Source organism: Ursus arctos, chromosome X (genome assembly GCF_023065955.2).
Source record: "Ursus arctos isolate Adak ecotype North America chromosome X, UrsArc2.0, whole genome shotgun sequence".
NCBI lineage: Eukaryota > Metazoa > Chordata > Mammalia > Carnivora > Ursidae > Ursus > Ursus arctos.
Genome location: NC_079873.1, coordinates 10,091,496 through 10,218,754, shown reverse-complemented (window position 1 = coordinate 10,218,754; position 127,259 = coordinate 10,091,496). Strand labels below are relative to the sequence as shown.

The 127,259-nt window shown below is 42.0% G+C and overlaps 3 protein-coding genes and 1 long non-coding RNA gene across 20 annotated transcripts; 1 reads left to right on the top strand and 3 right to left on the bottom strand.

Annotated features, from left to right (window-relative positions):
* Nucleotides 1-18,722: 18,722 nt before the first annotated feature.
* Nucleotides 18,723-74,816, bottom strand: OFD1 (OFD1 centriole and centriolar satellite protein). 14 transcript variants are annotated; one of them, XM_048213208.2, is made up of 23 exons: nt 74,459-74,814; nt 74,185-74,283; nt 62,546-62,746; nt 59,976-60,044; nt 59,861-59,888; nt 45,242-45,349; nt 43,366-43,499; nt 42,868-43,041; nt 40,666-40,772; nt 38,996-39,115; nt 37,439-37,512; nt 36,207-36,298; nt 34,973-35,162; nt 33,852-33,982; nt 33,215-33,326; nt 30,936-31,541; nt 30,117-30,240; nt 26,495-26,595; nt 25,376-25,486; nt 22,244-22,401; nt 19,775-19,927; nt 19,164-19,231; nt 18,723-18,868 (listed from the first exon to the last, which is right to left on the bottom strand). In XM_048213208.2, exons 1-23 carry the CDS (start codon nt 74,465-74,467, stop codon nt 18,826-18,828), a joined length of 3,012 nt encoding a protein of 1,003 aa, XP_048069165.1. In that variant the 5' UTR covers nt 74,468-74,814; the 3' UTR covers nt 18,723-18,825. The 14 variants fall into 14 exon arrangements, 13 of the variants coding, with proteins under 13 accessions (XP_048069165.1, XP_048069164.1, XP_048069166.1 ...); XM_048213207.2 differs by having other exon boundaries at nt 43,366-43,502; nt 74,459-74,813; XM_048213209.2 differs by having other exon boundaries at nt 43,366-43,502; nt 74,670-74,813.
* A 100-nt stretch (nt 74,817-74,916) lies between these two features.
* TRAPPC2 (trafficking protein particle complex subunit 2) lies at nt 74,917-86,586 on the top strand. The gene is made up of 5 exons (XM_057310157.1): nt 74,917-75,034; nt 80,910-81,021; nt 83,610-83,758; nt 84,200-84,281; nt 85,514-86,586. Exons 2-5 carry the CDS (start codon nt 80,929-80,931, stop codon nt 85,610-85,612), a joined length of 423 nt encoding a protein of 140 aa, XP_057166140.1. The 5' UTR covers nt 74,917-75,034; nt 80,910-80,928; the 3' UTR covers nt 85,613-86,586.
* On the bottom strand, nt 75,205-83,616 carry LOC130543351 (uncharacterized). Its single transcript, XR_008958660.1, has 3 exons — nt 81,249-83,616; nt 79,546-79,638; nt 75,205-78,951 (listed from the first exon to the last, which is right to left on the bottom strand). It is a non-coding gene; the product is annotated as an uncharacterized LOC130543351 (long non-coding RNA).
* A 3,417-nt stretch (nt 86,587-90,003) lies between the features above and the next one.
* On the bottom strand, nt 90,004-122,802 carry RAB9A (RAB9A, member RAS oncogene family). 4 transcript variants are annotated; one of them, XR_008958659.1, is made up of 4 exons: nt 122,603-122,744; nt 113,387-113,758; nt 94,614-94,644; nt 90,004-91,101 (listed from the first exon to the last, which is right to left on the bottom strand). XR_008958659.1 is itself a non-coding variant. In XM_057310154.1 (4 exons), the coding sequence occupies exon 4, from the start codon at nt 91,070-91,072 to the stop codon at nt 90,467-90,469; it is 606 nt and encodes a 201-aa protein (XP_057166137.1). In that variant the 5' UTR covers nt 91,073-91,101; nt 94,614-94,644; nt 95,595-95,739; nt 113,387-113,562; the 3' UTR covers nt 90,004-90,466. The 4 variants fall into 4 exon arrangements, 3 of the variants coding, with proteins under 3 accessions (XP_057166137.1, XP_057166138.1, XP_026333913.1); XM_057310154.1 differs by lacking the exon at nt 122,603-122,744 and adding an exon at nt 95,595-95,739 and having other exon boundaries at nt 113,387-113,562; XM_057310155.1 differs by lacking the exon at nt 113,387-113,758 and having other exon boundaries at nt 122,603-122,802.
* Between the last annotated feature and the right edge of the window lie 4,457 nt (nt 122,803-127,259).

Below are 127,259 nucleotides of genomic sequence, written 5' to 3'. Positions count from 1 at the left end.
TCACGCCCTGAGCCGAAGGCAGAGGCTTAACCGCTGTGCCACCCAGGTGCCCCAGATGATTTTTTTTCTGAAAAAAATCCAACTAGCTGAGCTACTCTTCCGCATCTGGCAATCCAGAAAATACACACACTGAAATGGGCAGGAAAAGCTGAGCCAAGCCCTCACCATAAACCCCAAGCCCAACACGATGCCACACAAGCAGCTGGAAGCTGCCAACTCCAAGGTTCTCCCTGAAAAACAGTTTGGACCCCACGTTTAGCACCTCAACTTTTAGGACTGAGAGATGGGCCCCTAAAACACCTCTTAAAGCCAACAGGGCTTGTATCCACGAGACCAGACACAGGAGACTAACAAAGAAATGGCGCTTCGGCAGCCCTAGAGGACTATCCCCTGAGCTTTCCCCAGCAAGGGTCTGTTTGCATATGTTAAAAGCTGTTGTCTCGGAGTCCAGCTTCTACATTGAGCACACCTCTAGGGCCTGCCTGCTCTTGCCACCAGAGAACAGGGAAGCCAGGGGGTGCCTCCCCTGTCCGCGCCCCTCCAGCCTGCCCCAGAGCACCCTGTCTCCCCGGAAGGGGGTCTACACATTGTGTCTCAGCTCTAGTAGCTGCCACCCAGCATAGCCCCCGAGCACCAGGCTCTGACAGCCAGTGCTGCTTGCTTTCAGGAGCTCCAGGGGACCGCAGCAAAAAAAAAAAAAAGCAGTTTTTAATGGGCACAGGAGAAACACACCCCCAACTCCCCCACCTCCCTGGCCATGGCTAAATACCTCAGCCAAGTGCAGAGGAACTCGGCCTAGGGAAGATGGGAAAAACACCCATCACACAGCTTATACCAAAAAGAGGCATAACTTTCCCAGCTGCTGAGAGTCTGGCTTCTAATTAAACTGCATCTATGTGCCGTGATCTTACCCACTGGAACACTAAGCAGTCCTGACAACTAGTAGGAAGCACCAAGAACAAAAAAGTTGTCTTAGACAATCACAAAAATTTAAAAAGCAAGCAAGCGCTTGGGCCAGCCAAACTGAGCAAGTTCACTTCCTACACAAGACCACTCTCGCCTGGGACAGGTGGCTGTTTAAGGGGTAGAAAACAACACACAGAATGAAGCAAAATAAGAGACGGTGGAGCGTGTTCTAAACAAAAGAGTAACACTCCAGCAAAAGACCTTAATGAAATAGAAATAGGTGACTTGCCCAAGAGTTCAAATTAGCAGTTATACAGATGCTCACGGAGGTCAGAACAACACATGAACAAACTGAAAATTCCAACAAAGAGAAAATAAGTATCAAATCATACAGCTGAAGAACACAGTAAGAACTGAAAAATTCAGGAGAGGGATCAACAGCAGACTAGATCAAACAGAAGAAAGGATCAGCAAACTTGGAAAACGGGCCAGTGGAATTCATCCTGTCAGAGAGCCAGGAAGCCTGAAGAGTTCCAAAAAGTATCAATCTAAAGAAATGCACACAGAGACACAGTATAATTGCAGTGTCCAAAGTTAAAGAATCTTAAAGCAGGAAAAGAGGGGCGTCTGAGTGGCTCAGTTGGTGAAGCATCTGCCTTTGGCTCAGGTCATGATCCCGGGGTCCTGGGATCAAGTCCTGCATCAGGCTCCTTGCTCAGTGGGGAGTCTGCTTCTCCCTCTGCCTTTCCCCCTGCCTTGTGCTCTCTCTCACTCTCTCTCTCTGTCTCCCTCAAATAAATAAAATCTTAAAGAGAAAAGAGAAGAAAACCTTGTAACATACAAAGAAAACACCACAGGACTACCAACAGATTTGTCAGCAAAACCTTTGCAGGCCAGAAGGGCCAGAGAGAGTGGTATAGTCTATTAAATTGGTAAGAAAAAACTGCCAACCAGGAATACCACCCCCACAAAGTTGTCCTTCAGAACTGAAGGAGAGAGAGCATTTACCAGACAAGCAAGAGCTAAAGGAGTTCATTACCACTAGACCAGCCTGTTAGAGGGAGTTCCTAAAGCTGAAGAGATGCTAATTAGCAACAGGAAAACCTATCAAAGTATAAAGCTCACTCATAAAGGTAAACATACAGTTAAATTCAGAATACTCTAATGTTGTAACAGTGTCGGGTAAATCACAACTCTAGTGTGAAGACTAAGACAAAAGTACTAAAAATATATAATAATTTGCTAATGAGTATCGAACAATGTGGAGCTTTTGTGTATGTTCAAAGACAAGTTGTTATGAGCCTAAAACAGACTATCATAGGGGCACGTGGGTGCTCAGTCAGTTAAGCGTCTGACTCTTTATTTCGGCTCAGGTCATGATCTCAGGGTCGTGGGATTGAACCCTGCACTGGGCTCCGCGGTCAGCAGGGAGTCTGCTTGAGATTCCCTCCCTCTCCCTCTGCCCGCCCCCCTGCTTGCCCACTCTCTCAAATAAATGTATCTTTAAAAAAATAGACTGTTATACATACCTTATATGTAAGCTCCATGGTAACCACAAAGCAAAAACCTGTAGTATATACACAAAAGATGAAACCCACGGGTGCCTGGGCAGCTCAGTTGATCAGAAGTCTGCCTCCAGCTCCGGTCATGATCCCAGGGTCCTGGGATTGAGCCCCATGTCTGGTTCTCTGCTCAGTGGGGAGCCTGCTTCTCCCTCTCCCTCTGCCTGCTGCTCCCCCTGCTGCTTGTACTCTCTGTCCAATAAATAAAATCTTAAAAAAAAAAAAATGAGACCCCAAGCATACCACTACTGAAAATCATCAAAATACAAAGGAAGAGAAAGAAACAAAGGAATCGCAAAACAACCAGAAAACAACAATATGGTGATAGTAATTTTGTACCTATCAATAATTACTTTAAATATAAATGGACTCAATTCCCCCAATCAAAAGACAAAGTGGCTGAATGGATAAAAAACCAAGATCCATAAATACGCTGCTCACAAAACACTCACTTTAAGGACACGCCAGACTGAAAGTGAAGGGATAGAAAAAGAGATTCTATGCAAATAGCCAAAACAAAGTAGGGGTAGCTATATATACATCAGACAAAATAGACTTTAAGCCAAATACGAGAGACAAAAGAAGTTCATCACAGAATCAAAGGGTAAATTCATCCAAAAAGAGAGCATTTGTAAATACTGACGCACCCAACATCAGAGCACACAAATATATAAAGCAAGTATTAACAGACCTCAAGGGAGAATTAGCAATATGATCACAACAGGGGATTTTAATACCCCCTTTTCAACAATTGAGATCATCCAGACAGAAAATCAATCAATAAGGAAACACTGGACTTCAACAACACATTGGACCAGATGGACTGAATCGACATTTACAGAACATTCCATCTGTTCACCTTAAAAATAAAACAGCCAGTTATTTTACCAGTAAAATGAGTTTATTCAGGAATAGCAGAGGAACTGCACTTCGAGCCACGCAAGCTATAGCAAACCATAGGCAGAGTCTAGAGAACAAAGGAGAGGAACCTTACAGAGGTAAAAGGAGGAGGAAAGGAGGGACTGCTCTGAACAGTCTCTTGGAGGAAAGCCCGAGTTCAGGGTGGCAATCGCCGGGCAAGGAGAAAACCTTCCTTCTGCTGAGGCAGCCAAGTGAACTTCTTCCTGCCTGGGAATACGAAGTAAGCTGTGATAGAAAGTTCGTGTGTGTGACAGCTTCCCCTCCAGGGCTTTCGGACTCCATTCTAAATCAAGTTTCCCTTTATTTCCACATTTCCCCCTTTTGATCAAGATCTTTCTCCAAAAGCATAACTGATCAAGAGTTGAGTTCTCTGTATTAACTGTTTTTGTCCCTTGGTGCCATGAAGAACCTTTCCCGGTTATCATGTCCCACATCAGAGGGAAAATACAGAGCAGTTACAAACCATTTAAGACCCCATTTGAGTAACAAGAAGGTTAGGAGGGAGAACTCTCGGGCATTTCCCATCCACAAGCTGTATCTTGTCAAGGTTGTACACACGAGATCAGCTCAAGGCACTGAGCCAGTGTCACCTTGTTGGGTACATCATTTCTACAAAGGTTTGGCAGGCCACAGGTACAAAACTTAAAATAATAGAGTAGAATTGAAAGTAGCAGGACAGGGGTGCCTGGGTGGCTCGGTCGGTTAAGTGTCCAACTCTTTTTTTTGTGTGTGTGTGTAAAACTTTTATTAAAAATTAATCACAAGGAATCATGGAACAATACATCAAAAGCTAATGACGTACTGTATGGCGACTAACATATCATAATAGAAAACAAATAAAAAAATTAATCATTATTAATGGAACAAGAAAAAGAAAAATGGAAAAAGAGAAGAAAAGAGGAAAAGCTCAGCCAGAGAAGTGTCCAACTCTTGACTTCAGCTCAGCTCACGATCTCGGGGTCGTGAGATTAAGCCCAGCATTGGGGTCCATGTTCAGCACAGAGTCTGCTTGAGATTCTCTCTCTTCTCTGTCCCTCCCCCTGCTCGCACTCGCTCTCTAATAAAAATTAAAAAAAAAAAAAAAGTAGCATGACAATTCCAAATTATATCATGGCTCTGAACTAGGACCCTAGGCCTGAAGGTAGCCAACTGAACAGATCAAGGGACCATGGAGAATCAGGTAAAACTTGCTACAACCACTGTGCTTGCTCCCTGACTCTGTGTAATTGGATTTCTACCGATCCAGAGCATCTCCCCATGTGCAACAGGGAGTATCTGCGATTGCACAATTAGCTCCTTGTGCACCAAGTAGGTAATCCAGGGCTGTGTGTCCAGATCTACTTCACCCGACGAGTCAAGGGATCATTGCTGGACGGCTGCTGCTTTGGCGGTGGGGCATGTTAGGTCTCCCAACAGAGGCCCACCCGTGGCAGCTGTGTACGGCTCCTGGAAGGTCCCATTTCAGGGGGCTATGGAGGTTTAGTGGGGTGGGCTAATGGGGGAAGCTTCTGACTTCTTATGGATGTTGACAGGGACAGTTAAACGTCCCAATAAGGGCTGACCTCCAACTTGCCAGCTATCTAAACACTGCCCATGGGAAATGCCATCCACTGCAGACAAAAATGAAACCAGGTGGGGTACAGAGTTCTCCGAGACAGAAAAAGAAAGAGAGAGAGAGAGAGAGAGAGAGAGAGAGAGCATGAGCCATGGGGGGAGAGGCAGAGGGAGAGGGAGAAGCAGACTCTCCACTGAGCAGGGAGCCTGACGTGGGGCTCTATTCCAGGACTCTGGGATCATGACCTGAGCTGAAGGCAGACACTTCACTGACTGAGCCACCCACGCGCCCCCTCGATTGACTTTTTCAAGGCAGGAATCAGAGGAATTGGCACGACATTCTGTGAGGTACCATCCCATCCTGAAAGGGTCTTTTCTGAAAGCCTTGCAAAGAGGAATTAGCCCATCCGCATCTCCCTTGCAGGGGAATGGATCATATTTAGATAGGGAAAAGAATGTGGGGGGTGCAAATGTCATACGATTGGCAAAGGTGCAAGTGCTGGGCTGAACTAGTACAGTTATGGTTGGAGGAAGTTTGAGACAAGGTGTGAGAACACCTGGCTGTAAATAGCCTAATCCGATAGCTAACACCCATAGACTTGCGGGTATAATCAACAGTGGCATTTGGGACTAAGACAACTGGCGACACATAAGACCAAGGGATCTCTGACATAATGAACCTATCTGTTTCTGGATGGATTCGACAGTCAGACAGGTTTCCCGTTTTTGCAACAGATTGGGAAACATGGATCAGAACATTGTCCTCCCGAACAAGAGAGGAAGAAATTAAATAAGCAGCAACAGCAAGAAAAAGGCATACAGGCCTGGTCGGTCACCGTGGGAAAGCAGTCTCCTTTAGCTTCATCCGTTTCAACTTCCGGAATCTTTACTTTCAGGTCACCAGACAGTGTGTGTCCAGTCAGGGTCTGGCACTTGCTTAGTTGTGATACCTGGATCCAGAGCATATTCCTTGATGGCTGGCAGCACAAGCGGTGGTTAACAGTCCCTGACAGGGCCTCTCCATGGGGCTGAAGTATCCTTCTGGAGGTGTCTTTCCCAGTGACAAAATCTCTGGGCTGCAGATTATGACGATGCTTTCATCTCCCAACAGTGCGCCATGCAAGCCTGTCCTACCGAAGTGGGATTATTCCGTGCGGACTTGATTGGGCTTTTGCAAAACAGGCAACTGTGGGTCAAAGGTCACAGGGGGCTGGGTGTACTGGACACCCTGATACAGAAAGAACAGGTTCTCACTGAACTTACGCAAATATATTGTCACGGAAAAGAAGACTACTTAATACGAGTTTCAGAATTCTGGAGGGATCAGGTAAAGAAAAAAAGATAAATGCTTCAATCATTGGTACCAAATTATTTTAAGTTACAGACAGCTTAAGAGAAGGGGAAAAGGGGGCAGGGTCCTTCAAATCTGGAAAACAAAACATTAAAGCAGTTTTCCAGTAGAGTTTTAGAAATTCTTACCCAGTTCAATGTTATGATCTTAAAGTAATCGAAAACCTGTATTCTAGAGCACCTGTCAAATTCCTTTTTCATGAATCTCTTTGAAGATGAAACACTTCTGTAGAAACATTTGTCATAAAAGCATCAGAGTAAAACAATAACTGTAAATGACCAAAGACTTAAAAATGGCCACAAGATCTGATAAGAGTTCACTCACATACACATACCGAAAAGACCAGTGATGCAACTGACAAGTCAATATGGTTCATGCTGTGACATACATTTTATTAACTAGTTACTAATGCATTTGACAAATTAGTTACTATTTTTCAAAAATTCAATTAACATACGGGGTATTAGTTTCAGAGGTAGAGTTCAGTGATCCATCACAGTTGTATCGAACACCCAGTGCTCATTCCATCACGTGTCCTCCTTAATGCCCATCCTCCTGTTACCGCATCTTCCTGACCCTCTCCCCTCCGGCAGCCCTCAGTTTGTTTCCTATGGTTAAGAGTCTCTTATGGTTTGTCTCCCTTCTCTGACCATGCCTTATTTTATTTTCCCCTCCCTTCCTCTATGCTCCTGTTTTGTTTCTTAAATTCCACATATCAGTGAAATCGTGTAATTGTCTTTCTCTGATTAGCTTATTTTGCTTAGCATAATACCTTCTAGTTCCACCCATGTCCTTGTAAACGGCAAGATTTCATTTTTTGATGACTAATATTCCATTGTGTGTGTATGTGTTTGTCTATATATATATATATATACTGCATCTTCTTTATCTGTGACATACATTTTAAAATTATGATTGATAACACTGTAGCAGTACATATCAGAATTTTTTAAAGTTTCATGTAATTTTTGGAACACACCCATTAACACACACCTATACAAACACAAAATAAGGAAGGCTTAGTATTCCTAATTGGACAATGCTTCCTATGTAATTTAGCATATCAAATGAGCCTAATTAGTGTACCATCTCTGTTTTTATAAAGAGAGAATGTTTTGAGATGTTCCAGGGACCCACTAGAAATTGAGTCTGAGGCCAAAAAAAATTTCATTTAAAATTTTAATTTTGAGAAGTTTGTCAAGAGTATCAAAAGGTTTGAAAAAAAAAATATCAAAGGTTTGGACACTTGGGTAACAGGGTTACAGAAAATTATAAAACAATACTTAATTGTCTACTTACCCAGACTGACAAAAAGATTCCAAGTATAAATATAGATCACACTGCTTCAAAAGCTGTCACTCTTTTTGAAGAGACAACACTCAGCTTTTCTAAGTAATCAAAGATCTGATCAAGATAAAACAGAGGGTGAGGGATGGACTAAATGGGGCACTTGTGATGATGAGTACGGGGTGTGAATATATTAAGCGATGAATCACTGAATTCTACTCCTGAAACCAATATCACACTATATGTTAACTAACTAGAATTTAAATAAAAATTTGGGGAAAAAATGAAAAAAATAATAAAAAATAAAAAGTGACTTCCACAAAGAAAAAGATAAAACACGGAATCTTTGTTTCCCAGGCAGATTACATTTAAAGTAAAGAAACTTTGTTTACAATTTCTTACTAAGAACAGACCAATAATGTACCACTGTTATTCAACATGGTACTAGAAGTCCTAGTCTCAGTAACCAGACAACAAAAAGAAACAAAAGGCATCCAAATGGTCAAGGAAGAAGTCAAGCCTTTACTCTTCATAGATGACATCACATTCTATGTAGAAAACCCCAAAGACTCCACCAAAAAATTGCTAGAACTCATATATGAATTCAGCAAAGTCGCAGGATATAAAATCCATGTGCAGAAATCTGTTGCATTTCTGTACACCAATAATGAAGCAGCGGAAAGAGAAATCAAGGAATCAATCCCATTTACAATCGCACCAAAAACCATAAGATACCTAGGAATAAACCTAACCAAAGAGGTGAAAGATCTGTACACTGAAAACTACAGACCACTGATGAAAGAAATTGAAGGTGATACAAACAGATGAAAAGCATTCCATGCTCATGGATTGGAAGAACAAATTTTGTTAAAATGTCTATACTACCCAAAGCAATCTACACATTCAAAGCAATTCTGATCAAAATTACACCAGCGTTTTTCACAGACCTATAACAAACAATCCTAAAATTTGTATGCCACCAGAATAGACCCTGAATAGCCAACTAATGTTGAAAAAGCAAAACAAAGCAGGAGGCATCACGATCCCAGACTTCAAGCTCTATTGCAAAGCTGTGATCAAGACAGCATGGTACTGGCACAAAAGCAGACACATGGATCCATGGAACAGAACAGAGAACCCAGAAATGGACCCAGAACTACATGGTCAACTAATCTTCGACAAAGAAGGAAAGAATATCCAGGGGAAAAAAGACAGTCTCTTCAACAAATGGTGTTGGGAAAATTGGACAGCTACATGCAGAAGAATGAAACTGGACCACTTTCTTACACCATACACAAAAATAAATTCAGAAAGTCCTAAATGTGAGACAGGAAACCATCAAAATCCTAGAGGAGAAAACAGGCAGCAACCTCTTTGACCTCAGGTGTAGCACCTTCTTACTAGACACATCTCTGGAGGCAAGGGAAACAAAAGCAAAAATGAACTGTTGGGACCTCACCAAGATAAAAAGCTTCTGCAAGGTGAAGGAAACAATCAACAACACTAAAAGGCAACTGACAGAATGGGAGAAGATATTTGCAAATGACATATGTGATAAAATGTTAGTATGCAGAATATGTAAAGAACTGATACAACTCAACACCCAAAAAACAAATAATCCAAATAAAAAATGGACAGAAGACACGAACAGACATTTGTCCAAAAACGACACGCGGATGGCCAACAGACACATGAAAAGATGCCCCACGTCCCTCAGCATCAGGGAAATGCAAATCGAAACCGCAACGAGGTCCTACCTCACACCTGTCAGAATGGCTGTAATTAACAACTCAGGAAACAGATGATGGCGAGGATGCAGACCACTTTTGCACTGTTGGTGGGAATGCAAACTGGTGCAGCCACTCTAGAAAACAGTATGGAGTTTCCTCAAAAAGTTAAAAACAGAGCTACCCTATGACTCAGCAACTGCACTACAAGGTATTCATCCAAAGGATTCAAAAATGCTGATTCAAAAGGGCACATGCACCCCAATGTTTATAACAGCACTATCAACAATAGCCAAATTATGGAAAGGGCCCAGATGTCCATCGACCAATGAATGGACAAAAAAGATGTGGTATATGGGGGCACCAGGGTGGCTCAGTTGGTTAAGTGTCCGACTCTTGATTTCAGCTCAGGTCATGATCTCAGGGTCAAGAGATGGAGCCCTTGGGGCGCCTGGGTGGCACAGCGGTTAAGCGTCTGCCTTCGGCTCAGGGCGTGATCCTGGCGTTGCAGGATCGAGTCCCACATCAGGCTCTTCTGCTGTGAGCCTGCTTCTTCCTCTCCCACTCCCCCTGCTTGTGTTCCCTCTCTCGCTGGCTGTCTCTCTCTGTCAAATAAATAAATAAAATCTTTAAAAAAAAAAAAAAAAAAGAGATGGAGCCCTGTGTTGGGCTCCATGCTGGGTATGGGACCTGCTTAAGAGTCCCTCTCCCACCCCCCATCTTAAAAAATAAACTGTGGTATGTATATACAATGGAATATTACTTAGCCATCAAAAAGAATGAAATCTTGCCATTTGCAACGGCACGGATGGAACTAGAGTGTATCATGCTAAGCGAAATAAGCCAGTCAGAGAAAGACAAATACCATATGATTTCACTCATATGTGGAATTTAAGAAACAAAACAGATGAACATAGGGGAAGGGAAGGAAAAGGAAGATAAAAAACAGAGAAGGAGGCAAACTGTAGGACTCTTAACTGTAGAGAACAAACTGAGGGTTGCTAGAGGGGAGGTGGGTAGGGGGGTGGGCTAAATGGGTGATGGGCATTAAGGAGGGCACTGGTTGGGACAATCACTGGGTGTTTTATGTAAGATATGAATCACTAAATTCTATTCCTGAAACCAATACTATCCTATATGTTACCTAACTTGAATTAAAAAAATAAAAGCAGACCAATAATGTAAGAAACCTTTTCCTTTTAACAGAGACAAAAAACCACAAATTTTAATTTTGTACCAGGATACTTAATTTCTTTTAAAGATGTATGTATGTATTTATTTATTTATTTATTTGAGAGAGAGAGCTAGAGACCAAGAGAGAGAGAGACTGAGCAAGGAAAGGGGCAGAGGGAGAGAATATTCAAGCAGACTCCTGCTGAGCATGGAGCCCAACGTGGGGCTCAATCTCACCAGCCAAGAGATCAGTACCCAACCAAAACCAAGAGTCGGACGCTCAACTGACTGAGCCACTGGGACATCCCACGATCCCTTTTCCACAAACCTCCTATAACTTTTTTGTCCACTTCAGTTTGCCCTTTGTTCTTTCCCTTTCCGAAACAGCCAGCTTTCCTTTAGGATAAAATCACTTTCATTTTCCTCAACAAAATACACGTCCATTTCTCATACCTTCTTTTACCAAAAACACACATCCTATTTTCTTTGCACACTTTTCATTTATAGCTGTTTTCTTTCATGCTTATTGTTTCTAGCGGTTGTATTTTTACGTGTATTTAAAATTCTTAACTCTTAGAATCCTTAATTCCCAGCAAAAACTAAAATGTAAGCAATTGTGGACTGGCAAATTTATAAATACATTTTATCATTTCTAGAACCATGTGCTTTTATCATAGAACATTTTCTCAGCATGGCATGAAGTGTGTTTACTAGTAGACCCAAACACCTTTAGTTTCTCTGTAATAAGAAGCCAAAAGTGGATAAATGTATGTTCAGTAATGTTTTAGTATTTTGTTTAAAAAATTATCCAGATATTCAATGAAATTCCATCACTTAATTTAACTCAGCAAAACTCTCAAGTTTGGAGTTACCAAAAAAGATCTGGGGAAGCTATTTTTAACCACACATGCCATAAAAACATAATTACTGCACCTAAAAACTCTTACCCCATTTTCGTTTATCTAGTCATGCTGTTTCCACCAATTATGTTTAGATCACTCACAAAAACTTCATGAGACATTAGACAATGCCAGCCATCGTCTTAACCAAATTTTCTTGCTGACAGATTTTGCAGTAGAGATAGCATTAACTTTACTGACTAATAAACCCAGGTAGAATAAAAGTTGTATGTTTGCATTATAGTCAATATTGATAACCTAAGACATATCTGTCTTAATTAAACTAACAAACTAGCTTCTATTTACTGATTATCCCAGAACATGTGAACCCAAAAAAACCTCTGGGTTAGTTTACTTAATTTATATATGCACTTTTTTTTCTTTAAGCCAATTAAATAGAGCTATTTACAAATTAACTTTGGCAATACTATCTGTAAGTAGAAAAATGTAGACATACGTAAACAGACAAACACAGAGCTCTTAAGAGCTTCTGCTTAAAAAACAAAACAAAACAAAACAAAACAAAACAAAACAGGGGCACCTGGGTAGCTCAGTCGGTTGGGCTTCTGCCTTTGGCTCAGGTCATGATCCCAGGGTCCCGGGATCAAGCCCCACATTGGGCTCCCTGCTCAGCAGGGAGTCTGCTTCTTTCTCTCCTGCTCCCCCTGCTTGTGCTCTGTCAAATAAATAAATTTAATTAAAATAACAAAAAACCTTAGCCATGTGTCAAGTACAAAACTCAAAAGAACAGCTGGATCCAAACTATGTTTCTGGAAGACAGATTAAAGTTACCCACTCAGAAGGCCAATGTTTGTTTTGTTTTTGCACGGAAGATTTTTATTTGCATGCTGTTAAGGATCCTTTATAGAGCTGTTTTTTTAAAATCATTTTGTCTTTTAGAAGCTTCTGCATACCAAAGAATGCACTCCATTGTCTCTGAGAGGGTTGGGATCCTCTCTTTTTAAGGGTGCCCCTTAAGGTGGATTTATGTAAGTCAAAGTTTCCCCAGAATGGCCATTACGATTCCAAATTATCCAAAAGTCTGCCTATTTTCCACAAAGGCCAAGAGCCTGGTCCAAGGACTAGGGCAAACCCATCTTGCCTTTAGATTCCCTAAAGTGTCTTAACTACAAGGGACCCTGTTTTCTAACAAGTGGTTCAGAAACACTGGGCATCACGTGTTTCCCCCTTTTCAACAGGATAGGTTACTTACCAAGAAGGTGCAGCAAACAAACAGGACAAACAAAAACCAAAGAGTGCTCACCAGGTAGGGTGGTGCCTTCATAAAAACAAAAACAGATACCGAATCAAGTCAGAGAGCTCAACCAAGGGAGGGAGCTCGAATCTGAGAGGAGATCTACCCAACTGAAAGAAAAAAGACGAGTCGGGGAAGTGGAGAGCACAAAGGGCTCAAGTAGGTACCATACACAGTTCTGAGGGTTGTTAGTTCCTCAGGGGTTCATCTCCTTCAGATCCCACTTCTGATCACCAAGTAATGTGAACTTTAAAAATAAAATAGCAAGTTATTTTACTGGCAAAATGAGTTTATTCAGGAATAGCAGAGGAATGGCAAGTCAGAACATGCAAGCTAGGGCAAAGGGTGCACAACGGAAAGGAACATTACTTTATATAGAAAAAGGAGGAAGTTGGGAGGGGCTTTGAATGAAAGTCTATTGGAGAAAAACAAGAATTTAGGGCAGTGATGGTTACTTACTGGCTGAACTGTTGCAGTTTCTCATTGGGTAGGCTGTAGCTGAGCTAGAAATAGAAACTCTTCCTTCCTCCTCCTGGAGCAATAAACTGAACTTTTTCTGGCATAGGAATGAAGTAAGCTCCGATGGAAAATTCATGTGTGGGAGAACTCCCCCCTACAGGGCTTCCCAACTCCATCCTAAGTAAAATTTCCCTTTATTAATTTTCACACATCCAACAGGAGCAGAATACACATTCTTCTCAAGCATACACAGAACATTCTCCAGGACAGATCATATGTTAGGCCACAAAACAAGTCAAGAAATTTAAGAAGACTGAAGTCACGTCAACCATAATGGTGTAAAACTAGAAACCAATTATAAGAATAAAGCTGGAAAATACACATAGTAATTAAACATGTTCTGGACCAACAAATCGGTCAAAGAAAGAGAAATAAAAAAACATCTTGAGACAAATGAAAAGAGAAACACAACATACCAACACTTCTGGGATGCAGTAAATGCTTTTCTAAGAGGGAGTTTATAGCAGTAAATGCCTACATTAAGAAACAAGAAAGAGCTCAAATACAAAACCTACCTTTACATCTCAAGGAACTACAAAAAGAAAAACTAAGCCCAAAACTAGCAGAAGGAAGGAAATACAAAGATCAGAGAAGAAATAAATGAACTAGAGACTAAAAAGACAATAGAAAAGATCAATGGAACCAATAGCTGGGTTTTTTGAAAAAGATAAAACCTTTGGCTAGATTAACCAAGAAAAAAAAAGAGGACTCGAAAGTATAAATGAAAGACGAGACATTACAACTGATACCACACAAGTATTATTATGAGCAATTATACCCCAACGAACTGGACAACCTAACAGAAATGGATAAATTCCTATAAACTTACAACCTACCAAAACTGAACTATGAATAGAAAAATCTGAAGAGACGATGGTGCCTGGGTGGCTCAGTCGTTAAGCGTCTGCCGTCAGCTCAGGTCATGATCCTGGGGTCCTGGGATCAAGGCCCACATCTGGCTCCCTGCTCAGCAGGAAGTCTGTTTCTCCCTCTGCCCCTCCCCCCATTTGTGTGTGTGTGTGTGTGTGTGTGTGTGTGTGCGCGCGCGCGCATGGTCTCTCTCTAATGAATAAAATCTTAAAAAAAAAAAAAAGAAAAAGAAAATCTGAAGAGACCAATTACTAGTAAGGAGATCAAATCAGTAATCAAAACTCTCCCCACAAAAAAAGTCCAGGACCAGATGGCTTCGCTGGTGAATTCTACTAAACATTTCCGAAAGAACTAACTCCAATTCTTCTCAAACTCCTCAAAAACAAAAAAAGGGAACACTACCAAACTCATTTTACAAGGCTAGCATTAACCTGATACGAAACTAAATAAGGACTTTATAAAGAAAATAAAATTACAGGCCAACATCCCTGATGAACATAGATGCAAAAAATCCTCAACCAAATATTAGCAAATTGAATTCAACAGTACATTAGAAGGATTATACACCATGATCAAATGGAATTTATTGTTAAGGATTCAAGGATCTGGAAGTCAATCAATATTCTACAACACGTTAACAAAATGAAAGATAAAAATCATATAATCATTCCACTAGATGCAGAAAAAGCATTTCACAAATTCAACATCCTTTCATGATAAAAACTCTCAACAAACTGAGTATAGAGGGAACATGCCTCAACACCATAAAGGCCACATACAACAAGCCCACAGCTAATATACTCAACGATGGAAAGCCTCAAGTTTTTCTGTTAAGATTAGGAACAAGACAAGGATGCCCACTCTTGCCACTTTTATCCAACACAGTACTTGAAGACCATGCCAGAGCGATTAGGCAAGGAAGAGAAAAGCCATCCAAATCAAAACGTAGTAGTAAAATAGTCTCCATCTGCAGACGACATATTATATATAGAAAACCCTAAAGATTCCACCAGAATACTGTTAAAACCAAGAAATGAATTCAGTAAAGCTGCAGAACAAAAAATCAATATACAGAAATCTGTTGTGTTTCTATACACTAATAATGAAGCATCAGAAGAGAAGTTAAGAAAACAGGACCATTTACAATAGCACCCAAAAGAATACTTAGGAATAAATTTAATCAAAGAAACGAAAGATCTGAAAACCATAAGACAATGAAGAAACTGGAGATACATATAAATGGAAAGATATTCCATGTTCATGGACTGGAAGAATATTGTTAAAATGTTCATACTCCCCAAAGTGATTGACATATTTAATGCAATCCCTATCAAAATTCCCAAGGCATTCTTTCACAGAAATAGAAAGAACAATCATAAAATTTGTATGAAACCACAAAATAAAATAAATAAAACTCCAAATAGCTAATCTTAAGAACGAATTCAGCTGGAAGCATCACACTTCCAGATTTCAAACTACAGTACAAAGCTATAATAATCAAACTAGGGAGGTACTGGCATAAAAACAGACAACTAAATCAATGGAACACAATAAGAGAGCCCAGAAATAGGGGCGCCTGGGTGGCACAGCGGTTAAGCGTCTGCCTTCGGCTCAGGGCGTGATCCCGGCGTTATGGAATCGAGCCCCACATCAGGCTCCTCCACTAGGAGCCTGCTTCTTCCTCTCCCACTCCCCCTGCTTGTGTTCCCTCTCTCGCTGGCTGTCTCTATCCTGTCGAATAAATAAATAAAATATTAAAAAAAAAAAAAAAAAAGAGAGCCCAGAAATAAATGCATTCATATATGACCAATTAATTTACAACAAATGAGCAAAGAATATACAAGGATACATAGAGGAAAGGGGAAGAAGCAACAATAAATGGTATTGGGAAAATTGGATAGGCACATGCAAAAGAATGAAACTGGATCCCTATCTTACACCATATACAAAAGGCAATTCAAAGTGGATTAAAGACTTGGAACATAAGACCTGAAACGGTAAAATTCCTGGAAGAAAACACAGCAGGTAAGCTCTTTGACATCAGTCTTGGCAATGATTTTTTGGATTTGACACAAAAATGAAAGGCAACAAAAGCAAAGATAAACAAGTGAGGCTACATCAAATTAAAAATCTTCCACACAGCAAAGACCACCATCAACAATGTAAAAAAGCCAACCTGTCCAAGGGGAAGAAAGGATTTGCAAAGGGTTAATATCCAAAATATACAAAGAACTCATATGACTGAATAGCAAAAAACAATTCAATTAAAAAATGGGCAGAGGAACGGAATTTTTTTTTTTGAAGATTTTACTTATTTTTAAGTAATCTCTAACACCCAATCTGGGGCTCAAACTTACAACTCTGAGATCAAGAGTCGCATGCTCCACCGACTGAGCCAGTCAGGCGCCCCTGAACAGACATTTTTCCAAAGACAACATACAGGTGCATGAAAAGGTGCTTGATATCACTAACCATCAGGGAAGTGCAAATCAAAACCACAATGAAACATCACGTCACACCAGTTAGGTTGGTAACCATCAAAAAGACAAGAGATAACAAGTGTTGGTGAGGTTGTGCACTGTTGGTGGGAGTATAAATTGGCACAGCCACTATGGTTAATAGTATGGAGGTTCCCCTCCAAATTTAAAAAATACAAGTACCCTATGATCCAGCAATCCCACTTCTGGGCACTTATCCAAAGGAAATGAAAACAGGTTCTTAGAGAGCTATCTGGACTGCCATGTTCACTGCAATATTATTCACAATAGTCAAGGTATGTAACCTTAAGTGACCATCAAGGAGGGATGACGAGTAAAGATGATGTGCGGTATGCATTATATATACAGGGTATGTACATGTACACAATGGAATATTACTGAGCCATGAGAAAGAAGGATCTCCTTCTCCTTGCAACAATACTTTGAGGGAGTTATGCTAAGTGAAATAAGGCAGAGAAATACAAATACTGTGTGTTCTCACTTACATGGGGAATCTTAAAAAGGTGAACTCCTAGAAACAGACTGAACTGGTGGTTACCAGGAGCTGGGAAGTGGGGAAGGGAGATGTTGGTCAAAGAGCACACACTTCCAGTTACAAGATGAGTCAATTCAGAAAACCTCAGGTACAGCACAGTGATTACAGTGAATAATATTGCATCATATACTTAAAAGTTGCTATGTTCTCACCCTGAGTGGTGATTATGTGACATGATGCGGGTGTTTGCTCACGCTGTGGCGGTCATCATTTTGTAACATGTAAGTATACCACCTCACCACGTTCTATACCTTAAATTCACACAATGTGATAGGTCAATTTTATCTGAAAGCTGGAAGAAAAAAAAGACGTTATGAGGTGGTGCTGAAAGAAAGATGCCAAGTTCTTGGTGGCAATAGGATTCAATGTTTGATATGCTAAGTGTGATAATGATAATGCCTAGACGGCTTATTTCTTCAATTACTTTCAAAGGTATACTTCAGTGAAAAACTCCTTAGAAGCCTAAGCAATAACAAATATCAAAAAATCGCCTTCCCACTTCGTTACAATTCAGGGACCTAGTAAGTATCACTGGCAAAACCAATTCAACCCGGCCTGTACTTGTACAGGGAAATGATCTCTGGGACCTCACTGAAAAGACAGACCAGACAAACCCATCCATGTTAGGAGCTGGGGGACTATGGGTTAGCACTTTAAGTCTCACGTCCCAGGGAACCCCTCCAGTCCAGGGAAACTGGGTGGGTGGTCACCCGCAGGGCCGTTCTGTGTGCACTTTTTGGTGGCTCTACTGGCAGTGCCACTGAAGAACTTTTCCAAGGTGGTCCCACACACAAGATGCCGGACTGTGAGGTACAGGTGTGCAAAGATGAAGAAAGGGGAACAGCAAATGGGTTTCCTCCTCCCTTTCTGGAAGTTCTGCGGGTGCTGCATTGGAGTGTAGTTATCTTATTTGTTTGCTGTGTGGTTTCTAAAGGTCCCTCTGGAAAGGGATATCCAATGGGCGCCCCACTGCAAGTTGTGGGGTGTGTTCCGCAGGAGCAGCTCCAGAACAGCCCAGCTCAGGGGCAGCACTGGTCTCCCACCAGGGTATATACGACCTGGCTCTGCAACTTGATGGCCATGGGACCCTGATCAAGGCAGCAACTTCTCCGTGCCTCCTTTCCTCATCTGTAAAATGTTGTCACTGTACACATGCTTCATATGGATGATGTAAGAATTAAGTGAGTTAATACATATAAAGGTTTAAAATTATACCTGGTACACAGAAAGTGCTCAGGAAAGGTTACCTTCTCTTATCACCATCTAAGAAGGGGTTGTGTTCATTCTCAAGAAAAAGATGTGAAAAGTAAAGACCAGAGGTGATACTGTATTAGTTCTAACACCTGGGATGGAAAGACCTGTGTCCTTATTTTCAGGGACAGATCAGATGGAGAGTGGGGGGGAAGATGGCCTCCTATTTGACAGGAGGTAGCCCAACTCTGGAGAGGAAAGGAACGCAGCTGAAACTTCCAAAATGTAGGCCTGAAACTTGACCAAGAAGTTTTCGAATAAATATAACCTATGACAAAAATGGGGAGGAAAAAAACTCATTCTAGTGTCATGCAAAGCCTAAAAAGGAAAAATTCTAAAGAGGGGTTACTTGACTAGATGATTTTTGGTTTATATACTATGATACCAAAGAAAATTATGAAAAACAAAATCACATGGGATTACACATAAAATCTTTATTGAGAATTTCGTCTTGTTACAGAGAATTCACAGGCCTTTAGTTACATTATATAGGTAAGATGCTGGACAGCAAATATGGTTACCAAAAGTCATCCGGTTCTTCATGAGAAAAGCCTGTGAAACTAAATTAGGGAAAGATAAAAACAATTTTAATTTACTAAATTCTTGTCAAGTTTATTCAGGGATCTTTATAATGTTCACATTCTTTCTCTGTGGGGTTTCTGCCCTTGCTTACAATTTCTCTCAGAAGCAATTTCACAAATTGAAAAATGCAACAGATTTTTTTTTTTGAAGTCCCTAATTTTGATTGTTTCACTAATTTCTTACAGGGAGACTCAAATACCTGAACATTTCCCTTGGTTGACCCACCAGAAACTTAATGGTCTGTGTAGGAACGCCATATTGAGGAAACCATACCTTTCGTCTTTTTCGCTAGATGGCAGTGTGTCCACTTCTGAGGCTTCTCTGCCAACCTTCTTTGAACTCTGATACAAAGAGGGAAAAGGAATTTTGAAATTACATGTGTATCAATTTTATTCAACACTTTGCTTTCTCTAAGGGCTAATCTGAGATACATATGCAATTTAAGAGTCTAAAAAAGAGGTGACTTTTAAACATGAAATTCAGCAAGCACATCAAAATAAACTATCTGCTACTCATTCTCAACACCCACAGTGTGTGAGACTTCAGTAAAATATCGAGGTCTCAGACAGCACTAATGCATTCAGTATTCATGCACAGACCTTTCGTTATATTTCTTTCTTGTTCTTAAAATGAAAGACAGCCTAACTTTTATAAAATTTGACAAATCAAAACCTCTTCAACCATTACCGAAGCAAAGCGATGAAATTTTGTCAAGAGTGTCATGTACCAAAAAGACTCAGGGCTCTATCTGAGCTGTGGATTTTCTATGCTTCCACCTTTTTGTCTCCAATGGAGAAGGCAGATTTGGGTCCTACGGTTTTCAAACAAACCAAAGCATCCCTCGGCACCCCCCTCCCCAGAAGGCCAGTCCACAGCATCAGCACCTTATCTGCCGTCTCCTGGTCTTGATCCTGCTGAATAATTTTCATGTATTTCTCTAAAGGATTTTCACCACAAACAGAGTTGTCTTTCATTTCTTCAACACTCATTTCTAACTCTTTTTCCATTTCAATCTTCAATGATTCTTCAATCATCCTCTGTGGAACAGACAGGTGCCAACACAGGAAATACACAAATACATTACAACAACTTGTAAGTGTTTAAAAAGGCATAGTAATATAACTTTGATCCTTTAAGAGCAACCTGCATGCCAAAGAACTATTTCTTTAATAGAAGTCATTACTACCAAAGGGGGGCAAGCAGGTCATCTCAATGAAGGAAGGGATTAATTTGCCTCAAGTGTCCTGTGCTTTACACCAAATTAACCAAAAGTGCAAGGAACATCCATATAGAAGATGAATTTCGGTAAGACTCAGCAGGTGTGTGAAGTGGGGCCAAAGTAACCCATGTGCCTGGGACCAGAATCATGACCTAGAAGGCCAGAAGAGAACCAGAGGAAGAAGAAGGGCAGGGGAGCCCCTGGAAGCCACTGCTGACCAGCAGTCACTTCCCCTGGGTTACTCTAGTCCCAGCTAACTGACATTGAAAGTCTTCTTTAAACCCCAGCTGAAATGGGAAGACCTATAGCAAAGCAAAGCCCACCTCCTTTATGGCTTGTTTCCAGGACCAGATGAGAATGCGTGCAAATAAGCTTGCAAAAGCTCCCCTTTGTTGCTAAACTCCTAAGGTCTATGTTATATACAGCCTTTCTCAGTGCTCTTAAGCAAAGAAGACTGGGATGCCTACAGCAGGATTTTAATACTAAACTTTAGTATAAAATTTGTATGGAACCTGGAAAGACCCAAATAGCCAAAGCAATCTTGAAAAAGAAGAACAAAGCTGGAGGTATCACAATGCCAGATTTCAAGATATACTACAAAGCTATAGTAATCCAAACAGAAAATAGACACATAGATCAATGGAACAGAATATAGAGCCCAGAAATAAATCCATGCTTATATGGTCAGTTGATCTATGACAAAGGAGGCAAGAATATAAAACAGGGAAAAGACAGTCTCTTCAGTAAGTGGTACTGGGAAAACTGAACCACTTTCTTAAACAAAAATAAGGTCAAAATGGATTAAAGACCTAAGTGTGCAACCTGAAACCACAAAAATCCTAGAAGAGAGCACAAGCAGTAATTTCTCTGACATCGGCCTTAGCAACATTTTTCTAGATATGTCTTCTGAGGCAAGGGCAACAAAAGCAAACAACAACAACAAAAAAAACCGAACACAAACAAAAACCTGTTGGGACTACATCAAGATAAAGAGCTTTAGCACAGTGAAGGAAACCAACAACAAAACAAAAAAACAACATATTGAGTGGGAGAAGATATTTGCAAATGATACATGAAATGAGGGGCTGATATCCAAAATATATAAAGAACTTACATAACACCAAAAACCCAAACAATCCAATTGAAAATGGGCAGAAGACCTGAAAAGACATTTCTCCAAAGAAGACACACAGTTGGCCAACTGACACATGAAAAGATGCTCCACACCACTCGTCATCAGGAAAATGCAAATCAGAACCACAATGAGGTATCACCTCACACCTGTCAGAACGGCTAAAATCAAAAAGACAATCAACAACAAGTGCTGGTGAGGACGTGGAGAAAAAGGAACCTTGTGCAGTGTTGGTGGGAATGCACGCTGGTGCAGCCACTGTGGAGGACAGTATGGCGGGTCTTCAAAAAATTAAAAACAGAATTACCATATGATCCAGTAATTCCACTACTGGATATTTACCCAAAGAAAACAAAAACAGTAATTTGAAAAGATACACACACCCCTGTGTTTACTGCAGCATTATTTACAATAGCCAAGATATGGAAGCAGCCCAAGTGTCCATCCACAGATGAGTGGATAAAGAAGAGGTGGTGTATACACACAATGGACTATTACTCAGCCATAAAAGGATGAGATCTTACCATCTGTGACAACACGATGGACCTAGAGGACATTATGCTAAGTGAAATAAGTCAGAGAAAGACAAATACCATATGATTTCAATTACATGTGGAATCTAGAAAACAAAACAAACGAACAAAGAAACAACAAACCCAAAACACACAGACTCAAATACAGAGAACAAACTGGTGGCTGCCAGGGAGGAGGTGGGTAGAGGAATGGGGGAAATGGACAAAGGGGACTAAGAGGTACAAACTTCCAGTGATAAAATAAATAAGTTACAGTGATTTGAAGTACTGCACAGGGAATATAGTCAATAATACTGCAATAATGCTGTATGGTAAAAAAAAAAAAAAAAAAAAACCAAAACCAAACGAAGTCACCTGCCACTCCTATGACTTCGGGACACACTAAGGACCCATGTCCCTGAGAGCAAGGTACTTACGGGAGGTGTGCCAGGGGAAAAGGAGCAGAGAATTTGCATGTACTTGGCATTACCCGCTCTTGATCCAGTTTTTCTAGTTCTCTCCGTTCCCTTTCTAAAGCCTCTTGCCGCTCGTTCTGCCTTCTTTCTTCTCTCTGTCTGCGTTCTTTCATGTGCTCTTCCCATATTTCTCCTTCTTCCTTCTGTTCTCCCATTTGTTTCTGATCTACGCCTAATGGGACAGAAAAGAAAGGCCATGTAGTTTCCAGCACTGGATTTTTCAAATGATTGTGGAACTGCTCTGCAGGGGCCCTTGCCAAGACTCAGGAAGACTCTGCTTGGTTCTTAGAGGACTCTTGACCTGCTCCATCTTCAAGCCCCCAAACCCACTCCTAGCCCTGCACCCTGCCTTTTACTTTGCTAAGATGAAGACAAGTCACCCTTAATACGATGACTTTACCTGCCTCCCACACCCCCCAATCGCAGCTTCTTACACTCTTTGCTCACCTCTGCCCTTTCCAAGGCAAGCCCTGTGTTTGGTTAGAAGCCTGCCCCCAGCTTTAGGACTCAGACTTAACCGTTCATCCCTCTTCATTTACCCAGCTCTTCCCCTTGCTCCCATGCAGGTGTCCCAGTCTCTCCTGCCCCAGACAGGACGCCCCAGCCCCCCCCCTGCCCCTGCCCTTCTAGCCAGCTCGCTGACGCTGCCCACCTTCTCCAGGCTGATCCCTGACCCTTCCCACACCTCCTTCTCTGGGCCCGACCTCTCTCCCTGTTTCCTCACACCCTCATTTCTAACTGACTTCCTGCCATCAACACATGGAGATCCCACAGCCCTGGCTTCACACCGGAACTCATCATTCCTGTCCCCTTATTCATGCTCTTTCCATGCTATGCCCACTCGGCCACCAGGGCTTACAGGTTCTTCCTCCTCCTGCTGCACTGAGGGGCCTTCTCACCATTTACCTGGGCAGCTGCAATCACGCAGTCAATGCTCCTGTGACACCGGTCTCTCTGCCTTCAAGCAACCTACCTTCACCTTCGTGAGCACCGTCCCTTCCTGGATCTGCTCAGCACGCTCTCTGCTCTGCGGGAGTCCAAACCCATAGTGGTTTAGGCTGACAATCTGCCTTTTTCTTTCCAGACGGACTTCCTCTATCACCACACCTTTCACATTCGAAACATTCCATCTGCAGAGCAGCACGCTCGCTGGTAGCTGAGTACAGCTGCGCTGGCCTCGTGCCATGCCCTTCCTTTCACGGCCCCCCCAACCTACCGTGCTCCCTTCCTCCCCCACCACCTTACCTACTATGCAAGCCCTCAGCTCGATGCCACCGCCTCTGCGAGGTCCTCCTTATTCCTAAAGTGACAACTGGCTACTCCAGCACCGTATCCGCACAGTGCTTTGTACCTGCCTTGTCAAAACCCACAGGCATCTGTCTCCCTACTTCTGTTCCTTCCAGCCAAGGACCATGTTTTAATCGTTTGTTCCCTAAGCTTGCAACACAGGTCGCCCCACCTCACATGCTGAATTCAATCTCAATCCCACAGATGGCTGTGCTGACCTTTTTCTCCTCCAGCCCTGGCCTATAACCTCAACTTTCCCCAGCAATGCTAAGAAACGACAAATTCACAGGTTCACCATGGGACTGTGTCCTGTCCTAAGTCACTAGCAAAAGGTTAGTTTTACTAATAGGAGAGGAGCAACAGTCTTCTCTTAATCCTGGTCATGGCGTTCTAATAGGAGAGGAGGCGCTGGCCATTTCCATAACTGTGGCACAGCCTCCTGCCTGCTGGGGGAGGAGGGTTACTCCTCGATGTACCAGGCTCTCACACAGAGCAGCGGCCTCACAGTAAGAATGCTGTGTGGGAGCTAATTTAAACAGATGAAGAGAAAAGGCCTGCTTCTTCCCTGGGAGGTGTACTTTGTAGCTGCCGAGTGGCGAAACTGCCTGGGACATTAAGAACAAAAAGAAGAAGTGTTTCCGCTGGCACAAAGCTATCAAGCCTGGGGCTTTTTCATTTCCCTCTGCACCCAGATGAAGAGGTGAAACAACAAATGTAAGAGAATTTCTCCATGATCAGAACCTAACCACACTATTTGATAGTCACTTAAAAGGCCATCTACTATAATCTACATTATGTGTCAGAAACAGAACACCTGGGGCGCCTGGGTGGCACAGTGGTTAAGCGTCTGCCTTCGGCTCAGGGCGTGATCCCGGCGTCATGGGATCGAGCCCCACATCAGGCTCCTCCGCTATGAGCCTGCTTCTTCCTCTCCCACTCCCCCTGCTTGTGTTCCCTCTCTCGCTGGCTGTCTCTATCTCTGTCGAATAAATAAATAAAATCTTTAAAAAAAAAAAAGTAAAAGAAACAGAACACCTGTTTGCTTGGATGCTTTCCCTTAATCTATTGCGTTATTTTTCTTCCCTACTCACCCAGATCTCTGCCAAACAGCTGCTCATCAGATCTGCTCTTGGGCGCCACGGTCCCTAATGGTATCTATCCCACGGGAGGTCCTCGATGACGGCCTGCTGACTGTCTGACTCTTCTACCAGAAGCTCCACGAAGTGGGGGGTCTGGATTGGTACACTGCTGTATGCCCAGCCATGAGGAAAGTGCCCAGCAGAGAAAAGGCTCTTGATCAAGCCTCAATGAATGAGGGCTTTCCAGACTGATTTACTCTGGAGTCAGCAAAAATCAACCCTCCCAAAATCTCTTGCTTCTTTCAGCAATTGCTCATATTCCCAACTGTGCCTTAAACCAAGAAACTGTTTATAAGAGGCTTTGTGTAGGTTTTAGGGATGATGTTCTCCCAATGTCTGGAAAGGCCTAATAGCCAGTTTTACTTGAGGCATTTCCTTTCAACTTTGAGGCTTCAACACTTAGGTCCAAGGACAAAAGGACCTGTATGTTGGCTGAGCCCTGGAGCAAAGCTCCAATCTCCCCACTATACCTTTCTTCCACACTGGGGAGGGAAGTGGGTCATCTGGAGGAGGCAAGAGGAAAGACAAGGTGGGCCGGCAAGACAAGTCGGATGACTAGTCTTCCTGCAAGGTCACCAGCTTTCCTGAAGACTGAAATATATAAAGGTTGTGCTCGTCCTACTTTCTTAAGGCATGGAGGAAGCACATAGAAAATGAAATAATGTACAATATTACTAATTCGTTAATCTCTTTTGTTCATTAAAACAAAGAAAAACTTACTCGGGTAGTGATACGACACAGGTCTGGGGGCCGCGGCAGTGTCCACGGAAGGCATGTCGCCGGCAGGATGGAGGCCGTCTGCTTCAAACTGCCTCGCCGCGCTCCCTGCATCTATGCGAGGTACAAACGAGTGTTCCGTGAGTCCTCAGGAATGACGGCAAGAGAAGGGAGTGCAGCACAGTGTAGGGATAACTCATCGTGAAGCACTCGCGTTTTGGCCAAAGCAACCGGGCCAGCTCTTTGTCTAAAGGACTCTAGGAAGTCTGCAGTGGAGCTGCCTGACCATGGGATTCACTTCTCCCAGCGCTCTTCCGCTTTCGAGAATTAGATTGCTTTACAAAATCTCATTGGTTACCCAAAAGGAAAAATGAATCGAGTGGAAGAATTCACCTGGCTTGCTGATAATCATCTGAATTCTATTTGAAATCAATGATTTAACAAACTTAGCCACAAGGATTTTGAAAAATTTACTAAGCCTTATCCATGAAATGCTCAAAACATGGTACTTTCAGACTCGCCATGAAGCTCATGAAGCAAAATGGCGGTTATGTACAAACATAAAGACTTCCAAGCTGGCAAGCACCGCAGGGAAGTCTGCACCACAGCTCTAGTTTGTACTTAAGCAGGAGGCTCGGAGGTGGGGCCACAGCCAGGATACCAATTCTCGACTCACAAGCTTGTATTATTTTACCTCCATTCTTTAATTGAAGAATGGGCTTTCGAAACCTTAGGCAGCCAATGGAATCAGTATACTTTAAATAAAAATAACAGCGTACTCATGTTCCATAAAAGGGAAAAAGAATTTTTAAAAATCACTTATTTTAAATCTGAGGCAATCCCAAACTTGGTAAACTGAGTTAAGGATTCACTTACAGGCTCAGCTCCAACTTTGAAATTGTGAGCTATCCTGAAATGCTTAATAAATGGAACTCAGAACGCACCCCAAAAATCCTCGTGATATAAAAATGAGGCACTATATCTGTATTTGTGGTTTTATTACAAAATAAAAATGTCCTAATCTGTAACTGCTTTGTTTTCTATGACAATGAATAGGTTTCACCAAAACTAAGCTTCCTACCTTTTGAGCTTATAAAAACCAGTACTCATATTTGAACTTACATTCAAAAGATGATTCAAATTCCTCATTGTCCTTAAAAGGTAGCTTGCCCGGATTTGAAAATTCACTTTTGTCCTGAAGCTTCATTTGTCTTTGATAAAGACTAGATTGGAAGAATAACATTCAAGAACGTCAAGTTGTAGGAACATAAAACCCAAGAGCACAGGGCGATTGAAAACCCTTCAGGACTCAAGAAAATACTTTCGAAACAGCAGTTTTTCTCGGGCTCAAGGAGAATAAGAGCTACACTGCAGGGGGCACCTTCCATGCACCACGCACCCCTCGAAGCCGTTTGCTCAGTGACTCCTCATAACACCACATGCGGTGAGATAGGTGCTACCATCACTACCACATTGTTCCTAGGAGGAGTTGGCTGTTTCAAGAACCAGAAAACATTTCTGAAACAACCGAATTCTGCACGCCCTCAGCACATGCCAGCTGCAGAGGTTGCACTACCAGCCCCATGTGCATCAAAGGGCCCTAACTCAGCACACCTGTCTTATCTTTCTTCCTGGCTTTATTATAACAAAGAATGAGATAAAAAACCATTACAGGCTTTAGGATCGTAACAGGCACATGTGGCAGTTTTCAGCTCTGCACGTGTAACGGAATCAACATGCTGGAGCCCAGAACTAAGGAGTCAGCATCTCCAGCCATGGGGACCAGGCACAAACAGGGGTCCCACATGTGACTCAAATCCCACTGCTGAGCTCCTCAACACACCCACTCCCTCCTGCCCTAGCAATCGTATCCCAGGACCCACTACCAATCTAGAAGGTATTTCAGTGATCTACAAATTGGAATCTTTAAAGATCAGGAACAAGACAAGAATGTCCACTCTTGCCACTTTTATTCAACATAGTACTGGAAGCCCTAGCTACAGCAATCAGACAAGAAATAAAAGGCATCCACACTGGAAAGGAAGAAGTCCCTATCTGCAGGTGACATGATCCTATACATAAAAAACCGAAAGATTCCACCAAAAAACTATTAGAATAAATGGATTCAGGGAAGTCGTGGGATAGAAAATTCACACCCAGGGGCGCCTGGGTGGCACAGTGGTTGGGCGTCTGCCTTCAGCTCAGGGCATGATCCCTGCGTTGTGGGGTCGAGCCCCACATCAGGCTCCTTTGCTGTGAGCCTGCTTCTTCCTCTCCCACTCCCCCTGCTTGGGTTCCCTCTCTCACTGGCTGTCTCTATCTCTGTCAAATAAATAAATAAAATCTAAAAAAAAAAAAAAGAAAATTCACACCTAGAAATCGGCTGCATTTCTACACACTAATAATGAAGTACCAGAAAGAGAAATTTAAAAAACAATTTCATTTACAATTGCACCAAAAATAACACCTAGAAATAAATTTAATTAAGGAGCTGAAAGACCCATACTCTGAAAACTATAAAACACTGATGAATGAAATTGAAGAGGACACAAATGGCAAGATATTCCATGCTCACAGATTGGAAGAAGTAATAATGTTAAAATGTCCCTGCTACCCAAAGCAATCAACAGATTCAATACAATCCCTATCAAAATACCAACAGCATTTTTCACAGAACTAGAACAAATAACACTAAAGTGTGTATGGAACCACAAAAGACCCCCGAACAGCCAAAGCAATCTTGAGGAAGAACAACAAAGCTGGAAGTATCACAATTTCAGATTTCAAGATATACTACGAGGCTGTAGTAATCGAAACAGTATGGTACTGGCACAAAACCAGACACATAGATCAATGGAACAGAACAGAGAGCCCAGAAATAAACCCACACTAATATGGCCAATTAATCTACAACAAAGGAGCCAAGAATATACAGTGGGGAAAGGACAGTCTCTTCAACAAATGGTCTTGGGAAAACTGCACAGCTACATGCAAAACAATGAAACTAGACCACTTCCTTACACCATACACAAAAATAAACTCAAAAGGGTTAAAGACCTAAATGTGAGACCCGAACCCAAAGAAATCCTAGAAGAGAGCCCAGGCAGTAATTTCTCTTACATCGGCCTTGGCAACATTTTCCTAGAAAGGTCTCCTGATGCAAGAGAAACAAAACAAAATTAAACTATTGGGACTACACCAAAATAAAAAGCTTTTGCACAGCAAAAAGAAACCATCACAAAATGAAAAGGCAACCTGATGAATGGGAGAAGATATTTGTAAATGATATATCCCATAAGACATTAATATCTAAAATATGTAAAGAACTTATACAACTCAACACCTACAATACAAATAATCTGATTAAAATGGCCAGAGAACCTGAATAGACATTTTTCCAAAGAAGACCTACAGGTGGCCAACAGACACATGAAAAGAGGCTCAACATCACTCATTAGGGAAATGCAAATTAAAGCCACAATGAGTTATCACCTGATACCTGTCAGAATGGCTATAACCAAAAAGACAAGAAGCAATAAGTGTTGGCGAGGATGTGGAGAAGGAACCTTCGTGCACTGTTGGTGGGAATGCAAACTGGTGTAGCCACTGTGGACAGTATGGAGGTGCCTCAAAAAATTAAAAACAGAAATACCATATGATCCAGTAATTTCACTACTGGGTATTTATGCAAAGAAAATGAAAACACTGATTTGAAAAGACACATGCACCCTTATGTTTACAGCACATTATTTACAATAGCCAAGATATGGAAGCAACCCAAGTGTCCATCAATAGATGAATGGGAAAAGAAAACATGCAACACACACACACACACAATGCAATATCACTCAGCCATAAAAAAGGATGAGATTTTTGCCACTTGCAACAACACGGATGGACCTAGAGAGTATTATGCTAAGTGAAATAAATCAGACTGAGAAAAACAAATACCATGTAATGTCGTTTACATGTGGAGTCTAAAAAACAAATGAACAGAGGCGCCTGGATGGCTCCGTCGGTTAAGCATCCGACTCCTGATTTCAGCTCAGGCCATGATCTCACAGAACAAAGTGATGGTTGCCAGAGGGAAGGGGGCAGGGGGATGAGCAAAATGGGTGAAGGGGAAGGGGACGTACAGGTTTCCACTTATGAAACGAATAAGCCATGGGAATAAAAGGTATACCATAGGGGATATGGTCAATGGCAGTTCAATAGTGTTGTACGGTGACAGATGGAAGCTACGCTTGTGGGGAGCACAGCATAACTTATGGAGTCAAATCACGACGCTATATACCTGAAACTAATCTAACACCGTGTATCAACTATACTCAAGTACAAAAAGAGACTAGAACCTTGTTTGTTCATATTTAAATGCCAACATATTTTTATGTGACTTTCTAGTGATGTGTGAAATTAAGTTTAAGCTGAATTTGTTTTCACAGATTTTGTACATTGGTTTTATCTTCATTAATCCAGTCTACTCTTGAAGTATGAACATGTTTACTGATACCACAGTGTAGACTCTAACATCAAGTTCGGCAAACAAGCAGAAATCACTTATTTGCTGAAAGGAATATTCCTTCCCACCCCTACCCCAGGAAATTTAGATGATTCTCAAAGATCACATGTCATCTTACAATCTGATTACCAACTCTATAGTGCCACAGAAAACCCAAACGAGTCCAGGCTGAGACCCCGTGCAGCTCAGCAGACCCGGCTGAGGCCGAGAGGAAGGCGGAATTACCTGGCCTGCTCTGGAGGGCTGGGCAGTAGGTGGAGGGAAGGGCTGTGCCTAGACTCCGCAGGTGAAGGCCGGGGTGTTCTGTTGGGACAAGGACTGGGGCCAGCAGCATGGGATCGGCCCAGACCTAAGGGACAGAAGGCTTAACCATTAAAAATTGCAAGGAGAAGGGGCGCCTGGGTGGCACAGCGGTTAAGCGTCTGCCTTCGGCTCAGGGCGTGATCCCGGCGTCATGGGATCGAGCCCCACATCAGGCTCCTCCGCTATGAGCCTGCTTCTTCCTCTCCCACTCCCCCTGCTTGTGTTCCCTCTCTCGCTGGCTGTCTCTCTCTCTGTTGAATAAATAAATAAAATCTTAAAAAAAAAAAAATTGCAAGGAGAAGACAGCAACATGGTTTCTAAATAATTCTATTACTCTAACAATGAATTCTATTATCCTTGTAAACAGCTGAGTATGATGTATAAATCATCTACAAACCTAACGATTCAAGCCCCTAAATGAAACTGCAGTAGTAACAATAAAACGTATACAACTAACCAGCGGTAAAGGGAAAGCCACTGTCACTCTGCACATGTCTGCGTGCCCAGGAAATTGCTAGAATAGGATGCTACCCCACCACCACCCACAGCACCCGCGCAACGTGGAGGAGACGCCACTGTTAACCAGGAAAGGCAGGTCAAGAGAGAGGACACAAGTGCTGGGGCTCAGGCGTTCCCAGGCTCAGCTCCTGCTCCCTCCTGCCGGCCGGGGCTGCACTCTTACTCGGGTGAAAGACCCCTCCAAATCCAGAGCATCCTGCAACCCTCCTGGCGGCAGCTCACCTTCCAGATACATTTCACCATTGAGGCTCCATTTTGCTTTGGGAACGGGAGTGGAGGAGAGGCGTCTGGAGGAAGTGCCCCTGAGAGGCCTGGAGGCTGCGCTGCCCACGCACGCCTCCGAGGCACTGCTCTTGTCCTCTTCGGGGGTGCCCACCGGAGGCTGCTCGGAGACAACTCTGTCCTCGGCACAAGTGTGTCTTTGGGGGGAACTCGAAGTGGTGCTTTTGAGTGTGCCTAGCAAGTGCAGGGGTGGCGGGCTCTTGGCCGCTAAGAGGCTTTTAGCGGGGAGTTGACTAACTCTTCGATGGTAATTTCGGAAAGCTTTCTCCAAACGTTCGGCCTCTTGCTCTAGTTCTTTCACCCTTGCCTTGGTATTGGCTACGAACTCAAGGTCAGAATCGGGGGAACTACTCTCCATACGTGCATTTGGATAACCTGTGATCCTTGGTAAAACCGCCATCAGCGTTTCCCGGTCGAGAGGATTTTTCAGGAAATCCCCATTTACACACCCATCACGAGGCACCACCACCTTGTCACTCAGCAGTCCGCTGGCGGAAAGATCGATCAGAGACTGCTTCAGGTTGCGGTACACTTCATTTTCAACCGCTGCGGGTCACAAGAAGCCCATGTGAGAAATGACGGGAAAAGGTTGAGAACAGAGTTAAAACAGATTGAGATCATGATTTTTCAAAAATGAAAGCAAGTATTAAGGACAAACCTGCACATTAGTCTCTGAAGCTCCAGTCATGACAGTAATTATTAACATTTATCAAGAGGTTACATGTACCTTTCATAACGCATATTATTTCACAATCCACTATGCACAATCATGAAATCTAAAAAGCTTTGAAAACTGAAAATAGATTCCTAATTTATTTGGTGGCAAAGCCCAACCAGACCTCAACTCACTCGGTTGAAAAGCTTGACCTGAACCAATATAAACCCATTTACAATCTTTATTTATTCCACCTAGCATGAATATTCATCCATTTGATTACAAAGTAGTTAATGTGTTTCACTGCAGGATGCTGCCCAGAACCCCCAGGGCCGTGGCAAAATCCACAAGCCACAGCAGTAGGGCCTGAGTTTCCGACAAGGGAAGGAGGACATGCAGTCACAACAACACTGTGGGCTAAGAACGCTCACTGCTCCCATTTTGGGGATGGGGGACTGAGACCACTGAGGCCGGCTCACACAGTGAGCAAGATGGGGAGCCGCTGCATTTCCTAGTGCAAAGCCAGTATTTGTGGCCACTACGTCGCCTGCAACGCCTCCTTGATGACGCCAAGGACAGAAGCGCGCAATGTGCACTGTGGGGGTTCAAAAGGTTCTACCTTCTTGAACTATTTTTCATGATATGAGGTCACCAGAATTTCAGCTGTGGGCAGTTTGGCAAACAGAATTATTGAGAGAAAGTGAGGAGCAAGCAAGAGTAGAAATGAGTAAAGGGAAAACTCGTGTGGGGAGAAGGGAACAAGGGCCTGACCAGGACAGAGTGCAAATGGGACTGAAGAAGGTTCAGAACAAAGAAAGAAGCGAGAAAGCATGTTAACTGGTCACACGGAGGAACTTGCTCTGCACCTGCAAGCAGCTCGAGAAGGTGCGTTGTTATGAAGGAGGAAGGGGCAGACGTCACGCACGGCAGTGAAAACAGAGTAAGATGACAGCAACAACCATCTCCTCGGCGTTGTGTGTGTCCCAGGCGCCATACTGCCACCCGTCTCGCTTCACCCTCATTCATGCGGCCCAGCGCCATTCCTAGCCTATTACAGTGAGGACACTGAGGCCCAAGGAAGGTCAAAAGAGCATGCCCAAGGTCAAACAACGAACTTCACAACTGGGATCCAAAACAATGAGCGTTTCCAGACTCCGCTAGCAGCGGTGCTCGTTTTGCTGGCCGCCTTGCTTCTCGCACACGTGTACATGTCTGTCCAGGGACACGTAAAACCCCTGAACAGTCGATTGGTCTTAGCGGCAGGGTAACAAACAAAAAAGGAAAGCCTAGGTTCGGGATGAATTTGGGGACTTCTGTGTCACCACCACACCTCTCCTGAGCCATGGGGCATCTGTGAAAACAAGTCACTTTAGCGGATGACCTGGTTGGTAGTTCTAAAATAGAAGTTTTACTTCTCAGGTGACACATAGTTCTATAGCTCCTCCCCTACTATGAGAATTACTAAAAATTCACTAATTATCATTACATTTTCACAAACATCAGAAGCTTTACACACTTACACACACACACACACACACACACACACGTTTAAAATGTCTCTGACCTGTCTGGGTCTGTTTCAGTTGCAATTTCAAATCAGCAACCTGTACAGTTAACCTCTTTACAGAGTCATTGTAATCAAGTATCTGGGCCTTCAGCTGTGCAGAATGTTCAATCTGAAAAGATGTAGGGAAGGAAAAGAAATGAATGTAAAACAAATCACAGCTTATTTCAAAAGGAACAATTCTGTCATCCAGCTCATTCTCCTTCTCTTTTTTGCCAATTCTGAGCAGCTTTATACCTACGAAACAAGAGAACACACTAAAAAGTTTTTCAGCTCCTTCTTTACTCATCTCATACAGCAGCTACTCCAGGACATGAGACAGACATCAGAAAGAGAGCGTCAGTATTGTTAAGTCGCCGGGTGAGAATCAAGAGATACTTTTAACAGTGGGCACCATCAGGACTTGGAAAACTGTGTGTTTAGGGGAGTTTACTTTCCTCTTAATTTTATTACTATTATGAATATAATGTCACAATCATTCGAGAATTTTCTCAGATGAGAAAGAATAGTGGGGGAGTAACTGGCACATGGGGGATGTTCAAACAGATCTGATTTATGCTGGTGTGACACACACCAAGTTTACACACCCACGAAGTGCACTGCCCTAACCCTTGGATGAGCCCAGAGCAATACTCACTTCACTCTGCAGCTGTTTTTGCAGAGCCTGCTTGTGGCTTTTGAACTCCTTATGCTCAAATGCAATAGCGTTTTCTGCTTTCTTTAGTTCTTTCTGAAAAATCACCAGCTCAGGAGATGGCTGAGCTGTATCTATAAAGGTAAAAAAGCCTGGTCATTACCAACCTGAAGTTTTCTAAGTTCACTTAACAAAAGCAGCTAAAGAGGCTTTAGAGGGTTCTTCCCTTTCTTTGTACGCACACAATTAATATTAGTTTTATTAAATGGACTAAGAGCAGTCCTGAATCACCAATTTCAGAACAGAAGAATTTAGTGCATGTAATTGCAAACTTTACCACTCTTCAGAATTCTACTCCCAGTAAAAGAATTCTTTCAAATCCTCAAATTAATGTGACTGCCTGCCTCTCTCCTCTACTATGCAGAGGCACAGAAAGAACGCTCTGTCAAAGCCTGCCAGTGACTGCTCCTAGGTCCAATCCAACCTGTGCATCTGTCAGTGGCACGTACAGTCCAGGCAGAAAGCAGATGGTGTCCCCAGTTCGGGTCATCGGAAGACCTTTTAATAAAGAGAGACTTACACAGGGTAGCCATGAAGGATGGTGTAGTTCCCTGGGCTAGTACTGAGGCCATGCTGTTACCAGTCCTCAGGCCTAGAGGGTCAGGAAGGGGGGCATTCCCAGAACTGGATAAAGCGAGCAGGCGCAGGGTGCTGGTGAGGTGCCAGCCCCCAAGTACTGGGATCTCGCTTTGCTGAGGCACGGGGCCAGCCCAGGGCCACTCCGCAAGGAGGAGAGGGAGAAGGGATCACAATCACCATGACTTCACTCTTCCCTCCCTCCAAGCGCTTGAGTGTGTCCCCAACTGGCTAAACACCACCAGCCCAGAGGGGTCAGAGGGCAAAGGGAGATGGGTACCATCCAGAAGGACAGATTTATCCAGTTAAAAATGTTTTTCTTAGTGACACAATCACGCAGCAGCAAGCAAAAACAAAGTAACTTCGATTCAAGAATCTTAACTTAATAAAATCTTCCCGATTGAACCTTCCCTTATAGGACAAAGCAGTTTCAGAATACTAACCTAGTATCAGTTACAAAGCCATGCCAACCAGAAAAAAAGACCTACGGTTTAGGAGACGCAAGTTTTCATTTCTAGTCTCTTCCAGTTGTTGTTGAAGTAATTTGTTTTGTGCCTGGAGCTCCAGTTTCCCTTCTTTCAGTAGCGAATAGTCACTCATCTCTTTTACCTTTTCATTCAGCAGGTGGTTTTGCTTTGTTATTGCCAAAGACCGGGCTCTGACGGACTCTAACTCAAGCTGCAATTGAAACAGGAAAACTTGTATTTGAACAGTGACTTTACAGAACCGCTTAAGTGAAAGCTGGCAGGCTGCCCCGAGCTGGGTGTCACAACCAAACTAAGGCCCCGTGACAGAAGTCGGGTTCTCCGCAACGAGACCCTAACTGCCGCAGTACAAGCCATCCTTTGCCCTTGAGTTGGGGCATAGGCAAGTTCATCCAACTGCTACCGTGTACAACCCGGTCCTGCAAAGCTAGTGCTTCTAATCATCGCCCCATTTTCCAGATGCAACCAAGGGCCCAACAAAGGAACCACAGTTTACAGCCATATATATATATTTATATATATATATTTTTTTAAATAAAAAGGTGGGATATCCTAACATGCTGTGGGGTGCTTTCCTTTTCTTAGTATAAGGGAGCTCAAGTTTGCAGCCTGTAAAGTTCTCAAATAAGTCCTTACAGCTACAAAAATATGTTCTGTAGATAAAATTTATTTTAAGTACCTAAAGTTCCAGTTCTGTCCTTCAGATAGCAAACACACAAAGTAACAGAAGTAAAGTAACGGCGGCACGCGAAAAATGCGTCTCATTTTGTTGTAAGCTGTAAGATCCTGACGTCATGACAAGAATTTTTACCTGCTGCTGACGGGAAGGGAGAGGAGGCTGAGGTAGAAGTTAGTCTGTATAAACTGCATGCTACGCACATCAAGCCGCTCACTGAATTCCCTGCACAACCGTGGAATGCAGGCAACACCCCAGTCTACAGGTAAGGAATCTGAGTCAGAGAACTTGCCCAAAGGCACATAAGCAGAAAGGGAGACAGACAGGATTCGGGCAGTACTCTAGGCCTCAAAAGACATCCTCTTCTTATGCTTCCCTAGGAGACTAAGATTGAAATAAAGAACTGGCGAATGAACAAAGTGCAGCCACCACCTTCTTAGTCACGGAAAAAATAGTGCAAACACATCAAGAGGATAACTGAAGATAAATTACGTAGGACTAAAACTGAAGTTTCACACACTGTCTTAATGTGCATTTCAAAACAATAGGCTTAACAATTACCTCAAGCTCTTTGACACGATTAACAGAATGATTAAGTTCTTCCTTTTTTGAATTAATAGCTGTGAGCTCCTCTTGCAAATGTATAGCTTTTTCTGAAAGAAAGAGCAGAACAATTAACATCATCATGTTTTCCTAGTGAATACAAAATCATTTAATAATTTATGGCCCATAGGTCAGCCCTAATGACTACTATTTCATCATCTAAACAACAGATGTCAGGGTCAAAAAAAAAAAAAAAAAAGCAGCAGACAAGTAGGAAATACGCCCTGTTACGCAACAGGTGATGGGACGTTAGTTGCAACATTCAAATACGTGGCGAACTTCCTCCTGCTACACACACCTCAGCATTTACACCATCCGCTCAGAGCACAGGGCCCTCACGCCACCAGGGCTGAAGTTCCTTGAAGACAGAGATTTAGTTGTCTGGTATGATTTTGTAGTTACTATTTTATCGTTTTTACTTCACCTAACAGAATTCTATGTAGTTACATCCTCAAAAAAACGCTTTGCTGAACACACGATGGTACGGGTACCTACACAAGCATGGGCCCCCACAAGACAGTTGCGAAGGGGCAGCCCCACGTTGGGCGACCTGGCTGGGCAGTATCAAGCACCCAGCCCCGGTGCGCTCCCCAGAGTCCATCTGAAATTGCCACTAAAAGTTTAACCTCTTGTCATCGACATGTTCCTAGACATATATTAAAATGTAAAATATCTCAAAGACTGAAAAATGACCCAACTTTCTTAGTATCGGGATAATGTATACAAGAGTTTAAGAGGCTACAGGTCAAGTGAAAATATCATGAAGCACAAAAATACATTAGAAGTAAAAGAAATAAGAAACTAGATCACAGGGACAGAGAATTTAAAATTTTCCTTGGGGAAAAAAGGAAGTCTCTCATGGTTAAGAGTGGTATTTACAGGATGGCAATAAGTTGCTGCCACCTTCTTGACAATCACATTTATCAAAATACACTGAAATAAAATTGGATAAAATCCTGCTGATAAATCACTGACCTCTGTGAATACACAAAAGGTTAAACACTAAGGTTCACAAAAATGTAGTAAGACAGTATTTTTTTATTTTATAAAATAAAAAAAACAAAAAACATGTGATTTTTGTAGTAACAACAATGTGTAAGCTACATCTTTTTTAGAATATAGAACAGGCCCAACTAGGAAGCTAACAGCCCACATCAGCACTGAAAAATACAGCTTGCCCCCAGAGTCACCTTTATTCTTCCTTTCATCTTCAATCAACCTGTTAGTTCTGGTGATATAGTCATCCTTTAGTTCAAGTTGATACCTGCAAACCAGAAGAACCAAAAATGAGCTCCTGGTCACTTTCCCGGACGGACCGCTGTCAATACACGAGCTTATCTACAGCACCAGGGCATCGAAGGGCACCGAACGTGACAACACATAAACCTCGGGCTCTCTCAAGACAAAAGCCAGGGATCTGAATTCTGAATATAAAAGGTCCGTAAAACCCTGCTGTGATCCTGTCAATTCCCAAAACTCAATCACACAAATCAAGAGGCCTGTTGTTGTTGTGAGGTTACTGAGAACAATTCTTTCTCAGTTGGTCTCGGCTGACCCAAGGAAGTAAATTAAGGTCAACTTACAGTGTGCATGACAGACTATAAACCCAAATGATAACCAAGTCTGTGACTTGAAATTCACCTGTCCCATCTCCCCTCCCGAAGGTAAGAACTTTTGCCCTTAAAAGCTGAGCACAGTCTTGTGAGCCAACTGCCAACAGCATTAGACCTGAATTAGCGATACCCAAAGGCACATCTCACGGGGCTTCCACCGTCTCCACCAGCTATTACCAGCTGACTTTCTGGTTCAGAGGCCAGAGAAAGGAAGGAGAAGCAATCCTGTGATATCCTCCCACCTTCCACACTTGCTAAAGCCGTATGAGGACACCCAAAGCCAAACAAATGATACCAAACAGTTCACTATCTCCACAGCTATGCAAAGTTAACAAACTGAGGAATAAAGGAAGAAAAATATGTGTAACAACTAGAGTTACCTCAGTGTTCGCTAGTATGTTAGAGGAGCGGACATAACATATATAGATAAAATCCATCATTTCAAAACTGTTACAATGAAAAGGTGCTACTTTTCTTTTTTAAGAGAATTCTTTTAAAGAATAACCTCCAGAAGCCTTTGCGGGTACCATGTAATGGAATACCAATGACAAATTATGAGCAAGGCAATAAAAATGAGGCCAATGACTAAGACTCAGGCCATAGGAAAGCCCTGGGGACCACACTTGTCCATATTCTCCTCTCCTATGCTGTGTTTTGCTTTATATAGCTAATCCTTTTTCTGGATTCGGACTTGGCAGAACCTTGAAGGAATACCAGGCACACATTCAGTGATGAACCCGGTAATTGGTAAGGAGATCACTGTAGGAACTGTGGCCTATCCCCATCTTCATGCCAGTAGGAGGAGAGAACGGAAAGTGATTGTACTTCCGACTTTGCAGCTGCTCAGCTCTGCAAACTGAGCAAGTCCTAAGGTGCCCTAAAAACTGAAGCAACCAGAGGCCCTCGGTAAGTGTCAGAAGCTACAAGAAAGAATGAGCAGCGGATGCTATTCTCTGTATCTTTTAAAATTCATCTTAAATATTCATGGGAAAGGCTTGACCACCAATGAAAACCTGTATTTTTTTAAACACCAATTTTGCCATAAACTGTCCGTCTTATCTATTTCATCAGTGTTGCTGTGCTTCTAGCAACTTAATGAAACACGAGACTCCTTTAGCAATGCCAAGCAGTTACTTGAGAAGTTCATTCTTGAGCTTCTGGTGATAGCTCTCCTCAATGCTCTTTACATTCAGCTCCCGCTTCCTAAGTGCGTCAGTTATGCTTTTATTTTTTTCCTCTTGCAGCCTCTGAGTCCTGAAATTAGCAAAAATAGAGAAAGCAAAGAAGAAAACCACAACATCTGAAGTAACAAATTTAGGGGGGAAAATAACCTGTGTGTTCGTTTCTCATCTATTTTATGAACTGACTTAGTTCATCAACTAGCAGAAGGAATTATCTGGTGGCACCTGGCTAAGGGGAGTGTGAATGCACCAAGACCAAAGTGGTCTCTTACAGAAGAAGATCCACACTCAAAAAAGGGTTACAGGGAATCAATGGCCATTGTCAATTTAGGGATGAAAGACAGATGTTTTTTAGTTACGAAGCTACAAACCAAACTCCAGTGTACTTAAATACTTGTTTCTTCTAGAATATTATTTCTAACTGTGAGACTTAATGGATGAGCCCATAAGAATTATAGGTAGCAAATTCAATTTTGGCATTTAATAACCCATCGACTGAATGTTGAAGGGTGCCAAAAGAGAGAGCAAACAATAGATGGGTCTTTCAGAACCTCCAAATCCAGAGAACGGAGTGCTTTTCATGGTGAGACCTCCAATTACCCACAAAACCAATTCCAGAGCCAGGAATCAGGTTCACAGGTACTTAGACCAAACCACAGTGAAGAGTGCTATGAACACCGGTCCAAGCAAAGGATAAAGGCTTTGTGTTAGAGCTCCCTCTGCTGGCTAATCTGTAAAGCAAAGGAGCATTAAATCCATTTAAGTAGTGAACATGCTTAGTTAGACGAGAAGAGTCGGGGACTTGGAGGTAAGGAAGTGATTATACAATCATGATTATGTAATCGAGAATCTGCCCAAATTTTGCCCCTTTACTTTTCTCTCTCATTATCAATGTGCCACTTCAGTATCACCAAAAGGAGAGTAAGGCAGGCAGAGAGAAGAAATCAAATGAATAGAGCCTACGTAAATGAAAAAAAACAACATTAATGAACACAGAGACGAACTCTTAAATAAAATCGGATTCCTGAAGTATTTTTGCATGTCAAGATCCCAAATGGGAAAGCAAGCTTATTCCTTATTAACTACAGACTGGTGAGCTTGGTATTAACCCCAGGTAAGATTTGAAGGCTGATACATCTGTGAGCACTTAGAAAAAGTAACACACACACCAGAAGAAATAGTGTCACCCAGTACAACTCAAGTCAGAACCACCACATTGCTTTTCTTTTTTTTTTTTTTTTTTTGACAGCAGAGCAGGTAAAGGTGGAAGGTCTGGGTATCTGGAGTTCAGCAGCCATGTGCATGTGAAACTATCAGATCTGAATGACAGAACGTAAATGAGAAACACAGGATCTGTCAAAGCGTTTTTAGCGTCTTCAAATCATGTATCTGGTCTTACTGTAACCCGATGATGGTGTCTCATTCTGCTTTTCACCCTAATGTCTAATATTTCATAAACGAAACCCTAGTCTTTCTCTTAACTTGTGCCTTTTAAAACCAGGTGTTGTCACTTTTACAACCAAAAACTCTACTTGGCAATTAGCATCAGACTATTAAGACACCCATTTAGTTCTTTTAAACCTCATTTATTCTGAATATCCAAAACGAACACAAGTTACTCACAATTCAAAAGCTTCAATTCGTTGCTTCAGCTCTGCTTCTCTGCCTCTTAGCAAATCTATATCTTTTAGTAGAAGCTGTCTCTGAGCATAAATTTCTTTGGTTTCCATCTGTGTATGAAAGCATTCATTTTTAGTAAGCAAGCTGAAGAAAATCAAACAGATCTGAACTAACATCCTGCTTCCTAAATTCCGGAGTACAAATTCCAGACATTTAGGGTTACAGTTTCCCTTTCAAGAGGTTCCAATTCAAGGTATGCTTTTTGCCTAAGTCCTTCCCCAAACATGTGTTCCCTCCTTCAATGACTGCGAAACTCCATTCATTATCCTGTATTCCTAAAACCCCTGGTCTATTTATTCTACTTCACATCTCCCAGACACTTAAAATTTGAGTAAGTGCTTCAGCAAGAAAAAAATGACAAAATGTGGGCTTAGCAATAAAACTTCGAAAGAACAGAATTCCCCTGGTTCTGCTGCTATCGGAAAGTTTCAGTTCCTAAGTCGTTCTGACTCAGCAGTAGCAAGCTGAAGGAATGGGCCACACTTCCATTTGTGTGTTCGCTGAGCAAGGCTTCACGGAACACCTAGCCTATGTCAAACAGCACACCCGGAGCTGGACAGAGAAAGATGGACAGACACAGGCCCCATCTTCACAAAATTCACAGTTCAGTCAGGGAGACAGAAATCTTCAGACTATGATGTGAGGATTTTATAACCAAAATACATAAAGACTCTGTGGCAGGAGCGACACCGGAATGAGTCTATCAGTAGGAGTCCAGGGAAGGCATCACAAGGAGGTGAAATTCAAGCTGGATTTTGAAGGCCAAGATGGTTTCATCAGGGACAGAAGGAGAAGGGCATTCCAGGTGGTGGAAGAAAGGCACGATGCTTTGCATAGGAGGGCCATCTTCTCCAGAGCCTTCAGACTCCGTTAACTAAATGAATATTCTGGTCTGGTAAAAGGTCGGAACTAGTCAGTCACCTGTCTTGAGGATGCAGTTGTTAATCTAAACATAATCCAATCATCTCAAAGACTGCACTTCCTACATTTATTTTTATAGGAGCCCAATCACCAGAAATGGTAAACAAAATTGTACAGGGGGTGCAATCAGCATGAAAGGACTGGGTCTGATTGAGAAAAGCCCCAAGCCAGGGTGGGTGCTGGGAGGGAGCCGTTCTACTTCCACAGCTCCTGACGGCAGCAGTTCTGGACACAGGAAACACTGTTCCCAATCCAGGCCGGTCGAAGATAGCCCCTTGGGAAAGGAACTGGATTTTCCTACAAGAGTGGGCCCCACGCCTCCTGCCACGCCTCAACCTTTCCACCTCCGGTCCAGTCACTTCCCTCGACAGAAGATCAAATGGCCCCCTGGATGACTTCTGCAGGCCTGGATTCTGCCACTCCGGGGACCTTGCCCTTTGACCCAATGGCAGCACACTGAGTTTTGTGTCCAGTCTTCATGTGACACTTCCACCTGCAACCCTATCCTCTCGGCCCATTCTTATCCTTCCACTGGTCGGTAGACCCAGACCTAGTCCTTGAGGTCTCAGACACTGCCACATGGCCTTCCCTTCTCCTCTGGGTTAGTAGCCACCCACCTTCCCCTCTGGGTCCCTTCACCACCCCACCGAACCCTAATGTCCTCAATTAAATAGGCTGCCTTTCTCAAGCCAAGTCAATTCAGCTCTATAAAGCTCCACTCCCCAGGCGCCTCTTTCTCCCCTCACTAACCTTACAAAGCCTCCCAAGAGCTGGAACAGAACAATCACCTGCAAGTGCTCGGTCCGGTCTACATCAGTTGCAGCTGCCCATCTCAGTGGGGTCCTCAGCACAGTGCCGTCAGTCTTGTCTGCTTCGGAGCGTTGCTCTGCCTCTACCCCCCACGTAGCCATTCCAAAACTGCTGATCCTCTCCTTGAAGCTGCCTCCCTGACCCTGAAGTCTGCCTGAGGGAATGGAGCTTACCATCCCCACGTGGATGTTCGCACTCACAGTTCTTTCCTTCCAGCAGTTTCAGAGGAATGAAGTCTGCATATCCTTTTCAAGGCCGATCCTTCCACTTGTGCTCTTGACCCCTGTCCCTAGTACTCACTCCTGTAGGGCTCTGTCTTGTCTAACTGACTACCCCGACCCAGTCTCCGGCCTTGAGCCAATCTACTAAGAGCTGCAGGAAACACACACCCAGTAAATAATTTTAAAATATTACCTCTTGGTGCTTTTGAATTCTCTCAAGAGCCATCTTTTCCCGAGAAATGAGGGCTTCAGATTTTGCTTGACAAGCTCGCTCCAATTCATTCCGGAACTCAGCTAATTCCCTCTCGGCCTTTCTTTTCTCTTCCATTTTAACTTTTGCTATTTCCGTATCTTTAAAATACTTCCACTGCCAATTGATCACAAATAACTGTAAATACCAATAACTGTACTACAGAAACCACTTCTCTCTTGGTGGTTCGGTTTAACACTACTGCTCTACTTAAACAGATTTAGTTTAACCCATCTCTAGCTTCATCTCATTCACTGTACCTGTAGCAGTCATTCAAAAGGCGCAAAAAATGACGTCAAGTAGAAAGAAAAATCATATGTGCAATAGTTTATCATACTCATTAATAAAGATTCGAGACTTTTTCCCCTTATACCTAAGATTAAGACATTAAAAGATAAGCACCAATATCACTCTTCCTAACAGCAACAAGATACAACTTACCTTTTGACACATTTCTGCCCGAAGCTGCTGTTCTATTTCTCTCTTATATTCATTTAACTTTATTTCTAAAGATTCTAACTTGGGACGCTGAGGGCAAGCATCTGCAAACTGATCATCAATGAGCTGAAGCTTTTCTGCTATTAAAAACAACAACAACATAGGAAGTTAGGACAGAGAAATGTGGTCAAGTGAGCAAGAGGCTAGAGCTCTGTTCAAAAGCAAAGAGTATATTTAGGGGAAAGTGTAGGGATCACCGCAATGGACTTTAAAACATCAAAAAATTAAGACAGATTAATGGATGGGACAGACAAGGGCTCAAGCAAGTATCACACAAATTTACTGGGAGAATCTAGGTATACGAGTGTTCAGTGTACAACTGCCTCAACCTTTCCGTATGTTAGAAAACTTTCATCCTCAAATGCCAGGGGCAAAGAAAGCAAAGAGTACAGTATAAGTCAGAAAACACTGGCATCTCTGCAGTCCCTAAGTGCCAAAGCAGAGAGCGCTTTTAGTGGACTTTGGTTAAAGGTGACTTACATGTTCAAAACACTGACCTTAAAATAAAACAAGTATCATATATTTCAACTCCTCTGCTTTACAGGGAAGGAAAAAGTGCTGCATTCAGTTTAAGTGAGCCCTAGAGGGCTAAGCAACTACGTAACGGCGTAACTGGGACTGAGACTGATTGCCTCCCATTCTAGTGCTGTCTCCAGTAGACCCACAGCCCTCAAACCAACTGCAGATCAGAATCAACCATGTGGCAGCATGCAAACCTGGACCTAGAGGATGATCTCAGCCACAGAGAACACCAACACCCACCAAAGAGGATGCACAGAAAAAAAGGCTGGCAGGAGTACTGGCAGTGTTCATCTCTTTATAGAACTTTAGACATAGTTTCCATTTACTTTTCTGTATTTTCCAAATGCTCTGTAATTGTGCTGTTTGATACGGGACTCTCTAGCCGCATGCAGCCACTGAGTAGATGAAATGTGACCATCTGAGCTGTCATGTGCTCTGAGTGTAAAACACACCAGATTTCGAAGACTGAACACAAATTTTATCTAAAATAATCTCATTAATGTTTTTTATATTGATTACATGTTGGAATATTTTGGTCATATTGGGTTAAATAAAATATATTAAAACAAATTCACCTGTGGGTTTTATTTTGTTTTTTACTATGGCCACTAGGCAATTAAAAATTACACATGTGGCTATATTATTGGGCAGCACTGCTCTAGAATAAGCATGTACCATGTTCCCAATGACATAAAACCTATGCCAAAATAAAGGCCTAGTTATACAGTGTAGCTTTTACAAATTATAGGCTTATCTTCTTACAGGTTAAAAGCACCATTACTCCTTAAGACTCAGGAAGGGTCATGAAATCAATCACATAATTTTAATTCTGCCCCAGGCTGTTTCCAAGTTGCTCTTCCTCTGGGGACCCCCATTTCCTCAACTATAAACTGAAGTGATACACCACTGACTGACTTCTCTAGTTCTCTGCAATGCAACTCGTCTAGGATTTTCTCACTTAGTGGCTGTAAAATAAAGTTAGATGAGATATAGGGAAGAACTTGCCAGTTAAAAGAGGCTGAATGCAACACACAAGGAAGAACATGGGTCTCTGGATTCCCCCGAGATTTGGAAAGTGCAGCCTTAGCGGTCACCAGGGGAGGGAGCAGTACTGGAGAGCGTTCTGGTCCCTTCCCTCAATGACACCAGAGGAAATGAATACTCCTGCCACCTCTGCCACCTGCAGGCTGCATCCCTCCCAGTCAAGGAACAAGCTCATAATACAGTAAATCAGGTCATTTCCATCATTTGAAGAGAAAACAGCACAATTAAAATTCTGAAAGAAGGCTGCAGTTACCAAGAGAGTCTTTGCTAGGAAATGCTGAACTTGTCTGAGTTTCCATATCACAGCTCGCTTTGGACTGATGATATTCTGCCAATTCTCTTAAAAACTGCATGAGAAAACCTAAAAGACAAAAAGTGTATAATATAGTTTCACTGCACAAATTTCTTTCATTTAACCATTGCTCACTGTTTATATAATCTTGGTTTTAAAACATTATCCTTTTTTTACATTCTGTATCTTTTAAGAATAATTTCTAAGGGAAGGCCTTTGCAAACACGACACAAAACCTAGAAGCAATAAGGATAAATATTTATCAATCCAACAGCATAAAAATCAGAAACCTATATGGCATGAAATGAAGTCAAAAGACAAGCGATACACTGGAAAAAAAATATTTGCAGCAATATGGAAACAGAGGACTAATTTTCATAATATCAAAGAGCTCTTACAATTCAGTAAGAAAAAAATGGAAAAATGGAATGAGACACAGACGAAGACTACACACAAAAAATTTAAATGTCAAATGTGAACAAAATTACAAATAAATGCAAAATAATACAACAGAGAGACTGTATTTTCCCAGTAAGATTGCTAAGATTAAAAACACAGGCATATGGGACTTCTGCGAAGATGGCAGAGTAGGAAGATTCTAAACTCACCCCCTCCCACGGACATACCTAGGTAACAGCCACAGCAGAGCAACTAGCCCAGAAAACAAACCCAAAGACTAGTAGAACAGACATCCCCCAGTTAGTCGTAGAGAGGAGGCCACACTGGAAGGGGTAGGAGGGGCAGAGACACAGTTGGGAACCAAACTAATCACCAACTGGAGGGACACCACAAGCATGGAGAAGGGAGAAGGGCAGACCCCAGCCACACCCGGCACCCCAGGCAGGGGTGACCTGCACTGGAAAGATGAGTCCCCATATCACTTGGCTTTAAAAACCAGTGAAGCTTAACTGGGAGGTTTAACAATCAGCAGGGCTTCCCTCCAGGTACCTTAATAATCAGTAGGCTTAGCTCTGGGAGAGCTGGAGGGCAATATGAAACAGTGTCCACCCTTAAACAGCCAGCATAACAACCCCACATAGAAACAGCATAGAAGCAGCAGTTTGAAAAGCTCCTGGGGTATGCCTGGAAGGAGATTTACTTATTAATCTTAGAACCTGCACTGGAGGAGCAGAGATCTTCAGGAGACATCTCCAAGAACAAAAGAGCTGTCACGAGCCGTTTCTCCCCACACCCCCAAGTCTAGACAGACAGACACTTCTGGGAACAGCATAAACACCCCCTACCTACCTTACTACCACCACCCAGCTCCCGTGTTCTCCTGTGGATCTGCCCCATCCAACACCCAAGTGGCAGGAGTCCCTCCAAAGCAGCTCCCACCACGATAAACCCCATAAGCAACCACTACAAAGTGACTCCTGCCCCGGAGATAGAAGATAACCACACACACCAGTTCAACTCCAGCCCCAGCAAATGGACTCAGGGCAGACATCTGATCTGTCAGCCCCACCCACCAACCACCTCTCAGAGGGGAACACAAAGAAATAGCCCTGCAGGTCAGGCTCACTTACGCCCCAGCAAACAGACTGGGGGCAGGTATCCGGTTGGACTGCAGACTCTGCCCACCAACAAAATCCTCCTAAGGGACAAGGCAGGGAGAGCATCCTGCAGATTGGTGAACCACAGCCCCAGGAAACAGGCTAAGAACAGGGATCTGGTCTGACTGCTGACACCACCCAACTACAATCCCATGGCAACTCCAGACTGGCCCTTTAACAGCTAAATGAAACGGAGAAAAGCAATATGCCTGATAAAGAATTCAAAGTAATGGGGGTGCCTGCATGGCTCAGTTGGTTAAGTGTCTGACTCCTGATCTCAGCTCATCTTGATCTCAGGTCATAGATTCAGTCCCTGTGGTTAGGGTCCATGCTGGGCATGGAGCCTACTTAAGCAAACAAACAAACAAAAAGAATTCCAACTAATGGTAATAAAGATACTTGATGGACTTGAGTGGAGGATCTCAGTGAGACCATCATCAAAGAGATAGAAAATACAGAAAAGAACCAATCAGAGATGAAGGACTCAACAACTGAAATTAAAAATACACTAGAAGGAATCAATAGCAGATTAGAGGAGACAGAAGAACGGATCAATGAGCTGGAAGCCAGAGTAATGGAAAGTTACCAAGACAAACACCAAAAAGAAAAAAGAATAATAAATAATAAGAATAGGTTAAGGTAACTCAGCAACACCATCAAGCATAATAACATTTGCATCAGAGGGATCCCAGAAGGAGAAGAGAGAAAAAAGGGGCAAAAAATTATTTGAAGACATAATAGCTGAAAACATCCCTAATCTAGGGAGGGAAAGAGAAATCCAGATCCAGGAGGCACAGAGAGCCCCTAACAAAATCAACTCAAGGAGGTCCGCGCCAAACCACATAATTACAATGGCAAAAAGTAGTGATAGAGAATTTTAAAAGCAGCAAACAGTTATATACAAGGGAACCCCCAAAAGGCTATACGCTGGTTTTTCAGCAGAAATTTTACAGGCCAGAAGAGGGTGGCAGGATATATTCGAAGAGATGAAAGAAAAAAAAAAAAAAAACCTGCAACCAATCATACTCTACCCAGCAAGGCTATCATTCAGTATAGGAGACATAGGTTCCCAGACAAAAGTTAAAGGAGTTCATTACCACTAAACCAGCCCTACAAGAAATGTCAAAGGGAGTTCCTGAATTTTAGGAAAAGGCCATAATCAGGAGTAAGAAAGTTAGGACAGGAAAAAATTTCACAGTTAAATAATAAAAGTGGATTAATCACTTACAAAACCAGCATGGAGGTTAAAGTACAAAAGCAGTAAAATCAATTATATCTGTAAAAATCAGTCAAGAGATTCACAAAATAAAAGGATGTAAGGTATGACATCATAATAACACAAAATGTATGGGGGGAGAGGAGTAAAAATTTAGTGCTTTTAGAACGGGTTCAAATTTAAGCAACCATCAACTTAATATACACAGATATATACATAAGATGTTAATATGAACCTAAATATAACAAATCAAAAACCAGTGATACGCCAAAAATAAGGAAAAAGGAATCCAAGTATATCACTAAAGAAAGCCAGCAAACTGTGAACATAGAGAGCAAGAAAAGAAAGGAACAGAGAACAAGCACACAACATGTAACAAAATGGCAATAAGTACATACCTACCAATAATCACTTTCAATGTAAATGGACTAAATGCTCCAATCAAAAGACATAGGGTGACTGAATGGACAAAAAAGCAAGACCCATCTACGGGGCGCCTGGGTGGCTCAGCTGCTTAAGTGTCTGACTCGGTTTTGGCTCAGGTCATGATTTCATGGGTCGTGGGATCGAGCCCCGCATCAGGCTCCTCACCCAACAGGGAGTCTGCTTGAAGATTCTCTCCCTCTGCCCATCCCCCCACTTGTATGTGCTCTCTCTTGCTCTCTCTAAATAAATAAATCTTTAAAAAAAGAAAGAAAGAAAAAAGCAAGACCCATCTACATGCTGCCCACAGGAGCATCACTTCAGACCTAAGCATACGTGTAGACCGGAAGTGAAGGAATGAAAACATTTATCACACAAATGGATAAGAAAAGCTGTGGTAGCAGTATGTATATTGGACAAAACAGACTTTAAAACAAAGACTGTAATAAGAGACAAGGGAGGACACTATAGAATCATAAAGGGAACGATCCAATAAGAAGATATAACAATTGTGGGGCACCGTGCTGGCTTAGTTGGTGGAGCATGCAACTCTTGATCTCTGAGTTGTGAGTTCAAGCTCCATGCTGGGTGTAGAGATTACTTAAAAATAAAATCTTAAAAGAAAAAAAAAAGATAGAAAAATGTAAATACTTATGCACCCAACACAGTAGCACCCAAATATATAAAACAGCTAATAACAAACATAATGGAAGTAATTGATTGTAATACAATAATAGTAAGGGAGTTTAACACCCCGCTTACATCAATGGACAGATCATCCAGACAGAAAATCAATAAGGAAACAGTGGCTTTGAAGGACATGCTGGACCAGATGGGGCTAACAGATACATTCAAAAGGTTCCATCTGGGGTGCCTGGGTGGCGCAGTCAGTTGGGCATCTGCCTTCAACTCAGGTCATGATCCCAGGGTCCTGGGAGTGACCCCCTTGTGGGGATCCCTGCTCAGCAGAGAGCCTGCTTCTGCCTCTCCCCCTGCTTGTACACTCCATCTCTCAAATAAATAAAATCTTTAAAAAAAAAAGGTTCCATCTTAAAACAGAATACACATTCTTTTCAAGTGCACAGTAAACATTCTCCAAAACAGATCACGTTAGGTCACAAAACAAGCCTCAAATTCAACAAGACTGAAGTCAGTCATACATCTTTTCCAACCACAACAGTATGCAACTAGAAACCAACCTCAAGAAAAAAATCTGGAAAGAACACAAATACACGAAGGCTAAATATCATGCTACTAAACAATGAATGGGTCAACCAAGAAATCAAAGAGCAAATCAAAAAATACATGGAGACAAAGGAAAATGAAAACACAATGGTCCAAAATCTTCAGGATGCAGCAAAAGCTGTTAAAGAGGCAAGATTTTAACAATGCAGGCTTATACCACAAAGCAAGAAAAATCTCAAATAAATATTGTAACCTTACACCTAAAAGAGCTAGAGAAAGAACAAAGCCTAAAGCCAGAAGGAAAAAAATTAAAAAGATTGGAGCAGAAATAAATGAAATAAAAGACTAAAAAAAAACAAAGAACAGATCAGTGAAACCAGGAGCTGGTTCTCTGAAACGATCAACTAATTGATAAACCTTTAACCAGACTCATAAAAAAGACTCAAATAAATAAAATCAGAAATGAAGGAGGAGAAATAACAACCAACACCACAGAAATGCAAAGGAGTATAAAAAGAATATCAGGGCGCCTGGGTGGCTCAGTCAGTTAAGCATCCAACTCTTGATTTCAGCTCAGGTCATGATCTTGGGGGCATGAGATCGAGCCCTGTGTTGGGCTCTGTGCTCAGTGAGGAGTCTGAGATTCTCTCTCTCCCTCTCTCACTGTTCCTCCCCCTGACTTGAGTGCACACACTCTTTCTAAAATCAAATCTTTTAAAAGCATCTTTTTTAAAAATAAGAGAATATCACAAAAAAATTATATGCCAACAAACTGGACAACCAGGAAGAAATGGATCAATTCCTAGAAACATATAACCTTGAAAACTGAATCAGGAAGAAACAGGAAATCTGAATAGACCAATTACTAGCAATGAAAGTGAGTCAGTAATCAAAAACTCCCACCAAAAGAAGTTCAGAACCAGATGGCTTCACAGGTGAATTCTACCAAACATTTAAAGAGGAGTTAATACCTATTATTCTAAAACTATTCCTGGGGCGCCTGGGTGGTTCAGTCGGTTAAGAGTCTGCCTTAGGCTCAGGTCATGATCCTAGGGCCCTGGGATCGGGCCTCTCGTCGGGCTCCCTGCTCAGCGGTGAGCCTGCTTCTCCTTCTCCCTCTGGGCCTTCCCCTGCTGGTGCCCACTTGCTCTTTTTCACATAAATAGAATCTTTAAAAATAAATAAATAAAAATAAAACTACTCCCAAAAACAGAGGGGAAGGAAAGATTCCAAATTCATTCTACAAAGCCAGAATTACAGATACCAAAATCAGATAAAGACACTACCAAAAACAAAACAAAAACCAAACAAACAAAAAGCCCCAAAAAACTACAGGCCAGTATCTCTGATGAACATAGACACAAAAATCCTCAACAAAATATTGGCAAATCTGGGGCGCCGGGGTGGCTCAGTTGTTAGGCGTCTGCCTTCGGCTCAGGGCGTGATCCCGGCGTTATGGGATCGAGTCCCACATCAAGCTCTTGCACTGTGAGCCTGCTTCTTCCTCTCCCACTCCCCCTGCTTGTGTTCCCTCTCTCTCTGTCTCTCTGTCAAATAAATAAATAAAATCTTAAAAAAATATATTGGCAAATCAAATCCAACAATACATTACAAGAATTATTCACCATGATCAAGTGGGATTTATTCCATGGATACAAGTGTGATACAAATATCTGCAAATCAAACAAGGTGATATATCACATTAATAATGGAAAAGATAAAAACCATATGCTCATCTCAATAGATGAAGAAAAAGCATTTAACAATGTACAACATCCACTCATGATAAAAACTCTCAACAAAGTAGGTCTATTTTTTTAAATTAAACCAATGGCATTTACAATTGCCCCAAAAATAAAATACCTAGAAGCAAACTTAATATAGCGGAAAGACCTATACTATGAAATCATAAAACACTGATGAAAGAAACTGAAGATGATATGAACGGAAAGGTATTTCGTGCTCATGGATTGAGAGAACCAGTATTGTTAAAAGGTCCATACTACCCAAAGCAATCTACAGATTCAATGCAATCTCTATCAAAACACCAAAAACATTTTTCACAGAACTAGAATAATACTAAAATTTGTATGGAACCACAAAAGACCCCCAAATAGCCAAAACAACCTTGAGAAAGAAGAACAAAGTGGGAGGTATCACAATCCCAGATTGCAAGATATACCACAAAGCTGTAGTAATCAAAACAGTATGCTACTGGCACAACATCAGACACACAGATCAATGGAACAGAATAGAAGAGTCCAGAAATAAACCCATGCTTATATGGCCAATTAAGTGTGAACACTACAACAACAGTCAATTATGTGTGAACTCCTACAACAAAGGAGGCAAGAATATACAATGGGGAAAAAACAGTCTCTTCAACAAATGATCTTGTGCAAACTGGACAACCACACGCAAAACAATGAAACTGGACTGCTATCTTACACCATACACAAAAATAAACTCAAAATGGATTAAAGTCCTAAATGTGAGACCTGAAACCATAAAATTACTGGAAGAAAACATGGGCAGTAATATCTCTGCCATCAACTGTAGAAACATTTTTCCAGACAGGTCTTCTCAGGCAAAGGAAACGAAAGCAAAACTAAGCCATTAGGACCACACCAAAATAATGAGCTTCTGCACAGCAAAGGAAACCATCAACAAAACAAAAAGGCAACCTACTGAACGGCAGAAAATACTTGCAAATGATATATCCAATAAGGGATTAATATCCCAAAAATAAAGGACTTATACAATTCAACACAATAAAACAATCCAATAAATAAATGGGCAGAGGACCTGAATACACATTTTTCCAAAACCATCCAGATGGCCAACAGACACATGAAAAGAGGCTCAACATCATTCATTATCAAGGAAATGTAAATCAAAGCCACACTGAGAAATCACCTCACGCCTGTTAGAATGGCTAAAATCAACAATGCAAGAAACAAAAGGAACCCTAGTGCACTGTTGGTGGGAATGCAAACTGGTGCAGCCACTGTGGAAAATAGTATGGAGGTTCCTCAAAAAATTAAAAATAGAAATACCACATGATCCAGTAATTCCAGTACTGGGTATTTACCCAAGGCATATGAAAACACTAATTTGAAAAGATATATGCATCCTTATGTTTATTGCAGCATTATTTACAATAGGTGAGATATGGAAACAACTCAAGCGTCTGTCAATAGATGAATGGATAAAGAAGATGGGGTATATATACACACAAGTTATTGGATTCACACATACACTGGAATTATCACACACACACACTGGAATTACCATCCAACCATAAAAAAGAATGAAATCTTGCCATTTGCAATAACATGGGTGGAAGTAGAGGGTATAACGCTAAAGGAAATGTCAGAGAAACTCATGACTTCACTCGCATGTAGACTTTAAGAAATAAATGGAGAAACAAAGGAAAGAGACTCTCAGATACAGAGAACTGATGGTTGCCAGAGAGGAGGTGGGTGGGGAGATGAGTGAAATAGATAAAGGGGATTAAGAGTATACTTGTTGCGTGTTGCAATCAGTACCGAGAAATATATAGAATTGTTGAATCACTACACTGTACACCTGAAACTAATATAACACTGTATTAATTATACTTGAATAAAAAATAACAGTATACGCATGCAATGGAATAATACATAGCAATTAATATGAACAAACCAATGCTAAAATAGTATGAATCAATGTCATAATGCTGAAAGAAGCCATACTCAAAATAAGATATATTGTAGGATTCCATGTATATAAAGTGTAAAAACAGGCATTAATAATCTATGGCGCTATATATCAGAATAGCAGTTAAGATTGGGTAACAGGGAAAGCGTAGTGATTGGGAAGGATACAGGGGGGGCTTCTGGGATACGTTCTATTTCTTATGTGGGAGGTATTTCCTGGGTACATTTATTTTTTGATGGTTTACCAAGCTATATTTATAATACCTGCATTTTGTATTATCCATTTTTATTGAAAAATATGTATATACAACAATGTTCATGATTGCATTGTCCATAATGCTATCAGATTCATCAATTGTAGCATTAAATTAACTGGGGCACAACCATAAAAAAAAAAAAAAATACAGGAATACCTTAGCGATCCTGTGATTTCGGTTCCAGACCAGTGCAATACAATGAGTATCACAATAAATCAAGTCTAATGAAGGTTTCCCAGCACGTATATAAAAGTAATGTTTCCACTATACCCGAGCCTACTAAGCAATAGCATTATGTCTAAAACAAGCAACATACATATCTTAATTTAAAAATATTGCTAAAAGATACTAGCCATCATTTGAGCTTTCCGCCAGTCATAACCTTGCTGGTGGTAGGTCTTGCCTTGGTGTTGATGGCTGATAACTAACCAGGGTGGTGGCTGGCGGAGGTGGGGTGGCTGTGGCCAACAACAGGACAACAATGAAGCCTGCCACATTGACCCTTCCTTTCATAATTTCTCTGTAGCACATGATTTACTCAAAATAGAACCTCTTTCAGAACTGGAGTCAATCCTCTCAAACCTTGCCACTACGTTTATGTAATAATCTAAATCCTTTGTTGTCATTTCAACAACCTTCAAAGCATCTTCACCAATAGATTCCATCTCAAGAAACCACTTCCTCTGTTCATCCATAAGAAGCAACTCATCCGTTCAAGTTTGATCCTGAGAATGCAGTGATTCAGTCACATCTTCAGGCTCCAATTCTGGTTGTCTTGCTATTTCCACCACATTTGCAGTGACTTCCCCCATTGAACTCTTGAACCTCTCAAAGTCATCCATGAGGGTTGAAGTCAACTTCTTCCAAACAGGGGAATGGGGAAATAGACATGGCTCATTTTGTCAGGGTTAGTGTGTTCTCAAATGCACATGCCCTTTGACCTCATCATTCCACTTCTGTAAGTCTACACTGCTATTATTTCCAGAGGGACACAATGGGTGTACTCTACACACCGATTGCCTCCAATGGCAAAACAATAAAACAATGAAATCTCCACCAATGGGGGTTAAATAACATTCTTTAAGAATAATTAGTCTGAATAGACAGATATATTAGTGAATAAAGCAAATTGCAAAACAGTATAATTATGATCCCATTTATGATTATACGTGTGTTTTAATCACACACACATTCACATTCATAAACGAAATTCTGGTAGGATAAACAAATTATTCATTCAAGGTATCAGTGGAAAAGGAGATCAGAGAATACAGGCAGCAATTTCTACTTTTCTTTCACTTTATACTTTTCTGAATAGTTTGAAGCTTTTTTTTTTTTTTTTAAACCATGAGTATAAATTTAGAAGTTTTTAGTTTCTTAAAACAGTTGGAAGGACTTGGCTTCTGCATCAGCCAAGTTAAAGGCCTTTTTGTTTTTTCCCTTTTCTGAAGATTTTAAAATCTACTGTTTCTCACTTCCTCTAATGTGATCTACACCCTGTTCTTTCATATTCATTGCTTGCGATTCCTCTTTGGCTCATCCACTGATCTTCTCTTGACGTTTTTCCCCTAGTCCGGCTGTTCTCTCCTCACACCTTCCTGCTACTGCTATGCTCAGGCATGTCTGCTCTGCCTTTATAGAAAAGGTGGACATATTGCATGCAGAAATTTTCTTTGAGATCCTGCAGTAGATAATCTTTCGAGATGCGCTCCTCCCCCTCACTCATTCTAGGTGAAGAATAGTCACCTTTTCCCAGTTCTGTAGTACTATTCACAGGCCCCTAATTAGTTCACTTCTTCACCCCCCCTTCCCCATATATATACCCCCTCTAAGAAGGAATTCTCTCGTCTCATTTATTCAAGCATTTATTTACAGTGGTATGGACTCATGGGTATTTTATACATTGTATTTCAATTTCTGTGTGATTATGTAACATTTTATATAATCCACTATTTTATTTTGTTGCTCCATTTGTTCTAGCTTTGGCCTTTGGAAGCTCTTTCACAGTGGATTTTTTTTTTTAATTAAGCATTTCCTTTCCTCTGGCACTGTAAAAGACTCCATGCCCATCCTGTACATTCTCTGCCCCAGTCCTGGAATGAGCCATTGTTCCAGGCAGCCTTGGTTCCTATTACTACAGAACGGTATTGGAAACCAAATCTTAGTGTTCCAAACCGGGCACTAGGTTTTTCCATGGCTACTGGGGTGTCATTGCTTCTAGGCCCTCTCAGCCTGCAGAACAAGGAAATTTGTGTTCCACTAACCTGTGTAGATACATATTTATAAATACCTCTATATATCCTCTGCATCTATATTAAGCTAAACCTGAGCTTACTGAGGTCTCCAAAAAATCCATTACCACACGGACCATTCTAGCCTCTTCTCCTTATTGATCTGTGAAATTGAGCTCTAACAGTGAGAAACCCATTTAATTAATTGTTCAGTTCCAGCATACATGCACAATGGTTTCCAAATTGTTAACCAGTACCCCCATGAGAAGTAACTATCACCCCAAATACAGTGCCTATGAACAGTTTCGTTTGCTTTTAGCCTTACAGTCTTCATTTCCAAAGTTGGTCAAGCTCAGCATCTTTTTTTCCCCATCCCCTCCAGTGAGGTTATTCGATGGTTTTATCAGTCTGCAGTCCATCCTGGGATCACCTGACCTCCTAAATTTGCATTTATTAAGGTTCACCCTTTGCACTATAAACCTCTACAGGCTTTGACCAATATCTAGTGCTATATATCCTACCATTACAGTATCATACAAAAAACCTTCACGACCCTAAAAAATTCCCTATGCTTCACCTATTCAACCTCTTACACCCCTTCCCTCCAAATCCCTGGGAACCACCAATCCACTTACCAGCTCTATAGTTTTGTTTTTGTAACTTTTTTTTTTAAGACCTTATTTGAGAGAGAGAGAGAGAGCACAAGCAGAGGGGAGGAGCAGAGGGAGAGGGAGAAACAGACTCCCCACTGAACAGGGAGCCTGATGCAGGGCTCGATCCCCCACGACCCTGATATCATGACCTGAGCCAAAACCAAGAGTCAGACGCTTAACCAACCGCACCACCCAAGCATCCCAGATTTTATTTTTGCATGGATTGACAATTCTTTCCTTTTAGCCAAGTAGTATTCCATTGTCTGGATGTACCACAGCTTGTTTATCCATTCACCTATTCAAAGACGTTTTGGTTGCTCCCAATTTCTGGCAATTATGATAAAGCTGCTACAAACATTTACGTCTGGGTATCTATGTGGACCTAAGTTTTCCAATCAGTTCGGTAAATAACTAGGAGCACCACTGTCACATGGTATAAGACCATGTTTAGCTCTGTGAGAAACTACCCATCTCCCAAAGTAGCTGTACCATTCTGCATTCACACTATCAATGAATGGGAGTTCCTGTTGCTCCACATCCTCACCAACATTTGATGTTGTAAGTAGCCTGGACTTCTGCCATTCTAACAGGGGTACGGGGAGATCTCTTTGTTGTTCTAATTTGCATTGCCCTAATAACAACTGCCACTGAACATCTTTTTGTATGCTTATTTGCCATCTCTAGATCTTCTTTGGTGACACGTCTGTTCAGATCCTTTACCCGTTTGTTAACTAGGTTGTCCCTTTCAGAGTTCTTTGTGTATTTTTAATGCAAGTCTTTTAGGAGATGTGTCCTTTGCAAATATTTTCTACCAGTCTGGGGCTTGTCTTTTCATTCTCAGTGTCTTTCAGAGCAGATATTTTTCATTTTAATAAAGTCTAACTGGTCAATTCTTTTCTTTCATATATGCTTTTAGTGTTCTATCTCATCACCAAACGGAAGGTCACATACATGTTTTAATGTTTTCTTACATAAGTTTTATAGTTTGATATTTAAAATTAGATTTACAGTTTATTCTGATTTAATTCTTATGTAAGGTGTAAGGTCTGTGTCTAGGTTCAGTTTTGTGTATGAGTGTCCAATTGTCCCAGCATCACGTGTGGAAAAGACCATCCTTCCTCCCTTGAACTACCTTCACCCTTTATCAAAAATCAGTTGAGTATACGGTTGACCCTTGAACAACACAGGTTTTATATGGGGATTTTTTCAATCAATATAGGACAGTACTGTAATGTACTTTTTGTTTTGATTCGTAAGGACATGCTCTTCTCTGGCTTACTTTGAGAGTATGGTATATAATACATTTAACACACAAAATATGCGTTGACAGTTTATGTTATCAGTAAGGCTTCCAGTCAACATCAGGCTGTTAGTTTTGGGGGAGTCAACAATTCTACGTGGATTTGGACTGTGCAGCAGCCGTGGTGGGGCTTTCTACCTTTCCACCCCTAACCCCCGTGTTGTTCAAGGGTCAACTGTATTGTATAGACTGATTTCTGGGCTCGCTGTTCTGTCCCACTGATAGATGTAGCTATTCTTTTACCCACCACAGGTAAGGATATTAAGTTCCAGAAAACAAAGAGACAATGTCCAAATTTTCTGCCCTCATCCAAATTCTCTGCACAGCTTTTTTCTTGGCATTATTACCTCTGAAAAGTTAGGGGTGGAAAGGATGAGTAAGTGTAATCTAGGGGGAAAGTACTATGGCCATTCAACAACCCAGCATCCTCGAATACAGACAGAGTTAAGATAAAACTATAGGTCTCTGTTAGGGCAAAAGCAACAGTTAGGCACAAAATATTTTCCTACATGTTTTCTGATGTTCTAAATTTCTTAATTGGAAGCCACAAATTCTTAAAATTATTTCATTTTAACAATAGCTATTTTAGTGTCAGCAAAGAGTTCTACCCAAATTTTGCCATGAGGATGCCTGACGTGTCTGCTATGCATAGTTTTTCTGAATTTCAGAACTTATACTAGAATGCTGGGTGAAGCTGGTAAGAGCTGTTAACCACATGTCTTTCTGAACCAGAAGCATTTAAACAGAGTGTGCAGAGGTGAAAAATTATTTTTAAAGAGGATATGAAATACCTATCATAAGTGGATTATTTCTTAATATCCCTTTAGTCTCCGAGTTTCCTTCTGAAAGAGCAGTACCATAACCACTATTCACGTGTGCCTATTTAAATTTAAGATTCAGTTCTTCAGTTACATCAGCCACACTTCAAATGTTTAATAGCCACACACGGCTAGCAGCCACCATATCAGATAGCACAGACATGGACATCCCCATCATTACAGGAAATTTACATTAGATAGCACCGTCTTGGAATACTGAATGTAGGATCATTTACCATCCTGAAGTTCAGTATGGATGACCTGCTTCGCAAACACTCCAGAATGCCTTGTGATCTGATTTACTCATCCTCTGCTAACATTACTCCCAAGACGCTAGGCAATTAAGTCACAAACTACTGGTTGGCAGAAACTAAGTACTCAAATGTTTGCTGAATGTTAAGTTCTGAATGAATGCCCTACTGGGAATGGTAGCAATACTGGCAACAGACAAAATCCAGGAACACACCAACACAAAAGGGCCACCACATAATGTTACAGATTATTTAAAATAGACCTAAAGGATGTGCATTACAGGCAAATTACCAGCTTAAGTTCATGCTACAAAGTCCATGGTCCGGCATGTTATGGACTCTATGAAGGTTTTATCAAGGCCAAGATTAAAGCAATTTATCAGGCTCATATAAACACTTAATAAAAAATATATATGCAACACTTATTACTGACCAGATACTTCATTCTTTAATTAAATATTAATAATCTACTAACTGTACTTGAGGGGGAGATCTAGGCCACCAAGAAACCTAGCCTTAAAATTGTTAGTTTGTGTGGGTGGAAATGTTCCCAACAGTGGGCATCTTTATAAAATGTAGCTTTCACATCATTTCTAGGGTTCTATCAACTTCTGTCTATAGTTTTTTTGAGTATCTAAGAGCAATTAAGAAGAGTGAAATTTGGGGAAGTGAGCTACATTTGCCAAAATAGATGCATAGTTCTGTTTATTTAAAAGGTAAGGTATTGGGGTGCCTGGCTGGCTCAATCAGTGGAGCATGTGACGCCTGATCTTAGGGTCATGAGTTCAAGCTCCATGTTGGGTGTAGAGATTACTTAAATAAAATCTTTTTTTAGAAATTAGATAAAACAGTAAGGTACTGTCACAGCATGGAAACTCAAATTCATATTAAATTCCCTACTCATACCCCTCAAAATTATTACTTTCATAGGTTTACAGGAAAAAGTACACGACAAAAATGTTGCTATTTTCTACAAAGATGAAGGCTCCTACCTTTGTTTTCTTTATCAAATCCTGAAATCTGTTAAAAGAAAATATTTTATCTTTATTCAACTGTTCAGTTACAATTAACAGACCAAAGCAGGTTATAAAAATTAAACAATCCTACCAGTGATTTGTAGAGACTGGATTCAGGGTTGATTTTAATGAGTTGTAAGAGATCTTGCATAGTAAATACCTTAAGGAAAAGAAAAGTGAGACATGTTTTTATATCAATGTATAAATGATAAACTAGGACATTTCTGAAGACTAAGAATCACACTGCAGATTAAAATAGAAAATATTATAATCATGCTAAAAATATAAAATTGAAGCACTTTCTTATACTACCAATAACAAACATATTAAAATCACAAGGATAAACTATTTTTCTTTTTTTTTTTTAAACTATTTTTCTTGATCACATAATTAACCTCCAAATATTTCACACTGTAAATAATAGGTCTAATATGTCTAAATGGTTAATGCCTATGGATTACAAACACTCAAATAGCTGATGAACCAGTGAATACATGTGTGAATTTCAGGGTCTTTCAACTGCAATAAAGTTTTTAAAGTACTATTGCTTAAAATACAAATAAAGTTTTACTGTCTTTTCCACAATGAATAACTAAAGCATACCTAAAATAGTCTTAAACATTTTGGGTGGCTTTTTTTTTTTTTTAAGATTTTATTTATTTACTTGAGAGAGAAAGAAGGGGGGGAGGGAGGGAGGGGGAGAGGGAGAGAGAGAGAGAGAGAGAGAGAATGCTCAAGCAAGCAGGGTGAGGGGCAGAGGGATAAGCAGACTCCCCACTCAGCAGGGAGCCCGATGTGGGGGCCCGATCCTAGGACTCCAGCATCATGACCTGAGCCAAAGGCAGATGCCTAACCAACTGAGCTACCCAGGTACCCCTTGGGTGGCTATTCTTAATACATATTTCTACTACAGTACTTATCATTCACTACGTCTACCCTGAGAACATGGATAGGTTTTCAAGTGGTTTTCCTTTACAGAAAATATTCTGCACAGCATTTTAGAGTAGAAACCTTTAAGTATGTGAACTGGATTAACTACTGCTTTAACAACTATGTAATTGACAATTACTCATGCAATAAGCAAAATTGTGAAACATAATTAGAAACTTAGGGGTGCCTGGCTGGCTCAGTCGGTAGAACATGTGACTCTTGATCTTGAGGTCCACCTCACATTGGGCTTAGAGCTTACTTTAAACAAAAAAACAAACAACAACAAAACTGATGGACCAAACAAGAACTCCTAATGTTGATAAGTAAAATTTAGTTGTTAATAAATAAATACAGCATATTTGAATTTTCAAATACTAACACTGTTCTTATTTTCTTAAAACATATGAATATGAAACTTTTAGTCAACTATAGATAAGATAAAGAATAAAAAGAGACAACACCAAGAGTTAAACTATGGACTTTAGGGGTGCCTAGGTGGCTCAGGTGGTTAAGCATCTGCCTTCGGCTCAGGTCATGGTCCCAGGGGCCTGGGATTGAGCCCCGTGTCTGGCTCCCTGCTGAGCAGGGAGTCTGCTTCTCCCCCTGCCCCTCCCCCTGCTCCTGCTCTCTCTTGCTCTCAAATCTTTTAAAAAATAAATAAGCCATGGACTTTAGGTGACAAGATGTGACAATGTAGATTCTATGGCAAAAATATATATAATGCGGGCACCTAGGTGGTTCAGTTGGTTAAGCATCTGACTCTTGATTTTGGCTCAGGTCATGATCCCAGGGTCGTGAGATCGAGTCCTGCTGCGGGCTCTACAATGGGCATGGAGCCTGCTTAAGATGCTCTCTCTTCATCTTTCTGCCTCTCCCTGCCTCCTTAAGAAAATAAATAAGTAAATTAAAAAATCAAGTATATAACAAAACATGTTGCTAGTAGGGGAGGCTATGCATGTGTAGGAGCAGGGAGCATATGGGATATCCTCCTTTCTGCTCAATTTTGCTCTGAACCTCAACTGCTCTAAAAAATTAAGTCTATTAAAAAAAATAGACAAAGTCTGCTGTATCAGCCTTTAAAATAATCAAGTGTGACTGGATTTCTCCACCATTACTGTTAAAGTAATTAGAAAATTGGTAAAAACAGGTGTTTTAGTATTTGAGAATTCCATAGATTTTTAACAACTACTATATCCCTCACTTCTCTTGTGTAATCCTAAGGAACAGAACTATCTGAAGAGACTTGAACACAGTAAGAACACCACATTTTAGAGATCTAGATTTACGGCCCTCATTGATATTTACAAATCATGTGACCTTGAGCAAAGTACTTCACCTCTTCAGAGGCTGGTTCCTCATCTGTAATACAGGTAACACCTGCAGTGTGACTAGTACAGGGACAATCTTACAACAGACATTCAACATAAATGGCAACTGTGAGTCTTAGTAGACTCCACAGAACGGGAGGTCAATTCCAGCTCCAAAACAGTGATTCTACACATCACAATTTTAACCAAAGACTAATCAGGATTCCAAGGAATTGATAACAATAAACAATCAACTTTAGTACTTCTGCTTTGTTACGTGATAGCATATATGAGGTGAATTCGAAGACGAATGGGAAACGGACCTCACTAGCCAAGGACTACTGCGCTATTATGCAGCATTTACTGTTAGCTCAGAAAGAAGCTGTTAATAGAAAATTCAAAAGCAGAAAAGGAAAGACTTTACCTTTTCTTTGGCCAAACCACTTTCCGAAAAGAAAACAGAGAGTGAATACTCGTAGCCACATCTTTGTAAGTGATCGGCCACTAGAGAGTTAGAAGCGCCTATTAAAAGGGCACTCCCCTCCACTGAAATGGACCGGGGCTGCAGTTCTCCGCTCAACACAGGGTGCATCAATTCGTGAATTAGCTGCTTTCGGAGCTGTGTCTAGCTCAAAAAAACAAACAAAAATGAAAAAGAGGGAAAAAATTTTCAGCAGGATTGTTTCACTGGAGATACACAGATTTGTCACATGAATTAGCATCCTTATTTCCAGAATGGTTCTGGATCCATGACCAAAAGTTAGGAACCATTCATTCCCTAGATAACCTTGTGACACAAGTAGCCATGGAATTTTGGAAAAAGAAACTTGCTTTCACCAACTTCCAAGTTAACTTGTGGTCAGCCAGAACGCATGTATGCTCTAACTTCACTTCCACACGAGCCCATCTCAGCAGCTTTTCATCAAGGTATCAAGTGCAGGACACAATTCTGCCCCTTGCTCACCTCTCTGTGGACTATTGAAGGATACGAAAATATTGGGCATATTGATCAAAACAAAACTGGGTTCCCAAAAGGGAAATCACATATGCAAGAGAGAAATCAATAAACCCAAAAATGTATTAAGATGTCCTTTTGCATACAGTATTTACATAAGACACTGAAGTATAATAATTTTCTCACATCTTCTAAGTGAGAAAATTACAGTTCAAAGTGGGTCATTTTCTCAAGGTTGTAACACTAGCATTATTCACCTGGTTTTTAACAAAATTCCCCAAATTACTCAGACTACTGGGTATTTGTTCCAGTCTATTTTGCAGATCATCTGGAAACATACAACTGGGCTGAGCTTAAGAGTGCACTGCCTGGATTCATGGGGTTCAGCAGTAAATGATATCTAATGAATTCATATTAATAGAACAAGCAAGAAACAATGGAGTTCTTGTTATACTTCTATCTTCTATCCTTTAGCTCAAGAGTAGGACAGTATATAATTACCAGTATAGAACAGGCCTTAGTATATGTCTGAAGTCCTACAGTTAAAAAAAAAAAAAAAAAAAGAAAGAAAAACGGCATTTATACTGAACAGAATATGCATGTCCTGCCTCATCTAGTACAGTTCAGTAACTGAAATAAAACGAGAGAAATTATAGCATTCTCCACCAGTAAAATTTAGAGGTGATTTAATTAAATTTGTACAACTAAATATATTTAGATCCCACTGAATACAATGACTTATGGTGTCTTGCAAACAAATACTGAAACAGGATAAGATTTAGAGGAGTGATAGAAGCAGAAAGGAAAGTAAGGGTGGGGGGGGGAAGCAAGCAAGCAAAGGACCTTACAGATGAATCCCCAGCTCAACAAATATAAAAAGCAAGCCATCCAGCACTTGCTGGAAGGAATCCCACAACTGGCTGGGGGCTCTCCGGCAGCCAACGTAAAGAGGGAAAACTATTCAGAATTAATGTTCCTAAAATAGAAACAAGTACAATTATTGTGGGTGGAGAGGGGAACTGGGAGAGAAGAGACTTGTACATCCTCAGCACAACTCTCAGAAATTAAGAGTAGACTCAAAATAAGGAAAAAGACTTGATAAACTCCATTTAATAGATACTGGACTTTGTACTTCACCAGACATTCTTTTCAAACACCCAAATAGAAGGTTAATTAGGCCATTAAAAAATTTAATGAATTTTAAAAATTAAAACTCACTCAGGCCATCGTCACTGAATTGAGAAAACAAAAATTAGCTCAGACTTAGTAAGTAAAAATCTGTCCTGCCACTGGCAAAGCTGGAGTAACAGAACTGAACAGCCAGCGGCACAAAGGAAATATTTCTCTATAAGATACACATTTGTAAAGTGAACAAAGCTGGCACAATCCTGATACCAAACCCAAACAAGGACAGCTTAAGAAGGATAAGGATACATCAGTGGGGGGAGGAGTTAAGATGGCTGAGGAATAGGAGACACCTTTTTCAGCCGGTCCCCCGAGTCGAGCTGGATAGGTACCAGACCAGCCTAAACAACCACGGAACCAGCCTGAGACGCAGGAAGATGCATCTGGATCTCTACAAATGAACATCTCCAGCGCTGAGTATTGAGGTACGAAGCGGGGAGCCATGAAACCGTGCACAGATATCGGAAGATAAACGGAAGGGGGAGGGAGCCGCCGCGTTCGGGCTCCGGGAAGCGGTAGCCACCTGCACGGGAGAGCGGGCGGGCTCGTGGACGGCACCCGCGAGAGAGCGGACTGAGACCGGTGAGCCGTGAATGCGCGCCACCAGGCATCTCGCGGAACCCCGGAATCCCGGTGCGCTCACTGGATCCAGACTGAGACCGGGAGCTTCCGGAGCGCGCGCGGGGCGACTGGCGGCGTTAGAAACACAAAGGACAGAGACACGCCAGCCCTGGAAGTGAGGGCTGGGACGCCGGGTGTGGGGCGCACATCCCGGGACGCTGCAGGGTTGAGCAGCACCAACAGTAACAGAGTTAAAGTGGACAGAACATTAGTAGAGAACGGGCCGCAATCCCTCTGTTCTGTGACAGAGGCTGAAATTTGGCCGCTGCGGCTCTGACTCTCAGAAGAGGCACAGCAAACCGCCAGGGAAAGCCGCCAGAGAACAAAAGCCTGGAAATACCGGCTCAGAGAGTGCCCATCCCCATCCCCCCTCGCAGGGGACGCGGAGACTCTACCCAAACAGGGCTGCCTGAGTATCGGCGCGGCAGGCCCCTCCCCCAGAACACAGAAGGCAGGCTGAAAAATCAAGAAGCCCACAACCGGAGGCGCCTGGGTGGCGCAGCCATTGAGCGCCTGCCTTCGGCTTAGGGCGTGATCCCGGCGTTCCGGAAAGGAGTCCCTCATCGGGCTCCTCCGCTGGGAGCCTGCTTCTTCCTCTCCCACTCCCCGGCTTCTGTTCCCTCTCTCGCTGGTTGGCTCTCTCCCACAAAAATAAATAAAATCTTTAAAGAAGAAGCCCACATCCCTAAGATTCCTATAAAACAAGGGGTGCGGCCTGGGACCCAGTCAATAATTTGGGCTCTGGACAACCCCGCAACCTCTCCTCATCAGAATGACAAGAAGAAGCCCCCCCAGCAAAGAAAAGACAGTGAGTCTGTGGCCTCTGCCACAGAAATAATGGATATGGATGTAACCAAATTATCAGAAATGGAATTCAGAGTAACGATGATCAAAATGATGAGAATTGAAAAAACTATTAACGAAAAGGTTACTGAGAATATAGAATCCCTAAGGACAGAAATGAGAGCAAATCTGACAGAAATTAAAAATTCTATGAGCCAAATGCAGGCAAAACTAGAGGCTCTGACGGCCAGGGTCACCAAAGCAGAGGAACGTGTTAGTGAATTGGAGGATGGGTTAATAGAGGAAAAGACGAAAATAGAAGCTGGTCTTAAAAAAATCCACGCCCACGAATGTAGGTTACAGGAGATTACTGACTCAGTGAAACGATCCAATGTCAGAATCATCGGCATCCCCGAGGGGGTGGAGAAAAACAGAGGTCTAGAAGAGATATTTGAACAAATTGTAGCTGAAAACTTCCCTAATCTAGCGAGGGAAACAAACATTCGTGTCCAAGAGGCAGAGAGGACCCCTCCCAAGCTCAACCACGACAAACCTACAGCACGTCACGTCATAGTGCAAATCGCAAATATTAGATCCAAGGATACAGTATTGAAAGCGGCCAGGGCAAAGAAATTTCTCACGTACCAAGGCAAAGGCATCAGAATTACGTCAGACCTGTCTACACAGACCTGGAATGAGAGAAAGGGTTGGGGGGGGCATTTTTAAAGCTCTTTCAGAGAAAAACATGCAGCCAAGGATCCTTTATCCAGCAAGGCTGTCATTCAGAATTGATGGAGAAATAAAGACATTCCAGAATCGCCAGTCATTAACCAATTTCGTAACCACAAAACCAGCCCTACAGGAGATATTACGGGGGTTCTATAAAAGTAAAAAGGCCCTAAGAGTGATACAGAACAGAAAGTCACAACCGATACAAACAAAGACTTTACTGGCAACATGAAATCATTAAAATCATATCTCTCAGTACTCAGTCTTAATGTGAATGGTTTGAACCATCCCATAAAACACCACAGGGTTGCAGATTGGATAAAAAGAAATGACCCATCCATTTGCTGTCTACAAGAGACTCATTTCGAACCCAAAGATGCATTCAGACTGAGAGTAAGGGGATGGAGTACCATCTTTCACGCAAATGGACCTCAAAAGAAAGCTGGGGTAGCAATTCTCATATCAGATAGATTGGATTTTAAATTAGAGACTATAGTTAGAGACGCAGAAGGGCACTATATTATTCTTAAGGGAAGTATTCAACAAGTGGATATGACAATTATAAATATATATGCCCCCAACAGGGGAGCAGCAAGATACACAAGCCAACTCTTAACCAGAATAAAGAGACATATAGATAAAAATACATTAATAGTAGAGGACCTCAACACTCCACTCTCAGAAATAGAACACCCTGGGAAAGACTAAGCAAAGAATCAAAAGCTTTGAATGCCATACTCGACGAGTTGGACCTCATAGATATATATAGAACACTACACCCCAGAAGCAAAGAATACTCATTCTATTCTAATGCCCATGGAACATTCTCAAGAATAGACCATGTTCTGGGACACAAAACAGGTCTCAACCGATACCAAAAGATTGAAATTATCCCCTGTATATTCTCAGACCACAACGCTCTGAAATTGGAACTCAACCACAAGGAAAAATTTGGAAGAAACTCAAACACTTGGAGACTAAGAACCATCCTGCTCAGGAATGACTCGATAAACCAGGAAATCAAAAATCAAATTAAACAATTTATGGAGACCAACGAGAATGAAAACACAACGGTCCAAAACCTATGGGATACTGTAAAGGCAGTCCTAAGGGGGAAATACATAGCCATCCAAGCCTCACCCAAAAGAATAGAAAAATCTAAAATGCAGTTTTTATATTCTCACCTCAAGAAGCTGGAACAGCAACAAGGGACAGGCCTAATCCACTCACGAGGAAGCAGTTGACCACGATGAGAGCAGAAATCAATGAATTAGAAACCAGAAGCACAGCAGAGCAAATCAACAGGACTAGAAGCTGGTTCTTTGAGAGAATCAATAAAATTGACAGACCACTGGCAAGACTTATCCAAGAGAAAAGAGAAAGGACCCAAATTATTAAAATTATGAATGAAAAAGGAGAGGTCATGACCAACACCAATGAAATTGGAAGGATTATTAGAAACTATTATCAACAGCTATATGCCAAAAAACTAAGCAATCTGGAAGAGATGGAGGCCTTCCTGGAAACCTATAAACTACCAAGACTGAAACAGGAAGAAATTGATTTCTTAAACAGGCCAATTAATTATGAAGAGATTGAGTCAGTGATAAACAACCTTCCAAATAACAAAACTCCAGGCCCGGATGGTTTTCCTGGGGAATTCTAGCAAACATTCAAAGAAGAAATAATACCTATTCTCCTAAAGCTATTTCAAAAAATAGAAACAGAAGGAAAGCTACCAAACTCATTCTATGAGGCCAATATTACCTTGATCCCCAAACCAGGCAAAGACCCCATCAAAAAGGAGAATTACAGACAGATTTCCCTAATGAATATGGACGCCAAAATCCTCAACAAGATCCTTGCTAATAGAATCCAACAGTACGTTAAAAGGATTATCCATCATGACCAAGTGGGATTCATACCTGGGATGCAAGCGTGGTTCAACATTCGCAAATCAATCAGTGTGATACATCATATCAACAAGAAAAGACTCAGGAACCATATGATCCTCTCAACTGATGCAGAAAAAGCATTTGACAAAATACAGCATCCTTTCCTGATTAAAACCCTTCAGAGTGTAGGAATAGAGGGTACATTTCTCAATCTCATAAAAGCCATCTATGAAAAGCCTACAGCAAATATTATTCTCAATGGGGAAAAGCTGGAAGCCTTTCCCTTAAGATCAGGAACATGACAAGGATGCCCACTCTTGCCACTATTATTCAACATAGTACTAGAAGTCCTTGCAACAGCAATCAGACAACAAAAAGGGATCAAAGGTATCCAAATCGGCAGAGAAGAAGTCAAAATGTCTCTCTTCGCAGATGACATGATACTCTATATGGAAAACCCAAAAGAATCCACTCCCAAACTATTAGAAGTTATAGAGCAATTCAGTAATGTGGCGGGATACAAAATCAATACTCAGAAATCAGTTGCATTTCTATACACGAATAACGAGACCGAAGAAAGAGAAATTAGGGAATCCATCCCATTTACAATAGCACCAAAAACCATACGTTACCTTGGAATTAACCAGAGACGTAAAGGACCTATATTCTAGAAACTATAAATCACTCTTGAAAGACATTGAGGAAGACATAAAAGTTGGAAAAATATTCCATGCTCATGGATCGGAAGAATTAACATAGTTAAAATGTCCACGCTACCCAGAGCAATCTACACTTTCAATGCTATCCCGATCAAAATACCGATGACATTTTTCAAAGAACTAGAACAAATAATCCTTAAATTTGTATGGAAACAGAAAAGGCCCCGAATCTCCAAGGAACTGTTGAAAAGGAAAAACAAAGCTGGGGGCATCACAATGCCGGATTTCGAGCTGTACTACAAAGCTGTGATCACAAAGACAGCATGGTACTGGCACAAAAACAGACACATAGACCAATGGAACAGAATAGAGAACCCAGAAATGGACCGTCGGTTCTTTGGGCACCTAATCTTTGACAAAGCAGGAAAAAACATCCGGTGGGAAAAAGACAGTCTCTTCAATAAATGGTGCTGGGAAAATTGGACAGCTACATGCAAAAGAATGAAACTTGACCACTCTCTCACACCATACACAAAAATAAACTCCAAATGGATGAAAGACCTCGATGTGAGACAGGAATCCATCAAAATTCTAGAGGAGAACATAGGCAGCAACCTCTACGACACCGGCCAAAGCAACCTTTTTCATGACACACCCCCAAAGGCAAGAGAAACAAAAGATAAAATGAACTTATGGGACTTCATAAAGATAAAAAGCTTCTGCACAGCCAAGGAAACAGTCAAAAAAACTAAGAGGCAGCCCACGGAATGGGAGAATATATTTGCAAATGACACTACAGATAAAGACTGGTATCCAAGATCTACAAAGAACTTCTCAAAGTCAATACGCGAGAAGCAAATAAACAAATCAAAAAATGGGCAGAAGATATGAACAGACACTTTTCCAATGAAGACATACAAATGGCTAACAGACACATGAAAAAATGTTCAAAATCATTAGCCATCAGGGAAATTCAAATCAAAACCACACTGAGATACCACCTTACGCCAGTTAGAATGGCAAAAATAGACAAGGCAAGAGACAACAATTGTTGGAGAGGTTGTGGAGAAAGGGGATCCCTCCTACATTGTTGGTGGGAATGCAAGTTGGTACAGCCACTCTGGAAAACAGTGTGGAGGTCCCTTAAAAAGTTAAAAATGGAGCTACCCTATGATCCAGCCATTGCACTACTGGGTATTTACCCCAAAGATACAGACGTAGTGAAGAGAAGGGCCATATGCACCCCAATGTTCCTAGCAGCAATGTCCACAATAGCTAAATCGTGGAAGGAGCCGAGATGCCCTTCAACAGATGACTGGATTAAGAAGTTGTGGTCCATATATACAATGGAATATTACTCAGCTATCAGAAAGAACGAATTCTCAACATTTGCTGCAACATGGACGGCACTGGAGGAAATAATGCTAAGTGAAATACGTCAAGCAGAGAAAGACAACTATCATATGATCTCTCTCATCTATGGAACATAAGAACTAGGAAGATCGGTAGGGGAAGAAAGGGATAAAGAAAGGGGGGGTAATCAGAAGGGGGAATGAAACATGAGAGACTATGGACTCTGAGAAATAAACTGAGGGCCTCAGAGGGGAGGGGGGTGGGGGAATGGGATAGACTGGTGATGGGTAGTAAGGAGGGCACGTATTGCATGGTGCACTGGGTGTTATACACAACTAATGAATCATCGAGCTTTACATCGGAAACCGGGGATGTACTGTATGGTGACTAATGTAATATAATAAAAAATCATTAATTAAAAAAAAAATCTACAATCTGGAATGGATTTTTATATGTGGTTTAAGATAAGCACCAAAATGCATACTTTCCCCATATTGATTCCCATTTGATTCAGCATCATTAGAAAGAACACCCTTTCCTCCATTTCATTGCTCTGTCACATTAGTGATAAAACAGATTATTGTATATAGAATGGAATAGAATAGAGTATTTGTACTTTAATAGGAAGTCATGATGTCTGGGAGTTCAAGTCCTCTAAAATTTTTGTCCTCATTATTTTGCCCTTTTGCCTTTCCACATGTATATATTTTAGAATTCATTTGCCAATTTCCACAAAAATTCTTATGGCTTTAGTTGGTGTGCAGTGAATGTAGAAAACAATCTTTTGAGAATCAACATTTTGACAGTATCGAGACTTCCGATCTACGAACATGGTGTATTCCTCTTTTTTAAGTCTTCTCTGATTCTTTTAATACAGTTTTTTTGTTTTTTTTTTTTTTTTGTCTGGAAACCATATTCATGTTGCTAGTTGGATTTACTTTTAAGTATTTGGTGTTTCTGATGCTATAGGAAATAGTAACTTTTTAAGAATTTTTAATAGTTTTGTTACTATGTAGGAATTGTATATGATCTTTCACCCTGTAATTTTCTCCATTTAATTATTAATTACATCTACTGAATTTTCTTTTTCTCAATTATGCCAAATGAACATAGTGACCCCTGAATTTCTCCCTTTCTGATTCTGATAACTTCTACTTTTCTTTTTTTTTTACTTTCCTTTTTGAACTGTCTAGGACCCTCAGTATACTTTTGACTAAATGTAATGATAATGAATTGTCTTGTCTCATCCATAGTGTTAGCTATACGTTGTTGTTGTGTTTTGTATTTTATCAGATTAAGAAAATTTTTTTCTTTCTATTCCTTGTTTTATAAGTTTTTTTTTTTTTAATTAATAGGCATTGATTGCTTTTCCTACAAATATAGAGATGGCCATATGATTTTTCTTTATTTTTCTGATGATGTAATAAATCATGTGGATTGATTTTAGAATGTTAACTAATCTTGCATTTCCATTCATACCTAACTTTTCTAACACATTATTTTGGATGTGACTGCTATCATTTTGTTTGGTATGCATATGCATACATGAGATTGCTCTTATGTTATAATGCCTATGCTATAGATTTGGAAACTGAGGTATAGAGATTTTAAATAAATGATTAAAGCCAAACAGCGATTTAGAATGAGGGAATTTGATTTAAGAATATATTTCCATAACATTAAATTATTAAATAGCAGTTGCTGATTATAACGTTTTCAGAAAATGATATGTAATGATGCTGTTGCTCTGTGAAGTCCCATATATTAAATTTGTATTTTTCTAGAAATTAAAAAAAAAAAAAAGAAGGATAAGGATACATCAGTATCATTTGTGACCACAAACAAAACACTCTCAAATATAATTCAGAAGCACAGTAAAAGAAAGTATGCCACGGCCAGGAATTCAAGGACCATTTCACATTAGAAAGCATATTAATGCATTATACACTACAATCAATTCCAAGTGGGTTAAAGAGTTAACTGTAAAAACATAAGGCCTTTTTAAAAAATAAAAAGTGAGTATTTGTTCTCTTAGAGAAGAGCTGAGAATAATCAGGAAAAAAAAAATCAATAGATTTGACCATATTAAAAATGTACACCAATATTTTTAGAACCAAATTAAAATTGAACATTGAGATAAAGCATGGCTGCAAAATTGGAAAAGAAATTAAGTTTCTATTAAAAGAAATTTTATACATTAATAAAACACTGCTGAGAGGGAAAAATGGGCAAGGAACATAAACTGCTAATCCACAGAAAACATACAAATGGCCAGAAAATATGTGCAACCTCATTAATAATTAAAGGAATATTAAAGGTTTTCCAATGTTTAAAAAAAGTCATGATAGTATCATTGGAGAGATAAGCATTATCAAATTGCTGGTGAAATATATACTATTACAATCTTTCTAGAACAAGACCCATATACTTACAGCCTTAAAGCTCAGGCCTTGGGTTGCTCAGTCGGTTAAGCATCTGCCTACAGCTTGGGTCATGATCTCAGGTTCCCGGGACAGAGCTCAACAAGGCTCCAAGCTCAAGGGGGAGACTGCTTCTCCCACGCCCTCGGCCTCTTGCCCCTCTCCCTGCTAGTGCTAGAGATCCTGCACTCTCTCTCTAATAAATAAAATGTTTAAGAAAAAAAAGCTCAGGATTTTGGTTCAGTTATGTCACTTAACCTATCCTAGGCAAAAAGTGAGAGATGCAGTGTGTGTAGACCTGGGTATAATGTAAATTTTCAAGAGGGGACTGCTACATAAATTAGCCATACATTCAAGGACAAGCCAGGTGCCACTGAAAACAAGGATTTCAATGAACTTTAAAGGACACAGGAAAATGTTCACCATGTATCAGATTAAAAAGGAGGGGCATCTGGCTGGCTCAGTCAGTGGACTGTGGGACTCTGGGTCTCCAAGTTGTGGGTTTGAGCCCTGCATTGGGTATGGAGATTACTTAAAAATAAAATTCAAGAAAAAAAAAAAAGATACACTTATGCCAATTAGTGGCTGTATTAGGGATGATGTTTCTCCATGTTTTTCTATATTTTTCAGATTAATCTCAAGGTTTAAGTTACCAAAACAATGGGAGAGGGAGGAAAATTTTTTTAAAAAGTCACTTTTCCTTAACATTATTTTAAAGAGAGGGAGGGGGGAGGGACAGAGGGAGAGGGAAAGACAGAATCTTAAGCAGGCCCCACCCCCAGTGCGGAACTGGTCATGGGCAGAGCCCACAACCCTGATCATGACTTGAGCTGAAACCAAGAGCTGGAGGCTCAAGGGACTGAGCCACCCAGGTGCCCCCTTAATTTAACATTTTAAATATAAAATGTACTTTAGAAATGTATACAGTAATGAAAACATTTGAGCTAATCCTACTCCTTGCTGTTCATATAATATGTACTAATACTTGGTGCCCAAATATTTATACATTTCAATACGTTTTAAGAAAGAAATTTCGCATTCCCCAAATTATTCTACAGTAAGTAGTACACCTAATGTTTTCTATATCGTGTCAATTTTCTTCATTCAAAAGTGAGTACTATTACAAAACCACTTATTAATTCAGGACTTGCAAGCCAGATTTATAAACCAAGTCCAACTTTACTTGAATGTGTTTACTTTATAAAGTTACCCACTACTACCTTAACATCAGTCCAATAAACCTATTATTTGAATATGCTCTTTTAAGACCAAACCCTCAACCATTTTCAAGACTTCCTGTGTTCCATTACAAAGAGTTATACAGAAACATAAAAATGTTACTTACCAATACAATCTATGTCATTCTGTTTTTAAAAGCCAAGACCTGTATGTATTTAAATGTGGACTGCCTGTTACAAGTTAACGTATAGAAGTTATGTAAAAGATATGGCTAAAACGGGTACCTTGAGCGTGTCCAGTATACCCCGATCCTTAAACGTCTGGTATAGCTTTTTTCGCAGTTCATCTTGACTCAACACGTCAGATTTGGGGGGCATAGTGGACTGGAAGAAAAAATGGTTACGGGTTACCTGGCAGGCAGATGGACCATGAATTTCTGAAAACAGACCAGTGGCCTCCAGGGAAACCCTAAGAGGCTGAGCAGGGGAAAAGAAGCTATAACGAAAACAAACGAGGTTACGTTTCTGTCCGTCCCTGAGGAGGGGCCGGTGTATCTACCTGAGCCATCAGCTGTCAGCTTCCCCTGCCCCCGACTTCCCCCAGCCAGTCCTGCCTTGGCCCAAGTTAACACCCAGCCGGAGCTGCAGGCTCAGGACAAGGGGGAATCCCGGCCTTCAGAACCCAGTCTCTGCCTCTGGGCCAGTCGGGAAGAACAAAGGAGCTGAACACTGCCTCTCACTCTGAACTAGGAACTCTAAACGACTCGCACTTCCTTTCTCAGCGGTTCTGATGGGTAGGCGGGGGCATGGTCCACATGCGACTTTCCCACGCGGCTGGAGGGCGGGGACCGGTAGTGAGGCAACAGAAGAAAACGAAGTACGACCCAGAATTCTCCGGGTTCAGCGTTGATCCCGCCCTTCCCCGAGGCCCGCCAAACCGAACCGCCCTGGTCGGAGTACTACGGCGCATGCGCTAGGCTGCGCAGTCCTCCGCCCAGAAGCTCCTCCCACCTCTCACGAGATCGCAACCACGGATTCTCGCGAGGATCTCTCGGGGAGTTCTGACAGAGGCTGCCAAGCGCAGGTCTGCGGAGGGAGGTGACTGGCTGTTTTCGTTGTCGGCTTCTCCCGGCAGGTAGGAGATGGAGTGAGTAGGGGACGGGAGCTTTAGGGGACGTTCCGGGCCCCGCGTGACACGGGTTTTGGCCCAGTCTCTCCGGCCCGCCCGGGGGCAGCCGGATCGGACCTGGCCAGTCCCCGTTCGGCTGATCTCATCCCAGGCCACTCGGCCAACGCACATCGCGTTTCAGCCTGCGAGCGTCGGCCACCTCAGGACCTTTGCTTCGTTTTGCCTTTCACTAGGCCATTCAGCTAATTCGGGGGTCTTTTAAACGGCCGTACTGTTGTCATTTGGAGTTGGAAAATTCACAGGCAGCCTGATAGTTTGTAACAAAGTGCTTGGTGACATTGTCTCAAATAAGTTTCCATGTAACCTCAGAGGAGCAGCCCTAAGCTTGTTCTCTGGGCTGTTCGGAATAAGTCTGTCTAGTCCAGAGTTAAATACTTGGTACACACGTAGGTACTGCCCTTCGATCACAGCCATCTTTCCTGCTACAGATCTTTCTTGTCTCAATCTTTATCAGCACCAGGCCCTGGCAGTTGCTACCGGCTAATTAGAACTGGCTCACCAGCGATAACCCATTTGCCATCCCTAGTCAAATTTCCATTAGAGAGCATACATTATACTTGAAGGGACGATCCTGCTGTATGTCACTCCCCACCCCCAGAAAAGTCTTCCCCACTTTAAACATCCTCCGTTCCTTCAGTAGCTCATCTTTCCAGAGCATTCCTTACAACACACAGTTCAGTTATTGATCCCTTTAAAATGGCATTCTCATAAGTGAGTATATTCCCTGGAGATGTAGTTAAAAGGACATTGTCTTAATGCCACCTAGAATTAGCATTAGATTTTGGATTACTGTATCAGACTACTGCCCCTTATTGAGCTTGCAATAAATGTAAACTTTTGGGTCCTTGTAGATGAACTGCTCTTAACCTAGGTTTCTCTCCTATTGTACATTTTTTTTTTTTGCATTCTCTTGAATTCTGTCTTGTACATTTCACTTAAATTCTCTTAACGTGGAGAGGTGTTCGAATCCTTAGTATTGCCTTCCAGCTTATTAACTGCCCAAGCATGTTATCCTTGAATGTGATAAATTGGCCCTCACTTAAGCATTCAAAATGTTGAGCTGGACTAGGTTAAGGTCACGCTCAATGGTTCCCTAGAGACCCCATGCTGTCAACTGACTTGTAGAAAAACTTTTAAGTTCTTTGGGCATTGACATTCAGGTCAGGTAGGAGTGGTCCCTCACTGCCTGCACAACCACCACCACCACCACCACCACCCCGCCCTGTTGTAGCTCTGACAGTACCACGGACTCGTCTCCAGTTTGTTCTCAGGTTACTTCATAAAATGATTTGCCGTCTCTTGGATTGCTCTTCCAAAACAGAACATGTAAGTTTGGCAGGACTTGTTCTCATATAACCAGTACTTTGAGTGAGAAATCACGTTATTTTTGTATGGGGATTCACATTAACGAAGTTAATGTAAAATAAAAGCTCCTAGCAGGTCCTCTGACTAGAGACAGGCATTTAGTACGTGTTTCTCTTGGTGTTTTAATCTATTCCAGAAGTACCCAATTACAGAAGATAAGCCTGGTTTGACTCTTTTGGTCCTGAGATTTCCCATGTCACTGATTAGTACACAATCACATTTTTAAAATCAAAGATATAAAAATTTGCTAAGACCTAAAGACCTGTATTTATTGAGATGTCTGTTTTTTTTTAAAAATATACCTGTCTTGAGGTTCACAGCCCGCCTTTTTGTCACATTTGCTATTAGAAAATCATTCTCTTTGAGAAAATGGAAGTTTAGCAGATCTGCATCCTATGTACCAGGTGACCTTTCTCCCCCTTTTCCTGATTGTAGTCTAAGACGGCTTTTGTTTTTAACTTATTTCACACATTTCCATTCATTTTGCACTTTTGCCCTTCTCATGCCAGCCTCACAGGTATGTGGTCTCATTTTTGTTTTCATTACTAGTTAGTGCCCTCTTTCAGTTCAAGGTAGTCCAGAGCTCCTGGATCAACACGTCGATTTCTTTACTTGTGGCTCGCTAGCTCTCTCAGGCAGCTCAAGTCACCTAGCCATCAATCAGGGACAGCTGCTGTTTTCATCCCAGGTGAGAGTCCTGGCTGCCCTCCATTCAGTCAACAACTCCAGTCTCGTGTCATGGAGAGAGGCTTCACAAATGCCTAATCTTCAGCTTCTCGCAAAGGTGCTGTTAATCATTTGATCACAGACTTCATCAGTCAGGCGTCTGAGACTGAGGGCCTCAGCACTAGAACCTTCAGAAGGTTCTTTTCTGTGTTGAGGCTAGTTAATCCCAGCGTGCCTCTCATTCCTGTGTTCCAGCTTCACCTGACACTGTCCCAGCTATTGCTCCCCTCCTCGCAGTTCCATTCCCCAAGCGTGGAGCACTTATTCTGTACTGGGCTCTGTGGTAAGCGTTAGGGAGGCATGCTGGGTAAGAAAAACACTTATGTTACCCCCAGGAAGCTTCCCCCTGACGCACCACTGCCCGCCCCCCGCCTTCCCCTCCCTCTGACCTTCTACAGTGCTTTGAAACTCTTGTCTCGTGGTGTGTGAACTCCTTTTGTCCTCAGTCTCCTTACAGAATGCACCTACCTTCTGTGGGCACTTTGAGTATTTCCTTTTTTCTCATTCCTGCAGCTTTTTCGCTCTGACATGTGTGTTGTCTGCTGCTATAACAAAGCTGAGTGGTTTAAACAACGTAAATGTATTACCTTACACGTCTGCGATATAGACGTCCGCCACGGGTCTCACTGGGCTGAAATCCAGGTACCAGCAGGACTCGGTTCCCTTCTGGAAGCTGTCAGGAAGAATCGGCTTCTTTGTGGTTTCCAACTTCTAGAGGCCGTTGGCCTGCCTCAGCTTCTGGCCCTTTCTTCCCTCTTCAGCACTGGCAGTGTTGCATCTCCATGACCACCACCCCCCCCCTTCCTTCTGTCGTTGCACTTCCTTCTGACCTTTCTTTTGGGCCTCTTCCACTTTTAAAGACCTTTGTAATTATATTGGGCCCACCTGGCTGGTCCAGGCTCCTCTCCTTGTTGTAAGGTCAGCTGGGGAGCAACCTCAGTTCCATCTGCAGCTTTAATTCCCCTAGGCCAGGAAATTAACATTCACAGGTTTTCGAGATCAGGATGTGGACAGGGCAATTCTGGCTACCACCACTGGTTCAAAACTGACGTGTTCATTTCATCCCTCTTTTTCCCCTTATTTCCTTTCTTGGTGAATAGACTCATCTTGATATTCTGCCTGTCACCCCAGTCAGGCATTTGAAAACATCCTTGATTCTTCCCTCTCCCTCAGTTCCCCAGTTTAATCCACTGCCAAGTTCCAGGTAGCCATCTCCTCCACACCTGGAGACCTACTCTTCCCAGGAGATGCTTGAAGGGCCCCTGCTTTAGGTGATGGGGATATTGAGCAGACACACACCCCCTCAAGCTCACACAATCACTGGCAGTTGCTTCATTTGTATCAGACTGGAGTACTAAGTAACACTTGCTTTGTGGATGGAGGGAATGGAGAAGAGGTTGCAGAATTTTAACAGTTTCAAATAATTGTTACAGAGCCAACACAGTAGCCAGTGTCCAATACAGTACTGTCCAGTACAGGAGCCACTAACCATATGTGGCTATTTAAATTTAACTAAAATAAAGTTAAAAATTCAGTCCCGCAGACACAGTGGCTACCACATTGGACAGCGCAGATATAGAACCTTTCCCTCCCCACGGAAAGTTGAGTGTATCGGCACAGAATTCTACAGTGTGTCTCATCTTTGCCTACCACCTTGGCTGGTATGAAACGACTGGGACCATGTGGTTGTATTCTCCCAAGATTTCCATTTCTTCCACTTCATCTTCCAGTTTTGTCTGTAGAATCGAATAGTTGCATTACTCCTTCAGCTGCTGTGAAATCAAATTATTGGCAGTTCAAGTTCTGTCCAGCTGTAGAGTCTATGACCTAACATTTATGTGGTGTTTCCTTGGGTCCCTTTCTGTGTATCCTCACCCTGTACTGACACTATGCAGGCTCAGGAATAAGGGTCATCTTCCTTAGATGTGTATTGTTTTCTGCTGCTTCTTAAATGTTTGTGCTGAAAAAATTAAACCCTTCCCTTGGCAAACTCCAGCTGCAAACTCCTATTCCAATTAATGACATCCTTGTCGCCTTTGTTCAAATTTAAAGTTCCCATCCCCCTGCCCCTTGAGAATTTCTTTCCATCTTGAGAATTGTTGCTAATTCTTCTAGTTTTGCAGAGCTTTCATATCATCCCTGCCTGTCTTGTTATCCAGTTTTACTATTTGGGCCTTTCCCCCATCTTCCCCTAAGACTTTTCCTGTAAAGAATTAGACCATCTCTGTCGCACCTGCTCAACTCTCATTTTGTTGTCGGGCAAAGGCAGCCTTCGGCAACGATAAAAGGATGGACAAGGCCAGATTTGGCCTGCAGGCTGCAGTGTGCCAAAACCTGCCCCGAATAACATTTTAAATTCTATTTACCTCATCATGCCAAAAGAACGTCCTATTTGCCTTTTCTTCCAGTCATGGGCCTTCCAATTCCAAAGTTCAAAGCGCCAGCTGTGCCTTGATTTCCTTAACAACAAAGGTTGTATTCATTAGGAAACAATTTCAGATTTTCTGACGTTCAGTGTGATTCAGCAGAAGTCCCAGTGAGGCTTGATGAGCCCTGGGTTCTGACATATCTTACTGTACATTCCCTGAGACAGTATACCCTCAGTTAACCAGGTGGCAGCCCCATGTGGAGGCCTAAAGAGTCAGCACATCTGCATGTGTGTATGCTCCTCCGTGTGGTTCTACAGAACCTGTCCTGAGCACCTCCTCTGAGCCAGATACTGTGCCTGGTGCTCCACATGCATTAGGTTGTATAATCCTCAAGGTCACTATAAGGGATCTCTGATGGTTGCCTCAATTTCACCGAGGAGGAAACTGACATGGGGAGTTTAAGGACCATGCCTGTGGTCACTTTACTAGTAAGTGGCAGAGCTAGACCTGAACCTAGCTTTGTCTGATTCCAAAGACCCTGTGCTAAAAGTACATAAATACAAACAGAAATCCTCCCACCCGTCTGTCCGTCCATCCATCCAGATTTTGCTTGTGCTAAAAGCCACAGAATCCCTGATCCCCCCTCCACCAACCCTCCCCCACACTTTCATTTCCTTAGCAAACCTATGAATACCAGTTCTAAGACTTCTTAATGCCTCAAATGCTTAATGCGTCAAATGTCTTTCTTTTTGGATTATGGTTTCTTCCATCTTTTCTAGAATTTTTTTTTTTTTAAGATTTTATTTTTTTAAGTAATCTCTACATCCAACGCGGAGCTGAACTCACAATCACACACACCACTGACTGAGCCAGCCAGGCGCCCCATGTCTTCCTTTCTTATGAATGTTGTTTAAGGAGGCATACCATAGGGTCTTGCATTTGCAGAGACTTAGAATACATTGTTCAGGTAGAAAGAAGACAAAATCGGCACCCTTTCTTAATTTTTCCCAGTGTTAGTGCTAATAATGCTAACTGGTCCAGTCCAAGTTTGGCCCAGCTTACTCTGAATGTTCCAAAATTTCAGGTCATGAGAATATTGTTTTTATGACTTTTGTATTAGAGGTCTTCTAGTTTCCCTGTGAAAATAAAGTACTGGATTCTACAGGACATAACACAGACATAATTTGTATAGTCCCAAAGCCATTTGTCTATGGCAATATACTGGAAAACATGACAAGCTTGGTGGTCTCCTTTTCTACAATGTCAGGTTTAAGTAAAAAATTGAATTCTAGACTTCTTGTTAACCATTTTTCATTTTCAGTATGGAGTACTAAAAATATGTGTTATTTTCATTTAATTAGGAGCTACATATTGAAGACAATGTCTGGAAGCTTCTACTTTGTAATTGTGGGCCACCATGATAATCCAGTTTTTGAAATGGAATTTTTGCCAGCTGGAAAAGCAGAATCCAAAGTGCGTATGGAACCTTAAAAATTTCTGTAAGAATTGTTATGCTGTTGTAATGATAATGGTGTGGCATGATTTTAGAGCTGGAAGAGATTGGGACAGATGAGGTAACTGGAATCCACCGCAATTAAATGAGGCTTGCTCTGCAGTGCCACAGGTTGATCAAAGCCAGCCAGGAAACATCATCTGAGTTGTTGACTCAGCCTCTGATTCAGCACACACTTGGTACTTACTAGCAGGATGCTCTGGGTCTCTTCTCTGATATGTAGTTCACCGTGTCACCCATTCTGAAAAGCTGCTCCCTGAGCACATAGAAACATAGTCCACCTATTGTGGGACCGGGAGAACACTTGTTACTGACTGAAAATGCCATAAGAGCCCATTCTGTCCGAGGGAATTACATTTTTCATCAGGACATACACGGTAGGGCCATTTACACCTAGGAAGGTTAAAAGAGACTCTTGCTTCCCTGTCCTGCTGCCCCTGAGACTACAGCAGTGTTCAGTGACCTTCTGCACCACTTACTAGCTGGGCGGTGCCCGCTTGCTCTTCTCCCCAGTGACACCACCCAACTTCCTTGTTGCCAGTAATGGTTCCAGAAAAACAAGCTTGGTTCAAGAACATGCCATTTAGAGTAAACGTATAGAGTTTTGAGATGAGAATACCTGGGACCCTTCCATCTTTTTATACTGGTCCATGTTGCTAATAAAAAGTTATGCTGTGTTTCTCCGAACTCCAAAATAAGCTTTAATGTCCCTTAAGACAAGAATTGATTTTTGAAATTAATTGTAACGCATAATGTCCAGTGTGTGATGCTTTTCAACTATTTAAATCTTGCCACAAAAATAAGATAGAAATGTGGTTAAGGTATTATCAGGTGGTTGTTGCTACATTATTTTCTCACTTTCCTATGAGCACACTGCTCATTAAAACTTTGTACTGGGGCATCTCTGTAGCAGCGGCAGCTTTGTGGTATAGGGCTACTTACAGTTTCTGTGGACTTGTGGTAGGCAAAACTGTGCATATAAAAACACTTTGTGGCATGACTTGATCTTAGTTCTTTCTCCTGCTACCACTCACCTTAAAGCATTTCTACATTTTTCTTCTAATCTCATGACTGATCATCCATGTAAAGTGATGGAAAACACTGCTGTAAACCAGACACAAAACACATCGATTTCTCTAGGGATTAAATTAGCTTCGTCATGGTGATGTGAGTGGAGTAAACATGCTTGAGCTGTACAGGGGATTCCAAGGCAACTGGCAGCCTTCCTCCAGCCCCATCAGAGAAACAGCCTCTGCAGCAAGATCATATTACGTTTCCTTTGCCAGGGCTGTCATAACAGAGCACCACAAACCAGGTGGCTTAGAGTAAAAGCAGCTCATTGTCTCACCGGTCTGGAGGCCAGAAGTCCCAAGAACAATGTGTCAGCAGGGCCAGGCCCCCTGTGAAGGTGCTAGGGGAAGATCTGTTCCAGGTCTCTCTCCCAGCTTCTGGTACCTCCCTGGCTTGTGGCAGCAGAACTCGTCTTCACATGGCATTCTCGCTATGTGTCTGTCTGTCTCTAAATTCCCCTCTTTTATAAATACACCCGTGATACTGGATTAGGGGCCATCCTACTCTAGCATGCTAACGACAGCTGCAATGACCCTCTTTCCAAATAAGGCCACATTCTGAGGTACTGGGCGGGGTGGGGGGTGGTTAGGATGTCAACAGAAGAATTCAGTTCAACCCGTAACGGAAGTGTTCTTTGAAAAGTTTATTTTGAAATAAAGAATTCCACAGGAGTAGGACTGTTCCAGGTTGTGAATTCCCTCTCCATATTATGGTAGGACAGCCCCACCTCCAGTTAAGCCCACGAAAAGGACTCAGCTCTAACAGGACTGTCTCCTGCTGTTGAGACAGGTGACTGCTCACAGCTGGGGCTGAGCATGGCCTCCTGCCACGCCTACATCCCCGTCATGTAAGCTCCATTCACCTGAAAGAGGCCTATGCCAAGCCTTCTAAGAGTGCCACCTCCTCAGCTGTCTCCACTGCTCACCAAGTGTCACTGTACTCCAAGGCCTTCCCTGCCCTTTTCCCCTGCTGACCCTGAGACCCATGCCAACATCACCTCTGTGTAGCTCTTCTTTGCCACCTCCTTAGCTCTCTAGCCTACGTGAAGTGCTGTCCGTTAGCCATGACCACTTACGTATTTTTTCATGTCTTCCTCTAAAAAGATAGGAGTGTCTTTAAAGCAGAATCTTTTTTTTTTTTTTTTTAACCTACTGTTCTTTCTTCACACGCTTAAGTGGTTACTGAATTTGGTAACTTCCTTCTTGCAAAACTTAAAAAATAACCTATATAGTTTCTTGAACACATTTCATTTAAGTAATTGGCTGTTCTAACTGTTGAGTTTTAGATAGCAAATTGAAAAGAATATGATGTGAAAACACTTAAGATCTTTCCTAAGTCCCATGACAGTAATAAATGAAGTAAAAGCAGACGTCCCCCACCCCCAAGAAGACTGTGTATAGAATTTCCAGAATGAAATGTCGGTGTTCATGATGCTGTCTGGAAGCGTTAATCTGGTGCTACTCACATTGTCATCTAGGATGATCACCGTCATCTGAACCAGTTCATAGCTCATGCCGCTCTGGACCTCGTAGATGAGAACATGTGGCTGTCCAACAACATGTACTTGAAAACTGTGGACAAGTTCAATGAGTGGTTTGTTTCGGCGTTTGTTACTGCAGGTCATATCCTTATCTTTTAAATAAAGATCTCTAACTGAAGGTGGGGGTAACAGGCTAGAACATGGGACACAGATGCCAGACTCGGAGTCTGTGGACTTCAAAGTGTCAGGTAAAAATTGCCGTTTACCAGGCTACTTTTATTTATTTATTTTTTTAAGGGGAAAAATCATTTAATGTTTTTGTTTAACAGATAATTTTAAAACCAAGTCTTAAATAAAACTAAGGTTAATCTGAACCATTAGGTTGATTTTAATTTATTTGGTAGTGACTTTCTAACTTCAAAAGATTATGTCCTCTTTAAGATAAAGTTACCTAACTTCAAAACCAGTTTACATATTCAGCTTTTCCATCACAAAATATAATGCATGTGACTCATTTAAAGGATATCGTATCACCTACTTTTCATTTTTCATTTCTATTAAGATTATACCTTAATTCTTTCACATATGAGATTTATTATGCTTCATGACATAAGGCAAGAAGATGGAATAAAGAACTTCTTTACTGATGTCTATGACTTATACATAAAGGTATGGTATGTTCCGTAACTTTTTAAATCTGATTATAAAAAGGGATTCCGGCTTTGACAAGAAATTGGCCTGTTGCGGTAACTCCCTTGTACTGTAGTTTTCATCTCAGACTAGCTCTCCCCGTCAGAACGATCCCGGGGAACTCCCTTGTCAGGCAAGTCTTCACCGCCAGGCTAACATGTATTTAGGACAGAACTCGTGGTAATTGTTTTTAAACTGATTTCAGTTTCCCCCTTTTGGCACATATAGTTGATTGTATTAGGGAACCCTAAAAAGAGAAGGAAAGAGGCTACATAAGGGAAATTGCTTCACAATTTTAATCTAAAATGTTCTCCATCTACTTTACAAGTAAGTTACAGTGCAATGATTATAGATCATAAAGTGTCAGGAAGTTTACCAAATAGTCGCTCAAGGAGAATGGTGCCACTCACATTTCTTGATAGTCAGAAAAAATAAAATAGTAGCAGGATGTCTGTGATTAAACTGCAGTGCTAACAGTATGTTCTTAGTCATTTGAAATGTTCTGTATTTAGACAAGATTTTTTGCATATCAGAACAGTTAATATTCCTAGTCAGAATTAGCAAATAAAAATATTTAGCTCTTAAAAAGACAGACATCAAGTAAATTAAGCTAGAAAAACTGGTTTACTCCTTTTCCTTGTTAGTGATTCCATCGACAGTTTTCTCACGTATATTATGATACGCTCATTACACTATTTAAGAACCTGATCACTTAGCCTTGTGTTAGAGGACGGTATTAAAAACCTGATTGTTAACAAAAATTACTACATAAGGGTAATTTAATATAGCAGCAACGTGGTATAGCTTTTTTTTAACTATGAGCGTATGGTGGACTTTTAGTTTTATGTAGCCAAAGGGCCTTACAGATTAATCCATACATTTATAATTAATGTGAATAGATTAGTATTTCACTCACAGGGTGAATCCTGAAAGTTCATTTCGCTTCCACAGACAACACTTACTCTACCACCTTTAGTTTTGCCACAGGTACTTCTCAAAACTGAAACACTAAGACAAAAATCTCCTCAAGGGGGCATTACTATTTAACAATGGAACATTTTTGTTGAAACTTAAAAATGTGGTCTTCAGACTTTTGTTTTAGATGTCTTTGATGATTTAATTTAGAACTTTAAAATAACATCCTTCTAGAAATCTATGATTTGTCAACCTTTGTACTTTGACAAGCTTACTAATACCTTCTTCTTTCCTAGTTTGCAATGAATCCATTTTATGAACCCAATTCTCCTATTCGATCAAGCGCATTTGACAGAAAAGTTCAGTTTCTTGGGAAGAAACACCTTTTAAGTTGAATGCGGAAAAAATTGGAAATAAACAATGTCACTACAATGGGGTATTCTCAGGAATGTGTATGTTGTAAGTAACTTGACTAAATAGCCTGGAAAAGTTTTACTTGTAGTCTAAATTTATCTAAACCTAATGAAATTCCTTGTATTATTTCAAAACAGTACATTCAGTTTCTTATGATTATCAACAGATCAATATTTGCTCGTGAACAGTGTTATTTATAAACTCTTTATAACCTTGAAAATATCTTTATTCTAAAAGTTAAGAATGAGCTTTTGACTTTACTCATTCAGGTAGCTTGATCTTGATGTCACAATTCAAAACCAAATGTCACTGTCAAGATTTTGGTAGATTTAAAACTAAAAGTTTCTGCAGGAGGGAATGAAGTTGATAGCATGTACATCTAGAGCTACTGTTATAAAACCATATAGGCGGTATACGTAGCACTCCCCAAGGAGCCGAAGCAAACAGCTTTTGCAGTACCAAATGCCACAGGCCTGCCTCTAAAAGTGATTCTGCTATAAATCGAGAATCCTGGATCCATGTTTGTAAAACGCGAGGCTGGGACCAAAGTGACAGGTTATGTTCTTATATTGATTGCCTTTCCCTCCGATAGTAAACTAAAGTAAGTGAACCTGTTCATAGTTATACTAGTAGAAAGTTGTAATTCTGGAGTTGTAAACAAAGAAAAGTTTCTATTACATTAACATTTGCATTCTTAGCTTTTTTAGGCTGTACACCAAGGGGGTGGGGAGTGGTCTGTAACAAGTGGGATCTTACTGTAAACTAGTAAATGTCCATTTAAAAACAAGTACTACAACCAGATATTTTCTGTGCTGTGAGCACTTAATTTTGTTCCATCGTTAATAACTTGAGCAAGTAGTTCTAAGTTTGGTCTCATACCCTTGTGTGAAGTTGCTACCATAATTTTTTTACCCCATCTATTTATTTGACTTCTTAAATAAAGATGTTTGTCCAAGATTGTGAAAGTTTAATCGAATTTTTTAAGTGTTGCTCACAGAGCTGCCACTACTGTTTTAGTCCTATTTCCCCTATTGAGAGTCTACTATTAACCCATTTTCTAGAACTCAAATCACCTCAAACTAGGCGCCAGAGCTTTGGGAGCAGAAAGATACTCCGCTAGAAATCTAGGAGTGGTGTCAGCCGTGCTCGCTGCAGAGAGCCCAACGTGCACTTCCCGTACACCATTCGCTCTGCCCTCAGTAAACAGCATGCAGGGGCTGCGGCGCGAGCTGCCAGGAGCAGCGGCGGGTTTGCAGCAGGAAGCTGTAGGGTGCCTTGCAAACCATGATCCTTTCCTCTAGGCTCGTGAGGGTGAGGCGGAAACAAGTAACACAAGCCCTATGTGAGTATGTTACTGTAGGCCGGTACCAAATTGTGTGTGTGACTGCATCTCTGAAGGAGCTTGAAGCGAGTCCACTGACAAGCATGGGGATGGATGGGACGTCAGATGTGAGCCGCACTGGAAGAGCATGTGGGCTGCGAAGGTGTGGAGAAAAGCGACACCGGGCACGTGGACAGGATGGAACCAGGACCGGTGTAAAGGGAAAAACCAGGGGCTGGTACTTAAGGAAGGTAAAGAGCCAGCAAAGCTTAGATCTGGTAGTAGGTGATGGCACACGAGGTTCAGGAACACAAGAGCAACGGGATGACATCATTAGCACCCTGGGCACGAGGCGCCACCGAGCAGATGTGTGTCAGCACTACGTCAGTGCTAATCTATGTTAGCGCACCCAAAGGGACCCAAAGAAAATGCACAGTTCTGTTACTGTCCTCTTTCGTTTCCTAGATGCTTCACTGGTGCCCACGTTTTCCATGTATGCAGAGAGAGAGTGGATTTCTTTCTGCTCTGCCCATACTATACCCGTGTTCTTTCACTTTTCATTCATGTCACCCCTTTCTGGTTGCCAGTCGAGTGGTGGCTTCTCAGAATCCACAGACAGTACACAGGTCCACTTTTCTACTTCACTGCCCCACAAGCCACTGGTGTCCACGGTGTCATGATACTAAAAGGAAAGCTTACACATTTTACAGAAATGTAAAACTCAAGGTTTTCCCTTAAGGGACATCTAGGATGTTTTCACTTCCACTAGGGAATTTTTCACAAGGTGACGAGGACATTACCCCACTGATGGAATTGTACTTAGCCATCTTCCACACTGCACATTGTACTTGCTACACAAGCTGCAAACATACTTCTGTCTGTTCTCCAAGTTCCGTCATTTGCCCTTTTCTTAGCACTGAACTGTCTCAAAGGCTTTATGTGAGTAGACCACAGAAGCACACGTTGTCACAGAGCTGGCCCGACGCCGTGTGGCGAGCACGGGCACTGAACATTGGGGCCTCTCCTCCCCAGACGGGGGGGGGGGGGACATGCAGACCGACCGTTCCTCCCTTCCGCTGGCTTCTGGGGGCTCTGCAGCTACTTCCACCGACCCTGGCTGCCTCTGGCGCCAACTGCTTTCTTCCCCAACTCTTGTTTTTTCAGTATTTGTCATCTTTGTTTAGGTAACACCAGCCAATCAAAAGACCTTTTACTTCCTAAAAACAAAGAGTCAGATCTGCAGCTACCTTTCGTTGCTTATTGAAGAGCTTTTCCCCTCAGTTCGTTGAAGTCCGAAGCTACTGCCAGGTTTTGTTCCTCCTTAGTGGTCACGTTTCAGTACTGTGCTTGGTCAGCTAGCCCTGGTCACTGGATTCCTCTGAGTCACGGTGTTAAACTGGATTACTTTCCTTTTGCCCCAGCCTGTCTTGACACACATGAAGATGTGTTCCCTTGACCATTTTTTGCTTCCCAGCTCTAGACCTCTTGACTATTTAGCTGAAAAAAGGTTACTGAAAAGCCGCTTAGAAGTTTTTTAAAAAACAGCAAAGTATTAGTTAAATGTATACAAGAATCAAAATTACACATTATGTAAACACCTACACACATACATATGTATTATGGGCTGAACTGCGTCCCCCCAAAATTCATATGTTGCAGACATAGCCCCCAGTCCCTCAGAATGTGACTGTATTTGGAGACAGGGCCTTTAAAGAGGTGATTAAGTCAAACCAAGCCCACTAGGGTGGGCCCTAATCCAATCTGACTGGTGTCCTTATAAGAGGAGGAAATTTAGACAGAGACACATGGTGGCATGGGGGGGGGGTGCTGCACACAGAGGAAGGGTCATCTGCAAGCCACGGAGAGACCTTAGGAGAAACTAAACCTACCAACACCTTGATCTTGGACATACAGCCCCAGAACTGTGAGAAAAATTCCCATTGTTGAGGCCGCCCAGTCTACATTTTGTTATGGCAGCCCTAGCAAACTGATACAATATGCTTCCCTTATATACTGAATATCTAGCTTGATACTCAAGAAACTGACACATGCTGCCTCCACGGACAGGAACTGGGTGGCAAGGGTATAGATACCTGTCTCCTAAGTCTTATGATTTTGAAACGTGACTCATCTATTCAAAAAATGAACAAAAAATTTACTCCTAATACCCACTGCTGAACAAGGTGTGGGAAACTGGCACTTTTCAGATATTGCTGCTGGATGTCTGTCACTAGAGAACTGTTTGAATAAATTGGTAAACATCCGTACAGCTGATAAATGAGGTAGATATGCTATAATGGAAGTATGTCCACATATATTAAGAGGAAACAGCAAGTCACAAAACAATGGGGACACTTTTGATTGGAAAAAAAAAAAGGCAAATCCCCTAGAGAAAAAACAAAAGGAAGAATATATAATATACACCAATTTGTCAATGGATTCCTACTTTGTTTTTTTGATGGAGGATTACAGTTTTGGGAGGGGGGATTGATTATAAATAATAAAAAGAGCAACTGTCTCTAACCTGAGAATATGAAGAGATTTAATTTCCTCAAATTCAAAATGTTAAAATGTTATGCCTAGAGCCAAACTGTGTGTTCTGTTAGATCAGACTTTCAAAAGCTGAACTTGCTGACACTGCTATTCTTGTTCGGTGGCTCCCAATGAGCAAGGCATGTCCTGAAAACCCACAGTGGGTTGGTCGGCCTCTGTAGGATGGGACAGGCACAAATGTAGAGCCTATGAACTTTACCTGAGAAAGACTACAATTCACTTCATCGAAATCTCCTTGACGGCAAATCACTAAACAGTGTTCAATGAGAAGGCATTACATATGTGACTGAACGAAGATGTCATTTACCCTCACACAAAGTACAATTCTTAGTATTTCGTCCAAGAGTAATAAAGTTGGCTTCTGTTTTGGGGGTGGGGGGACTGACATGTGGCACACGAATGAGTGATTACTAGTGAGAGCAATTCTGATATGGAGAATGAAAAATGTGAACACTTAAAGAGAATGAAGAAGAAATCAAATCGCAGCAAGCAAATGCATTAGGTTTTAATCTTTATTATTTAACATTATTGCTTTAGGGAATTTTTTTCCCTCAACCAGGAACTGAATGCTAATTACATAAAAATATACACATATAAAAAGTAGTTCTCCATTTTCCCAGGAAAAACAAACAATAACTTCCAGAATATTCAAGTGTTTCGTTTTAACTATAATTAAAGTACTGATCATCTCATTTATTAGCTCTGTAACGTACATATTTAAATTAAACGTTATTAGACAACCATTACAATTTATAAATGTAAGGTGCCACTACTGAGTAAATTGATTCTTCCACGAGTGGATGTGTCCCTTCTCCCACCCACTAACAAAGCAGCAATGTGGTTAGTTTAATTTTATGAGTAGATGATCCATTGCTGCAAATGCTAATTCTCTTCTCCACCCTGTGTCTTTTTTGTGTATGTGTGTAAGTTGGTTAGATCGCATAGGCAACCTCTCTAACGATCAACAGCAAGATGAGCTAGGCTTGGGCTTTCGGTGCAGACTGACTGTGTCTGTCTGAATCAGGTGATCTGACCTATCCTCAGTAGCAAGCACTCTTCGAACTGCTTCCTCAAAGGCCGCTGCGACATTTGTGGCATCTTTTGCACTTGTTTCAAAGTAAGGATAGTCGCCGTTGTCCCTGCACCAGGCTTGGGCTTCTTCTGTAGACACCTGACGTTCACTTATGTCAATCTTGTTGCCCAAAATCACGAAAGGAAAGCTTTCGGGCTCTTTCACATCTGCGTAATATATGAATTCTTTCTTCCAGTTACTCAAGTTCTGGAAGCTCTGAGAATCATCAACACTAAAAGTGAGCAGGCAACAGTCAGAACCTCTGTAAAACGGCGTCCTCAGGCTTCTGAATCGCTCTTGACCGGCTGTGTCCCAAATTTGCATGGTAACAAAATGTCCATCCACCTCCAAATCTTTATTTAAAAATTCCACACCTATTGTATGGAAGAGCTGGGTATCAAACTTATTGGTCACATATCTGTTCATTAGAGAGCTCTTCCCAACTCCACCATCTCCAAGGAGAATTACTTTAAAAAGCGAAGATTTTCCTGCCATTATTAATCTCAAGACTTTGACTTAGAACCCTGTAAAATAAAAAGGTACCATTACATTCCTTTAGACCTCTACATTTCTCTACATGATTCTACGAATATCAGTACGTAAGGGCAAAAAAAACAGAGTCCCCATTCCTTTCTGTACAGAAAATACCTAATAGCAAGAGCTGCCATACCCTGAGACTCAACCATGTACCAGACGCAAGCCTACTCTTGCTCCCTAATACAGCCAGTGAGGGCTCACTCTTTCGTCACAGCTGACTGAGGCAGGCACTCAAAGCCAAGTCTCACCGCAAAGACCTTGCTCTCAACCATTCCCCTCTACCCACAATAAGCCCTGCCACCATTTGTTAGAGATGCAGTAGGAGACCAAAGTAGGGAGGTGTGTGTAACAACTTGAAACAGCCCTTTGGTGGCACAGTGACAGTTTTACTGATGGTTTTCGTCTTGTGCCAAGGGTTTTCTCAATGACCTCCCCTTTCTCTCTTCCAACGCTATCACCATAGGAGCTGGTAACCAGGAAACCAGAGACGAAGCTGACTGATCCGGCTGTGAACAAAAATAAGCCAATGACTGAATAAATGGACTCCATTCTCTTCATTAGGAACACTACTTGGACTTGGCTAAAATTAATGTCAGCAGCAATGGAATTTTTTAACAGAATACCATAATCTAGCACATTCTGCCCACAAGACTCATTCGGGCAGTTCCAACTCTTAATAAATATGAACCTGGGCTGTCACTTGTATGCTTCCAGAGGGAATGAGATAAACCTTAAAAATGTGGGCGCCTGGGTGGCTCAGTTGGTTAGGCATCTGCCTTCGGCTCAGGTCATTATCTCAGGGTTCTGGGATTGAGCCCCACATCAGGCTCCTCGCTCAGCAGCGAACCTGCTTCTCCCTCTCCTTCTGCCCCTACCCCCTGCTTATGCTATCAAATAAATAAATAAAACCTTAAAAAAAAAAATGCAGTACTCTAAGTACCCTTTTGGGGAAGCCCTGGGGCAAGAATAAACATTTCCCTACACCATAGGCACCGGCCTGTGTAGGGTAAAATTTCAGGTGCCCATTTACAGATGGCTACTTTTTTTTTTTTTTTTGAGATTTTATTTATTTACTTATTTACCAGAGAGAGTGAGAGAGAGCGCAAGAGGGGGAGAGAGAGCGCGAGAGTACAAGCGGGCAGCGGCAGGCTTAGGGAGAAGCAGGCTCCTTGCTGGGCAGGGAGCCCAATGCGGGACTCGATCCCAGGTCATGACCCGAGCCTAAGGGAGATGCTTAACCGACTGAGCCACCCAGGTGTCCCCAGATGGCTACTTTTAAGTGCCGACAGGAGCACTGTTCCTATTTAAGGCTTCTGTTTTTATTCTTTGTTATGGAAAATTTCAAACATACACAAAATTTCTGAATAAGAGAATATATATAATGAAACCCCCATGGATTCCAAACCTAGCTTCACCAATTATCAACTTATGGCAAATTCTGTTTCTTCTATAACTCTCCATTCTCCACAGTTATTCTGAATCAAATTATATCATTTAATCTGTAAATATTTCACTACTACATGGCTTTTAAGTACATTAAAATTTGTAAAAGGAGACAACCTTTGGAGTAGCACTAACAAAATTTTCTGTAATGATGGAAATGTCCTCCATCTGCACTGTCCAATATGGCAGCCACTAGCCACATGTGACTACTGAGCATCTGACATGTAGCTCGAGGGAAAGAGGAACTGAATTTTAAATTTTATTTAATCATAACTAATTTGAATAGTCACACTTAAAGAGGCAATAGCTGTAGTGGCCAGCACAGTTCTAGAGCAAAAATGGTAATTAACTTTAACATGAAAGTGGATATATTGTGAATCCATCAATGGGAAGGTAATGAAGACATGAACAATAATTGTTACATTGACTAGGACGGATTTGGAAATTCACTGCAGGGAACATTATCTGGCTATCTCCTGGTTATATGCAAATGTGACCCAGTATAATGGAATTAAATACTTCCTGTAATGTGTAAGAATTGTGCATTTCCAACTACATGATACCCTATTCTGGTAAAACCTGTAGAACTTGTCCGTAACTCTTATTGACCCTTTTAAATTACTACTATAGTAATTACTACTATAACTGATACAATTTAAATTGGCCAACAAAACTATGAGGCAATCAAAGTACTTACCTCTTGCAGACTTCTTTCACTTTAGTGAATTGCTCTGCTCAATGCCCAAACTAAATTCATGTCAAAGAGGAAACTGAAACAATCCCAAACTCTTAATTTCCTGACATAGGTAACAACCTGATAAATCTGTTCCTTTGTTTAACTTTGCAATCTTGCTTAAACAATTTCAATTTATAGCAAAAAGGAAAAACAAAACCAAAAATGCATACCAGCTATTATGACATGGGGAAGAAGCATTGGTCTAAGGCCCTATCCTTAACACTCCAGTGGTTCTCCAGAGATTCAGATCTAAGTCCAACTTCTAAGACAAGACACCTAGCCCTGCTCCCCATTTTCAGCTTCAGTCATTTGGAAATGCATAGTCCGATGGAACTGAAATTCAATTCCACTTGCTTAGCTCCCACGCTCTCCCTTGCCTTGGCCCTGGCACGTGCTGCTTTCTCCTTTGGTGATCCTACCCTACTTCACCTAACTGCTGGGCCCTCGGAACCACTCAGCATGGTCATCACCGACACCAGGAACCTTCCCCAGAAGCCCCCTTTCCAAGGTTGTTCCCTTCACAAAATTTTCAAGATACATGAACCCCAAAGTTCCATTCCGTGTTATAAGGATGTAAAAGATGTGCATGATTCTAGTACACCATTTAGCCCAGTATTTAAGTCTCTAACTACCTTACCAGACACAAAGCTTTATTGCACAGCACTGAATTGTTAGGATCTTCACATCAAATTATAAGCCAGATTATTAATAACCTCTACCCAGGTGACTGGTTGCATATATCTACCAAATTAAGTCTTAGACATTCCTTGATTTGTCATTTATAATTTTATCAGGACACTTTGACACAGTTCTTTTCTTTTTCTATAATAATGTGGGATTCTTGGTGCCATTATTCTGATTAAACAAATCTGGGGTATGCTAGACCCATGCACCAGGACAAACGCTTCTCTGATTCTTACTGTAGAATTGTACATAAACATACATGGTGATAGAGATAATTATATAAACCATCTTATTTCCCACTAAATCCAACAAAAGCCAGCTTCAGGCAATTTATACATGAACATAACCGTAACTGGCTTAGAGACATTAAAAAAACTCCCTTTTTCTTTTCTTAAAACAGTAAAACCCTTTGAAACTTCAGTGTAAGACGAATGAATAAAGGCATCCTGTTATGCTATTTTCAGAACTTACCTTAAAATATAATGTGAAGTCTTTTATACTCCACAGTTCAGAATGATTGCCCACGGGCAATAATAATAATCCTCACCAAGGTTAAAACATGACTTGAACAATTCAGCTAAATTTGATAAAGAATCCTGAATAAGAAAAGCATATTACATAGGTCATAAATGTTACCTTAATTGTTCGGTTCAAGTAGCATCATTATCTGCAAAGAAAAAATTAGAAAGCTCACCTTAGCAATGTACTTTTGTTTTCATAGTTTTAAGGGTAAAAATAAAAATTAAAATGTGAATAAATACAACTTCTATTAGCACCTAGATTCTAATTTAAAAGGGAAACCAGAAAAAATAAAAATAAAAGGAAAACCACACCTGAAAGCAGTCCATGACCTTTCTCACCCCCCCCCAAAAATCCTAGAATCAAATACTACATTTTTTTGTAAAGATTTTTATTTATTTGTCAGAGAGAGCACGCACGCGCACGTGCAAGTGCACAAGCAAGGGGAGCGGCAGGCAGAGGGAGCAGCAGGCTCCCCACTGAGCAGGGAGCGTGATGCGGGACTCAATCCCAGGACCCCGGGATCATGACCTGAGCTGAAGGCAGATGCTTAACCGATGGAGCAACCCAGGTGCCCCCCAATACTACACTTTATTTTTTTTTTTTTAAGATTTTATTTATTTATTTGACAGAGATAGAGACAGCCAGCGAGAGAGGGAACACAAGCAGGGGGAGTGGGAGAGGAAGAAGCAGGCTCATAGCGGAAGAGCCTGATGTGGGGCTCGATCCCATAACGCCGGGATCACGCCCTGAGCCGAAGGCAGACGCTTAACCGCTGTGCCACCCAGGCGCCCCCCAATACTACACTTTAATCATTGTTTTTTTCAAGAAGTTTTTTGCCTGCCCACCCTTCTTTTCTAAGTTTCATACTCAGACAACTGTAAAATTTTTTTAGGACAAAAATGAAAAATACGGGGGCACCTGGGTGGCGCAGTTGGTTAAGCGTCTGCCTTTGGATCAGGTCATGATCTCAGGTCCTGGGATTGAGCCCCGTGTTGGGGGGGGAGGTCCCTGCTCAGCGGGGAGCCTGCTCCCCCTGCTTGTGCTCTCTCACCCTCTCTCTTGCTCTCAAATAAAATTTTTTTTAAAATGGGGCACCTGGGTGACTCAGTCGTTAAGCGTCTGCCTTTGACTTGGGGCGTGATCCCGGGGTCCTGGGGTCGAGCCCATCAGGCTCCTCCGCTGGGAGCCTGCTTCTTCCTCTCCCACTCTCCCTGCTTGTGTTCCCTCTCTCGCTGGCTGTCTGTCAAATAAATAAATAAAATCTTTAAAAAAATTTTTTTAATGTAAAATATGTCACTCATTCTTCTAAATTTGCCCAAATTTTGAGTGGTTTAGAATAATCCTATTCCAAAGAATTAAATAAAGCTAACACAAACAAGAAAAAAGAAGAGTCACAAGAGGGAGGAACACCAACGCAACAAAGGAAAAGCTGGGCAAAGGCTAAGGTAGCACTGTGTTGTAAAGCTTCTGGGCAGGCAAGGCAAAGGTGAAAACTTTGTGACTTAATAGCTGCCCACTATCGGAAAGGAGAAGAGTTCTTGGTGCCAAAGGCCAAGAGCACACACCCCTGGGCAAGCTACCTGACATCCTACCTCCTAGGGCCATTGGGAAGATTCACTCGGTCATGGACAATAGGTAAAAGCTCATTATAGGAGTGCAGGAAGTTTCTGTGCAATGAACGCATGAAGAAGTCTTAACTGGTAGTTTTAAGGAAAGGTTTCTTTCATGACCATTTCTTAAGTCAAATTTCAGTACGAGTCCTGGGCAGAACAGAGAAGAGGATTATGCAGGCAGACATGAGGAAGCCTAGCCCTAGAGATCAAATTCAATGTGAAGGTTTCTGAGTGACAGATTATGCGGGAAGCTGGGCTAAAGCACTAGCCTCTCTTAGTCTAAACCAAAGGTTTTACCCCTGACACACACCTTTTTTAAGCAAAGGTATTTTTGTGAAACGTACATACAGCAGCTCTTAACTTATAAATTCAATCAACAAATAAATGAGACTCTTCAAAATTTTGACATTTGGGGTTAAAGATGAAATAGCAACAGTAACAACAGCTGAACAGTGAACACTGACTAAGGCCTGTAAGCCCTTTACTCTGCTTCACTACATCCACTCCTCTCAAGTGTCTCCCTATCCCTACGCTACAGATGAGGACCCTGACTCAGAGAGGTCTACTACCTTGCTTGAGGTCACACAGCTAGGAAGAGATGGAGAGAGGGAGATCTCAAGGCAGCCAACTATCCAAAGCCTGCCACTTAACATATTAGGCTCCACTGCCTTTGCACTGATTTCTGAGGGTTTTCCTGTTACCTGCTGCAGGCAGGTGAAAATAAGCAGCTGCAATGCTAAGAGTCAACTGCTGGCTTTATTTCAAGAACTGCACAAGAGCAAGGTAACCTGACAGAACCAGTAGTGGTCAATCCACTGACATGTACTATAAATAAAGCACATCTAACTGTGCCTACGACTTTTTTTTTTTTTAAGATTCTATTTATTTATTTTACACAGAGAGAGAGAGAGAGAGACAGAGACAGAGAGACAGAGACAGAGAGAGACAGAGGGAGCAGGCATGCAGCCGAAGGGGAGGGACAAGCAGACTCCATGCTGAGCATGGAGCCTGATGTGGGGCTCCATCTCACAACCCTGAGATCATGACGTGAACCAAAATCAAGAGTTGGATGCTTAACTGACTGAGCCACCCAGGCACCTCTAAACACGTTTTAAATGAAATGTGAATCAAATGTCGGCAGAACTCTGAAGCATCTCCCCAGAAGCCTAGCGTTCCATGGAGTGGGTGGCAAAGCAGTTACAAGCACTTAGCGAAGCCTCCTGTGTGCCAGACACTGTGGATGCGGCCACAGCCACCCAGCTCCTGCCATGTGCAGCTTGTAGCTGGGCAAAGGGACAATCTGCACACAAACCCGTGTGTGCTACAACTATGGCAAGACCTACAAATGAAAGGCACTTGATAGAGTGTGCAACTGTTCATACTGAACCAGAAATCAAACAACTTAAATAGTGCAGGGGATTCTGCCCAGCATCTCCCTCGGTGAGTGAGAGATGCAGTGTGCAAACCTGCGGCTCTCCCAGTCAGACCCAGGCCCCACATGTGAGTATTTCATGGAGCCACATGTGATTCCAGACATCAGGGGGACTTAATTTTCATACACTACGGCCCTGTAACTCAGCCAGCTACTTCACCCGCTGCTCAGTTAAAAAGGTGGTAACTTCCAAGACCAGAGGGAAACTGAGCTGTGTTAGTGAGAGACTACCCAGCAGGCTCCAGGGTGGGCTCTTCCAAAGCAATGTCTCAAAGATTATTTTAGCTGCATGCTGTCCATAGAGAGCAGCCTCACCAAGGTCTGATTCCACTGCAGGGGGATTTGACCCAGGTAAGTGGGTCTGATCACAGGCTAAGCTCAGTAGCAGGAAGCTCAGCAATAGGAGGAGGAGAAAACCCCGAGAAAAGCAGAGGGAGCCGGAGCCAGAAAGTGGCAAAGGCAGCCTGGCAGAGGATGAGCCCAAGGCAGGCCTGAGCACCCGGAACCCAGAGAGGGAGGAGAGTGCCATACACAGGGGACTGGAGGGAGTGGCCCTGAAAACAGGCAGGGCCAGAGACACGTGGGAAGGATTTCCACCTACACCCTTGACAGGATGAGGGCACTGAAATAGCTTCAGCAGCGGGCACCCTGATCAGATGTGGAGTCCAGAAAGGTAAGTGGCTGAGGTGAGGGAAAGAGCAAGGCTTCGGGTAGAGCTTCAGTGGATGCCCTTGTGATCCCTTTCAACTACCAATGACATCAGCTGGCTTTGGGACTGCAAATGCTGGCTTTTCTGCCTTGTAGGTGATCCTGCAGTAAGATGCTTACTCTGTGGCTTTTTTTATACTTCACCTCCCTTTGATCCTTTCCTCTTGCTACCCTGGCGAACTCCTGCTCACCCCCATAGACAGATGCAGCTAGACCTCATCTCCCACTAAAGTCCCTTCCCCCACATTCCTATCGCACCCTGAACATGCCTCTAAGTGCAGAGGTAATAATAATGAAATTGGCATGCCTACTATGTCTAATAAAAATGAAACATGCTCGGGGCAACTGGCCGGCTCAGTCAGTGGAGGATGCAACTCCTGATCTCAGGGTTGTTGAGTTCGAGCCCCATGTTGGGTGTGGAGATTACTTAGAAAAACAAAATAAAATGTTTAAAAAAAAAAAAAAGCATGCTCTCTAAAAAGATTCAGTTTCATGGAAACACATTATACCATTATAAAAATGCCCATACTTTCCCCCGAGTTATCAATTTTCTAAACTATAGCAAAAAATACATCCCCATACTATTCTACAATCACCTCAAAAAGAAAAAAAAAGAAAAGAAATTTTGCAAAAATGTAAACAGTAGGGCAAATGCAAATGCCCTAAATGCCTAATTGGGGATGTTTTGCACTTCCTGAGGAAACATGGAGAGGTGGGACTGTGGAAATATACTGTTGCTGAGTGATAAAACAGCATGCATACCACGATCACACCATATAAAACCTTACGGGTTTATATTAAAGTCTGTAAGAGGGGCACCTGGGTGGCTCAGTCACTTGAGAGTCAGACTCTTGGTTTCGGCTCAGGTCATGATCTCGGGATCGTGAGACTGAGACCCAGGTCAGGCTCCAAGCTCAGTGTGGAGTCTGCTTGAGATTCTCTCCCTCTCCCTCTGCCCTTCCCACTCTCAAATAAATAAAGTCTTCTTAAATGGTCTTTTTTAAAGAGTTTTTTTTTAATCTTTCTTAAAAAGACCTTATTTATTTATTTGAGAGAGAGAGCAAGCGAGCACACAAGCGCACGCGAGAGAAAGAGAGCACAAGCGAGGGGAGGGGCAGGGCAGAGGGACAGGGAGCAGCAGACTCCTTGCTGAGCTCAATCAGCAAGGGCTCAATCCCAGGACCCTGAGATCATGACCTGAGCCAAAGGCAGGCGCTTAACTAAGTTGACTACTGAGCCAAAGGCAGGCGCTTAACTAAGTTGACTAAGCCACCCAAGTGTCCCTAAATAAATAAATCTTTTTTTTTTTAAGATTTTATTTATTTGAGAGAGACAGAGAGAGCCTGAGCAGGGGGAGGGGCAGAGGGAGAAGCAGGCTCCCCTCGGAGCAGAGAGCCCAACGCAGGGCCCAATCCCAGGACCCAAAGACCATGACCTGAGCCGAAAGCAGTCAGCCAACCGACTGAGCCACCCAGGCACCCTAAATCAATAAATCTTAAAAACAAACAAACAATTATCCTGATTTAAAAATGGGCATAAATGGTCAACATCATTAGCCAGTAGGGAAACGTAAATCAAAACTACAGTGAGATACCACTAGGATGGCTAGAATCAAAAAAGACAGACAATAAACAAGTGTTGAAGATATGGAGAAACTGTAACCCTCACGCACTGCTAATGGGAATGTACAACGGTGCAATGATAGTGGAAAACAGCCTGGCGGTTCCTTAAAACATTAAACATAAACTTTCCATATGACCCAGCAATTCCTCTCGTAGGTATATACCTAAGAGAAATGAAAACATACTCCACACAAAAACTTGTACGTGAATGTTCATAGCAGCATTATTTATAATAGCCAAAAAGTGGAAACCACTCAAATGTCCATCAACTGAATCGTTAATAATATTGTATGTGGCCTCCCATTTATATGTGATGTTCAGAATAGGCAAACCCATAATAGAAAGTAGATTCTTGGTACTAGGAAATGGGTGGGGAAAGGTAAATGGGGAGGGACTGATAATGGATACAGGGATTCTTTTCTTTTGGGGGGGGGCGGTTGTGATGAAAATATTCTGGAATTAGATAGTGGGCGATGGTCGCACAACTTTGTAAATATACTAAAAACCACTGAATTGTATACATCAACAGGGTGAATCTTATGGTATGTGAGTTATATCTAAAGAATACAGGTGTATATTTATAGAGGCACACACTCACGCAAATATGTATATGGCCTAAGGATTGTCAAGAAGACCCTGAAGTTAGATTTATACAAAGCTACGAATGACATCAATGTCCTTTTGAATAAATAAACCTGTTACACACACAATGGATACCTTAGGATTACAATACGTTTGCTGGCACCAACACATGTTGTATACAGTACATAATAATCTGAATGGGAAAATGGGTAAGTAGGTCACCGGCAGGAAAGAAAATGAAATATGTTTTCAGCAGATACCTCAAAACTGAAGACAAAAAGCACTGTTTGTCAACTCTTTCCTTTTTACAACACTATTTTTCCAACTTTTCTATCGTGTACTTTTATCTTAACTATCAGTTGTTTATGGATAGTGTATTAGCATTACCCTTTTCTCTGGCTTTTCCTAACCCCTTGCTGGTTTCCCAAAGCCATTATACTACAGTAAACCGTGAGGGAATCAGATCCAAGCAGAGAAAATATAAAACTCTAATAGGAATGTTTGTAGGGATTAAAGGCAGACATTTTTTATTGTTTATAGATCCAACTGCTTCCATTCTTAACAGATAACTAACCCCACTTATTTCTTCATTATTTTCATTATATAAAGTTTTTGAGCAGGGCATTCAAAGGGCCACCCGACCTCACTTACAAACCTGTCACAATTATATCACTACAACGCGCCGTCCCCACACCTATCACAGGAATTTACAGCCCAGTTCGTTCAGGCCCTTATCTTGGACTGGGAGTTCCCTCCCAGCACCTAGACAGCTAGGAAAATCCTAGTCATTCAAAGGCCTAGTTCAGATCACCTCATCCAAGAAGCTTGCCATGGCCGCCCCCAGAAACCTAATCTTCCTCTTTTCTTTGCTCTCATCATCATTTCCACCTGATAATAGCTCTCACTCACTTGTGCTCTAACCACTGTAAACTGGGTATGCATCTCTTTCCTAATTACAATGTCAACTCCCTGGGAGGGACTCACCACACCTAATTCTATCCATTCATTTGTCCTTTTTTGGTTCTGCAACATCTTGCACAAAACTTTACATATGGTGAGGTATCAAATAAATGCAAAATTGAGAACAAAGAGTAAATAACTTCCTCCTTTATTGTCGTTATTCTATTCTTATTTTTCTATTTGTACTTTCCGGGCTTACAATTCTTTCTCTATTCAATCAGCTCTTCCCCCATTCTATTTTTGAAGTCTATTAAAATGTGTGGGAAGGGACAAAAAATTGGTTCTTTCTTGCAAGTCTAATGAAAATACCACTTTAAAATAAGTACTACTGGCTCCAACAGGGAGCTGCTGAACATTAAAAATGACAACATTCCTCTAATAAGCTGCCAAAGGGAGAGCAGGCTGGGTCTGTAAACTGCTCTCCTCAAAATTTCAGATTTGATGGGGCACCTGGGTGGCTCAATCTGTTAAGTGTCTGCCTTTGGCTCAGGTCATGATCCCAGGGTCCTGGGATGGGGCCCTGTGTCAGGCTCCTTGCTCAGCGGGGAGTCTGCTTCTCCCTCTCCCTCTACAGCTCCCCCTTCTCATGTTCCCTCTGAAATAAGTAAATAAAATCTTAAAAAAAAAAATTCAGATTTGAAACCCATACTCGGTAACCCCTTGACTAGTTCTTACTTCTAAACACTTAAATTGAATTTATCACTCTTGGTTTAAATTTAGGAACAGATTCTTTTTTTTTTTTTTCTCAAAATCACACATTCCTTTTGCATTTACCCTGAATGTCCTAGTTTAGAGGCATACCACTTATTCTGAGGCTCAAAGAAACTAACCAAGGAAACAAAAGCACGGATAATCTCTGAATTATTTCTATTTTCGCTTAGAGCTGGATCCATTCCTTGAATCTTAGTATCAGTGTATCTCACTTAACAGCCTAATTAGTTCCAGTCTTCTTGGTTGTCGTGCTAAAATGCATGAGCAAGAAGTCAAGGAAGTCACTAAGTCTAATGGGTACTTTATTTCTACAGCAAGAGGTACACGCACGCACACACGCACACACACACACAAACAGTGAAGACTTAAGCAAAATACCATAGGAAGAGACCAACCTGGAAGCACACCTTTTTTTTGGAGGTACAACTTGCCAGATGAAATAAATCATCTAGTCGACCACTGAACATTACCCCACAGAGATAGCAAGAGAAGGGAAAAACTATGAACCAGACTACACTATCACAATGCCAGAGCAGAACACCCTATTTAAAGAACTCATTTCAATACATACTTTTTTAAAGATTTTGTTTATTTTAGAAAGAGAGAGCGAGAGAGAGAGAGCACAAGTCGGGTGGGGGGGAGCAGAAGGGGAGGGGGAAAAATCTCAAGCAGACTCTGTGCTGAGCATGGAGCCTGATGCAGGGCTTGATCTCACGACCCTGAGACCATGACCTGAGCCAAAACCAAGCTTAACTGACTGAGCCACCCAGGGGACCCAATAAGTACTCTTTTTTGAAGATAAGTCACCTAATTAAACTTTTAAGAAATATATACTCACAATTTTGCTTAAAACAAGGCACCTCTGTAGTTAGGTATACGAACTAATCATTAACAGTGGTGGAGAGAGTGGAGGGAAAAGAGAGGTTAGGGAACTAAGTCTTCTTAAACCGTCCTGAAAATACAGAGCACCATGATCAGCCAGAGCCTTCTGCGACGATAGAAATACTCTATTCCCGTACTATCTAGTATGGTAGTCGTTAAGCACACATGGCTTTGACCACTTGAAATGTGACTGATCTGAGGAACTGAACTTTTAATTTTATTTAATTTTAATTAGTTTAAATTTAAATTGCTACATGAGTATTGGACGGTATGGGTATACAGTGTGCTTAATTGGGGAGTCCATGAAGGAGCTGCAGGGGGAAAATGCACCTCCTAGAATGGCACGTGAAATAAGGATGAATGTATAGATGGAAGCGTATGCTTCAGCTTTTCTCCGGAAAAAGTACAAAGCGTTTCATCTGATTCGTAAAAGGATCTATAATGATCAATACGTGTCCACATCGTGTGTGTGTGTGTGTGTATAAATTTTTTTTAAGGTAAACTCTGCCCCCAAAATGGGGCTCAAACTCACAACCCCAAGATCAAGAGTTGCCTGCTCTACCCAACTGAGCCAGCCAGGTGCCCCTACATCATTTGTATATGATGCGTGATCCATTTGTGTAACTCGTAACACCCTCCAGACTTTCATCTTTACTTGGCATCACCATTTCCCCATTCTCTCCCTCACCTGTGAGACTTTATTAGTATTACATTTTGACCATGAACTGTGACAGTTCAGTGAACAGACTTACTCCTGGGAAACTGCTAATCCTAGAAGTGAGGATAATGTTTTGTTCTCTGTTCTGCTGAATGAGGTCCTTAAAAGAACACCCATAAAATCTACCTACAGTAAGACATTTACCTGTGACAGACACTTAAATTGCTTAACAATAAAGAAAAGAGTTCTTTTTAGTTTAAGATTGTTTCAGATACTTCATATAGTTTTTTAAGGTTGCACTGTGAGGGACACAATTCAAAGACAAAGAAATGGATAAAGGTCACAAGATAGGAATATTGGAAATTCCAGCTAGGTTTCAGGAAGACGACCACATTGTGAAAGAAATGAATTTAAATACACATGTTAGAAAAATGCATTAAAGCAGCAAAACACAAATTAAATATGATCTACAATGATCTGCTGTAACTTTTTTTTTTAAAGATTTTATTTATTTATTTGACAGAGACAGCAAGAGAAGGAACACAAGCAGGGGGAATTGGAGAGGGAGAAGCAGGCTCCATCCCAGGACGCCGGGATCACCAACTGAGTCGAAGGCAGACACTTAACCACTGAGCCACCCAGGCGCCCCGATCTGCTGTAACTTAAGGGAACACTGATTCTGACTCCTCAAGTCAGATAAGAAACCAGGTGTCTTTAATTTGGAGCAGAAAAGTATAAGGGCTGGAGAACGTCCATAAAAACCCAGGGAATAGTACAAAAACACGACCCATAAGACAGGAAGCCACAGCAAAGTAGAACTTCTTGGCTGTTAAGAAATTAAGTAAGAGGAGTGGGGATTTCCCAAGATGTATTTCAAGAGGACAGCTATATGTCTAGCATATAGGACTTAACTGGATTAGAGGAGCCCATTCTGCGGGGAAGTTGTTACCAAGTCAAAATGAGAAGACACAGACGAGCACTGCAGCTGGCTTACAGGAAAGTTCACTTCATCCCACTTCTCCATCAACGATGCCCCAGTTTGCCCCAACCAAGGTACTGGAGCTAACTTTGCTTACAAAAAGCTTCCCAAGCCCAAACTTACTCTGCCATCACGACCTATTTCACCTCTATCCCTGATCAACCCTCTACTCTGCTCACTGCACACGGGCTCCCAACTTCTCAACCCCCCTGAGTGTCAGCAATAGTCACCAGAGAGCTCCTGAAAGTCAATCCAGGGGCTTCTCCTCAGTCCTCACCTAAATGCCCTAAAGGACACACAGCCCTAAAGCAAATACAGAGAAAAGTGCTTCTCTTACGCTGTGTTTGCTTCCAGAAAACACCTCCAAGGTTGACCACCTCGTACAGTGAATTCTCTCAGATGTAGCCATTTGTCTGGATGTACATGAGATAAAAACTCAAAGGGTACTCCACACATTTTTCTTAAACAAATAAGGGAATGGAGGCCCAACTGGGAAAGGTTCTTATTAAGTATCACACCTCTAGCTGGAGGCATAGGTGGGACTTTCAAGTGTGACCTGGGACTCAGCCACCATTACCGTCTCTATTAGGTCTAAACAGCCTGGCAGTGACCTTGAAAATGCTTTCTATTTAATGGTCCATAAAACTCCCCTTAGCTGGGGCACCTGAGTGGCTCAGTTAGTTTCGCGGCTGCCTTCCACTCAGGTCATGATCCCAGGGTCCTGGGGTCCGGCCCTGCACTAGGCTCCCTGTTCGGCGGGGAGTCTACTTCTCCCTCTCCCTCTGCCTGCTGCTCCCCCTACTTGTGCACTAGCTCGCTCACTGTCAAATAAATAAATAAAATCTTAAAAAAAAAAAAAAAAAACTCTTAGCTTTCTGCACCTTACATAAGTCCCTCTTCTAATAAGCTCTTAAAGTAGGTCTATTACAAGGTTGAAGCCCTTACCTCTTCCTAAGCTACATCCTCCTGGGATATAAAAGCCAGTGATTCATAAAGTCGACCTCGACCCTCCCCGTCTTTGGGACAAGAATTCCAAGCCCTTTTCCAATGTTCATGAGATACCCTGATGGCAATTCAAATTCAACATATATAAAACCAAGCTAATTATTTTCCCCATTTCCAAAATCTCTTCTGTCTATTCATTTCATTCACCCACACAAGAATATGTCTACTTCCTTCCCTACCTATTGCCATTGTCTTGTCTGCTCCAATAACAAATGCTATGACTGTAATAATAAGATTAGCCACCACTGTTTACTGAATATCTACTAGGTACCTTCAAAACACCTGCCAAGTTGGCACATTATCACCCTGCGTCTTACATATCAATAAACGCAAGTTCACATAGATTAACTTCCCTGATCTAATTAAACAGGGCAGATCCGCAGTGTTACCTTCACTCCCACCAAGACAAAAAAAGTCCAAAAAATATACAAACCCCAAAAGGACAAGAAGAGGGAACAACTGTAGATGAGAGACAGCAATGTAATTGAGATGGAAAGCAAATGTTCTAGTAATGACAAAAGGAAGAGACAAGGAAGGCTAACTCGGGGAGAAGCAGCTAACAATGAGAAAGCTGATTCCCAGGGCAGATCTGAAGAGGAACACCGACACTTCTAGACACTTCTTGAGACAGGCTGGCCAGGCTGAAAGCACAAGGGTTTCTCCTGAAAGGCCACAGACCCCATGACCACCCCCTCTGCACTTAGAAGCCCCTTTCTCCACCGGCAAATCTACTCCCTGAAGAAGTGTGTACAGCAGAAAATGGGGATGAAACCCTATGGACAACAAGGGAGAGAGGATCAAGGGTCAGTGTGCCTAGGCAACAGAGGCGGGGCAGGCTTTTAAATTTCTGAGGGAGCCACAGAGGTAGCAGATGTCTGTAAGACACCATGCAAGCTGGCGCTCAAGGGAGTTCATGGCTTCAACATGAGACTGTACCACATTCCTTTCCATGACATTGTGATCTTTGCAAAGCTGGGTTTTCCAGGGCTGGTGTGATAAAAAATCAAGTACTACACAAATATTAATGTGGAACAGGATATGAGGGTAGCAGCTGTTTGCTCCAACACAACTATTTATGAAATTTTACTTAAGATTACTGGAACTCAGGGTGCCTGGGCAGCTCAGTGGGTCATGCGTCTGCCTTCAGCTCTGGTCATGATCTCAGGATCCTGGGACAGAGCCACACATCCGGCTCTCTGCTCAGTGGGGAGTCTGCTTCTCCCTCTCCCTCTGTGCACCCTCGCTCGCTCTCTCTCTCTCTCTCTCAAATAAATAAATAAATAAATAAAGTCTTAAGAAAAAAAATACTGGAACTCATTCCAGACAATGTTATGCATTGACCAATGTGTGGTCCTCAAGCAGTTCTTCTGTTGTTCTGTTCTGCCTTCCAACTAAGCCGTGTATGTATTTTCAGGTATGTTTATCTAATCACTGCTGATTAAGTACACAAGCAAGAAACTGCACAGACTACAGCAAGTGCCTAGCTACATACCATAGCCCAGTGAGTTCTAACTCTTTTGAACTTGTTAAATCATTTATAAACACTCCTCTAAGGGCACCTGGGTGGCTCCATCGGTTAAGCATCTGCCTTCGGCTCAGGTCAAGATCCCAGGATCCTGGGATTGAGTCCCACATTGGGCTCCCTGCTCAGCGAGGAGTCTGCTCCTTCTTCCTCTGCCCCTCTGCCCTGCTCATGCTCGCTCGCTCTCAAAAAAACCCCAAAAAAATCCAAATAAATAAATAAACAAACAAACACTCCTCTAAGTGTTCTACATAGCAAGTTCTAGAGAGAAATCTGTAAGCCTTTTTTCAGGCTTCTCTAACACTGACAACGCAACCACTAGTATGAAAACTACCTTGGCCTCTGTACCCAAAAACCTAATCCAATTCACAAAAACTTGGAATTAAAATAGTTCAGTTTACATTGAACTAACAGTTCAGTTTGCATGTTTACACTGCTCTGCTAGCCTTCACAATTGGATAATGAATGTGGCCATGGAATGAATATATCAAGCTGTTCCCTACTGCTTCTCAGTCCCCTATCAAACAATAGCATAGATTTGTAAGGCATCAGGCCTTGGACAGAAGTGGAGTCTGTGTCCAGACTCCCCACCATGAAGTGAACTGGGTTCAGTGAGGGCAGAATGTAAAGTCTCGATGGCCTGCTTCATTTCTGTATTTCTTTCAAAGTACACAACCGTCTTTCCCCACCCCGTGCCGATGCAGCTAGCTGTCCGCTTACCTGCACTCATTTACTTCTGTTCTCTGCGTACGTGATAAGCAACGGCATTCTAAACCCTGTACCCACCCTGGTCAAAAATTAACAAAAAGTAATGGAAGAATACAGAATGTGGAAATACCTAGAGCTCAACTTTCACAATACGTATAATATCAAGATTCACTCTGCAAAACAGAGATTTCTCCTCCAAGGTATCTAACAAGCATAGGCACCCCCAGGCTCCCTGACAAGCACAAGCCTGGGACTACCTCCAGTCTACCTCCCCCAACACAAGGAGAGGCCAGGCGTCCTCCACCTGCTTACACACCCGGGTCCCCCAGTCCTCCTCTCTCAGGTATCCAGAACGTGCCTCTGCACACAGCTTTCCCAACTCCCTGAGGCATTCTATGAGTTAATTTCCCCCCGCCAAATCCTTAATAAATGTTCTCTGTTGATGACCTACTTAGTCACAAGCCCTATTTTCTAGTCCTTGGTTTTGACTAACAAATTTATTACCTAGCTAGCTTTCAAGTGAGACTCGTTTCTCAAACACACAAGCACACTTCTATTTGGCTTATTTCCTCCTGCTGCTTAACCAGCATGTTGCCTGGAGCGGAACTACTTGAAAGCCAATAATATGATGTCTCGACTTGGTGTCATATAATCTCATAGAGATTGTAAAGTACAACCATCTCATTTTACAAAGAAAGAAATGTGGTGACCTAACTTGGCCAGAGCAGTAGGCCAACTATAGATTGAGCAAGACTCCTCTGAGGCCAATGCATGTTCTTCCTGCACCAATTCCTCTTGACCCTTCCCAGAATGAAACCCCTCCAATCAGGAAAGAACACATATATCCCTTGGCTAGATCCCATATGATAGCAATCATTTTTAGGGGTACAATTTAGCATCCCCTTTACCCCACAGGAGATAACTCCTGATAAGAAACAGAGAAATCTATAATTAACCAAGAACATGCTGTCCATCAGCACGAGTCAAAAGCAAAGCTACCACAAAAGATGCCGTCTCGGCTGCATGAATAACACTTTCGCAATGATTCCTAAAAAGATAACCAAACCTTTCTGACTCCTCCTATCAATCCCTTACCCCCAAAGTTTGCCTAATAGTTACATCCACCACCGCAATGAAGCAGTACATATACTGAAGGGCCTAGTCTTAGACAGGTATGGTGAAAATGGCTGGAAAACAACAGAAAGAAAAGAAAATGATGCAAAAGTCATTCTTAAAAATTTCGTCATTTATTTGATTTCCATGATAAAATGCATGCATAACTACTGTACTGAGGCTAAACGTAAGGAAGAATCTTATGCTCAACAAGAATGACTTCTTGATTTGATTTTTATAAATCTTCAGGTGTGGCCAACCTAAAAAGCTATCAGAAACACATCAGAGGCACCTGGGTGGCTCTGCTGGTTAAGGGTCTGCCTTCAGTTCAGGTCAGGACCCTGGGATGGAGTCCCGCATCGGGCTCCCTGCTCAGGGGGAGTCTGCTTCTCCCTCTCCCTCTGCCTGCCGCTCTGCCTACTTGCAATCTCTATCAAATAAATAAAATCTTAAAAGAAAACAAAGAAACACATCAACTGTTCCCCATTTCACTTAAGTCCACCCACAGTAAATGTCCTACAGGTCCCTGTGTGCAGGTGTACAGCTATTCTGTTTCTTAATGCCACCTAGCCCCTGACCCTGAGTAGCCCAAGCAATAAATTTTGTTCTAGGACAGAGTCAGAATCTGCTTATGATTATGATTAGACTGTAAGCTTCGCAGAGTTGGCTACTCCCTATTGCCCTTCATATCACCAGCACCTTCGTATCAGTGCCCAAAAGACTGCCCAGTGTCTACTGACAACTGGAATAATACAGAATAATACAGAAACCAAACCCCTAAGTCTATTTCAACAGCTCTGAATGGCTCTCAAGTTCTTTTTGACACTTTTGCCTTTAAAAAACAAGATTCTGGGGGCACCTGAGTGGCTCAGTCAATTGAGCACGCGACTCTTGGTTTCAGCTCAGGTCATCATCTCACAGTTGTGGGATCAAGCCTGGTGGCCGGTTCTGTGCTCAGCGCAGAGTCCGCTTGGGATTCTCTCCCCCCTCTGCCCTTCCCCTGCTTGCATGCTCTCTCTAAAATGAAAGAATATTGGGGCGCCTGGGTGGCACAGCGGTTAAGCGTCTGCCTTCGGCTCAGGGCGTGATCCCATCGTTGTGGGATCGAGCCCCACGTCAGGCTCCAGCCCCACGTCAGGCTCCTCCGCTGTGAGCCTGCTTCTTCCTCTCCCACTCCCCCTGCTTGTGTTCCCTCTCTCGCTGGCTGTCTCTATCTCTGTCGAATAAATAAATAAAATCTTAAAAAAAAAAAAATCTTAAAAAAAAAAAAGATTCTGGGGGCACTTGGGTGGCTCAGTCAGTTATCTGCATGTCTGACTCTTGATTTCGGCTCTGGTCATCATCTCAGGGTTCTGGGATTGAGCCCTGCATGGGGCTCCCACTCAGTGGGGAGTTTGCCTGAGGATTTTCTCTCTCTCTCCTTCTGTCCCTTCCCCCGCTGGTGTACATGCACTGTCTACAATAAATAAATAAATCTTTAAAAAAAAAAGATTCTGTTATCAGAAATTATTTGCTTACTCCTTAGTCTTTCAAATTAATGAATATGCCTCTTAGGGGAGCCTGGGTGGCTCAGTAGTTAAGCGTCTGCCTTCGGCTCAGGGCCTGATCCCAGGGTCTTGGGATCCAGCCCCGCATCCCGTTCCCTGCTCCGCTGGGAGCCTGCTTCTTCCTCTCCCACTCCCCTGCTTGTGTTCCCTCTCTCGCTGGCTGTCTCTCTCTCAGTCAAATAAATAAAATCTTAAAAAAAAAAAAATCTAAAAAAAAAAAAAGATGCCTCTTGGTCAAGGGAAATCTCTTCAAGTTCTCAAATTTCCCCCACTGCTCTTTCTTAAAAAGATCAGGAGGTATCCTAAATAGGAAAATGACATTGCATTTGAACACCTACGATGAGCCCCGGAGCTCCACAGAGTGCTGTAAAGCAGAGTTTCTCAACCCTGGCACTAGTGACGTTCTGGGCCACACAACTGTTTGTTGTGGAGACTGTGCCGTGCGCTGCAGGATGCTGGGCAGCATCCACGGTCTCTACCCACTAGATGCCAGCCAGCAGCACTCCCTCTCAGGTGAGACCCAAAATCGCCTGCAGGCATCGTCAAATGTCCCCAGGGTGAGAACTACCGCTCTAAACTCACAAAAGGGGGCAAGTGGGTGGCTCAGTTGGTTAAGCGTCTGCCTTTTGCTCAGGTCGTGATCTCGGGGTCCTGGGATCGAGCCCCACATCAGGCTCCCTGCTCAGCGGTGAGTCTGTTTCTCCCTCTCCCTCTACGATCTATCTCTCTCGCTCTCACTCTCTCTCAAATAAATACATTTAAAAATTTAAAAACAGGGGCGCCTGGGTGGCTCAGTTGTCAAGCGTCTGCCTTCGGCTCAGGGCGTGATCCCGGTGCTCTGGGATCGAGCCCATCAGGCTCCTCCGCTAGGAGCCTGCTTCTTCCTCTCCCACTCCCCCTGCTTGTGTTCCCTCTCTCGCTGGCTGTCTCTGTCAAATAAATAAATAAAATCTTAAAAAAAAATTTTTTTTAAAACAAAACAAAACCTCACAAAGGCTTGCCTTGAATCCTGGCTCTACCCTCTTTCCTACTTGTGTGACCTGGGAAACAGACCTAACCTTCCTATGCCCCCAGCAAATTCCTTACGAGTAACATGGAGCTAACACAGAGACCTGCTGTGAGAATTAAATGAAATGATGTATGAACAGGATTTATATGCACATAACATCCAGTGCCACAGTGACTGCCCAAGAAATGGTAAGAAATGAGGGGAGGCTAAAAAATTAACTTCTAGAACCAAAGGAACTTAGCTTCAGGCCTCCAGAGTACTGTAATCTCCATGGAAGGTGTGGTAGGGGTAGAAAGAGACAAAAAGACTCAAGAGGATGGAAAAGAGGAAGAGCACTAACGTATTTCCCCAACCTCCAAGAGGGTCAAAGCCAATGAAGTTGTTGTCCTTAGTTTTCGTTGCTCTACTCTAACCTCACAAATGATAAACCAAAAATATCCCCAAATCAGAAAACTCTTCAAAATAAGTCACCAAACCAGAAACTTTTTAGCATAAGCAAGGGGAATTTACTACAATGCCTACACAAAAATACTAAAAGCATCCGGATCACACCTTTGTCTTAGATTTGGGGATCTAAATAAGATACTGAGAGTTATGGACGAGGAGTGATGATAATTTCGACATTAGCTCCTGAAAGAGAAACTAAGCACAGCCTTCCTAAAAGGCTGAAAAAAACTGACTGAACAGTTCTGGGTTTCCTTCATCTCTACAGTTTTGCTCCACACAACACTTTTTGAGATTACAGGCAACTTAGGGGTTTTCCATTACAACAGTATCAGAAAAAGAAAGACAAACATGTAAAAAATTTTCCGTAATTTTAAAAAAGCAATCAAATTCTATTGATTTTATCAGGTTGCTGAAATCTTATAAAAAGACTGATCACATGACATTTTGGAAACTAGCAGAAAAGTCATTCCTCAAAAGAACCGTGGTCACGAGATGTATCATCACTTAAAAGGAAAAACAACAACAAAAAGACAACTAATAACTCCACAACTATTTGGTCAGCACTTTAAATTCTCATCTTACCTCCTGACATACTAAGTTGGAAGAAAGCAACACGATTCTGAAACCTTAGCCAGTCTCAATCAGATAACGCCCCAAACCGCCGCCAGCTCCTAGAACTGGCTTTACATTCCAAACTCCTTAACTGAGTGGTCATTAACACACGAGCAAAAGTTCACCCAGGCAGCATGTCAGAGGTCGCCAAAATCAAAGCGTGTGAGCGCCTTTGCTTCCTCTACTTTAATCATTCAGGGGTACGGTTTGGTTTCGGTGGGGTGGGGTGTCTGGATGTGTGTGTGTCCCCGAATGTTTGGGGGAAAGGCTGCTGTATCTGTGTGTCCCCGGGGGACTGGGTGTATTTCTGTGTGTGTGTTTCCCGGGGGGTTGTGTGTGTACCTCTCCCACCCCCCCCCCAAGAACGTGCGTACGTGTCGCTCTCCCCAGGCGTTTGGGTGTGTGTGCGTCCCAGGTGTTTATGGATCTCTCTTTCCCCGGGTGTTTGCACGTGTCCCGTGTGTCTTCCAGATGTTTGGGCGTCTCTCCATGTGTCCCCGCATGTTTGGCTGTGCGTCCCTCTCCTCGGGTTGTGTGGGTGTGGGAACTCGTCTTTTCTCCTGCGTCAGTCAGTAGGAGAGAGGAGGCAACAAGCCGTCCCCCGTCCGGTGCGGGACGACTGCCCCGCGGCCCCGCGCAGCCCCCGCCCCAGCTGCCCGAGCGCCAGGCCGCACTCGGGGCCCACGCGCCCCCCTGAGACCCTGACGCTGGCGCGCCCCGCGCTGGCACTCCCGGCGGCCCCCGCCCGGCCCCGAGGGGCGTCCGCGCTCCACTCACCTCGTGGCCACACAGAGGACGCCCGGGGAGGTCCCGGCTGGCCCGTTCGGGTGCAACGAGGAGAGAAGGTCGGGGACCCGCGGACAGGAGACCGTAGTAGCTCTGCCCGGGTCCAACTCCAGCTACTCACGTCCAGCACCAAGGGAACAACATGGCGGCGGGCCGGGGCGGGGCCCGGGGAGGCGGAGCCTGGGCCTGGGGCCCGGGGAGGCGGGGCCTCGAGGCCGCGGTACGGCCAGCCCTCACCTTCTCTCCCTGTCTGCCTGTCCTCTCGCTAAATCATAGTTTTTCTTGGGGTTGGCTACTCCTTGTGTCCTCAGCTGCGTTCCCGCGAGAGAGAGCACGAAATAATAGTTATCTTTAAAAGTTTACCTAAAGTGGAAATAAACAGATCGCATCAGCACAATCACAGGTTTTTGTGATTACCATAAGAAAACGAATATGCAAACGGTAAATGAAAAATGGAAACGGCTGTGATATTGTGGAATAACAGGAATTTTTCTAAAGTAAATGTAAAACTTTCCCGTAATCTTGTTAAAATACCGCCTCTGTTATCTCTAAATATAAAGCAGTAGTGGAGAAAGACTATTGGAAAAGCTCTTCTTAGATTCCTCACTTTATATATGGAGTTGAGCACATGATTCTTACGATACAGGTCCCTGGAGGGACTTTTACTGACCTCTTACTACATTTTTTGGGGTAGATTTAGTTTATTTGTATTGCAAGGACCTCACTTTTACGATTTGCTGGGCCCACAATTATTAAATAACTCTGGCTCTTTAGGGAGTCATTTTCAGGTAAAGAATCTAATGTAGGGGCGCCTGGGTGGCACAGCGGTTAAGCGGCTGCCTTCGGCTCAGGGCGTGACCCCGGCGTTGTGGGATCGAGCCCCACATCAGGCTCCTCTGCTGTGAGCCTGCTTCTTCCTCTCCCACTCCCCCTGCTTGTGTTCCCTCTCTCGCTGGCTGTCTCTATCTCCGTCGAACAAATAAATAAAATCTTAAAAAAAAAAAAAAGAATCTAATGTAGTCTTTTCATTCAGCACTAGAAAAAGGATATTTAGGAGAGTTTCTCACAAGTATAAAAGACAATTTTAGAATACTTGTGACAATGAGGCCTGTAATAAAGATTGAGTTCTAGTTTAAGCTTAAATGAAATTTTCTTTTATAGAGAAATCTATTTTTTATCCATGTAGGATATTTCCCCAAGGAAATATGAGTAAAGGTTTATAAAATATAAATCTGTTGAAAATAGGGAGGGGAAAGATATTCATTATCTTATTTTAAACACAAAATAGGGGTGCCTGGATGGCTCAGTAGGCTAAGCATCTGCCTTTAGCTCAGGTCATGATCCCAGGGTCCTGGGATTGAGTCCCACATTAGGCTCCCTGCTCAGTGGGGAGCCTGCTTCTCCCTCTGCCTGCTGCTCCCCCTGCTTGTGCTCGCTCACTCTGTGTCAAATAAATAAATAAAAATTTTTAAATAAATAAACACAAAATAATTAAAATGACACAATAAAACATATAAGAACATTAGAATTAATTTTCCCAAAGAAAAAATATATAGTGCCATGTACATAGAGGTAAAGTGCAACAAGCAATCCACAGGATCACTAAGGAAAGGCTACCTGTAAACTGTATATCATAATCATAGGGAGTGATGCCCTTTATCTCCGCAACCACTAATACCAACCAGCTATTAACAAGAGCTCCTGCAGAATTACTGTATCTTGATTTAAAGTAAGCCTTGCGAAAAAAATAAATAATAATAATAACAATAATAATGTTTTAAAGGGGCACCTGGGTGGCTCAGTCAGTTAAGCGTCTGCCTTCAGCTCAGGTCATGATCCCGGGGTCCCAGGATCAAGCCCTGAGTTGTAGGCTCCCTGCTCAGCTGGGGAGCCTGCTTCTCCCTCTCCCTCTGCCCCTCCCCCTGACTCATGTTCTCTCTCGCTCGCTCTGCTCTCTCTCTCTCAAATTAAAAAAAAAAAAAATCTTAAAGTAAGCCTTGGAAAATCCTAGAGTTTTCCAAAAATGGGTTCGAAGAAAGTCCTGGAAGTGATTCTTAGGCTGTTCCAAAATGTAAGCAAGGCATACAAACGTCTGAGTATAGCTTATCATCAGCACCTGAAGAAAGAATAAGGAGTTACTTTTTCTGAAATAACTATTACTTGGACAGTATACAAGTGACACTTGAGAATATTCATATATTCAGGTCTCTCCCACCACTCCTCTCTTTGCCTAATTGATTTGACAGTGCAAGAGTAGGATGGGTCAAAAGATTTTTCCCTAAAGGGCAAGTTTGGGGGATTTTTGTTGTCCGATGTGTGGGGTTGGCAAGCTGACGAAAGTTAGATAGGTGGTCTCTATCTCTTTTGCTCCATGAACTTGTTTACTGACGAAAAACATTTAAAAACTGACCTCATTTGACTGACTTCATCTAAGATTTTTGTCTTTATATTCTGTAAACATCCATTGCATCACTCATGGAGGAAAAAGAGGGCAAGGTTGCTAAGCATTAATGTTTTCTTTCGTTAAAGGACACCTACTTATTACTGTGAGCACTGGGAGTTAATACCCCATTTCCAGCCGGAGTCTGAAAGAAATCATCTCTGGTATCTCTGATGAAAAACTACAAATAAGTGGGCCCCAGACTCAGGTATCATAAATACTGATCTAGTTAAATTGATTATACTTTTCACATACAAGGAAAAACATAGAACTCAATGGTAGACAATTTGACCATTAAATGACATATCTAAATAATCAGAAATTTGGTATTTTCCCTAAATCATTGACCAAAATAAGAGATTTGCTCTCAATATTACATAGATGTACTTACATATCTGTACTAAGAAGGGAGAAAAGCTTACAAAGTAATTCAAAATCCATTATATTTGGCTTTAAAGTCAGAGTGAGGGGCGCCTGGGTGGCACAGCGGTTAAGCGTCTGCCTTTGGCTCAGGGCGTGATCCCGGCGTTATGGGATCGAGCCCCACACCAGGCTCCTCTGCTATGAGCCTGCTTCTTCCTCTCCCACTCCCCCTGCTTGTGTTCCCTCTCTCGCTGGCTGTCTCTATCTCTGTCAAATAAAATAAAATAAAATCTTTAAAAAAAAATAAATAAAATAAAGTCAGAGTGAAACTATGTAACAACATATAGTAAGTGATAAAGAATGCATATGAAGGCAAAAAATTCCAATTCAGGGGAGGAAACATTCCCTTGTGGTTTTTTTAAAGATTTTATTTGTTTATTAGAGAGAGACAGAATGCGATCTGGGGGGAGGCACAGAGGAAGAGGGAGAAGCAGACTTCCTGCTGAGCAGGGAGCCCGATGCGGGACTTGATCCCAGGACCCCAGAATCATGACCTGAGCCAAAGGCAGATGCTTAACTGAGGGAGCCACCCAGGCGCTCCGGAAACATTTCTTATATAACTTTTCAATAAATATTGAAATATTTATCTAATATTTATTTATTTATATATAGTATTTATATATTCATTTATTTATATTATATATTCATTTATATATTCGTATATTTCTATAATATATGCATTTTCGGTATTTCAAACGTCACACCCTTCCAGTTTGGCTAGAAACTAAATTCAGCGTGTTTCCTACACTGATACTAACTTCCTACTAACTAATACTAATCCTGATCCTTAAGTCAGATAAAATTTCAATATGAGAAAATACCAGAAATCTGATTTCTTCACTCCTTAGCTTAAAAAGGAGTAGTAAATTAAACAATGAACAGTAGCATCATCCTTAATCTATGTATCGTCGGTAAGGAAATTTCAGGATTTGCGATCTTCAGGTTGATACAAGCAAATGGAAAGTCTGACTTGCAACCATGATGGAACGTACTTTCTTTCATGCGCCCCATGAGCTCTGTACAGTGTCTGATGTTGAATGGCTACCTGGGAATCCAAAGCCACCAACGTGCTTCCTCCATCAGCCTACCCACTGTCGGAAGAGAGGGGGCATGGGAGTCAGGAGCCAATTCAACTGGCACCTCCCAAGTTTGCAGGTAACCACCACACCGGCCCAAACCCTTCCAGTGCCTGCAGTTTAGACACCCATCTACCCTCTTCCCTTGGGTGGTTTTAAGATTTTTTGGGAAATGAAAGTCATTTCATGTTAATACTTATTTATTCAACAAACATATAGTGAGTGCCCACACTGTGCCAGGTACTGAGAATATAGTGGTAGACAAGATGCAGGAGGAATTCAAGGGGTGTCCCCAAGCACTCTCCCTGAATTTTTGCTCCCATCTATCGGCTGTGTCTATATCATATGACCTTACCTTGGTGAATAAAATTCTCAGGACAGCTCAGAAGAGTGAGGGAGACATTCAGTAAGAACAAGGCACACATGCAGTTACGAATTGGAGTAAGGGCCTTGAAGGAACAAACAAGGCGCAGTCAGTGGGAGTACAGGGCGATGGTACGAGAGAAGGCATAAATCAGGGGGTTTATGCTGAGCCCTAAAGATGAGCAAGCAGCAGTGAGAAGGGCTGTTGAAGGGGGACCAGTGGAGAGAACAGCAGTTCATGAAGAACCTAGCACGTAGTAGCACTCAAGAAAATTCTAAATAAAGATGCAAACTATTAGAAAATCCTCATAATTGATGGGAAAACCAAAATTATAATTGTTTCTTCAGCCATAGCTAGCTCTACTTCAGTCTCTTAAAAATATTAAGTGCATTTTGAACAGTGATGCTCTTTCTCTGCCACACTCTAAACATAGCTTAACTCAAGTAATTACAGATGGCAGAACGGAACAGGCATTACAGTTCAGGAATGAAGTGGGGAATCTGATCCCTTTGCTGATTTCCTGATGAATGTGACTCATAACTGAACTTCACCTTTAGAGGCAGTAGAAAGAAAATTCCAGGCACACCATGGTAACATTATATAAAAAGTAGACTGGTATGTGTGTGTGTCTCTGTGTCTGTGTGTGTTTGTGAGTGTTTCTGCATAAGAGTGTTTATTTAAAAAAGAATGGAGGGGCGCCTGGGTGGCTCAGTCATTAAGCGTCTCCCTTCGGCTCAGGTCATGATCCCAGCGTTCTGGGATCGAGCCCCGCATGGGGCTCCCTGCTCAGTGGGAAGCCTGCTTCTCCCTCTCACACTTGCCTTGCTTGTGTTCCCTCTCTCGCTGTCTCTCTCTGTCAAATAAATACATAAAAATCTTAATAAATAAATAAATAACAAAAAATAAATAAAAAAGAATGGAAAGCAGCAAGGAAAATCAAAACAGTTTAGTTGTGAAGACAGCAGGATTCTGGGTAATTTTTTTTTAATTTTTTTTATTATACTATGTTAGTCACCATACAGTACATCCCCGGTTTCCGATGCAAAGTTCGATGATTCATTAGTTGCGTGTAACACCCAGTGCACCATGCAATACGTGCCCTCCTTACTACCCATCACCAGCCTATCCCATTCCCCCACCCCCCTCCCCTCTGAGGCCCTCAGTTTATTTAAACTTTGAATTCCATGTTATAGTATTTTTTTTTTAGCAATAAGTAGAAATTTTTTAACAAAGGAATTTTAAGCAACCTTTAGAAATACTTTAAATGGCATCCAAATGTAATCTTTGCCTTAGGCTACAATAGTTAGACAGAAGCCCTCCCAAATCCACAGACACATCCAAAACTCCCTCTTGCTCTTAGAACCCAGGACAGTAATGGTAAGGTGTTCCTCCTCCCAGCTCCCCATTGCCATATGTCTGAGCTCCCAGTGCTCATTAGCAGCTCTCTTGACCTTTTTGGTTTAAAACCTAAGACCACTACGGACTCACATAACCAACTTCCCATTCTCTCATCTCCTCCCCTCACGGCCGTTACAGGAGCATAATAACGCAAGCGTGTGCAGACTCCCGCCACAGCTTAGCCAGGCTCAGCCTAAACCCAATCCCTGATTGGATTAAAGTGATAATCTCTCACCCTACCTTCCTAATCGAGGACAGTGGGAACCCTCAGTGGTGGAAGATATCTTCCAGAGCATTTAGGTTGCACTTACACACAATGCCTGGCATCAACAAAAAATATTAGACATTCAAAGAGGCAGCCAAAAGTGACTAATAATCAAGAGAAAAGAAAACAATATAATTTAATGTCATGACAACTTGGGGATTTGTATCTCAGGATGCAAGGGTAGTTTAACGTTAACAGTTTAGGGGCACCGGAGTGGCTCAGTTGGTTAAGCGTCTGACTCTTTTTTTTTTTTTTAAAAGATTTTATTTATTTATTCGACAGAGATAGAGACAGCCAGCGAGAGAGGGAACACAAGCAGGGGGAGTGGGAGAGGAAGAAGCAGGCTCATAGCGGAGGAGCCTGATGTGGGGCTCGATCCCACAACGCCGGGATCACGCCCTGAGCCGAAGGCAGACGCTTAACCGCTGTGCCACCCAGGCGCCCCTAAGCGTCTGACTCTTGATCATGATCTCACGGATGTGAGAGTTGAGCCCTGCTTCAGTTCTGTACGGGGTATGGAGCCTGCTTAAAATTCTCTCTCTCCTCTTCCTCTGCCCCGCCCCACCCCACCCCACCCCTGTTCGTGCATGGGCGTGCACTTTCTCTCAAAACATAAAGACTAATAGTTTGAAGGGAAAACATACAATCAACTCCACAGATGAAGAAAAGAATGCATTCAAAAAAATTCAACACCCATTCCTGATGAATCATCTCAGCAAACCACAACTAGAAGGGAAACTCTCTAACCTCACAAAGAATACCTACCAAAAACCCATACTAAATATCATTCTTAATAGTTAATATCTGTAAGTATGGCCCCCCTTTCTTTCAGAGATCGGGAGGAGCAGAGGGAGAGAGAGAGAATCCCAAGTGGGCTCCACGCCAGCATGGAGCCTGTTGTGGGGCTCAGTCTCACCACCCTAAGATCATGACCTGAGCCAAAATCAAGACTCACATGCTTAACCGACTGCGTCACCCAGGTGCCCTAAAAGTATGCCCTTTAAAACAGGAAAAAGAGAAGTGTGTCTGCTGCAAGCATTCTACTTATTGCACTGGAAGTCACAGCACCCAGAAATAAGAGAAAGAACAAGCACGAGGATGGCAAAGGGAGCGACGAAACTGTATCAAACAAAGATAGTACGCTTGGAAATTCAAAAGGACTCTATAGAAAACTTATCATTCAAAGAGTTCAACAAGGCAGCTTACTGTAGACTGGATGTTTGTGTCCCCTCAAAACCCAGGGGTTGAAATCCTAACCCCCAATGTAATGGTATCAGGAGGTGGGACCTTTGGGAGGTGAGTAGGTCATGAGGGTGGAGCCTTCACCGTGAGATCAGTGCCCTTATAAAAAACACCTCAGAGCTCCCTCATCCGTTCCACCATCTAGGACACTGTGACAATAGGGCCATCGATGAACCTGAAAGTGGGCTCTCAACAGACACAGAATCTGCTGGCAGATCTTGGTCTTCCAGCCTCCAGAACTGTGAGAAATAAATTTCTGTGGCTTATAAGCTACCCAGTCAACGGTATTTCGTAATAGCAGCCCAAAACAGACCAAGATAGTGGCTAGATAAAAAGTGTTCAGCGAAAATAGATTCCATTTATATAACCGACACACACAGGAAATGTAAATTTAGAAAGATACCAATTTCAATAGCAAAATTATAAAACATTTAGAAATAAATGTAACAGAAAATGTGAAGAACTTAGTGGAGAAAAGTAGGTGTGGTACCTAAAAGGACTAGAAATATGCTAATATAGTACCACTAGCTATAGGGGTTACTTACATTGAAATATAAATCAGTTAAAATTAAATAGCATTCAATATTCAGTTCCTTAATCATATACCTCATTTCCAGGACTCAGCAGCCACACGTGGTGAGTGGCCACCCCACTAGACAGTGTAGACATAGAATATTTCCACCAGCACAGACAATTCTATTGAACTGGACTAGAATATGTCTGTTCGCCTCTTAAATTTTCAGTTATAGTATAGTCATTTATACTGCACTGCTTATGTTATATCCCCATGAAGGGAAGCCTGACTTAGTAAGAAATACACATTAGGAGTTGTCAAGTTTTATCATCTTCTGAGACTTTTAGGGGGTTGGGGAGAAGGGGTTTTGCTTAGCACCTGAAGGTCCTTCTGTTAGGGAGCCAACTATTTTGTGAGTCTTTTCATTATAACAGCTCTAAAGGCCAGATACTTAGATACTCACTCTTCTAGAACCCTGGCAATAAGGATACAGGGCATGAGACCCAAGACTGGCCAATCAGATACTCTCTTTGAAGATCTGAATCTTAGGCAAGGAACGCAGAGATGCTAGAACGGTTCACAGTTCGCTCTGGCATGTGCAGTGGTGGCCTCTGGTATCCAGTGACCACAGATGGTGCCCGTGATGATGCCAGGGGCAGTACCTGGCGCCTAGCAGTGACAGCATCTTGATCAGGCCGTTCATGTTGTGGATTCTCACTGTTCCTGTCCACTGTCCAAACTCAGTACTCCAGCCTTGCCTCTAAGAACTACTCAACACCTCCCCAAGCAATTCCTTTTCTAAGTTAGAAGGAGTTGATGGCTTTATTTGAAACTACAGGTGATACTTAAACAACGTGGGGGTTACAGGCCCTGACTCCCATACAATCGAAAATCCACGTATAACTTTTGACTCCCCCAAAATTTAACTATTAATAGCCTGTTGACCAGAGACCTTACCAATAACATAAACAGCTGATTAACACATATTTTGTATGTTATATGTATTATATATGTATTCTTACAATAAAGCTAGAGAAAAGAAAATGTTAAGAAAATCATAAGAAAGAGAATATATTTATAGTATTGTTCTGTATTTATATATATATTTAAAAAATCCACGTATAAATGGACCTGAGCAGTTCAAACCTGTGTTGTTCAAGGGTCAACTGTATCAACTCTGAATGGTACACAGTTAGAATATACCTTATAGATCACCTAGTGCAAACTTACTGTGATTCATAACTTCAGATAACTGCAGCTACACCTCTCTTAACATTTTTGTCCAGTCTAGGCTTAGCCACGCTGTGGTTAAAAAAGAAAGAAAAGAAAGGAAAGGAAAGGAAAGGAAAGGAAAAGAGAAAAGGAAGGAAGGAAGGAAGAAAAGAAAGAAAACAGAAAGAAAGAAAGAAAAAAGGAAAGAAAGATGACCCCCCCCAACCCCCACCAAATCTCAGTGGCTTATAAAAACAAAGATTCGTTTCTCACTTCAATGCCTATTACAGGTCAGCTGTGGCTCCATTCCATGTCATGTTCCCTCTGGACCCAAGCTGATGAACCCGAGCTGATGCAGAAGCCTGTCTGATATACTACAGGTCTCATTGGTTGGTTGGCTCTTAAAGCTTCTGTCCGGAAGTGATACGCATCATTTCCACCCATATGTCCTTGGCCAAAGCAAGTTACACATTAGGATGTACAATCCTTCCGAAGGGAGGGGTAGTGCAAGTCACATGGCAAATCTGATCTAAGTGGTATGGTATTCTAGAATTGTCTCACTGGGAAGGTCATCAAATACTTGAGCAATAATACAATCTAACACAGCCCTTATGACTCAGGGCTTTCTTTTATTAATTTGGTAAGTTTCAAATGCCATAACATGAATGAAATAAATTTATTTTGAATAAATTATTTTTTTGGCGAGTGGGTTTGAAACATTAACAATCATGACATTTGGTCCAGTTTTATTAAAGTTAGATGCAGTGCTCCAAAGTGTGGGTGGTAGGTGTAGAACAGAAACCCATACGAACTCCTTGAAATTCCACTCTAAGTAAAAAGCTATTTTACAAAATTGCATTAAGCATCTACCATGCCCAGAGTTAATCTTGGGGTTTTGAGGGATACAAACATAACTAAGATGTGCACAGAGAATTTCATGGACCATGAAAGGGAGAAAACATGTCCACAAATAACACGAAGCAGTGATAAAATAGAGGAGAGACAGAATGGAGAAAATTCACAGGATGAGCTAAGTATGAAATCTCTCAGCCTAGAGATATAATGGAATTGTGTGAGGAACTGACTACTTTAAAACAAACCATATAATTCTTTATTTTCAGGCCATATAATTCAAAGGCACAATAATTTTATACCACATGGTATGTGTGTTTGGAAGAAGACATGCAGGGGAGAAAAAACTGATCCAACATGTTGCTAAGAATTCCTGACTTTGGGGGCGCCTGGGTGGCACAGCGGTTGAGCGTCTGCCTTCGGCTCAGGGCATGATCCCGGCGTTGTGGGATCGAGCCCCACATCAGGCTCCTCCGCTATGAGCCTGCTTCTTCCTCTCCCACTCCCCCTGCTTGTGTTCCCTCTCTCGCTGGCTGTCTCTCTCTCAGTCAAATGAATAAATAAAATCTTTAAAAAAAAAAAAAAAAAAAAGAATTCCTGACTTTGGTCCTTACTAAACAATGGCTACAAGCCTTTACTAAAGACAGTGGTTTATAGTGATGAAATCTGATTGAACTCTACTTTGCCAACTAAAATAAGTAAGTAGGGGAAAACATCCATATTTCCCTTTTCTTAAAGAAAAAAATCTTGTGACCTTTATCTTGTAGATGAGTGGGGGTTTTTTTGTCTTTCAAAATGTCAAGTTTTAACATGTGATTACCAAAAATTATTGACATAAAAATTTGAAGAAGTGCAATTATGACAGATGTAAATGTTAAATTATTTATGTAAATTCAATTAAAGCTGCACTTTGAATAAAGGCCAGTACAGTCCCTTTGGTTAGTAAAATATGGTTTACTTCTCGAGTTAAAAAAAAAAAACAAAAAAACCCATGTGAAAGAAGCCAGACACAAAAGGCCACATATTACATGATTCCACTGATATGAAATGCCCAGGGTAGGCAAATTCCTAGAGATGGAAAGTAGGTTAGTGGTTCCAAGGGGCTCGAGGGAGGGAAGAATGGGAAGTGACTGCTAACGAGTTTAAGGTGTTTTTGGGGGGCGGTGATGGAAATGTTCTGGAATTAGATAATGGTAATGGTTGTACAACCTTGTGAATATACTAAAAACCACTAAAAAAACACTCATAAATTGCAAATAATGTTTATATATGTGATTTGGGGATGATTACTTTCAAAGAGGCACTTTTAGAATTACTGACACACAGCCAAGCACAATCTGTAATACACAGAAAAACTCAACATCAGCAAGATCCCCAAACAACTCTTTCAACTATGTTCCTCACCGAAGATTTGTAGGGCCTTCTGGAAGTAAAACAATGAACAGATAGAATTTATTTATTGTATTTATTAATTTTATTTATTTATTTGAGAGGGAGAGAAAGGTGGGGGGAGGGGCAGAGGAGAGAGAGAATCTTTTTTTCCTCAAAGATTTAATTAATTTATTTAGACAGAGCACAAGTGGAGGAGGGAGAGAGAGACTCTCAAGTAGACTCCCTGCTGAGCACGGAGCCAGACAAAGGCTCGATCTCCCAACCATGAGATCATGACCTGACCAAAGTCAAGAGTCTGACACTTAACTGACTGAGCCACGCAGGTACCCCCAGAATTTTATTTTTGATCTCCTTTTCCTTATTTATTTCTGGTGACAATGCTATTGATCACTAAAATAGAAAACAACGTACAAAAAAGGGAAAGGTTGGGGTGCCCGGGTGGCTCAGTCAATTAAGTGTCCAACTCTTTATTTTGGCTCAGGTCAGGATCTTGGGGTTATGGGATTGAGCCCCGCGTCAGGCTCCGTGCCGGGTGTTGAGCCCACTTGGGATTCTCTCTCTCCCTCTGCCCCTCCCCCTGTAAAAAAAAGAAAGAAAAGGAAAGTTTATGGGGTGCCTGGGTGGCTCAGTCGTTAAGCATCTGCCTTCGGCCCAGGGCATGACCCCAGGGTCCTGAGATCGAGCCCCGCATCAGGCTCTCTGCTCCGCTGGGGGACTGCTTCTTCCTCTCCCGCTCCCCCTGCTGTGTTCCCTCTCTCCCTGGTTGTCTCTCCCTCTGTCAAAATAAATAAATAAAATCTAAAAAAAAAAAAAAAAGAAAGAAAGAAATAAGAAAAAGAAAAGGAAAGTTTATAAGACAACCAGACAATTAGCTATACACTAGATATGGTGGCAGAAAACATAATGTGGTCAGATTCTGGATATTTTTAACAGCTTTTCTGAGGCATAATTTACATACAATAAAATTCACTCATTTTAAGTACACAATTCAATGATGTTTAGAGAGTTTGTGCAGTTTTCCAGAGTTGTGCAGCCATCACCACAATCCAATTGTAGAACGTTTCCATCACCCCGATAGGATCCCTTGTGCCCATCAGCACCAACTTCCCAGTCCCACCCTCAACCCCAGGCAACTACTCATCTACCTCTGTCCTTCTGGATTCGCCTATTCTGGACATTTCATATAAATGGAGTCACAAAGTGTGTGGTGTTTTGTGACTGGCTTCTTTCACTTAGTCAATGTTTCTAAAATTCATCCATGTTACAGCATGATATCAGTACTTCATTCCCTTTTTTACTGAGTAGTCTTTTTTTTTTTAAATGGGATAGACCATAGTTTGTATCCATTCACCAGCTGATGAACATCTGGATTGTTCCATTTTTTGGCTATTAGGAATGATGCTGCTGTGAACATTCGTATACAAGTCTTTGTGTGGGCTTTTCTTTCTCCCGGGTGTGTATCAAACTGCCAGGTTGTATAGTAAAATTGTGTTTAATTTTTTAAGAAACTGCCAGACTGTTTTCCAAAGTGGCTGCACCATTTTACATTCCTACCATCAAAGCACAAGGGTTCCAATTTCTATACATCCTCGCCAACACTTCTTTTCCTTTTTTTTTTATTATAGCCATCCTAGTGAGCATGAAGGGGTATCTCATGGTGGTCTGGATTCACATTTTCCCAATGACTAATGATGTTGAGCATCTCTCTCTCTCTCTCTCTTTTTTTTTTAAAGATTTACTTATTTATTTATGCATGAGAGAGAGCCGGGGGAGGGGCAGAGGGAGACGGAGAGAGAATCTTGAGCAGACCCCATGTTGAGCGTGGAACCTGACGCAGGGCTCGATCTCACAACCCTGAGATCATGACCTGAGCCAAAACCCAAAGTCGGATGCTTAACCAACTGCACCACCCAGGTGCCCCAATGATGTTGAGCATCTTTTCATGTGCTTATTAGACATCCTGTATCTTCTTTGATCTTCTTTGGTGAAATGTCTATTTAAATCTTTTGCCCATTTTTTTCTATAATTTTTTTTTTAAGAGAGAGAGGGAGAGAGAATCTTTTTTTTTTTTTTTTAAAGATTTTTATTTATTTATTTGACAGAGATAGAGACAGCCAGCGAGAGAGGGCACACAAGCAGGGGGAGTGGGAGAGGAAGAAGCAGGCTCATAGCAGAGGAGCCTGATGTGGGGCTCGATCCCAGAACGCCGGGATCACGCCCTGAGCCGAAGGCAGACGCTTAACTGCTGTGCCACCCAGGCGCCCCAGGAGAGAGAATCTTAAACAGACCCCTGCCAAGCATGAAGCCCAACACCAGGCTTGATCTCACAACTCTGAGATCACGACCTGGGCTGAAATCAAGAGTCAGACGCTTAACCAACTGGGCCACTCAGGTGCTCCCAATCTTTTGTCCATTTTTAAGTTGGGCTTCTTAATCTTTGAAATAGAGCCAATAGGATTTGTTGCATGACTGGAAGTACGAAGGAAGGGAAAGAAAGGACTTGATCATACCTGCAAGGTTTTTAGCTTAAGTTATCCAACTATAGAGTGGCTATTAGGTGGAGAAGTAGTGCTGCAAAGATCAGAAGCTTGATTTTAAACATGTGAAGTTTGACATGCTTGTCAGACACCCAAGTAGAGTCCTCGAGTAGGCTGTTAGATTTCGGGGCCTGGGATTCGGAGGAGAG

Excerpts from the sequence above, each read along its gene's own strand:
- OFD1 (XM_057310098.1), bottom strand. Across the intron at positions 60,045-62,545 it reads GTGGTTTGGCCAAAGAAAAG|GTATTTACTATGCAAGATCT; the intron begins GTAAAGTCTTTC and ends CTTTTCCTTAAG. Across the intron at positions 39,116-40,665 it reads CGAATTGAAGCTTTTGAATT|GACTCAGAGGCTGCAAGAGG; the intron begins GTGAGTAACTTG and ends TGCTAATTTCAG.
- TRAPPC2 (XM_057310157.1), top strand. The coding sequence starts at position 80,929 with ATGTCTGGAAGCTTCTACTTTGTAATTGTGGGCCACCATGATAATCCA. Across the intron at positions 81,022-83,609 it reads CTGGAAAAGCAGAATCCAAA|GATGATCACCGTCATCTGAA; the intron begins GTGCGTATGGAA and ends ATTGTCATCTAG. Across the intron at positions 83,759-84,199 it reads TTTGTTACTGCAGGTCATAT|GAGATTTATTATGCTTCATG; the intron begins CCTTATCTTTTA and ends TCTTTCACATAT.
- RAB9A (XM_057310155.1), bottom strand. The coding sequence starts at position 91,072 with ATGGCAGGAAAATCTTCGCTTTTTAAAGTAATTCTCCTTGGAGATGGT.